Below are 121896 nucleotides of genomic sequence, written 5' to 3'. Positions count from 1 at the left end.
CAGCATGTGCAAAGGGCAACAAGCCCCAGAGGTGCCTAGGAACAGGCTGACAAGCAGGGCAGACTGGCAACCCTCCCCAGTCCTGGGCTCTCTGAGCAAAGGGGAAGAGACTGCTGTCTCTAAAGACACTGTGATGGACAGTTATTGAAGACGCTCAGCTGGGGACTCCACTCTAGTCTTAATCTGAGCTGCCCTCAAGGAAATCATAACCAGCTCTTAAAAACATGTTAAGACCAAAGCTGGTGAGTGTGTTTGAGCATAGATTCAGACAGCTACTTAACACCAGGGGCCTCTGGGCCTCAGATTCCTCTACTCCTCACCCTGCCCTCTCCCCCCATCTGGCTGGTGTTTATCGGCCAAGACGTTGTTTAAATCACACTCGTTTCCTATAAACATTTCACTTGAAATGCCACCCGCTGCTCCAGAAATTCATCTATTATCAGCTCAGGGGTGTACTTGAGGAGCCTCGGGTAGTGGCTCCCCATCTCTCTCTCTCTTGTCCCTGGTCATCCCTCCTCCCCTAACCCATATTCTCAGGTTTCACACCATAAGAACAACTTCCCCTCAGTGGAACAGGGCACTTAGTGCCAGAATTATTTATAATAGTAGAGATGGCAAATAGTAGAGGCTATGGGGAACAGCCTAGCCACGGACACTTTCTTTTGCAAAGCTCAATAAATGGACCTGGAACATTGCTTACCACCAGATGTCTCAGCCTCTTCTGTGTTTCCTGCTGGCTTTGGGGAACATGTGGGGGGTTGGGGAACAGGGGTCTGGACCAGGGCAAGGCTGTCCTCAGAGTCTAAGGTGCTTATAAACTAGGCCCCAAATAAAGTGATCCCTTCATTGTACCTCTATTCCCTGCCTCTCAGCTTCTCATTTCTGGCCAGGCACTTCCCTGCCTCTGGCGAGCTCTTAGCTTAGAAATGAGCTGCTCCTGGGGCTTGCTCTCTAGCAGGGAGCCAGCTGCCTCCTCAGGAAAGCTGTCTTCCTTCTCCCACCACAGTGGCAGAGCTGGAACTCAAGCTGAGGAAGGTGTCTGATCTGGACTGGAATTGGGGATGCAGGAGGTTGAGGGGCGGGGACAGTTCTTCCAAGGAAAGGTTTGAATGGACTCAACTCAAGCAAGAGCAGAAACAGGGAGATCTATGAAGCTACTTTCTCAGGACTGAAAAATTTCTGACCATCCTCCTCTTCCCCACAATAGCCACTCACTAGTTGTCTTCATTTGAAGGTTCTGCTGGTGTTTGGGGCTGGAGGATCGCAGCCCATTTAATGGCCCTTCTTCTGATCTCCTTTATTTGGCTAGAGTCACATTATGGAAAGGTGTTATCAGACCTTCCCAAAGGCCTGATCCAACTCCTCCCCAGACACTGGGGACCCTGCATCTCCTTTCTTCCACACCTGTGCCCACCCACCGCACTGGGAAAGTTCCTAGGTGAGTCCAAAGAAAGCTCAGGTGAGAAGCTTCTAGAAGGTAGGGCAGTATCAGGGTCAAACCCAAGGTGGGGCAGGCAAGGGAGCAGCCCTTGGGGTTATGTAATACCCCTTATACAAGCCAAGTGAAGAAAAAAAGTTCTAAAGGGAGCATATGACTCCATAAAATAAAGGGACATAATTGGGAGCGATATCTAATTTATCTATTGAATGCCTCCTACGTACTCTTTTATCACTTAGATGGACAGAATATAATTGGTGTGCTGAACGCCATCAATCTCAGGGCCTGGGCTTCCTGTGCTGGCTACACCTATTACTGTCAGATTATGACACTGTAATACCAAGATCAATGACATTTTAAATGTGCTCCAGTTATGGGCAATTGCTGACAATAAAAACAGTGACAAATTGATGAAACTTGGGCAGCGATGATCTGGTGTCAAAAATAAACCATAAATAATCTGCTTTCCAAACTGGAAGAGGTGCCTGAGACACCAGCTTAGGGGGAAAAGGCCCAGGGAGAGGAGAACCCATCCCAACCACAGTGTCTTGGCCACTCATGAGGCCCCACATGCTTTGGAAAACTCTTTCTAGGCTGGGCTGCAAGGATCCAACAGGGAGATGGAGAGGCAGCCTTTGGTCAAGACCTGCAGTTTCTTCAGAGAGAGTCCCCATCACTGAGACTTTGGGAAGAGCCTGTGTGTGGCTGCAAAGGCAGGTGAGTGGTCTTTCAGGGTCCTGCTCACACTGAGGGATGAGGGATGACTGATGGAGGCACAGAGTTGGACTGAGCCAAAGTTAAAGCTGGGAGAGACCTTGAGAGTCTGTCTTGTTGGAGGGTCTGGCTTTGTCCTCCAAACTGGCTGGCAGAGGTATCTGGATCCTTCTCACCCTGCCTCGACCTCCCTCAGGCATTCTTTATCTAGGACACCGCTCTTTCCCTTTCCAGGAGGTGTTTGGTGTGTCCTCCCTGGGTGCTGGGCACCAGTGGGGGTGGGGATGGGTTGGAGGTATATTTGTTCTAGGATCATGGAGAAGAGATGCAAAAGAGAACATTAAAGAAAAGAAGAAGAAGAACATGAGCTATGGCTCCTTCTCTGGTTTTAACTTATGTTAGAGGTTTCTTAACAAAAAGGAGCCCAAGGTATTCAACCAGCAGAGCAATTTGGGGGTTCATTAAGGTAGACCCTTCCCCAGTTCCTTATATTAAAGGGATTGCCTTACTTTGTAGTTTTGTTTTCACACATTTCCTTCATTTTAATAATTACAATTTCTTAATATGGGCACTAGCACTGATGCTACTATTACAAGGTTTACTGCTATTGAGAAACATTTATTGAGCAACCACTACATACCAAATTCTGTTCCAGGTGTTTTACACATATTATTTTTAATCCCTATAGCAGCCCTCTGAGGTGGGTATTATTTTGCCCAATTTAGAGTGGAGGAAACCAAAGCTAAGAGAGTTGGTGGCTTAGTTAACATGACACAACCAGTTAGCAGCAGAGCCAGAAAGGAATCTAAGATGTTTACTCTAGGCTTATCTTTTTCCCACTGTTCCTTTCATAGACCTTATTTATCCATTTTATTTTTTTTAAGATTTTATTTATTTACTTTTAGAGAGGGGGGAAGGGAGAGAGAAAGAGAGGGAGAGAAACATCAATGTGCTAGAGATACCTTCATCGGTTGCTTCTTGAACGCCCCCATCTGGGGATGTGGCCCATAACCCAGGCATGTGACCTGCCTGGGAATTGAACCAGTGATCCCTTGGTTCTCAGGCTGATGCCCAATCCACTGAACCACACCAGCCAGGGCTATTTATCCATTTTATAGATGAGGACGCAGAGGCTAAGGGGCTCCCTCATGAGCCTACAGCTAGTCAGGGACAGATCTGGACCTAAACCTAGCTCTTCTGACTCTTCCTATGTTACATCCATGCTCTTTCTAGATGTACCACAAGAGCCTCTTTCCTCAGAAGGCTGCTATTCACTCAGCCAGGTGCTCCAGCCTTGAGCCCTGAGAGGCAGCAGGAGCCTGCAATATGCTTGGAGTATATTTAAATCCTCACTCTGCCACTAGGCAACTGGGTGACCTTAGGTAAGCCACTTCACCTCTCTGAGTTGCAGGTGGTTGTAAGAATTTAAAGAACATAATGCCCATAAAATATTTGACACCAGAACCTGGCACATAGTGCTCACTGACGACTTCTGGTCAAGATGGAGGCATAGGAAAACACAGCTTGCACAACCACAACAAAAATTACAACTAAACTACAAAACAACTATCCAGAGTCATCAGAAAATCAAGCTCTGTGGAAGTCCAACAATCAAGGAATTAAAGAAGTTACATTCATCCAAACAGGTAGGAGGGGTAGAGATGCAGAGAGGTGCGGAGATGCAGAACAGGTGGTCCCACACCCACACGTGGTGGATAAAAATCAGGAGGGGTACCTCAGGAGTGAGGGATCCTAGCCCCACATCAGACCACCCAGCCCAGGGTTCCAGTGCCAGGAAGATAAGTCTCCATAACTTCTGGCTATAAAATTCAGTGGGGGTTGGGGTGGCAGAAGAAACTGCAGGATTCTCAGGTACCTCTTCTTAAAGGGCCCACATCAGACTTAGTGCTTGTGCAGACTCATTCCCTCTGGGCTCTAGGGAAGCAGCTGGAAGGGAACCAGCTGGAAGGGCACCAGGGGCATATGGGGAGAAACTGAAGTGTCTGGCATCAGGCTGAGTGGTGGGGTTCAGCTTCTTCCTGGATGAAACTCCAGAGGTCAGGCAGCAGCATTGTCCCCTTTCTCAGTCCTCTCCCACACAGAGCCACAGAGCAGGAACACCTTATTGGAGACTTCATCAACCAGGTTTATATGGGTTGCTCCACCCCGGCAATTATATAAGGCTCTGCCCCATCCAGTTTACTGATGTACTTTTCTACAATAGGCCATACTACTAAGTCAGGGAGTCAAAGCAGCTGTACCTAATACACAGAAACAAACACAGGGAGGCTGCCAAAATGAGGAGACAAAGAAATATGGTCCAAATGAATGAACAGAATAAAACTCTAGAAAAAGAACTAAACAAAATGGAGATAAGCAATCTAGCAGATGCAAAGTTCAAAACACTGGATATTAGGATACTCAAGGAACTCATTGGGTACTTCTACAGCATAAAAAAAGACCCAGGCAGAAATGAAGGTTACACTGAGTGAAATAAAGAAAAATTTACAGGGAACCAACAATGGAGTGGATGAAACCAAGAATCAAATCAAGGAATATAAGGAAGAAAAAAACATTCAAAGAAAAAAGAATCCAAAAATACAAGGATAGGCTAAGGAGCCCCTGGGACGATTTCAAACGTACCAACATTCAAATCATAGGGATGCCAGAAGGAGAAGATGAGAAGCAAGAAATTGAAAACTTATTTGAAAAAATAATGAAAGAAAATTTACCTAATTTGGTTAAGGAAATAGACATACAAATCCAGGAAGCAGAGAATCCCAAACAAGATGGACTCAAAGAGGACCACACCAAGACACACCATAATTAAAATGCCAAAAGTTAAAGATAAAAGGAGAATCCTAAAAGTAGCAATATAAAAGCAGATAGTTACCTATAAAGGAGTTATGATAAGACTGTCCACTGATTTCTCAAAAGAAAGTTTGCAGGCAAGAAGGGACTAGCAAGAAGTATTCAAAGTGGTGAAAAGCAAGGACCTACAACCTAGATTACTCTATCCAGCAAAGCTATCATTTAGAATGGAAGGGCAGGTAAATTGCTTCCCAGACAAGGTAAAGCTAAAGGAGTTCATCATCACCAAGTCATTATTATATGAAATGTTAAAGGGACTTATTTAAGAAAAAGAAGATCAAAACTATGAACATTAAAATGGCAATAAATTCACAACTATCAACAATTGAATCTAAAAAAACTAAGCAAATAAACAGAACAGAAACAGAATCATAGATATGGAGATCATTTGGAGGTTTATCAGCTGGGAGGGGGAAGGGGGGAGAATAGGGGAAAATGCACAGGAATTAAGAAGTACAAATTGGTAGGTACAGAATAGATAAGGGGATGTTAAGAATAGTATACAAAATGGAGTAGCCAAAAAAGATATATGTGTGACCCATGTACATGAGCTAAGGGGGGACTTGCCAAAGGGAATGGGGGTATTGGGTGGAGGGACATAAAGGGGAAAAAAATTGGGACAATTGTAATAGTATAATCAATAAAATATATTTTTTAAAAAGAAAGTTCACTAAATAGTAGTCATTAGAGATATAACCTGGGACAATGGCAAGGAAGTTTGACAAATTAAAAAATCAGCCTGGCTTGTGTGGCTCAGTGGATTGAGTGCCGGCCTGAGAACTGAAAAGTCGCTGGTTCAATTCTAGGTCAGGGCGCATGCCTGGGTTGTGGGTCACATCCCCACTTGGGGGCACGAGAGAGGCAGCTAATCAATGCATGTCTTGTACATTGATGTTTCTCTGCCTCTCTTTCCCCCTCCCTTCTCCTCTCCTTAAAAGTAAATAAATAAAATATTTTAAAAATCAAACAGAAAAGGGACTTACTTGGGGGGACCACCCATTGAAACACTTCTCCTCTGGGGCACAGGTGCCCAAGGGTCACACTACAGTGGCCACATGGTGGAGGTGTCACAGGATACATAAGGAGCCTCTCTGAGGACCACAGAGGGTTTTTGATGGCAAATAGTTTAAAACATGATTTTCATATGAAGACGCAAAATATATACTAACTAATAAAATGCCAAGTTTGCATAATTTTAAAACTTAAGACCTCAAAAGAATTTGGTCCTTAATGAGGGCCCTTCAAACTGATCCCTCAGGCCACTGAGGTCCAAATCACTCTTCTCCCTCTAATATCAAAGGGACTTTGGCAGAAAAGGTTGAGAATCCTTTTGCTGGGGACACAGCCTGGGTTAAGAGACAGGATTTCTGACTTTGTCACTCTTTAAAAGAGCAAAACAAACAACACGACCGTTTCCACCTTTCCACTGTATAACCTTCAAGTTTAGCATTAAGAACATGAAGTTTTCGGTTTAAGTTTATGACAATGTATTTCTGATTCCTCCCTGTATAATAATTACTAGCCAAACCACTAATCATCTATAGGGTTAATAGTCACACTTTGTAGACTGCTGCAAAGCAGAACACTTAAAAGTGGTTGGGTTCTTCAGGAAGACCCGAAGGCTGACCGTCACTTAGATATTTGAAGTTTTCTGTGGAAGGAATTTGCCTATCTGGGTCTTGTTGACCCTTTTCCCTCTTTAGCTCCCACTCTAGTCCTCTGCAGGTGCCCTCTGTTGGCCCAGTCTTGGAGCTGCCCAGGCCTCAAGGCTTCTGTGTTCACACAGGGCCCTGGAGTGGCCCTTGACTCATTAGAACACATACCTGACTAGGATTCCATTACTACCTCAGCCCTCTACACCTACACTCCTAATTCCTGACCTTCCTAAAGTTTTACTTCCTTCTTCTTAACAGTACAAGTAGTACATATTGATTGTAGAGAAATTTAACAGTCCAGACAATGAAAAGGAGGAGAAAAAAAAAGTCCCAGTAGTTTTTCCACCAGGGCAGAACCTTGGTCAGCTGGATGAGTCACATGACTTGGGACACCGTTTTGTGTCTCCATCTGTTTAAGGTGGAAATCTACGTAGTGTGACTCTGCTCAGTGTTGAGGTTCAGGGAAGTGGAATTCTGTGAGGTGTGCCTGCTCAAGTTCAAGGTAGGAGGGGGCTGGCCCAGACTTATTTGAGGATCATTAGGCTGGTCCTTGGTGACTCTAAGGGTTGGATCCAGAGGACAGGGAGCCTTTCTAGGAGATCTTACCACCCCTTCAAATGGCAGAGTCTTGGAGAAGTGAGATGACCAGACCCTGGCTAGCCCTTCCAAGATTTTCCCCTGCACCTACTCCATTACTTCACAACATGTAAAATTCCTAGAATACAGAACAAGTCTAGCCCTGGCTGATGTGGCTCAGTGGACTGAGTACCAGCCTGCCAACCAAAGGGTTGCTGATTCGATTCCCAGTCAGGGCACATGCCTGGGTTGTGGTCCCCAGTTGGGGGCATGCGAGAGGCAACCACACAGTGATGTTTCTCTCCCTCTCTTTCTTCCTCCCTTACCCTCTCACTAAAAATAAATAAAATCTTTTTTAAAAAAAGAACAAGTCTAAATTGCAAGTACTCCTAGAAAGAGAGCCAAGTGACTTAGCTCCATAAGAGCTCCATTTCTGAGAGATGGAAATGCCTTAGTCTTCCAGATCAAACAAAACTAAAGTGATTCTCTGGACCCCCCAAGAGATGTGTGCTGGGGGAGGTAAAAGCATTCCTGTCCCAGAACCCAGGGATGATGTAGGAAATGCCACTTAACCATTGCCAGGGCCCAAAGGACTCTGAGGCCAAGCGTCAGAGGTTCAAGTAAGGGGTTGGAAAGAGGGACAAAGACAGATGAGGATGGAACTGGGAGCTGTCAGACTCAGTTCAGGAAATCAGTGATGGGGGCCAGAGGGAGGGTGGGGCAGGGAAGGCTTCCATGGGAGGGTAGCGTGTCAGAGAATGAGAAGAATGAGACAAACAGGGGACTGTTTAAAGGTGAATTGGCAGCAGAGGGTGGGTAATGGTTGGGTGGAGCAGGGGGTGGTGGGGTGAAGAAGGGAAGGGGTGGCAGTGGCTTTGAGGGAGCTCTCTGCAGAGTGCAGCCCTTCGAGGTGATGACCAGAACTCTGGGACTTAAGAGCAGGAAAGCAGGTTATATTTCACATCCTTCCCTGAATAGAGAGATCGGATTTGGTCAAGAATAAGTCCCTAGGAAGCAATTGTGAGCACCCCACCTGCCCATCTTGTTGATGAATATGGAATGGGAGCAAAGTTGGGAGTGTGGGCATCTGACAAGGTCTTTATGATTCTAGAATCACTTATTACACCTTCTTCCTCCTCCTCTGCTTTGGCTAATGGGCTGTGAGTACCCACCCACAGAGGGCAATAAGACACTATTATGGGGAATGCAGAAACTGGGCCCTGCCCTCCTGGCCTGAGGAAACTGGTTTTTGAATTTGGTTTGTTTTTCAACTAACCTTTGCCTCCAGAAGGACTGAACCTTTTCCCCCTTCAATCTCGGGGTCCCTTTCAATCCTTCATAGCCTTCAATCCTGAGAAGTGGAAGTCTGGTCTGCTCCCTAACATCAATGCCTCCTATGCAACGCAGCCTCACTTCCTCTGGCCCAGAAAGATGGCTTCTGGATTCCTCTTTCCCTGTAATAGGGCTTCTCCTCCTGGGACCCTTATCTTGGAGACAGTCACATTGGGCTGGGAATCTGGGAATCATCCTGGATTCCTCCACCCCTGTCAACCTCTCTCAGTGAACAAATATTTATTGAGCATCTTCCATAAACTAGGCCCTGTTCGTGGTGCTGAAGAACAGCACACACAGAGCGAATCCTTGCCCGCGTGAGCTTGCTGTCAGTGACCTAGGGGGTAGACTCGACCTTCTGAACATCTACTACCCTCTTCCTCACTGTCACCATCCTGGGCCCCTCCCTGTCACCTGGAATCGCCTGCTTGGTATCCAAAGTGATCTTACAAACCCAGATCTATCTTTGTCGGTGCTTTGCCAAAAACCCCAAATGAAGACTTTTTTTAAAATGCAGAGTGAAAAAAAATCAACTTGTAAATTATATTATAATGGTCAGACAGCCTTTTTAAAAGTACTAAAGCAATATAAGAAGTTTTTTCATGGATATGTATGTGGTAAAAGTAGAAAAACATGCACTGGAAGACCCACCCCAAATTCACGCTGGTGGTGCCTCTGGGAGCGGGGTGATGGGTACTGGGGATGGGGAAAGGGTGGCTTCAGTTTTACCTGTAACGACCTATTTATTTGGTGTGTGTGTGGAGGGGTAAGCCAGAGCAAAGTTGACAATATGTTAATAGTAGGTTAATAAAATTTAGATGTGGATAGTGTGTAAAAGAGTGTGACATTACTGTTTTCTGTATTATAGAAAAACTTACGAAAATATAAACCATGAAACCCTGAGGGGCCCCTCACTCTTCTCGCCCCCTCAGCCTGATTGATGTATTGAACTTGGTGAGCTTGTGCCGACCTCCTCTCTACACTGAGGGGGCGGCAGTTCCCCAAAGACGTCTCCAGTGCTCTTTCTCTGGGTCTTTGCCCTGGCCGAAACCTTTCCGATTTTACTCCTTCGCTCCTGCTCAATGGCTGGGGTAGGGAGGTGGTTAAGGTTGGGAAGGTAGGAATGTTCTAGGGAGGACAGTTCTTTCTTGTCCTGGTTTGTATTCAGCTGCAGTTAGAGAGACATATCACCTGTTTCTTTTTATTTAAAATCTGGTTTGTTTCAAAACTGGTACCAGTGAGGTGGAGGTGGAAAGAGTAAGACCCTCCACAGAACCATTCCCCCCACTCCCACCCAGCCTTGCCAAAGAGCCTAGCCCTGAGACAGAAGCTTCCCTGCAGAATAAGGAAAACTGATAAACTCATTCCCTGGTCTGGCTCTGTTAGGATGATCATCTGGCTTTTCCCACTGCTGCTGGAAGAGGTGCTTTGGTGCAGGCCGGTGCCATCCTGTGCCTAGAGGGAGGAAGCTCAGCCTGGACCTGTTTTGACCATAGCTCCTGGTGGGATGCTAAACAGACACACAAACCCTGGCCCAGGACATCCTCCCACACCACTCTGCCCCTGATGTCTCTGCACCCTTTGCCTCTTCCATATCATCCTTGCTTCCCCTTTCACAAACCAGGGTAGGCGTCCCTCATATGCATATCCCCCCAGGGCAACTGTCCTCTGCCCTTCACAGCACACATCACCCTGAGTTCTAACTGTCTGGTATGTAACTGTCTTCTGCACCAGATGGTGCTCTTCGAGAGGGCAGGGAATAAGTCTGTCTCATTTGCAGTTGCATCTCTAGCTCCTGTGACTGCCTGGCTCATAGAAAGTGTTCAATACATTTTTTTGAATGAGTGAATTGTCTCCCCCACTAGACTGTGAGCACCTTGTTTATAAGGACTATGCCCTGATCGTCTCTAGAGTCTTGGTGCTTTGTATAGAGTGCTTGGCACGTAGTAGGTGCTCAGTAAATACTTACCAATTTGAGTGACTGGACCTTGGTTTCTCCACTTACAGTCTAGATAGAAGGCGAGAACCTTTGCTTTTCTCTTCCTCTTCCCCAGTGTCAATGCTGCTGATTGAAGCTGGGGGGTCCTTCCTGCCTTTGATGACTATACATTCAAACATTTTAATAGTATCACAGAAAGTGGTGGCTGAGCCCCTGAGCCCAGGTATCCCTCCCATAGCCTAACCCAAATATGGGAGAACTCCTTTGGAGACAGGCTGCTTCAGGGCCCCTTTTCACTCACTTCAATCTCCAACATTATGGAAGATTTCATTTACCCCGAATTCTTCCTGCTACCACACAAGTCTTGTTTCATCTTACTGTGTTCTCAGAGAAGATGTATTATAGCCAAGTGTCTGTGTTCTTCAACCCAAAATAAAATACAGAGTCTGTCCTATTTTAGGACCACTGTTTCCCCATCTGGAACTTAGTTTTCAAGTTTATATTCTACTTCCAAATCCAGTCTCTTCCAGGAAGCCTTCCTGGATTAAACTAAACAGGTTTTAATTTTCATCCCCTTCTCCCAATACTCTATATCCCAACAGCACTTGCCCTTTGTACTTGTTCCCTATACTGTCTGTGGGAGTTCTGTCTTCCTAACCATACCGCGCAAGTGTGTGCTATTTTAAGCAGGCATGATAAACGACTGTTTATATCTTCTTATCAAATCGACAAGAAAAAAACACACACACCAAAAAGAAAGCAGAGAAAGGTTTTTTTCCTTTATTGCTTTAACATAGAATTTGCCGTCTTGGTGCTTGCAAGTTCCTTAGCACCATGAGAAGAGAATTTGATTTTTGTGAAACATTTGAGGACACACAAAGTATGTATAAATACCCAGGAACAAAGACCATGTCTTTTATTTGTATATTACTTCTCTAATTCCTTCACTCTATAGGATTTACTCAAAGTCCTTGCTTTAAACCCTGAGTATTAATTGGTTGGCTAAGCTTTGGCTTGCGGCTCACTGAGATCCCTGTGTTCTTTTAAGCCAAAGAGTTACGCCAGTCTGTGGATGTAGGTAGGAGAAGGACCTTTAAGTGTCACTCATGGGAGGAGGTGGTTCTCCTGGGCCTCAGTCTCCAGTCTGTGTGTGTTAGGGGGGTGGGGGGACAGGGGTTGGATGAAGAGAGTAGAGACAGACCTACATGCTAAACCTGCAGTTGCAGGCAAGGCCGGGGGAGTAGGGAAAGGGGAAGAGAGGAATCTGGGCCAAGGCCAGAGGTGGCTCCCAGGGGAGTTCTCAGAGCGGGCAGCCGGACGTCGCTCCATCCTTCCCGCCTGACGGATGGGTCTGTTGCTCAGGCACAAGCTGTCAGGCCAGGCCGCTTCCGAGGCAGAACAGTGGCGCTTCTGTACGCTCTACCCTGTGCGCCTGGAGAATGGGGCCCGCCCTGGAGGCCGAGGGAATGATGGAGAAAGCAGACGTCTCGGAGAAGGAGCTGTGATGGGCGGGGAGCTGCAGGAAGCATGTCTGCCTCCCCAAAACCAGGGCCAGAGGACGCCAGCAGAGCGGGGTTGCTGGAGAACCCTCAGGTGTGTGCGGGTGGGGCAAAGAACTGGGATCGGCGCTTGGGAGTGTTTAGGGGTTTCTGTTGGCTGAAAGAAGAGGCTGAAGGAGGGTTGGTGTGAAGAGCTCAGTCCTTTGGCCAAAAGCGTCCTTCATTTGATAACAAGAGCCCTGTGTCTTCAGTTACACAATGTTTGTTTCCAGGTCAGATACTCCGAAACCTGCCAACCTCCCCTCCCCACCTCCTACCCCCGTCTCCGCCACCTATGCTGGCGTCTTCTGCAGCCTGACCGGGCCCTCTGCACTCCCAGTCCCACAAGCTAGGCGGGCGGGATCCCTGCGGCTCACGCTCAGGACCGCGGATCCAGGAGGCTCCGCGATCCGCCCCTGGCCGAGCTCCGACCCCCGCCCGGCAGCTGCCTCCCCCTCAGCGTTAATTAAAACTTGCGAGATGAAGAGGCTGGCGCGGGCGGCTCCGTTTTATTTGCAGCATCTTTCATGCTGCTGACGATCGTAAAGGGCTTTAATATTGAAATATGGGCCATTTTCCCAGCTCCAGCCCTCGCCGCGCGCTCCCCACACCCCCACACCCAGCCACACCGCGCTTGATAAAAGAGCCCCTGCAAATCCATTAAGAAGAGATAATTGAAAACTCCGGGGTAATATTTAAGGCCGCGCGCCTACGCGGGGCGGAGGGCTCGACTGCGCCCGCGGTGCCCCGCATTGCCGGTGCGCTCCCGTCCCCCGCGCTGGAGGCCGCCAAGGCCCGCCGCATTCTCCGGGCCTCTTCGCTGTACACGCCTCACTCCGAGCTCTCAAACCGCCTGCTCTGCCCTTCTTGGCTCAGCGGAAATCTTGCCTCGAGAGACTCCTAGTTCCATAAAGAATGACAAGTCACACAGGAGCCAATGTGCACAGTGGACGCAACATCTTGCCCTACTGGTAAGGCTTGGATTTCGTGCCCCTGGGCATTGCATTCCCTGTGCCTGCAATGTCCCTCCAGCACTTGTGCACCTGGGGAACTGCTGTTCCTCCATCAAAACCAGCTCAGCTCCATCCGAAGTAATGGTGCGGTGTGCAATGGGTGGAGGCGCCTGGTGATGAGGGCACAAGGGTTTACTACACTATTCTAGTTTTGTATGTTTTCAATCTTTCACAAAAAATTTTTTTAGAAAGCTGCTCAAGTATTTTCCTCTTACGCCTTCCTGTGCTATAAAAGTGGACTACCTGGTGTCATGCATGGTACTGTCCCTTATCACATTATGTTGTCTTTACTGTTTCAAGTCTATCCCCCTACTAGGCTATGACATTTTGAGGACAGGGATCAGGTCTAATCCCCCTCTTTAGCCCTTGCTTCTGGCTCAGTGCCAGGCACATAACATGTGCTCAGTAAATGTCATTGAATTGACTACTCTCTGAGTCCCTAGAGGTCTCCACGGTTTGTTAGGATGCTAGCACATGGGGGCAGAGGGCAGGGTGGAGCAGAGCATGGAAGAGGAGCAGGGTCTGTAAGGCTGAGGGCTGGGTTGAGGCTCGGGAAAGACCCCAGGCTGGGGATAGTGGGTGGAGGAAGGGCTGAGGACCCTGTTCCATACTGTGGAATAGGAATCCTTAGGTCTCTCTCTACCTGGATCTTTTGGTGGGGGTGGGCGTGGGCGTGGGGGCAGGGGGTGGTATCTCTCCTCCATTTGGCTCACTCTCCTAATCAGGTCAGACTGGAGTTCTGCTGCGAGTACGTGCGCTCTGCAGCACCCACGTGTGTCTTGGGTGAGGGACGAGGAGAAAGGCGGAAGGGAGGAGGTATCTGAAGACCTAGTTGTGCAAAAGGCATGAGTGATTTCCATCCATTCCCAGCTGGCCTCTACCCCTTCTCAGGGCCTTTCCTGATCACCCCTCTTGCCACAGACTTTTCTCCACACAGTACCCAGCACCCTGCTGGGGGTCGTACTCACAGGAAGGCATCACGGAGGGCCGTGCTATTCTGACTCAGCTCCCACCCCCACGTTGTCCCTAAGACCCAGTTGAAGGGACACCCTCTGTAAGGCCAGAGGCCAAAGCTCAAGGACTCCTTGTTAGAGCCATAACGCTTCTGAGCTGGAAGGGGCCAACAGGACATTAGGTCTCTCCCCCTCTTAACATCTATGGGGCAGCTGGGGTCCAGAAACTGTATGTGTGTGAGACCTTTGGTGGCAGAGCCAGTGCTCTGTCCCAGAAATTAAGTGGCAGAGTTGGAGTTGGAATCTCAATCTCTTGACTTACTTAAATACACACAATTAGTATTTGAAGTGTCTTTTGCAAACTTTATCTCATTTAATTCTTTCAAACCTATGGGATTTATTATACAGTTCCATCTACAGATGAGGAAATGAGGCTCAGAGAGATTAGTGATTTGTCCGTTCACACACTGGTAAATAACAGATTCAGGATTTCAACCCCTGCTTGACTGGCTCCAATTTCAGTGCTCACTTCTCCAATGTTCGCTCCTCTGACTCCAAAACACAGACACACAGCCAAGCTGGGCCACTTTCCCAGACACTCACCCTTCATCCCTGGGACTTCTGCAGCCAGAGGTCTTTCTCTCCTCAGCCCACTTCCCCCTCCCTAGGGCAGTGCTTTTGCTCCAAATGCAGGGGGTGGTGTCCCCCGCTATGGTCCATGAACTAAAGCCACACAGAGCTTGGTCTCATGCACACAGCCCAGCTCCTGTCTGTGGCCACCAAGGCCTCAGCCATAAATCCCCAGGTCTCAGCTCATAACCATTAGCAAGCGATTGGGCTCATCAGGACGCATTTATGAGACTTAGGTCAGATAAATGGATTGCCAGAGGTCAGGAACAAGGGATCTGCTCGCCTTGCCTTGCTTCAGAGGTGTCTCCAACCACGCAGAGGCTGGCACATTCTCTGTAACTTGCAGCTGAAGGTAGAAGTAGGGGTGTTGTCATGGGGGGATAAAGATGTATCCTCAAGTAATCACTCTCACAGAAGGGAAAGAGCCTGGGGAGATAAAGCCTGGTTATAAGGGCTGGAGATACGTGCATGCACACACACAGCACACCCACAAATGCATGCGCGCTCTCACACCCTATCTCTGATTCAAATGCAAGCTCTTCAACAACTACTCCCCCAACCCTGCCCACCTCGTGATGTCCTTACACTGTTTCGCCTTTGAGGTGTTACCTAGATTGTGCTTCTCAAACATCACTGTACGTACAAATGGCTGGGGAGCTGTTAAAATGCAGATTTAGATTCAGTAGGTCTACAGTGGACCCTGAGATTGTTTTTCTAACCAGCTCCCAGCCGAGGGTGATGCTGCTGCTCCAAGGATTTTAAACAATGGCCCCTCCATATGGAAGGGATAGGAGTTTTCAGAATGTGGAAGAGTGGGTGAGGGCAGTGTGGAAAAGCACCCCTTGCCCCCTGGAGATTCTGCCGTGCACACCCAGGTGACTGAGCCACTTCTAGAAAGTTTTTTCCTCACTCTTCACAGGGCTCCGCCGTGCCCTTCAAATCTCAGCACAAATGCCACTTCCTCCGAGAAAACTTCTCTGGACACCCAACCTAATAGCCTCCCACACACACTACCCATCTGTGATTATCTTACCACTCTTCATAGCAGGCATCACAGCTTCCATTTATATATTTGTTTACTTATTTCTTTTGTCTGTCTCACCCCCCGAAATATAGAGTCCCTGAGTTCATGGATCATGCCTCTCCTGTTCACTCATGAATTCTCATCACCTAGTGGCTAGCATGCAGGAGGTACTCAGTAAATATTGCTGATAAGTGAATGAATGAATAAATAGATAAATGAATGAAGCACTTCCATACTAAGAAGTGGTGGGGAAAAGAGTATTTAAATCAGGAGCTGCAACCATAGGCAATTCGAGAAAGCTTCTTGGAGGAAGGAAAATGGGAGGACAAGAATATTGTGTGGAGACTGAGGAGAGATGACCCAAGGGAGGGCGGGGAGGAAGCACATCTGAGTACTTCGTTTATTTATTTATTCTTTCTCATGCCTGGCAAGCCCTTATTGAGCCTCTACAACATGCCAGACACTGTGCTGGGTACTGCACGTACAGGGGTGAGCACGGCAGATCTGATTCCTGCCCTCATAGAGTTTGTAGTCTACCAGGAGGGACTGACATTTTAACAAATTAAAGTTTTTTAATTTAATTTAAGGGCTAAGTCCACAAAGCAGAAGTGGGTGATGAAGGTGTGATGGATGGTGGAGAAGCTTCGCTAGGGAATGACAATCACCCACAGTCCTGAGGGGTGGGGCTCTTCTTTGCCAGCCCCCAATTGCCTCAGTGTTCATTCTGGACCTTTCTGCATTCCTCAGCACTGCCCCTTTAAGAGGTGCGATTCTTTCCTGAGCAAAGGAGGTTCTGGGCACACAGCCCAGTCTGCCAAGGTTGTGGGCTATAAATCAACACTGGCACTCCTTGGCAGTGGGCTGTCCTCTGAGCTGCCCAGATGGCGGGCAGGCCTGGGGCTCCAGGGGCAGCCAGGCACACAGGAAGGGGGAGATGGGCAAGGGAGCTGGGCCCAGGGCCCCAATGACAGCTGCCCACCTCTGTCTAAGAGCCTTGGGCCAGAGAAAATGCCAAAGTCCTTCTATGCCAGTCACAAGGACCTTCTGACTCCAGAGTTACAGGCTGGCATAGGCCTTTGGGATCACTGCCCTTACCCCTGCCAGTGACCCAGACCTCACAGACATCTTCTGAGACCCAATGCCATGGGTTTCCCTTTTAAATGAACTCTTGGGGGGTCACTGTCTGCTCTAGTACCTGACCTGGAAGTTCTGCCTGTGGTCTGACCCTCTTCCCTCTTTTTGTAGCCAAGGTGGGGTTTTTTTTGCACTCTCTGAAGGACAGCAGGTTCCTGTCTGGTGGGGGCTTTGGGGCTGTGATGGTGTGCCCCTTTGCCTTCACTTTAAGGCTTCCTGAAAGACAGGATAAGATTTCTCAAGGTCAGCTGGAGGGGGTGAAGCCCCATCCTCTTGAGGGTTGACATCCCTCAGCCACCCTCACAGGTGCTCTAACAGAGGGAACATATGTCGCTCCCACCCCAGAGGACAGTGACAACATCTCAACAGCCACAGCCCCACAGAGCTGGGCTCAGCAGGCCTTGACAGAACTGGAAAGACAGCCTCTCTCCTGGGCCTAGGCCGGGGTCTGGGTGGAAGCAAAGTCTGGAGACCTCTCTCACAAAGGAATGGACAGACTACACTGCTCTCCTCCCCCACCTCAGCCTGCCACAAAATAGCCAACAATGTTTCTAGAACAGTGGAAAATTCCTGGGTTATAGAACAATAGAGATTTCCTAGGTTATTCTTGTCCTCCAATTCTCCTGGGAAAAGTCAGAGGTCACAGGGACTTAGAGATACTCTTACACACTCATTGTTCAGATGAGGAAACTGAGACCCAGAGAAGTAAATGCTGGTCTTTTAGCATTCAGGTTATTTCCACTCGACCACATCTGCCTCCTGGAGAGAAAATCCCTGAGCCACCACTAGGCAGGATGTATTAGGCCCCAACTATAATAGAGTAGATGGAGGTTAGATAACAAGTAGAACTTTCTCAGAATAGTGGATTACAGAAAAGGTTAAGAAACAAAGTAAAGAAATTGAGTTCTCTAAAACAGTGGGGTAGGGCAGGGAGGGATGAAATAAGGAATCACGTTGGAATATTGTAAAAAATATGGAGAATGGCTGAGAAGGAGGCTGGCATGGACACCCAGATCGGGGCAGCTGGGGTGTGGGCCCTCTGGAGTGCTTCATTGAGGACCTCCAGCCTTCATCTCTTCCAGGTTTCTGGGTATCTGCAGTAGTTTAAATTCAGACCTTACCTCAGCTGATTGTCTTGGCTTATTCTCTGCTCTCCTGGGATGGCTTATCTGGCTGCCAGAGTCATTTGCCGTCTCTAATTTGTATTTAAATTAAAGTTCCCACAAACAGGGGCTTAATGTGCTGTTACCAAGAGCTCCCAGGCCCCCTGCAGCTCTGGGCAGTTGAGGGGCTGGGATGAAGAGGCCATCTTGCAGGCACCAAGGCTGATCCCGCTGGGCACGGGGACCAGGTGTGGATGATCCTACTGGGTGTCTCTGGTCCTCGTGCTTGCTTCCAAAATGGTGGTGCCCCAGGGGCAAGAGAGGGTAAGTTGTGCTCACAGAGGGCTTGGAGATCAGCAGACTTAACAAGGTACTGCCACGCAGTGGTTCACTCTTTTTTGGGGACTTTGGGAAGAAGGCAGGGGAGGAGCACAATAAGAAAAGGGTAGGGGATAGAAATAAGAAGACAACATGTAGTGTTCCCAGTGTGCCAGCACTGTCCCTAAGGATCTTCTCACTACAAACCCGCTGAACTATCTCACACCCTCATGAGGAAGGTGTTGCTACTTATCAGCCCCATTTTTATAGATGGAGAAACAGAGGCACAGAGAGGTCAAGTAACGTGCCCAAGATCACACAGCTAGTAAGAGGTGGATCCAGGATTCACATCCAAACAGTCTGGCTCCAGATGCCTAATGCCATACTGCCACTTAAACCAAGGTTCATCTGTCACTCTCTCAATCCCTTGATCTCAAAGTGGGGCATCTCCTAGATGGCCTGAGCGACTGAGATGAAGCTCCTGTCCTGCTCCCTCTTTCCCCTTCTGAGCCATAATCTTCTCACCTGTAAAGTGAGGATAAGGTACTTGGAGGAATTAAGGGGCTGGGAAGGCAGCTATCAGAGTGGCCAGCACAGGGCAGGCCCTCGGGGGTAGTCAGCTTCCCTCCCTTTGGCACGACCGATCCGTCTTGTAGCACCTGCCTGCACTGCCTCTTGATTCTGTTTTCCAACTGTCATGAAAACCCTCAGTAGAGAGTTCATTGGTGCAAACTCTCTCTTTTCCCTCGGGAGCTCGTGGAGCTGGAAAAGAGGGGTAACCTTGAGCCCCAACTCCTCTGTACCCTCCTCCTCTGCACTCAGGTGAGCCAGTCAGGGTTTCAACAGGAAACAAATGTCACATTCAAAAGGGCTTCACTGAAGACAGTTCAATGACATGACAGTTCTCAAGCCACAGACAGAATGAAGGGAATTATTAAGGGAAACAGTAACAGCTAATGAGGCTCCAGGTGGCCCCAAAGGGACAAGAGATGACAGTGCCACCAAAGCCTGATTCGATAGCTGAGGTCAGGGGAGAAAGGCCACCAGCAAAGCTTCTAGTCATTGGGTAACCACCACCCCTGCCAGGACCCCAGGCAGGCAAGGAGGGGGCTGGGCAACCAATAAACTGGGTCCTCTCTCCGTTCCCTGCCAGGGCCTGTGCGGGCCAAACCCTGCTGGAAACAGGATGTGAGGAGCTCAGGTGATACTAGCTGCATGGGGCAGCCTCAGGGCCCAGGAAACACGTGAAGTGAGCAGGAAATAGCCCTCCCCCTTCCATCAGGATGCCCTCCTGACCCTGGAGGCTTATCTCCACTGCTTCGTGCCACATTTGTCGCTGCCTGCAGCCAAGCAGTGACGACTATTAAGAAGAAAGGAGATGAGACTTCTTTGACAAAAATGGTCCAGCTCACAAGGAAGGTGGGATCCAGGCAGAAAAAAGCTTGAGGGAAGGGGGCTGCTTCTGCTATGTGTGAAGTGCACCTGAGCATGTGGAGAGGTAAGGGAGGGACAGCACTGGGGTTAGAGATGTCAAATGGCTGTGCTAAATGACTCTCCTACCTTGGTATTTGGTAGAAATCACTGAATGTTGCTCCTACCTTCCCTCTTCAGGCTGAGCCCTGTGGGGCAGGAATGTTATCTTGCCCATCCTTGACACCTAGCTCAGTGCTGCTCTGGTGCAATCAGAATTTACTGAATAAATAAGTGGGTGATAAGTAAAAGAATGAACCAGTCTATTCAAGCTCAGGTGCACACCCCTGGGCCCACATCAGGAGTATTGTTGAATGAATGACACACAACTGTACCACAGAAGTTTTATTTCAATCCTCCACCACCTCAGATTTTCCATGCAGCCGTTCAGTCACTGGACATGGGAGCCCTCGTACGTCTCCAAACTGGCCAGAGGCTGAGCTTTGATAGCACTTGTGCAAATGTGCAGTGACTTCACTGGGCTCCTCCTGATGAGGGAAGAGGGGAAACAGCAAGTTACTTCATTTCTCACAGCAGACATCCTATGAGCTCTTTCTCCAGAGAAATCTTGATCCACAGCAAAGTGTCTGTAGTATTCCTGGCTGGAGCCCTTGGCAAGAGATGGGAGACGAGAGTGACAGTGCCAAGGAGGCAGCTGAAGGATCATCACCCTGGGAGCCACAGCTCTGGCTTGCTTGTTCCAATGGACCATAAAGACTGAGGGAGGTGGGGGAAGGGCGCATCACCAGGAAAACAAACTAGAGTTCCCAAATGTAGTCACTGTGCCAACCCCACCTGGTGTAGTGATTCTGCACAGACTCTGGGGCCAGGCGACTGGCTTCATAATCGCTGCTCTGCCACTTGCCAGCTGTACGACCTTAGACAAGACACTTCCTTACTATACCTCAGTTTCATCATTTGTCTAAAAATGTGAATAATACTAATACTATCTTCATATGGTGGTGAAGAAAAATAGATGAGTTAATAGTTGCAAAATATTTAACAGAGGACATGGTCCGTGGTAAGCCCTACAGAAATTTCATTACATAAAATGGAGCAGGACAGTTGGGTTCTAGCCCCACACACTTTCTTTTTCTGTAATAAGCCCAGCCTTGGATACCTCTTATTCCCGTGAGAGGTGAACTAGTGCATGTGAAGATTATAATGTGTTAAAAGTATGTTATTTGTCATCAAGATCATGTAAGAGGCCTGATTGAGCAGGGGGTGGGGGATGCTAACAGGCTGTCAGTTGTCAGCTTCTGATTATCTGCCTTGTTGAGGTCCCCTTCTTGTCAACATAATCACTCCTTGGCTTGTTCAATCAAGTCTTTGGTTGACAACATTCAGGCCTCTCATGGTCTCTCCCACACAGCAAGGACTGGAAAGAAAATGATTTTGTAAGCAAAACTGGTCCTTCCCTTCCTAACCAGGAGGCAGGTGTAGGGGAAGAGCTGGCCCCTCCTCCTCAGCCCTCTTTGTCTTTGGGCAGAAGGGAAGGGACCCAGCAGAGGCAGGCTAGGGAAGGGTGGCCAGCTCCCTCTGTGCCAGGGACTCGAAAGGAAGTGTGTTTGTCACGCAGAGCTGGGATTGAAAACAAATACATACCCCAGAGTCCAGTACCAATGTGCTGCCCAGGTACTGCTGCCTATATGATTCCTAATAGTTATTAATCTCTTTAAGTCTCAGTGTATCTTATCCTCAAAATGGGGATAATTATACCTAATTTAAAGGGTGAGAATCAGCCCTGGCCATGTAACTTAGTTGGTTAGAGCATCATCCTGCTACTTCAAGGTTGCAGGTTTGATCCCTAGTCAGGGTGCATACAAGAATCAACCAAGGAATGCATAGATAAATGGAACAACAAATTGATGTTAAAAAAAAAAAAAAAAACAGGGTGAGAATCAGCCCTGGCTGGTGTGGCTCAGTGGACTGAGTGCTGGCCTGCGAACTAAGAGTTTGCCAGTTCGATTTCCGGTCAGGGCATGTGCCTGGGCGGTGGGCCAGGTCCCCACTTAGCGGTATGTGAGAAGCAACTGTTTGATGTATCTCTTGTACATTGATGTTTCTCTTTCTCCCTTTCTTTCCTTTTCTCTAAGATAAAATAATAAGACCTTTTTTTAAAAAAAAAAAGGGCAAAAATCAGGCTGTGGCTGGTGTGGCTCAGTGGACTGAGTGCCAGTCTGTGAACCAAAAGGTCGCAGGTTCGATTCCCCATCAGGGCACATACCTGGGTTGAGGGTAAGAGGCAACCACACATTGACGTTTCTCTCCCTCTCTCCCTTGCTTCCCCTCTCTAAAAATAAATAAAATCTTTTTTAAAAAGGTGAAAATCAATGAGATGCATAAGTCCCTTGGTACATGTCTAGTACAATGAATGGTAGCTATTAGCTAATATTTTGCATTATCTGCACACCATTCCCTCTGAGGGGTGGAGAAGTGCATGTTAACATCCAGACTAGAAAAGGTGGTAGCCGCAGAAAGTGATTTATTCTTTTGTTCATTCATTTTTTGCTCACTGTATTTACCTTACCCTTACCACTAGAACTGCAAGTTTCATGAGGGCAGGGGCAGTGTCTGGTGGGTTCTCCAGAGGCCCAATGAATGCTTGCTGAGTGAGTAAATGGATGGAGCTCAAAGCATGTTACCAAGGCTGATATGGGCTGGGCGAGGAGGTGGGGGCTGGAGGCCTGCATTCTGGGCTTAGTCATGCCTCCAAGGACAAAACTTTCCCTTGACCCTGGAGCCTCCACAGACCTCCCTTCAACTGTGAGATACTGAAGGACCTCCAGTGGGAGACATCAATTCATCCACCTGGGTTTATCTAAAACCCCGGGAGAAGGCTTTGAGTCCTCCAGTCTGAAGAGTATAGCAAGTGACCAAAATAACAACAATGATAAAAAGAGAGAATTTATATAGCTGCCTCCTCAGTAACTTAGCAGAGGGAGGAATATTACAGCATAGTGTATGTCATTAACAAAAAAAGACATGACCCTGGACGCTGCTCCCGTGGATACTGGGTGTTCTCACACACAAGGCACACACTCCTGCCCACAGACCTCGCTCTGTGTGATCCAGGCTGTCTAGAGGCAGAAGAGTAAAAAGAAAATCATCATATCAAAAGGTAGAAACAACCCAAAAGTTTGTCAGCTGACAAATGGGAAAACAAAATGGGACGTGCCCCTGCAGTGAAATGTAACCCCGCTGTGAAGAGGACTGAGCACTGACACGCGCTGCGACAGGGATGAGCCTTGAAGACACTTTGCTAAACGAAAGAAGTCAGGAAAGACCACACAGTGTACTATCATATACTATCATACTGTCGTATATGATAGTATACTGTGTGGTCCATGATTCCCTTCATAAGAAAGTCCAGAACAGAAAATACATAGGGACAAAAAGATTAGGGTTTGCTTAGGGTTGGAAGGGGTTTGAGGAATAAGGGAGTAATAAGGGTAGGAGGTTTCTTTTTGAGGTGATGATAGCAGCACATATCTAGGAATATACTAAAATCACTGAATTGTATATTTTAATGATGAATTGTATGCTATGTGAATTATATCTCACAAAACTTGTTTTTTAAAAAGCGAGTGGGGTGGGCAGGGAAGGAGCAGTTGCGATGCAGCGGGAAGACAGCAAGCAGAAACAAAGCCCAGGCCCTGTTGGCCGCGGCTGCCCCCCAAGCCGAGCCTGCGGGTCACGCAGGCAGTGTTATGGCAGCCCCTAGGGCACAACTGGGGAAGATGAATTGTCCCCAGGCGGCATGGCGCTGGGTCCCTTCTCCCCTGACAGCTCCCTCTCTGTGTTTTTTCTGGCACAAGAAACATTCTGTCTTCTTGTATAAATAGGGGAAATTTATGATAGTGTTCCCCCTTCTCCTCCCTGGTGGGCTACTAGGAAGGGAGGAGGGTGATGTGGAAAGACTAGAGGGAGTCAGAGGGATCTGGGCCTGCCTCGGCTGTGGCTCTGGCTTTCCTTTGCATGTTTGAACATCCAGAGGAGGAGGCAGCTGGAGAAAAGGTGCCACCCATTCGTTTCCCCAGGCCCAGGGAGGTGGGTCACCGAGGCAGATATCCAACAGGAGGGACACAGGGGAAATGAGGGAATCATGACTTGGCTGTTGTAGGAGACATAGGCCCCCTGCCTGGTTTAGGTTATTTTTGTTCTTGTGGGTTGTTCAGGCAGTTGATATGGTGGGAAGAGAATGCATCTTGGATTCAGAAAATTGATAGAAAAACTAAGTGTGTGACCTTAAGAAGCACTTCCTCCCTCTTAGCTTCATCTATAATTTTAAAATGGGAAAGGATTGAAATTACCAAAGGATTTCAAACTGGTTCTAGCTGTGTGGTCCTTTCTTCAAATGAGACCTATGTCACAGCCCAATATCTAACAGGAGTGTCCAGCAAGCTTCTTGGGTTGAAGAAAGAATGGGAGGTGCATGGGCTCCCCCTATGGTGACTGTGTAGGAGCTTGGCCAAGCATAGCATGACCTCCAAGGTCCCTTCCACCTCTGCCCTCAAGAAGGGATTTGCCCCACGGTAAAACGTTTAAGCTCTGCACACTCTGTGGGTTGGAATCCCAGATACATCATTTACTATGTGTTCATTGACATGTCACTCATCTCCTTTGCGCCTCAGTTTTCTCGTCTGTAAATTGAAATAATAGTGATGCTTATGTCAGAATACTGTCATGAGAATAACATTAAATAATATGCATAATCTCTGGCACTCAATAAATGTTGTTATAATTATTCCATAATCTGATATAATCCTGCTGGTAGGTTTGAACTGACAAATCTGGTGTGGGAAGGTATAATAGGAAGGATGATGGAAAAACTTCTGTAACAAAAAAAGGGTCCAGAACACAGTCACATTTAGAAAACAAGTTTATTTCTCATGTAACAGTGGAAGGAAGCAGTCCTGGATGGCAGACAGCTCTGCTCCACTTGGTCAATCAGGAACTTGGGTTCCTATCATATCGTTGCTTTGCCCTCACTTAGGAATTTCTCCTCCATTGCAGTCAAAGCTCAGTCTCAGGTGCATCTGGTCCAGTTTATAAAAAGCAGAACTTACCCAGCATTTTAAGGCTCTGATAATATTATTTGGCTCACATTCCCCTCTGGCCACGCCTTACAGAAAGGGCCGCTGGAAAGTCGAGTGTCTAGCTGGAAGGCTCTCTGTCCTCACACAACAAGGAGAGAAGGAACTTTAGTGGGCAACTGGAAGTCTTAATCCAGGGCTCAACCCACCCCTGAGCCGCCCTCTTCCTCTTCGCCTCCCAGAGTCTACAGCCCAGAAAACAATGCGATTCCCAAGGAGGTCCTGCCATCCATCCAAGATCAGCAGTCCCAGGAAAGTGGTTTGGAGGCTTTGCTCCACCCTTCTATCCATTCTCCTCACTAGGGTGTGAGAAAGGTTTCTTTCCCCGCTGCCCGCTGGCCATCCCACTCCATCTCATCTCATTCTGTCACCCTGCTCCTGTCACTACGTGTGACAACACATGTGGGGATGCAGGATCACCTGAACTTAGAATGGAAGGCAAGGTATGCTCTGCAGGTGGCCCAGGCACAGGTTTTTATGCCAGGCAAGTCCAGCTACCAAATGTGTGGCCTGAGGTGGGGATTAAGGTCACTGAGACTCAACTGGCTCTTGTGGACATAGGAATGAGAAACATATTTCTCAGGGTTCTGTGAGCATTACGGGTTCATGCATATCGCTGGCACAGAGTAGGCCCTCAGTACCTGGTAACTGATTTTACCCGGTGACAGCAAAGGAAACCCCAGGCAAATCAGATTCACGTCCCTTGGCCTCACACGACCTTTGGGCAGCCCTTTCTTCCTCTCCCTCTTTGCCAATGCACCACTCCCTCCCTCTTCTTTACTTAGTATCCTCATTCCTTTTGCATCTGAACCCTGATCTATATTTTTCCTCCTCCAGGAAGTCTTCCCTGACTGAAACATTCCTGGTTGGCCTCTTCCCATCCCCACTTCCCCCACCCCCACCTTCCATCTTCCAGCTGCTCTATGGTCCTGGCCTCATCCTCGTCCCAACTTTACATGTGTCTCATCTCCCCCTTCAGAAAGTGTGCAGCAATGGAAGGAAGTTAAGATTTGTCATCAGGCAGATCAGAGTTCAAATCCCAACTCTGCCACTTTCTTAGCTTTATGTCTTTGGCAAGTTACTTTATCTTCTTAGCCCTCTGTTTTCCCCACCCTCTCAAGTGAGATCACAGATGTGTGGGCTGGTCCACAGTCAGAGGATATTTAGTAAATGTTAGTCTCCAACCAATCACCCCCTACTCACACTCCAGAGGTGATTCTACCAAAGGGAGCTATTAGACAAGGAAAGTAATTTCCCCATCACAGCCCTCCAGGGGAAAAAGCAGTGACTTCACCTGAAATCAGTGGGCACTGATAGGAGACCATCAGCTCAAGAGCCAGAGTGGAGGCCAGGGAAGAACTCAGGCATCCCAGCTCCCAGGGCCCAGTCTCACTCTCGCTGCCCTCACCACAGGCACCCCAGTCGTTAGAACAGACTCAGGGATGGGGGTGAGAGGGCAGATCTGATCCCAGCCTCAGGGGATCCACTCAGTTATCAGCCTCTAAGAGGTTCCATGCTCCTATCTCCAATCTTCCAGGGCAGAAAAGCAACATCAATCGTCAACTGTAATTGAAAAATAAAAAATTATTTAAAAAAATGAATAACTAATGATTATATAGGGCATCCTACATGACTGACACTGTTGTAGGTACATCATATGTATGAACTCATTTAATCCTCATAATAGTCTATGAGCTATTCACTCCATTTTACAGACAGGAAACTAAAGTATAGAGAGGTTAAGGAACTTGCCCAAGGTCATACAGCTAGTGTAAGGCAGGACTGAGAGTCAAAACCAGGCAGTTTGGCTCCACAACCCGTGCTTTTAACCACTGCACTCTAATAAAAGGTGATATACTGATAGTTTCCATGTGCCAAGCACTGTGGGAAACACATTACATGTATTTCATCTAATCCCAAACAACCCCCTGAGACAGGTACTATTATTATTATCCTTGTTTTACAGGTCAAGAAACTTAAGGCAGAGAGAAAAGTTAAGCAACTTGCCTAAAGTCACACAGCTTTTTAGCTTCAGAACCCCTAGCTGTTTTGCCTCAAAACCCCACCCTCAGCCCCACCCAGCTCTTCCGTCTCTAGGAGGGTTTTTCAGCAACTAGAACCTTCCTTTACAAATGTGCTTTCCCTCCGCAGCACACAGTCCTTGTGCTCCAAGTATTCTGGTCCATTTATGCCCCTTTCTCCCTGCCCCTCCTCTCCCCTACAATGTCTCCCATACCTTTCTGTCCTTCTACCTCTGCTCCCCTCCCCTCTCCCCCCAGCTCCAGCTGAATCAGATGAATTCACCAAAGAGATCATCAGAGTTCCCCACTGTGCCTTGATCTCCCACCCCTGGGGGGGAGGCACCACAGTGGCTAAGCTGGAGAGTCAGAAATAAAATCCTCATTCGACCCCCTCCTACTTCCCATCACTCATCTGGGATTCCAGAGCGAAGAAGGGAGCTAAAGTGCAGAGTGTTCATTTAATATTAACAAATTGAAATGAATTCTTTTAATGCCAATTAACTTGGAGCAGCCCCTTATTAATAGTAATTTAGATTCATACTTGGGAGAAGCTGGGACGGGGGCTGGGCTGAATGTGCCTGGAATGCCAATGTGACGAGGAAGCTGGACGCCCAGGGAGAAGCAGCAGTGGCGGCTCTACTTCTGCCCAGTTGGGCTCCGTTTCCCTCAGAGGGACGGGCACAGTCACCAGAGGCAGATTGTTGAGAAACAGGTTACTCTCACAATTTGATTTTTGTGCCTGCAATGAATCTGAAGAAGCTGAAATGGTTTATTTTACTAAAAAGAATGTCCTCAGAGTTGGGATATACCCCAAACACTCCTAAGCCAGACCTCACTGACTAGAGGGGATCAGCTCTTTCTCCTTCTTTGTGTCTGTTCAAAGCCAGAGCTGGAGATCAGAACAGTGTTGCCCAATCCCTGCCACCTCCACTTTAACAAGTAAAAAGGGGAAGGGGCTGAACATTGTGTGTCTCTCCTGGAAATGTTCTTCCAGGAGGTAAGAGCCCCAACAGGCTGACTCCTCCTCCCCAGCTAACAGCTTATACTTAGGGGAGAAAAAATATCTTGTTGTTCTTTTCTTAGAATTTAGGGAAAAGATGAGAATTAAAATTTTAACTTTACCTATGAAAGAGTTGCCTAAAACAGAGCCAAGGAGAAAGAGCTTAGTCCCAGACTAAAAAAGTCAAACAGAAATTCTGCTCCCCCTGATTTTGCTGGCTTGGGAGGGTCAGACTATAGGTGCCCAGAACTAGAACCCAGAGTACAGGCTCTGACCCAGGTAACACTGTCTTCTTCCCGAGCATCCCTCCTTAGCTGGGAGGGTGCGTCAGATTTGAAGCTGGGAATTATGGAAGTTGGCAGCGGGGGTCCTGAGATGGAGGAGGCTGGAGTGCAAAGGGGCTTGGGGAAGGGCAAGGAAATGTACAAAATGGTGAAGTTTATAAAATAAAAACTTCTAGAATGGTTTGACATTTAAAAGACTAAAGAACAGATTGGGCTTTAAAAGGAGATAAAATACAGAACATCAAAATTGAGACACAATAAACAAAAATGAGGACAATATATAAAACACTTCAAGTAAATTGTTCTTCAAAAGAGGAGGCTTTGGAATTAATCAAAAGAGACCTTGTTCACACCCCCACAGAGTTTCCCAAACAATAAATTCATTTACAAAACGGAAAAGAGAAATCAACACAAAACTAACTCTCCCTCCACCCATGGAGGAAAAGAAAATCAAAGAGATTCATTAACAGCTGAAAAACTAGTGAGGGAGGAGAAAAACAAATGAATAAACTTGAAATCTTTTAAGATTATTTGTAAATACTGAAATTGGAAGACGGGTTGGAGAAAAGTGTGAACTCGATACATCAGAGAAATTAGACTTGAAAAAAACACAAGGTGAGACTCATCCCCAAAGAAAAGTAAACTCTCCGTAAGTAGAATGCCCCTCTCCAAAAGAAGGGAATATAAAATTTATCCAAAGACTGCCACTTCCTCCCCGCCGGCGCCGAAAAGTATATTAATCTGAACTTAATTTTTACCCAAATCTGAAATAGATTATACAAAAAATACAAAACAATTGTTTTTTTAACTAAGAGAAAAACAAAATCGGATTTAAATTATCTAATGGGGCAGAAAGGGGGACGTTGTTTGCAGGTGACAGAAAGGATGGGGGAGGGGTGTTTGAGGAGTGGAGGGCCCGCTTACCTTGCTCTGGAGCCGTCGCCGGACAGAAGCGGGCGAGGGACCCTGCCAATGCCTGCGCGTTAGGGGAAAGGCGGACTAGGGGGTGCGGGTGCCCATGGACGAAAGAGGAGAGTGGAAGGACTGGGGGTACCCATCTCCCCACCTCCGCCCGCCTCCCTCTGGTACCCAGGCCCAGAGAGCTACTGAAAGTTACAAATTGCTTCCATTATTAGCTCATCCCGGGCGTCCTGGTCATTGGCCAGCCCCGGACCACGTGGTCCCTCGTACCAATCGATCGAATTTCTAGTTGCAATTCTCTGTCCCTCGGCTCTGGGCAGAGAAGTGGGGGGGAGTGGTGGCACGGGGACTGGGGAGGGGATACGGGGGTCTCTTCGTCCCCCATCCCCGCCTTGTCTGGGTCCTGAGTGCCGTCCCACAAGCGGTCGAGGGAATGCTGTGGGCTGGGACACACCCGTCAGGACACAAACTGGAGAAGCGAGAAACGTCACCAAGGACCCTGGGCCCTCTACTTACAGTTCCCCGGCCGGGCCAGGCTGGCCGGGCTGGACACTCCCTCTATAGCGCCCACTCAGACCCCGGCAGTCCACAGGCTTACAACCTGACCCCTTGCCCTGGACGCTTGAATGTCCCCTCTCCGGATCGCTGCTTCGGCCTCCACTTTGGGGAAGGTGCATCGGACTCCCAGTTCCCTGGGGTTTACTCTGGATCAGGCGCCTGCGCCCTCGGGGGCGCCCTCCTCACCCCGACCGCCGAGTTTGCGGGCCACCTAGGACTGTTTGAGAGGACAAACTTTCGAGTGGATAAAAGTCAAGAGGAGCCCGTCCGGAGCAGGTGAGTTGGGCCCCAGAGGGCTTCGCTGTAGCCTGAAAACAATGTCTCTCCCTGTGTGTGTCTCTCCTTCCTACTCATCCATCCCGTTTCCCTGCAGGCAGATGCTAAGCCGCCCACCCCGGAGGAATTAGTGCTGCGGTTGGGTGTCTGTCACGCGCGTGGGGTCAGAGCAGCTCTCCTCTGAGTTTGTGGACTACAGTGGCAGATGGCAGAGGAAATAGAAGGGCGGCTTCTGAAAGTGGAAAGGATGGGAGAAATTGGGGCCCTAGAGACCAAAAGAGTCTGATTACTTCTGTCCCCAAACGCAACTTGCAGGAAGTTCAGAAAAGTTTTTTGAAGGGATACTCCATAGGGAGCAGAGTCGTGGTTTGGGGATTTAAAGTGGGAGGGAGGGGCGATCCGCTTCCCATGTGGAAGGAAGGATGCGTCTGCTGGTTTCCCAATCAGGGCTGATTCCGATGTAGGAAAACCCAAGTGGTCCCGAACCTGCTCATCCCAACAAGCCCTTAGATGCGCTTAGAGATCCTCAGAGGGGTCTCGGTGAAAGACAGAGAAGTACCAGCCGAAAACAGCAGTTGCCGACTCTGCCGGCCCAAAGCCTCTCTGCCCAGGACAGCCTCGGCCCCAGCTGCCCTGGGAGCTTTCGCTGATTTTAAATTAGGAGTGACAAAAGGGAGGGAACAACTCCCAAATACCTTCTTAAGTCCAATTTGACTCAGAACCCATGTTCCTAAGATGGAGTCAGGGGAGAGCTCCACCCCGCCTCTCCCCCCACAGCATAACCATCCTTTCTCCAGCTCACAGAGGGCAGAAGGAGGGCCCTGCCCTCCCCGGGCTGAGGTTGCCCCCACCCCCAAGAAAACTCACGGGAGAAATAGAGGAGGCTCTGCAAAAGAGTCAAGGGCAGAGAGTGTGTTCAGAGAGCGCAGCTGAACTGGGGGAGGGGGGAGGGCCGGGACCAGAGTGGGGGGTGTAGGCAGGCCAAGGCGTTGCTGGGCCAGCCTGGGGAGTAATCTGAAAAGCCGAGGCAGCTGCAGGTGCGCTGGCGAGGCCGGGGAACTCTCCAGTCCCGGCTTGAGCTGAGAGCCTCCGCTGCGCCAGAAGTCTGCGGTGCGACCCTGAGAAACCTGGCAGGCGGGGAGCCGGCGCATTTGGATAGCTTTTTGGAAAGGGCCAGGAGGGGCTGTGGGTCCCAGGAAACAATTCCCACCTCAACAGCGCGACGTCTCTGGCCCCTACCCAGCCCGCCCTTTCACCTCCGCAGGCCACTTGGCCCTGCTATCAGGAGCGGCAAAATCTCCCAGGCCTTTGTTTTCGCTGCACCCGATGTTTTTCTGCTAACAATCCGGCAGCTGCCCCGGCACCTGCTCCTACCGGAGCTCCGGAATTGGACCTGCCTGAGAGGTTTAGGAGCCCCAGCCGGCCCTTCCTAAAGCATGATCTCCAAAACACTGGGCCTTGAGAAGGACGCACCCAGGGGCACACGGGAAAGCGACTGATATTCAGAACAAATCTAAGCCGTTTTCTTTCCTCCCACCTTGGGACGCTACGTATCTCTCCAGCCCAGAGGAGACGGTTTGAAGATCTCATCCCGCCCCAATCCTAAAGTTAACACGGAGCAGCCTGAGGCTTCTTTTGCCGGCTGAGAGGCTTTGGTTGCTCTATGAGAAGGCCCCTGGCTCTGGGCTTTGCCCCTCCCATTGGCTTTGATGAAGCCAATCTTTTCACCCCTGCCTCCCCCACACTCCTCCAACCCCTCACCCCACAATCTGCGGGATTGTCTCTCTTTCACCCTTTCCTTTCTTCTCTTTCTCCTTTTTACTAGGATTCACAGGATGACAGTTTGGGAAGGCTCCCCTTAAGCCTGTGGTGGGGAGCTGTGGACCCAGCCCTGACTTTTCAGCTGTGGGGAACAGCCCCCTTCCTGGGCCCTTGAGATTGACCCCGAATTGAGGGAAGAGGAGAAAGAATGGCATGAAGGATAGCTGAGCTGACACAGGACAGAGCCCTGACTTGGGGAGGGGGCTGTTTTATGTCATATGCCTGCTGCAGAGAGAGGGCTTAGGAAAAAAGGAAAATAGAAAGAAGGTCAGGGAAACAGCACAAAGGACTGGAAAATTGAGAACAACAAAGAAAAGACGTGAGGGAAGAAAAGATCTGAGAAAGCCCCAATGTTGGGGTAGAGGAAGAGACCCCAGGAGGGCAGCTGGGAGAGAGATGAACATGAAGGAATATTGGCAAAGGACAAAATGAAGAACCAGGATTAGTAAGTTTTATGATAAAAAAAAAGCAGAAAGGAAACAAAGAGAAAGAAAGAAGAAAAGAAAAACATTAGTAAAAGGAGGGAGCTAGAAAGTAAAAGAAAAGGGAAGAAAAAGTAAAATAAAGAAATGGAAGGGAGAATTAGGTAAAGGATGAAAGATAGGAGAAAGGGTAAAAGGAAGGAAAGGTCAAGAAGGGAAGAATATAGGGAGAAAAAGGAGAAGGCAGGTAAGAAAGAAAGCAAAAGAAGGAAGGATAAATGAAAAATAAAGTTACAGAGAGATAAAGAGGGGAAAAAAGAAGAGAGAAAATAAAATCCAGTAAAGAGAAAGCAGATCCCATTTGGAAGGAGCATAGGCAGGGAAGGCACAGCGTGGAGGGTGGGCAGGGAGAGGCCCAGTGGGAGTAAGGCATGGTCTCCCAGGTACCAGTCTGCCCCACTGTGCAGTGCCCCAGGCAGCTGTGGCCCTACCACCACCATTCCTCCAGCCCCAGTGCCCACCCCAGTCCTCCTGCGACCAGCTTCTCCATCGAAACACCTGACCAAGCTGGAGAAGGAGTTTCTCCTGCAGCTGCACCTGCTTCAGCAGGGCTAGCCTTGAGGCTCAGTAGGTCAAGATCTAGTCCCAAAACCAGCACGTGAAGTAGAAGAGGCAGTTGAGAGAGAGGCAGGTTGCAGACCCCTCTCCTAGTCTCAGTCCCCTCTCCTGCTGCCCCTAATCCCTACACTCTGACCTTGCTGTCAGAGGCTGACTGGAGACTGGGCTGCTTTGTTTGGTGATACTCTGACTCTGAGACCTTGGGCCTCATTATGGTCACATGTCAAATGAGCTTTTTGCACTGGACGGTCCCTCTGTAATCTTGGTGAGCCTGCCTGTATATATGCAGGGGAGAGAGGGGTGAAGAAAATGTCTTATCCTTTCTGGGAAAGGCATCTTCATTTTCTTCCTTGGTGAAGAAAAATCTTCCTCCTTTGCCATCATCCTATCTCCATTCCTGCTCCAGAAAACTACCTTTCAGGCCAAGGGCTTTCTCCCTACCAGAAGGGGTTGGATTAGTCTGTAATGAGCTTGGCATGAGTTCTGCAAGTGCTAGAGGAGCCAGAGAAAGAATCTCACTCTTGGAAGAGAATGAGGACATTTCCTACTAGGACAAGTGGACTTTCGGTTTGCAGTGTACTTCACTGAACTCATACACACAAAGAGATTAATTGGCAAAGTGGGAGAGCTTACCTTGGGGTGGCTGTGTGTCTATGTGCTGGGCCTACACTTCCACATCCAGTTCAAGTGCTGGGGGGGAGGGCAACTGCCCAATTAGAGCCAATTAGATAACCCCTTTGTTTCCCAAAAGTGGGATGGGGCAGGTCACTGAAGTCAGCCAGGTCTTCCAAGGGCAGTGCAAGCCTTAAGGATGAATTAACAGACCCTCAAACCTGCTGGAAAGCCATGTCCACGTTAACCTTACAATCCACCCCCCTTATGGGGCCTCAGTCCTGTACTTCCCAGCATTGCTCTTTTAGCTATCCTCTGAGTTCCTTGAGCTTCTTTCCTCCCTCCCTCCCTTCCTCCCTCCCTCCCTTCCTTCCTCCCTTCCTTCCTTCCTTCCTTCCTCTTTCATCTCCCTTCCTCCCTCTGTCACTCTCTCCCTCTCCCCTTACTCCCTCCCTCCATCTAGTCCCAGCTGGGTTCTGGTACTATCTTTGTATCCCAGAGGCTTTGTTCTGAGACCCTTAGGCAAGCTAACATAAGTTGCCCTCTGGAGTTCATTATGGGGATGCAAACACTGGGATTGCATCCACAAATAAGGGGGAAATGGGGAGTAAGCTTTGCTGACAGGGTATGGGATGAACCAACTTATTTTCTGTATCAGTCATGATTATTACCATCACATCCCTGGAGCTCATTCCAGAAAATCCTTCCTCACCTCCAGCCATCTACTGGCCTGCCCCTGCCCATGGAGGTGGAGTTGCTGGTGCCCCCAAGGCCTTTGCTCTCCCAGAGTCAGTGAGGGTCTACAAGAGCTCACCTTGGTGCAGGAATGTGAGGTTAGTGATGTAAAGTCAGTGCCTCAAACAATTAAGTAAAGCCTATTTCCCTATTCCTGATGCATTTAGGGGTCCTCTTGCCTTTGGATGGAGAAGCTGGTTGATTCTGGCTCTTGGCCATCTCTTCAAGGAACAGCCCTGACTAGTCGGGCCCACAGCCATCCATACCTGCTCAGCAAAGAAGGGAGGTTGCTCACTCCAGGCCTTAGTGGATGGAGCAGATACAGACTATCTGCCCAGAGGTGCTCCTTTGCCCCTCCCTGCCTGGCTTGGCTGGGAGAAGGAAACCCAATTCACTTTGTAAGGCCCGGAATCCCAGCACGGAGCCAGAAGCTGCAGCTGCCACTTGGAGCTGACCTGGGAAGCAGCTTCGGCCTTTGGGTTCTCCTCGATGCCTTGGCCTTTTCTTCTCTGTTTGGTTTGCTATTGTGTTTTTCTCCCTCATTTAGGGATGGTGGGGACAGGAAAACGAAATGTTTCTCTCCATGCCCCTAGTCCTTCCCTATGGCCACACCAAACCTTAAATGCTGATGGTAAGGACGTGCAGCTTCCAGCCCTGCTCATAAGCTGCTCAAAACAAACTCAAATTCTCTTCTGGGCAAGAAGGAAGGGCAGCTGTTCCTTCCTCAGGCCTCCCTTGCTCATTGATCCATCTTGAGGGCATTTAGAGGTCAAAACTGATCCCAGATTGCTTCAATTGGTATAAAATTAGCATTTTTTTAATCACTCCAAAGGCCCAGATTTCTCACATCAAGGAATAGGCGTTCTTCACCCAGACCTGCGCCTCTTCCCCGGCCTCTCAAACCAGTGATGAAGTAAAGGTTTGGTGAGACAGAGGACTAGAAGGGGAATGAGCAAGTTGCTCCATCAAGAAGTCGGGAGCTTCAGCTGTGCAGGCCACCACTATTTATTTAGTGTGCGCTCTGCACACAGCGTCGCCTCCACCTCAGCTTGTCATGGCTGTCAGAACAGACCCTTGCCGGTGTAAGTCCTCAATGAGTGTGGGCAAATATATAAATAAACAAATCGATGGAAAAGAAAGTTTGCATTCAGCTGATTTTGATTGCAGCCTTCCTGTGCCCGGTGTCAGAGACTCTGTCTTCCCAGCTCCAGCTACCCAGTCACTTCAAAAACAGGACTGCCCTGGGGCTCCTGTGTTTTCCCCACTAGAGCAAAAGACATGCACTGGGATCAACAGACAGGGAAGCCTTGAAGTAAAGGGCTTGGGATCTGAAAGTACCTCCCCACCTTTGAGGTGTGCATTGCATTCTCAGTGCAGTGGGGCAGTGGGGGGTGACAGGCTTCTCTGGGTTTCTGAGCAGCCTGTGGGTTTACCTTAGTGTAATCATGTGCCTGAAGGTGACGGCAAGGGTGTGTGTGTGTGCAAGTGAGCTGAAGGGGGGTGGAAAAGGGTTCCTGCCCCAGGCTTGTGTGCACTGGACCCAGATGCCTGCACAGGAGCAGGTGCATGTGTGTGTTGGGGGGGGCTGCATGCAGATCTGAACATATGTCTGCATACATGACCTTCCATGTATGCAAGAGTGTGTGTACCCGCTGAATTATTATAAAATTACACTGACCCTTACAGAAAATCCATACTGGCCTCAGCCTTTCTCCCCCGACCTCTCTCGACCTCTGGGGTGCCTGAGGAAAGAGCTGACCCGGTCACTGCCTCCCCCTAGTCAATGAGTCTCTCTCCATTAGCATAAAACATGAATCTGCTGGCAGCTTGACAAATTATAACTAGCAGCCAGAGTTTTGCCAACTGGCTGGCTTGGGCGCTGTCTATTTATCATTGAAAATGGTAAATCATAAGAATCCAGATGACTTAATTATTCAAATCCACCCAGGACCCAGAGAAGCTGCAGTCCTGTCAATCTCAGCCCTGGGCTCAGACAGAGGGCAGGGGGAGAATGCTGCTAGCACAGGAGCCAGGAGAGGCGGTTTCCATCACCACCCTTCTCCTCTGCATGGCGCAAGCAGGGGCTTTCTCTGCAGCCTTTTTTTTTTTTTTTTTTTTGCCTCCGCGCCTCCCTGCCCACCTTCCCAGGCAGAAGCCTGGCCAATTGTTTTGTTTGCTGACCCTCCTGAGGCTCTCCCTTCCCCACCTCCTGCTGCCTGCCACCGCTCCCCAAGCTCACACGGTGTTCCTCAGCCCTCTTTGTGTGGATCTGTTAGCTTGCTCTCTATTTCTGTTTAAGTGCTTTCATTTTTATTTCTTCTCTTTCTCCTATTTTTACCACTTCTTCTCTCCCCTCTTCCTACAGATGGACACTGACCCCTCCCCACACACACAGATGACCTCTCTGATGGAGGTTTGCCTGCGCTTCTGGCCCTTTGTTCCCATTGTCCCAGAGGTGCCCTGCACAGAACCCCCCAACACATGCTACACCCCTTCACACAGGGCTCTGGGTCCAGGAGGTCTCAGTTCGCCTCACCTTGAAGCCACATGAAAGCACAAATGTCAATGGGTAATCTTGGGTTTGCTCTGCCTTCACCCCCTCCTCCAGTACATGAAACCTTTCTGTCCCTTTCTTCTGTGGATTTCCAAATGCCACTGTGCATAGCTTGGGAGGTAGCAGACAGGCTGTCAGAGTTGTCCCTCAGCAGGAGAAGGCAGGATTGTGTCCCAAGAAGTCCCATCCTGGGGTTGTCGCCTGGCACCTAGCATGGAACCACCTTGAGACTTCCTAGCAGGGGAATCTCACTCAATGTGAGTTTTATTAGAAAAAAGAAGAAAACCTGTTTACAAAACAAATCCTAAATTCAAAGGTCTACACACTGAGCCTCTGGGGCACTTTGATCCCTGGGTCCTTTTATCTTTGTGTCCTTCAGAATCCAGTTTAAATTTGTGCTACTATTTCTTTCAGTTCTGAACCTCAAGAAGAGTTTATGGGCCCACACACTCACCAATGCCGGTGTTGCACTCAAGCGAGAGGAGAAAGTGGGCGTTGAGGAGGGTCCCCAGAGCCCCTCCCTTTGAGTGCTATCTTGGCTTATTCCTTTGGGGGCTTGTTCAGCCTGTGAGGCCCCAGAGCCCTGTCCCCAGAGGCTGCTCAAAGCCCACTTCTGTGCCTGCAGGTGGCTGTCAGTTTGGTTCCAGGTAGCTATGTCACTGTGTATGTGTGTGTATCTGAACACTTTCAGGAATCCTTGTGCTGGAACAGCAAGTGACAATGTCCCCACCAACAGGACACCTGAGGAAACAGTTCTCTCACTCCCCGCAATTCCAAGGCCTCCAAGCAACGTTGCTCTCAATAAAATACTGGTCTTGTCATGTCATAAAACTCTAAAGAAGGAGCTACTTGTTTCTGCCGCTGAAAGTAAGTTCTTCCTAGAGTCTAGCCTTCTCTTCCTTTCAGGGCGGAGTATGGGGGTGGTCCGGAATCTTGGAAGGGGACACTGCCCTCCTCCAAGGGAACGCATATGACATTATATGAGACCCCTTCACACCTGGGCACATCCCCACTGCTAAACACTGTACCCTTCCCCCCACTTCCTTTCCAACTTTCTGAGCCAGGTTGATATTTGACAACAAGGGCAGTGGCCAGGGGTGAAGCAGGAGCGGAAAGGATCAAGATTCAAAAGCAGGCCAGCAGCTGGGCGGCAGGGAGATCAATAAGGGAGATAGATTGGAGACAGGTTTCTCCAGACTTTTTTTTTTCTGCTGGCTCAGCGCCCCTGGCCCATCTCCTAAAAGCAGGTGGGAGACAGAGCCCAGCTCTGGCCTCTCTCTGCCCTTCTAACTCAAACAGGTTCCTAATCCCCGGGTAGAGGGTAAACAACCTCCAAGCACGCCAGGATTAACTGCAGAAATGTATTTCGGGCACTTTCCCTGCCCCCACTCCCACGCTGTGTTACTAATTAGCCCCACAGCCTGGGAGAAGCTTGGAGGGGAAGCCGAGAATGCCTTTGTGCAGGCCCTGCAAGCCCATGTCTGAGCTCTGGATAGTGTCTGTGGTGCTAAACCAGCTGAGGGTGGCAGAGCATTTCCCTCCCCCTTCCCCACACTCCCCGACGCCTGAAGCAGCTCAAAGGCAGACAGCGCTTTTTTTCTCTGCACCCTCCCTGAATCCCCCGATCTCCCCTTAGCTGTTCACAGCTGGGGGCCAGGTGGGAGACAAGAGGGAGAGTGAAATTGGCCCCGGAAATCAAACGACCCAATAAAAAATTAATTGTCTAATTAAAACCATGAGGAAGCCCCTTGCCAGAGTTTGGCTCAGAGTCTTCAGGGCTATAAAGGGTGGGAAAATGAGTCTCAGCTCCTAATAAATTCCTGATTTGCAGCTTGGTCTATCGGAGAAGGAGCACTGAGCGTTCTGCCTGGCTAGGCCTCCTGGAGGTCATTCCATCCCTCCTTTGCCCCCCCCCATTCCCAGGTGATCATACCGATGTCCCCCACCCTCCACCACACACTTGGAACTCAAGTGCAGAGATAGAGGAGTCTCCAAAACAGAGAAACCACTGCTCAAGACAGGCAAGTATTCCTGAGACTGACCCTCAGGCTCCCTGATCTGTTGCTCACCCATCTCTTCCTGGTCTTCCCTCAGGAAAGGAAACTTCTGGAAACTTCTTCCACTGGATTATTCTTCATTTAGTTAAACTAATAATTGTTGTAAACATATTTGCTGTGTAGACTCATTTTGACCACATCCCCTCCATTTTTGTGAAAAATACATTTAACATAAATGACAAACTAGCAGTTTCTTTCTCTTAGACCTTAGTGGTGATTTTTGCAGGTAAATGACAAGGAGTCAAGATAAGACATGAATCTTCCCTAAAGAAGGACTGTGCACACACTGTCCAGTTGACCAGATGCCCTTGAAGAATGAACACAGAGCTGGTTCAGGGAGAAATGCAGAGTTAGGCAACTCTCCAGTGTAGATGGAGATCTGAACTTTCACCCTGCATAATCGTACCAATTCTTCGCTTGGGTCTGCCCCGTGCCTCTATTCCCCCCCTTCCTTCGCAAAAGCAAGTGCATTCTACATTGTCAGAAGTATTAATTCATAATAGCAGCAGGAGGAGGAGGAAGTTATCAGCATACTTCAACATCGTAATACATTATTTTATTACAAAGAATACAATATGGGCTATATATCTGTGATGAGCTTCCTTAAACAACAATGGGAGAACAAACCAGGGTTGTCGTTCAAAACAATATGTCACATTAGGAGGGTATACACTTTTCCCCATATTTACCTCTATTGATTAAACCATTTCTACAAAGTCTTTCTTAAAAATGGACCTGATAGCCGTTTTACAAAATAGTCAAGATATCTGTTGTTAACTATGAATTATTTTTTTGACTGGTTCACTAAAAGCGAAGGATGAAGGTTTGTCACCAATAAGGACATTTAAAAACTGAGTCATATACTCTGAAGACTATTCCAAGAGAGGAGCTACAAAAAACGTGTCTCATTGCAGCCTTGTGGAACACGGGGTCTCCCCCCAAAGGGACCACACGAAGGCAGCAGTGCTCGCTCGCTCAGATGAAGTGCTCCGAAGCCACATCTGGAGTGTATTATTTATCAGTCCTGATGATCCTTCTTTCATTCATCTGGTTGTTATTTTTCATCCTAAACAGTGAACTGAGCTTTCCCTAAGAAGGAGAAAAAGGGAAGGAAACAAATTCCTGACCCCCCATTCTGGGTCAGGCTTCTATTTCAGATTTCAGCAAATTCCCATGCTGTTCTGCCTCCAAGAACCCCAAATCTCGAGAGTGGAATGTAGAAACTGATTCTCATTTCCTCATAGTAACTACAAACCTACTAAGTGCCAGCCCTCCTGGGTGCTCAATCTGGGGATTTGAGGCAGTATTCCTTCCCTGATGGATGGAATGTGTCCTTCCTTTTTCCCGCTGCCTAGTCTAAGTCTGCATACTGCTCCCTTGCCCTGTGGTTCCAGAACAACCCCACTTCTCACGAGGACTTAACTTTGGAGATCATTTTGTCCATCTCTCTGTCTCTGGGCAAAGCCTCACCTGAATATTCCTGGTTCTCAGGTTCACCACATTAGGCTGCTAAACAGAACCTGACCCAAAAAGGACTTGACGGCAGCCCACTGTCACACAACTCAGGGTGGGGGAGGGGGCTGCCATGCACATTGAACTCTATGTGGATGGCACCACCTAGAGTTGTGCTCTAGGTGTGCAGTAAATAGTGGTTCCCAGATCTGAGCATTGCTGCCACCCTGCAGCCCAGAGATGCCTGGTGATTCAGTCTGCCTCACACAGCATTCCAGGATGGAAAAGCTAAGTTTTGACAACTAAAGTGTCAACACCTCAGCCCCCCAAAAAGGGCTCAAAGTGTATATCCTCCCCACCTCACTGACAGCTGGGAGATCTAGAATCAGCGCACAGCTCACCAATCTCCTCTCCAACAACTTCAAAGGCAGCTCCCTCCCCAGGGAGGGCTTTGGGGGCATGGAGCAAAGCTGATCTGACCTGAGCTTGGTGTCAGGTGATGTTGCTGGAGCACAGGTCAGCCTGGGCCTAGAAATCACAGTGAGACATATGATCCCATCTGGCCTAGAGTGTAGGGGGAGATGGGAGTGGGTAATGGCGGGGTGGGCACAATCCTCAAAGCACAGGGTGAATGTTCACCATTGCCAGGGCCCCTCCTGGACACAAGGCTTGCCAGGCTCACACCTGGGCCCTCACCTGAGGGTAAAGTAACTTAAGCCTCCTCACCCTCTGCCAAGTCTATCCTAGCTGGATATTGGCCTTCATCCTCTGCCCAACCCTTCCCTTCTCTCCTTTCAACCTCTTTCATACTTTTCTCTCCCAAAGAGTCTTTCTGAATGAAACCCACTGGCCTCTGCCATTTCCACAACATCCCCCTTAAGACTTTTCTCAGCCCGTAGAGTCATTCATGCCTCCTGTTGTCCTCACCTCACCAGGACAGGGGCTCTTATTCACCTCATCATGCCAGGACATCCCCAATTCAGCAGCTCCTAGATGCTCAGCCATCAGAGCCCCAGACAAACCACAAACCACGACATCAAAGACTGGCACACCAGCTCTCAGAGGAGAGGGTCAGCCAGTCAACAACCTTGTTGAACTCCTTGACTAAACTCTTCCTTTGTGCTGGGGCCATGTAAATAGTAGGAGTAAAAGAAATTAGTCCCAAAGATCATAGGGTCTCATGTGACAAAACAAAATCCATCCCAGATTTTAAAAATAATAATAAACCTGACCATGAAGGTGAACCTTATGGACAATACACTTCAGAAGTGGGAGAAACTGCTGTCAACTATGGTCCTCCCAAGAGACTCCCAGAGAAAGCCCCCTAGGAGTTGCCCTTTCGGCCCCTGAGAGAGACCTGCAGTCTACTGCGGAATCATCACATGGGTCATCCTTTGTTTGCCCAGAAAGTTGGCCTTGAGAGAACAAGCTCCAGCTGGGAGATGGGGCGGGGAGTATGGCTGAGCACCTACTCTCTGCCAGGCACTGTGTCAGCACTAGGAACACAGGAAGAGTAAGGGAGTCCATGCCTTCAAGGCACTGGCAGTCTAGACAGGGAAAGAACCCATAAATAGATCACTATAAAGCAGTGTGGGATGGACCAAGACTGGAGGTATACCCAGGCAACACGGAGCACCATGCATACCCACAAACCTCTCTGGGGAAATGGGAAGAGGGACAGGAAGGCATCCTAAAGGGCAGGGGGGCTAACATAAACTATAGTAAGTATATGGTACCTCTTCTTCTCCTCACACCTCACCCAACTGAAGGTCACCTTCTGTGTCAAAAATAAACCACTGGCTTCTTAAACCAAGCTCACAGTGAGGTGTCAACGTGCCAGCACTCTCACCCATTCCCCAGGTAGATTACTCCAATTTGAACTGGGATTCCAGCTGGCTCTGGGTGCCCCCCTAACACACAGTCCACAGTGCCATCCAACACACAGTCCATGCCACCTGCTACCACGATGTGCTTTCTGATTCCTAGACCTAGAAGGAGCCTGGGAAGCAGGGAGGGAAGAGTCTCCTGGAATTACATGCTCTTTGGCCTTCCTCCTGCCTTTAGGGGAGACACCCCTGCTTCTCCCTCATTCCCCATCCAGATCCTGCTCCCACCTCCCGTTGCTGCAGCTGCTCCCTCCTCCCCACTTTGGAAGAATGTGCCCCTCCCTTCAGCTCTCCATCCACAGGGAGGGAGGTAGCATATGGCCCCATTTTCCTTGGCCTAGGCAGGCTATTTTGGAAATGAGAAACCCCCTTTGCCCTTTCCTCCCCTCTGGGGAGCACCCTCCCTCCCCTCTCCACATTCCCCAGAAGTTCTCAGACTAAGATCCATCCTACGTGCAGTTATGTGGTGAAATCATTGCTTTCCTGCCCCGAGGCGCCAATGCTGGGAAGGGAGTCTACTCAAACCTTTGATGTAGGCACGTTTTTAAAAGGCCCACCTGTCCCAGCTCTCCCCAGCCCCCAGCCTGAACTGCTGGAGCCCCTTATCACAGCTTTAAATCCCAGGCTAGCTCCCAACACAGCCAGGATCCAGTCACACACACCCTCTCCCGCTGGGGGTAATCAAAGCCAACCGGCTCACTCGGGGACATCTGTCTCTGTGAATAAGGAGCAATCCCAAACTTGAGGGGTTCAGTGACACTTAAAAGCTTCAAGCAGGAAGATCTGCAATTTCTCTTGGAGCAAGGCCTGTGGGGAGGGTTGCTCGGAAACCCTCGTTTGATGTTGGGCTTTCATGGCTGTGGTTTGATCCAGATGTTCCCCACTTGTGGGATTTTCTCCTTGAGAGGAAGGGGCCCTTGGCTGTGAAGACATTTCCATCTGTGCACATTTGGATCTGGCCAGCAGGGAGGGGGTCCTTTTCTAGCTGATACCACACCCTGCCCTCGCCAACCCCGCCCTTTCCCCCAGGATCACATCCTTTCCCTCACATTCAAAAAAGAGAAGAGGGCAGTCCCAGCACCTGGTAGGTTTGCTGCATCGCTGTCCAGAAATGGCTCTTACTCTGTTTTTCTGACTCCAGCAGATGGAGCTGGAGTTGGTTCCCCAAGATGGTTCCCAGATCATGAGAAGAATAGAAGAGGGAGTTCAAGAACCAGATTTCTGGCCAAAGAACAAACAATCACCTAAGAAAGTGTGAATGGGCCACACTGAGAGTGAATGAGTCAGAGCTCTAAAAAGAGAAAGTGGCCCTCCCTCTTTTGGGTCAGTCCTATAAGGGTGGAAGTAAACCTTTCCAGACTGACCCCCCTCTGCTCCCTCAGGCCTGGAAAACCCCTCTGCTCCCTCAGAGCTTGGAAAGGTCAAGGTCATCCTTCCTCAAGTGTTTCACTGAAACCTGGAAATCTTTCCTTCATCCTTAAGAGCCTTCAGAAGTTTCTGCTGTCCAGCCTCAGTCACTGCTTGCTGTAGCAAGAGGTGGCTTCTCCAGGGGAAGTACATCAGCCACACTCAGTGGTCCTCTATGGCCCCTTAGCATCTTTCTAGACACTCAGCTTCAAGAAATCAGAAGAAAGGTTATCATCTCTATCAAAAATCGGGTTGCTCCTGGAGATATGCTGGTGACCACAAAAAACCCTTGGATTCTTTCTTGAACTGTGGAGGTCACGGCCAAATTTGGACACATGGATATATTGACTGATAGAGGACAGACAAAATAAACTTCAAACGTGCTGGAGAAAGGTACCAGCCCACAAATAGATCCTAAAGGACATGTATCAGCCACAAGTTTGGGTAAGTAGACTCTTTTTTTGAGGGGTGGGGCTGTGTAAGAAGTGAAGTCTGGGAGGCTTCCTGTAGGAAGAAGGGGAGTTTCAGAGGACAAAATAGGTTAGGAGCCACTGAGTGCAAGAGGCTAGGAAGAACTGTGAGATACAGGCCTATGGGAGAAGAGAGCATTGGTTCCTCACCGGGCTAGAGAGAGGGGAAGGAGGAAGATGGGAAAAGCTCCACCAACTGTCCCACCTGGAGCATTGGAGCAGCTGGGCCCTGCTCCCCTTGCTCTGTGCATCATCAGGGAAATGAACATTTTGGGGATCAGCTTTTCCCCTGCAGCTCCTGAGGGTGAGTTCTCAGGACTCTTCTTCCTCTTGGCCTTGATCCAGTCAAGCACAGATTGGTAGTCACCATAGTGATGGAAGTAGGTGCCATTGGATCTCCCTTGCTTGATTTTTTTCTTATTCCCCCACATCCTCTCTCTTTTAGGCAATAATTTCTAATTTTGCTTGGCCTTATACACCCCATATGTCTCTAGCTCAGAGAACCAAGAAGCACTCCATCACTGTTGAACTGGGCCTTGCCACCTGTGGGTCCCTCCCCTCCCACACATATATTCACACAACTGGGGCAAGTGGTTAGCTTCCCCATGCCCCACTCCAGCCCCTCTCCTCTCACTCTACCCTTCTCATCTTTCAGGCTAGAATTAGAGACTTCACTCCTACAGGGGGGTTGGAGGAGCATGGTCAGGGATCCTCACAGCTGGATGGCAGCTGGAAGAGCCCAGCCTGTTCTCTGTGCTCACAGTGGCTCCCTGGAGGGGACCAATGACAAAAGGAAAAGGTGCTGGAAATCATGTGGGAAGTGGGGAGAATGAGGGGAGGGCTGGAACTCACACAGTGGGATTCTCTACCTGATCTTGCCTGATCTGGAGGGTAAGGGTCAGGTACACAACAAGGTGCTCTGGGTCTTGGGGAGAGGCTGTGGCACTACCTCCCTCTCCTCTGTCCTTCCCACTTGCCATTACTGTGGAATCCAAGTGAGGACATGCCTGCCACAACCTGCTGCCCTCATCCCTCCCTGTGACTTCACTTCCACCACCCTAAACCCTTAAACTCATGCCCAAATTATCCCTCCACAGGGTAACTACCATCTAACCCAAACTCTCTACTCCAGAGACAAACGTGTTCCCCAACTAGCGCTGTGGATGGAGAAACAGATGGGACCAGAAACTGCCCCTGTCTCCTCTCCTGAGGGGCTAGCACAGTCCCAGCTTTCCCCAGAATCACAACTCCCAAGCTGACATGAAGACATGAGAGGGAAAGAGGCATCATGCATAAAGCTGGGGCTGGGGCAGCAATGGCCCCCACCCTCCTTATTAGTGCATGAGAGCTTCCCCAGACGTGACGGTTCTGCTTCCGTGCCCTGGAAGGCCCCAGTAGCACCTGCTCCTCCTCCTCCTCCTCCTCAACCCCATTATTGCCAAGACACAGTTGTTTGGGAAAGTTCAACCCCCAGGTCTGGGTTAAGAAGTTTGGGTGAGAGGACAGAAGTGAGAAGCTCTGACTCACTGGAGCTCATAAATAAGACCATGGCCAGCAAGCTATCAACATGAAGCACCCACTATGTGCTAGGCTGGACTCTGCTGAGGGACACAAAAAGCAGCACCGTTTTACTGGTCTTACACTCCGTACACCACAGGAACTCTTAGAGGTGCATATTACTAATGCTGGAGACTCTTATGCCTGCACAGAACCCCATAATCTTACCCTCACCTATGTCCAGACACATGATCACATGGGAATCTCAGACACACAAACTAGACAAAAGAAAGAACTTTTCCCTGAGTGTGGGTTGTCAATGATGTACAGTGAACTCACCAGAAGGCCTCTCTTCTGAGAAAGCAGAGAACCAGAAGAGCCCCCCTCTTGCTGTGCCAGGAGTGAGGTAAGACTCCCGTCTGAAGGCAGATGGGTGGCAGAGAAAACCCCTCAAGATCCTTCCCAAAATAAGGCAGAGTAGTGGAGGTTATAGTAGAGGGGCATGAGGAGGAGGGGACACTCAGAGGGACTGACAGACTGACGGAAGCAGTGGAAGACCAGGGTGGGGGGAGCAGGGGTGGGGAGATGAATGGTCCCAGCTGGACTGATGGACGAAGCCGGGATGGATGGATGGCAGTTGAGGTTTGTTTACTGGCAGCCCCTAGCCCGCCACCGCCAGGGGAGAGGAATGGCGGCTGGCACATCAGAGGGCTCTTAGGGAGGCTCATGGAGATGATTTAGATGGGAATGAATCAGCTCCATATGGATTAAGTGTCCCTGCAAATCCCAGGATCTTACAGATGAGGGGACGGGGCAAGGGCACTGAAGGGAGGGGTGGGTGGGGAGCAGTGTGGAGCTGGCACGGAGACACAGGCCTGTAGCCAGTCGAGGGCATGCTCAGAGGGCATGGGTGTCCTAGCCTGGCATGGACGCCACCCCAACCCCAGGCCTGTCCAGAACACTGTCTCTTTGTCTTGATACCAGGCTTTAGGAAAAGACTGTAGGAGTGTCCTTTCTAGGTGGCTTTCTGTCTTCTGTCTCTCTTTTTCTCTCTGAGTCTTCTGTGTCTTCCATCTGCATTTTTCTGTCTCTCTCCTCCCATCTCCACTGTTCCTGTCTCTCCCCTCCCCACCTCTCTGTCTCCCTGCTGCTCCGCCTTTTTCACTAGAGATATGAAGTTCCTGTCCCCTCCAGCCCTCAGCATTGCCCTCCCTCTGGCCGCATGCACAGTACCTGTTCTCTCACAGGCCCTCAGGTTGGCCACGTCTGGAGAGCCAGGAAAGTGGTCTAAAAAGTGATTTTTTTGGCTACAGAAAGTTTTCTCTCTTTCTCTCCTCCCGCCTTGCCTACAGCCCTCCTTTCACCTGAGCTCTGCAGATGAGGGCAGGTTGAGCAGACCGTGTGGTTCCCGGGCCATCTGCTGGCTGTGGGGCTATTGGAGGCACCACCTCCCCACCACCCCTCCCATGCCCTCTGTCGGGGCCCTGGAGCTGACCGTGGTTATGAAGCCAGCTGCCACGTGGATGACCTGCATCAGAGCATGGGGTAGTCATATATGACAATCGGTTGAAATATCACAGCCGCTCTCCCCCCCCCACCCCCACTGTTGATCTATGGGCTTCGTGCCCTGTAAAAATTATTTATCGGGGCCTCAGAGTGTCCTGATTTAGTGCTGCTGCCTCTGGGGCTGAGGGGCCTGCCTGTCCACTGGAGCCTAAGCATTAAACGACGCTAAAAAGTTAAACGGCCAACGTTGGGGGCTCACTCAAGGAGGTGCCATAAAGCTGTCGGAGCCACTTAAATCAGGAGCGAGGATTCCCCAGGACATCTTCTCAACATATGCCACAAGCCAAGAAGGCTCTCCTCACCCCTCTGCACCCACCCAAACCCAGCAGCACACAGGGGACGAGGGCTAGGTGGGCTGGGGCCTGGGACAAAGGAGCAGAAGAAAACAAGCATGACCCCTCTGCACAACTTCACCGCTGGGTAGGAGCCAAGAGTGTAAGAGTCCACGTTGTCCAGCCCTCTGCCTCTGGCCAGGGGTTTCCTCGTTCAGATCCAGTTTTTGAAGACTCCCAGCAGAAGGCAATGTGGCAGTCTCTTCCAGAGGCCTGTGCGGGGCAGTGCTTTCCTGGCATCTCACTCCAATCCATGCTTCTGTGGATCGAATTCACTGGAACTCAGCGTCTTCCTGCTTGGTGTCCTGTCCAAGCTAGCCTGTGACTTCTGGTCTCCTCCCCACCCACTCACTCACATGGCTCTCTGAAGAACAGAGCCCACCCTCGGATCATTATCCTCCACCAAGTGGGCGCCAGCATGGCACTGAAGCTTCACAGAGTTTTCCCGGCTGAACACCAGTCCGTGCTGCCACTGCCCGGCCACATGCAGGAGGGAGGCGGGTCTCCACAGGCTGTCCATCACGCCTTCTTTCAGCAGCAGTAAAACTCGCCTCTTAAAACCTCCGCTTGGGTCCCTAATATTTGCCTGGCTATATATCTCCGGTGATATATGGGCAGAAATTGCTCGTAAACGGCTATAAAACCTCTTAGTTGAGCTGGGGAGGAGGCGCTTGAGGGTGGGCACAGCCCAGGCTGCAGGAGGATAAGAAGCAGAGCCACTCCACTAAGCACCCCAAACTCAACCCAGATCCCATAGATAAGGGGCTGGGCATGGGACCCTGGGGGAAGGATGGAGGAAGGAGAACCAGGGGAAGGTCTTCAAGCCCTTCACAGCGTATTATGTGGCTGTCTCATCTGGCTGTCCCAGTGCCGTGCTGTGTGGTCTTGGACAAGTCACTCAGGGGCTCTGTACCAGGTTCCTATCACTAGTGAAGATAATGACATCTACCCAGGACCCCTCATTAAGCTGTCATGAGGATCCAATGAGGAAAGGCATAGAGAATTAACCAGTGCTTTGTAAACGAAGGAAGTTGCATATATCGGGCACTGCCCCCAGATGGGCATGGTGTCTTTTACCTAATTGTCTCTAACCCTGACAATACGTAGTTATTACTGGCATGTAGATACTACTGTCTCCGTGCTACAGACACAAAACCTAAGGTTCACAGAAGTACACGTGGGTGTCAGTGCCAGGGACTGCTTCCAGAGCTGGTGCCTTTCCACACATCAAAATGAAATAACTGGCAACAGGAGGGATAACAGGTAAGACACTAGGGAGACTTCCATCAAAGATGTGGGGGATGCTAAGACAGCTTCTCTCCTGGATCCCTCCCCTGCCCCAGAGCACAGTCCTCTCCCCCTTGGATACTTCTGTTTCAGTCCTCGAAGGGCCTGAGAGTCAACGGGTTCCCTCGGCATATTCCCAGTCACTGTATCCAATTACCCAGAGAAATAGCTCCCCAAGTGGAAGGGAGAACTCTGGGGCTTTGTGGGAAGTCAGTCCCTCCACCTGGGAGACCAGGAGACAACAGGTTGTAGGTGGGCCAGGGGAGGAGTGGCCTTTTCAGGGACAGGTCAGCAGGTATAGACTAAAAAAGCCACAGTCCCTGGGTCCCTAGCCCAATCCTGCCATAAGCCCCAGCCCCCCGCTATCCCTCTGGTCACCCCCTCCTTCCAGTCCCTGGTTGCCTCTTCCCTCCATGACTCCCAGCCCTCCTCTACCCCCTACCCTGTGTCCCCTCTGGTTATTCCATACCCTCCCCCTCCTCCAGCATCCCCCAGAGAGCCCCGAGACCCCCTCCCAATTATTCCACTCTCTCCTTCCCCACCATGTCAGTCCAGTACCTGGCTGCCCTTCCCTCCACCATGAGTCCTAGTTCCCTTCTTCCTCTCTCCCCAAGTCACTTCAACCTCTGGTTGTCCCCTTTGGTCACCCACCCTTTCCCTTGCTCCTGGTGTCTGGACACCCCTTCCTTCCATGGACCCCCAACCCCTACATCTCCCCTAGTGTCCCTCTAGTGTCTTCTAACCTGCCCTCCAGTACCCCCAGCTCCTGTCCTGCCCTTTGTCCTCTTCTTGTGACAAACCAGGACAAACAGTAGGAAGACCACCTTTCTGCCCCACACCTCCCCTTCTTTAGTGGCTCCCACCCCCAACCCCACTTTTCTTTAAGTTTCCAAATCAACCTTCCTCCAATAATAATGATAAAGCAGGAAGCCGGGCCGGAGGACAGTGCAAATTTTTCTTCTTGACACGGAGTTTCCGATTAAAGGCAAAGGGACATAAATCCTCCCGTGTAATTGCTGTGCTCCAGCTCAGAGCCACTCGAGAGGGAGGCTCCCACCTCCTCCGCCCCTGCCCCTGGGAACCCCACCTCCAGCGTGAACAGGGCTTGGTCCCCAGAGCCTGGGCTGGGCTGGGAAAGGGGGAGGGCATGGCTGTGGGGAGGGGGTGGCATCAACCTGAGCTGGGCTGTCTGCATCTGCTTTGGTGGGGATCCTGGCCCCAATGGACTGTAGCCTATGACCCACCTCAAAACACCTTTCCCCAGACACAGGCATCCCCACAACCCCTCATGCCGAAAGCATGCTTTAGGTTATAGCAAAGCTTTTCAGCATTTATTTTCTTGGTTGATTCTTTTAAGGCACAGGTGGCAAACACAAAGCCCACAGGCTGAATCCAGCCCTCCACCTTGTTTTATCTGGCCCAGCACCTTGTTTCTACCCGGCAGCAGTGCCGAGCTCTCACTTAACTGTTAAGGAGTAGTTACATTTATACAGTCCTAAAATTACATTCGGCCCTTTGAGGTCAACCACGAGGTGAAAATGAGTTTGACACCCCCGTTTTAAGGAGCTTGAAATTTATTAAACAAGTATCAGCTGGAGTGTGCAGCTCTGAGTGATCAGCCAGTGCAACTCCCCTTGTTTTACACATAGGGGAGCTGAGGCCTGTAGAAAGGGTCAGCTAGTAGCAGAGCTGGGACTGGAATGCTGTCCAAGTCCCATCAGAACTGTCCTTCTCACAAACCAAGGAGAGACTGACACTGCTTTACCCTATTAAATCATGGGCCCAAATAGCCTCCTCCCAAGTGGTTTTCTCACCTGTCAGAAAAAGTTTTTAAAAAATCAAAAATGCCTGTTCTTATCCCTTAAGATTAATGAAAGAAGACACCAGAAGTGTGTATGTGTGAATTTCTCAAGGTTGAGGGTTGAGGGCAGAGCCTGGAGTTGCTTTGCCTGCTGACCCTACATTTCATTCTCCTTACAATTTTACACCCAAAGAGTCTAACTTCTGGTAATTGTAGGTTGAACTCACAGCCCTTGCCCCCCATAGAGCTGTGGAATCCCCAACCAGAACCCTCCCCAACTCTGCTCCTCTCTTCTTTTCCGATCCTGCTGCCTACTCTTCTCCTGCATAAAGCTCTCCTGATTTGAAACCTTTGGCTGCACTTTCCTGTTCCTCCCTGCACTGAACGACCCTCTCCAGCTATTACTAGTCAGCCCTGGATGCAAGTCTACTCTTCCATCAGACCAGGATGATGGACCTCTGTGTCTTCCCTCTGATCTGCCATTTCCCAACACTCTCATCATCTTCACCCTCAATACTCGCCCCCCATCCAGACCCAAAACAGACCTGTACGGTGGATGCATGTACATATGTACAGTGTGTGGTTCCCATGGTCCTGGGAACCCAGCAGTCCTGTCTCTCTTCATCAGGGGAAATTTCCACAGAAGCCCCAGGATTCCCACATCAGGGAACCATCATGTCTTCTGGGTTTCCCTGGCCCACTAGGAGCCATCCGGCCTGTTGTCCTCCCAGGCCCCTTCCCCAGCATCTCAGGTGAGGGGGGCCTTCAGCTGGGGTGAGTAAAAGAGAAGTAACATCCTCATTCTGCTTACCCATCTCTGAATAAAATGGGACCTAATTCAGGGAGGGTCTTCCAAGGTCTATCCTCTAGGTCTCCTATTTGATTGAGCTCCTTGAACATCCTGACAAAGTGGCAGATAACTGGGTCCCTCTACTGGGGCTGGACGGACATCCTCCATGCTTCCACCAACCCATATCCAGCCCTGTGCACCCACCTTTCCCTTGGCTGCAGTGAAACTGAGTGGGGAGCAAGGTCAGTGAGGGCTTTGGAGTCTTCAACAAGATGTCCTATTTGGTCAATAAAAAATACAGTGTGGCAGAGGCAAGAAGGCCAGCTCAGAAGGCTCCACTGCTCCTGCAGGGAGCCAAGTTGAGGTTCCTATGCCACACTAGGTGGCAATGCAGCACTTCCTGGGCTGGGTAGTTCTAAGTGTTACCAAAGGGCTTGGGGTTGTAATTGCAGGTTCTGGATGCGGACGTAGGGTGCGGGGATTACTGTGGAATTTCCCTGGGGATGATGGTGGGTGTTCTGAGCTTTAGGGTAGGGTTTCTCTGGAATTTCTTTAGCATTAGTCTAAAAGGCCACAAGCCTGTGCTTCTGCCTGCGCCAAGAATGGGGAGGGAACTAAGGTGTAAAAGAAAGCCAGGGTGTTGGGGGAGGACAGAAGTGACCCAGGTTCCCAGAAGAGGGGAATAATCTGAGGCTACAGGGCAGTAAGGCCCTGCTCTACCCCATCTTGGTATTCAGGTCCCAAACCCTGGTCACCAGTGGCATTTACTGACAGTGAGGGGTTGGGAGTGTGGAAGGACCCTTGCTCCCCAGGGAGTGATTGAAGGCCAGATACTGTGCATGTCCCTGGCCTTCTGTAGGGAGGAAGGAGTGGGGAGAAGGGCCTGGGCAGTAGTACGGTACTCCTGCATGTGTGTTCCCAACAACATCTAGGCTGAGCTCCCACCTCAATCTTAGAGTCCTGCTGGGGTGTTGCTGAGGCAGGGAAGAATCTGGAGGAAAAATGTACAGACCCTTCTGTCATCTTCCAGGGATGACAGACCCTCATCTGGGACTCAGGCAAACAAATGGAGAATCATTCTCGCAGCTTAATCAGGGAAGACTTTCTGGGAAACGGAAGTATGGAGCAAGGATTGGACAAAGAGGTGGGAAGGTGGGAGGTCCCAAGCAGGAACAGGTTGAGAGCCATTTCAGAGGTGAGCACAGATGAGGGTGAGTTCTAGCCCCAGAGACTGTGGGTAGGGAAAGAAGAGTCATGCACAATTGTATCCATCATACACTCAGCAAACATTTACAAAGGCAGCCATGTATCAGGCATGGCACCAGGAGACATACAGATGAACTGGAGAGGCAGGGACAGCAACTGGAGAGGCTCCCAGAAACTCAGTTCCTCCCCCAAAACTTGCAGAGCTGTCCACGTCTCTGCTAGCTAAGCTTCTACCTCCATGCCTCTCCAACCCAAAAGAAGTCCTTTACCTGTAACTTCCTTTTTCCCTAGGGTTCCACACATGCTCCAGCCTCACCCTGGTCCCTGCCACTCAAATGTGCCCTGCTCTTTCCCTCTGGGCAGACTTTGGAGCATCTTCTGGGCCACAGCGATAGCAGAGGGAATTAGACACTCTGAGCACCTTCCCAGCATCAGGAAGAGTGCTGAAGAGCAGAAGGCCGAGGAAGAGATGAGAGTGGATGAGTCTAGGCAGAGATCCTCAGCCCGACTGGGGAGAGGCATCATTCCTTCACCCAGGGACGGAGATGGGGCAGGGAGAGGGGAATAAAAAACACCCACAGCCTATTAACCTACTTTTGCAACTTCATTAAAAGTCTCCAACATGTCACCATAAATTGTCTTCTGAGAAGGAAGCCAGATCCAGCATCCAGTTCTAGCAGTGAAGTCCCTGAGAAGAGGCTGGAATAGCCAGGATAGAAGGGACAAGTATTGTGGGCTGGGGGGTGGGAGGCTCACTGAGTGGCTTTGCAGCCTGGACCAGTCCAGCTACTATATTGCAGGAGTTCTTCCTAGGTGGGCAGCCAATGGGTGAGGGGAAAGGAGGGGATTTTATATAATATTGTACAGCTGCTCTCTGACTAAGAATCCTTGTAGCTTCCTGGAGTTGCTCACGGTATGCCCTGAGCAACATGCATCATGGCCCCAAGTACAGCAGACTCCAGCAGCCTCCAGACTGCCTGAGGCTGGACAGGAAGCCTGGTCAGGGGAAGGAACACTGGACCATAGGTCAGTGGGTCTGGGGACCCAATCCACAGGTGGGTGACCTGGACCCACTATTTATGTGAGTAGTGACTGAGGGCCCAGGACCTGAAGAGGGACTGCCAGGGTTCAACTTCCATCTTTGCATTGAAGGACCTCAGCCAAGTTATTTAACTTCTCTGTGCCTTAGGGTACTCATGGGAATAATGATACCTCAAAGTTATTGAATCTTAAATGGGGTGACCCATGGAAAATGCATAGCACTTAGGACCTGAAATATCCTAGGGGTCAATAAACATTGGCTATTATCATTATTATGTACTTATTTATCTAGGGTTTCACAGGCCTGAAAAGGACCCTGGAGTTCATGGAATCTGATTATCTAGTTTTATAAATGACAAAACTGAGGCCCAGAGAGGGAAAATGACTGGGTCAAAACCAGGGCCCATATTTCCTTTCGCCCAGTCCAAGGATCTTCCCCAACACATTCCCTCTGGGCCTCAGTTTTTTCATTTGCACAATGAAGGGATTAGAGTAGGTCACTAGTTCCCTTCACCACCACCACCACCATCACTACCATCATCACCACCTTAGAACACCTTTTCAAAACAGCCCCACTCAGAATCCTAAAACACACAGGTGGACTAGGTCCCGAGAAAACAGTGCAAGGGCAGTTGGTGGTCTGGAGCTTGAGCATCAGTCCCTCCTCCTACCCTAGCAGCAACCCCAGAAGCCCACTAAGGAAACTGGTGGTGTCCAGATTCCAGGTCAAGACCATGGCCAGGATGATCCCAGGGCTTCAATCACAGGCACCCTAGGAAGCTGGAGTCCCACCAAGAGCAAGAATTCTCCAAAATCTCTCTGGGAGAGAAGGACGTCCTGAAGAGAGACTTTCTGGGGCTAGCGTTGTTTCCACACACTCTCTGCATGGAAAAGGGATGGAGAAGGGAGGGATGCACGGTATGGACCAGAGGGCCTCCATTTAGAGCTGCTAATTGGCCTGCCCAGGTATACACCACCCTGAATGCCTCCACCTTCCGCACGCTTCCCAGCTCTGAGCTGCCCGCACTCCCACCATAACTACCGCCCAAGAAAACATGGTCATAAAACAGACATTTGCTTTAATTTTCACTTGAAGGGGCAATTTAGCACAGGCTGTTTGCAAGCTGTTGGAATTCTTTATGAGGCTCCATCATGTTTTCCCAAAATGCTCCCCCCCAAGCAGACTTCCAGGGTCAAAGTTCATACCTAACTACTTAGGGGAAATGGGGTTGGAGAGAGCATGGGAGGTTGTGGAGAGTGGAGAATATATATTTTTCAACCAGATCAAGAGTGGCTGGGAAACTAAGAGCAAGAGAAAGTCAGGATAGGACCTTGGGCCAGAGGCAAGTGTTGTGTTACTTTGCCCCGCCCTCCTTCCTCTCTTGGCCTCCCACAAGCAGAGGCCAGTCCCAGTCATAAAAATGAAACATTGTGACTCAGCCCCAGCCTCAAGGGCCCTCACACACATACTCACAATGACCTGGATACTCATATTCACAACCAAACCAATTTCACGGAGCTTTTGGCTTTCTCTAACTCACACCTCTAGCAGCTTCACACCCCTCCCCCCATAGACTGCTGACCTCTTTCTGTCCTCAGTTTCCTCCCTGGATCCCCCCTCCACTTGTTTTCCTCTTTTTTTTCTTTTTTAATTTGTTTTATTTAAGAGAGAAGAAGGGGAGAGGGAAGAGAGAGAGATTGATTTGTTCTTCCACTTATTTATGCATTCATTGATTGCTTTTTGTACGTGCCTCAACGGAGGATTAAACCCACAACCCTGGTCCTTCGGCATGATGCTCCAACCACCAGAGCTACCCAGCCAGGGCCCCCTTCCACTGGTTTTCTAGGGTTCTTCTTCCCGAGAAGAAAGTGCTAAATTGTATTAGATCCTTCCAGCTGCTCCAAGGAAGGGAAAAGTCACCAACACGCCTCCTTCCAAAGTTGGTCTTGGTTCCTTTCCCTTGATTTTCCCACACTCCAGCCCGTCTTCCCTCAAGAGCCCTGGGCTAGGAGGCGTCAGTAGGATAAAATTCCCACATCATAAACAAAGCAACTGCTCCCCAGTCTGGATGTACAGAGGTCCTTGGAGGTTACAGACTGAGGAGGGGCTAGGAAGGCCAACCCGGGGTCCCCTGAACATGTTCCAGGTCCCCTTCAGCCCCCTACAAAGAAAGCTTCCTACCTCTGAAGTCTTATGAAGGCTGGAGGCACAGACTTTAGGGGTGCATTCTTGAGCCTTGATCCAACCCTCTCCCAGGGGTGATGTGGGAAGCAAAGGGAAGCCAGAGGCCACAATGTAGGACAAGGGTCTCCCCTTACTAAAGACCCTCTCCCTTTCTTACACTTCTAAGGAATTTTCCTGGCCTCTGTTGACAATTCCAGCCTCAGTGTTCCAAAGGAAGCATGCTGAGGCAAAGAGGACAAGTCTCAGGCTGGGAGAGATCCCAGAGGTCAGGGTCAGATGTGGGGCAGGATGTCCTGGAGGCAGGGGAGTTGCAACTATGGGAACCTAGGGTGGTGGGAAATTCCGTGATTCCTGCAGAGCAGCATTTACACAGGAGACTCCAGCAGAGGAACTAACTGGAAACTCACTGAGGCTTTCTGCAGCCCAGACCCCTCCTAGCAGGCTGCAGAGAAGGAACCCCACTAAGGCCTGATGCCACCCTCCTGGGCTGAGTGAAGGATGGGTTCTCCCAGGGAATAATCAAGCAAAAAAGAAACAGAGCAGAGCCTACATGAAGAGAAGGGAGAAGGAAAGGGGACCCAGACATAACTCCCCAAATAACTGAGTCCCTATATGGACTGTGTGCATGAATTAAGTTTCCACCTACTGAATCTTCTCTAAGGCCCAAAGAAGCCTTCAACATTAATCCTAGTTTTTACATAAATAAGCTGAAAGCACAAGAGGTAAAGGAAGTGGTCTAAGATCACATGGCTCTGTCTAGACCTGACACTAATCTCCTGGTGTGTGTGTCAGGGGACTCTCCGGACCCTTGAATTTAACTGCCATTGACCTAGTTACCACCCCTAGCCCCCTTACCATCTACGTTGAAAGGAATGGTATGTGCATCCACATCTCCGCCCTCACCACCACAAACACGAATCTTGGAGCAGGGACATCTAACCTCCTCATGTTGTCGTTGGGAAACTGATGCCCAGAGAGGGTAAGCTTCTTGCTCAGGCAGGATCACACAGCCAGGAAGAGCCAGGGATTGATCTAATTCAGATGGATGCTCTTCCCGGACAGCCTCTCAGCTATTTACACATACAGAAGCCAGGCATTGTGTTGGCACCAGGAAAGTAAAGATGAATAAATAAAGATCCTGCCTTGAGAGGCTCAAAATGGGGAGAAAGGGTCCTCCCAGCCAACCCCTAGAAAGGTTTATTTTCCAAATGTTAAGGACCAAGCTAAGGAAGAAGTTGGGATAAGATGCAGTCAAATAAGCCTCCCAGAGGTGGGTCCAACCCAACTGAGATGTGAGCGGGAAAAGGGCATGTCCCCTGGTAACCCATGCAGGAAGGTAAGTGCATATGACCCATCTTCTGAAGAAGATTCTCCTGTAAGAGGATTATAGGAGACCAGGCTGGGAAGTCAGGTTGGGACCAGGTCAGATCCCCTTGAATGAGAGGTTAGGAAGTCTGAGACTCACCCAGAGGCACTAAGGAGTCATGGGAGGTTGTCATCTGTGGTGAGGGGAGGACCCATGTGGAGAGGTTTATGAGGAAGTCTGCCCTGAAAGTAGCTCACAGGGCAGACTGCCTGGAAGAAACTCTGAGGCACCCAGTACGTCAGTTTGAGTATCAGTGTGCTATCTCTAGGGATGAGTGTGTGTATTGTGGTGTGTGTGTGTATGTGTGTGTATGAGGGGGGACCCCCAAAAAACTGGAATTTATTTGTAAAAAACTGTGTATTTATTCTTATATGTTTAAACTTCAGTCACCTTCAAAGTACTCTCCATTTGATGTAATACACCTATCGAGATGTTTTTTTCCACAGCTCAAAACAGTTTTTGAACTTGTCAATGTTGATGCCATTTAGTGCTTCTACCGTTTTCTGCTTCACTTATTCCATATTGGCAAAACGTTTCCCTTTGAGGACTTTTTTCATTCAGGAAAACAAGAAAAAGTCGCTCAGGGCAAGATCAGGTGAATAGGAAGGGTGGGGTATGGGGTACCGTCTTTTTTGGTCAAAATTGCTGAACACTCACCGTGGTGCGGGCAGGTGCACTTGTAAATCACTCATCATGAGATGGGCAAACATATTGAAAGAGTCTTCAAAAAATTTTTTCACTGAAGCCAAACGCAGCCTCTCACAACAACTCCAGCTGGTGCACTGATACAGATGGGTTCCTAGAACACTCACCTAGTGGGGGAAGCCTATACCACAAGGGGTCCACCCTTCAGAAGATAATTCCAGTTTTTGGGGGGTCCCCCCTCAGATGTGTGTGCATGTATGCATGCACACATAAGCATGATGCTAAAATCAGGAAAGCCTGGTTTCACAAAACTGTCCTGGTCTGCTCTGGGGGGAATATGAGAGTTAAGCAGCTTCTTGCCCGGTCTGTCTCCCTCTCATAACCTCCCTAAATGGGTAAATGCATTGTCACACACTCCCCCACAGACATTCTGCGGGCCTGCACCATAGCATGCACATGAAGAAACCCTCCTAAAAGCAGAGACACAGACACACAGAACAGAGAGAGCATCTCCTCATCTGATCTGGCCCCCAAATCTCAAGCCAGTGGTGAAGGATACCCAGGGCTCTCTGAAAGGTGGGGGGACAGACCATCCAGCTGCAGTCCAGGAGCTCAGACAGGCAGCAAGTCCAGCGGTGGGAGATAGGGGGCGCTGTTGTGAAAACAGTTCAACCAACCCATATAAACACGGAGAGGAGAAAGTTCATTGAAGAGACAAGAGACAAGAGTTGAGATGGGAGAATCATTCAGAAGAAGAGTTGCTAGAGGCCATTAGGAACACACTTGACCCTTGCCTCCCTCTGCCCACTACCCTCCGCACTACAAGCACTAACTGAAGTAACAGGGAGACCTGCCTTACCAGAATAGCTTTTATTTTGTCCTCCTTTGGGACTGAGGGTACCAAGGGGCTCAGGCCACCCTTTCCCTCTCTTTCCTCCGACAAGAGACCCCTAAAGATGGTGGCACTGTGACTAATGTATTCTGCTGGAGCTGTTGTTACTGTGACCTACAGTATCAATGAATAGTGATTAGCAATGTTCACAGCCACACCATCACATCCACTGCCCCAGGGAAAGGGGGGCTGGTGGTCAGGATTTCTGGGGCTTTTCACCAGTTTTCTGCTCATCCTGCCCCGGTTTCCATTCTTACAACCCATGGAGAATCCTAATTTGGGGATTCTTAGGATCTGGGAGTTAGAACAAATCTTATAGAGGTCTCATTCTCTCATCCCCATTTCTGCCCACCTCCAGCCTGGGCACTCACACCCCCAGGCATCCGCTGCACTGTGAATTGCATGTGTCTGCCCCCAAGTCCTTAGTGCCCATGTGTACTGCCATCTTTACAATCCAGGGATCTTCCCCATCCCTCTCCAAGCCAGCCCAGACAGAGAGCCTCCCACACTGATCTGTGACAACTTCCTCAAATGTCCATTTCAGGGTCATCCAACCCCACCTCCCCAGGAAACCATTCCAAGTTCAATCTCACTCCCTGCTCTTCTAACTCCAGCTGACTTCTTCTGTAGCTGTTTGTCCCAAGCCTCCCAGCATGCAGTGATCTGAATCACCTGCTAAGAAATCTTCCAAACCTCTACATCCACATTTCTGTCTTTTGCTCCAGTATGTCTGCCAGGAAGTTCTCCTTGACATTTAACCTGAATTTTCCCCAGAGTGGGAAGGACTTGGAGAAAAGTCATTTATTTAAAGTCCTGTTCCAGCTTCCCAGGTCACTTATGTGTAGCTGTGATGTGCTTTGTTCTCCCTATCAGCCTTCCAGAAACGCTTCCCCTCTCCACACCCCAGGCCAGTGGTCCCACACCCTAGCACCCCAAAGCAGCTCAGGGGATGCCTGCCTCCAGGCTTGGTTCTAGCTATTGATGTCAGCCCCAGCACAGTGGAGCAAGGGGGAGCCGTTGTACCGCCCAGCCCCCAGCCCCAGCTCGAGAAGGAGGTAATTAGGAGCTGTGCAATCCCTGTCCCCTAACAGGTACAGCTGAGCAGCTGCATCCATTATTGGGGGCAGCTGCCAGAGAGGGGAACTGTCACGTGGCTCAGCAGGACCAACAGGAAGGTGGGAGGAGGCCTCAGGATGGGGATTGGCTGGTCTTCAGCTGGAGAGTCAGGGCTGTAGGGGATAACCTGAGAATGACCTTGTGGGGACTTTAGCCCCAGTCTCTGCTCCTCCCTAGACACCCCTTCACCTTCCCCCAGTTCCTAACTCATGGCCCTACCAGCCATGCTGGCCTTGGCATTTTCTCTTCCTCTTCAATGCCACTTATCTAGGATTTAAGGGCCCCTCTTACTCATTTTTTTAAAATTAAAAATGGTCTCTTGGATGCTTAATAGGTCTGCATAAGTGTGGAAGGTGTGCGGTTTTCTGGCCTAAATAAAAGTTGGTGACTGCCTGAGAAACGCTTTGGTTTCTAGGGAAAAAGAAAAGGAGGGAATGGCCCTGCCTGGATAAAGAAAGTGTTGGTGCAGGTGCATTTTCTCTAATTGCCTGCGTTGGTGCCAGGGCATGAGTGTGAAGGAGTGTGTGCTGGCAGCTGCGTGCATCCATTGCATGGGTGCAGCCCTGGATGTGTTTTGCATACTTGTACTGACATTACCAAGTGCTGTAGTGCACTTGGGCAAAGATGGACATGTTGACCTTGACCTTCTATCTATGCTGTGCACAGGCTCATGTTCACATACATATACACGTCAATGGGCTTGTCCAGGCACAGACACAATGGGATTTCACATTGCCTGTTTCTGACCCAGAAATGGGGACCCCCCCCAACTTGCCTGCTCCTTTGACCCCTCAGCACATCTCCCAGCTGAGTGGGCAGGGACTACCCCCTCCCCCAGAGCCACAGGTCAGGTGGCAGCTGGCAGGAGAGGAGAAAGGGAAGAAAGGAGGGGCAGCTTCTCCAACACCTGTGAAGGTTCTTCGTTATATATGCAAATGTCCTCATTAGAGATGCAGAGCACTTCCCCAAGCTAATGGCTGCTGCAGCCATTTCTGGTGGAAGTGCTGAGCAGAAGGAGACTGAGGGCTGGGGGAGAGGGAGGAGGCAGGACCATTGCCTTCCAGTTGAGCAGTGCCAGGGCTCATTCCCCAAGACCTGTCCTGGACAGTCCTGGGGGGTGGGGATGAGGAGCCCATGGCAGGGGCTAAGGCCTGCTATGGGCAGGCACAGACTAATCAGCAGGGCACAGCACTGGGACTTGGCTTTGCCTGGGCAGGCAAGACTCAGGGGCCCCCAACGCCCATCCTGGGTCAGGACCTGCCAGCTGGGTCCTTTGAGGAGTACCGCGGCCAAGTGCACAACACCTACCACCACCCCTCTATCCACCAAGCCCAAAGCCAGGGTCCCTCTGGATCTTGGAGCAGGTGACCCTGGTACCTGCTCCATAGGACACTAGGAGTCTCCTCAGGCCCAGCCTGACACTCAGACTAATACACAGCCTGCTTCCTGGGCCTCACTTGCTCCTTCTACCACCTCTGCCATGAACCCCTAGCAAGTCTCATGTAGTCTTTTTCTGTCACACCAGTCATAGAGAAAGGAGCCTGATTCTAGTCGCTACTGCCTCTCAGCCCCACATTCCTCGGGGCTGCCTTGTCCTTTTCCAACCTCACTGCCACCATCACGGCACCAGAGACAAATACAAACACACACACAATTCACACACGCCCTCAGAAACATGCAATCACTCACCTCATCACAGGGACACACACTGCCCCATTCGTATTAACTTCCCTCAGACACACACCCGCACTCCAACAGTCCTGCCAGCTTCTGCTGTCCTTGAGCACTCATGTCACCCCATTTTGGGGATACACTCTACAGAGACCTCCCTTGCCCTACCCGCCCCCCCACCTCTCCTTTCTTTCCTTCTCCCTCCCCCTCCCACCCTCCTCCCTGGGCACCCGTTTGCCAGGGTTATTTATAGAAGCAAGCGATAAATTCAGTGTGTTTCTCGGCGCGCAAAGCTATAAATAATGGCACAGATCATTAAACCCCGAGAGCAGGCCCAGCCGCCCCGCAAACAAGATGAAGTACAAACCACCACGTGAGAGAGAGGGTGAGAGAGAGAGAGAGAGAGAGAGAGAGAGAGAGAGAGAGACAGAGAGAGAGAGACAGAGAGAGAGAGACAGAGAGACAGAGAGAGACAGAGACAGAGAGACAGAGACAGAGAGAGAGGTGCAGGGCAGAGCCCCAGGCCCAGGGCCTGTGGGTCCCAACCTGCACCCCTCGGCCTAGTCCCAATGAATGTGGGCCTGCAAGGGGCCTGCCTGAGTGGGCACCAGGGGAGCAGAGAGAGCAGGCCTGGGCTTGCAGGCTGGTGAACAGGGCTCATTCCCACCTAATTTCCATACCCTTCCCCTCTCCTTCTTGCACTCTCTTTCCCTTCTCCCCATCATCTGCTTCTCTCTTCCCATCTCTCCATGTTTTTTCTTATTTTCCTATAGTTTCTTCTTGCAAATCCCTCTTCTTTACCCCCTCCCCATCTTTCCATTCTCTTTCCTTTCTCCTTTACCTGCTGCCCTTCACCTCTCCCTTTCCACCCACCTGTTCTCCTTCTAGCCCTTCCTTCTCCTCACCCCAAATCCCCAGGCCCCAGGAGGGGCCCTGAACCCAGCAAGAAGCCCTCAGTGGCAGAAAGTCCCCTGTCAGCAGAATGTGGCACTGGCTGCTGATTCAGTGTCTGTAATCTCCCAGGCAGAGGCAGCCGTGCCAGGGGGGGCAGGAAGCGGGGACAGGGAAGATGGATGAGGAGTATAAGAACAAAATGGCATGGACACCAGGGACAGGCTCAGGCCGAGTGAGGTTCCAGGGAGTAAAATCAGAGCCCCAAGCTTCAGCTCACCACCCACCACCTCTGGCTGGTCAGTCACGCAACAGAAGTGCTTTCTGGGTACAGAGAGCCGACACCATGGGAAAGATAAGATAAATGTAAAGGAACGGAGAGGACCGGGCAGGAATGACAGGGAGAAGGTGTTGAAGGACTCAGAGAAAGAGGGGTCAGAGGAAACTAAAAAAGCAAGAGGCACTGATAGGAGGATGACTCTACCCAGCACTACACGTCCCGTTTCAACGTGGACTTCAGAAGAGCCATGACGTGCTCCTGAGTCTGGGCCCCAGAGTGGAAGATTTAGGACCTCAACCACGGCTACCACAGCTCTCCCTCTTCCCTTTCAGAAAGTACTTCTACCCTTTGGAGAGTCACCCAGCCTGACTCAGGCCCATGTTTTAGAGGTCTCCTTCGGCCCCCAGCCTAAGTCACCTGCATTTGGGAATCTTTCACCCCTTCCCACTGGGAAGTTCTTACCACTTCCTGCTTCAGTTTGAGCCTCTCTCAGGAGGGCAGAACTTACATCCAAAATGTGCTGTATGGGGCCCTAGGAAGCCAAGCAATGCTTGACTCTTTGAAGCATAATCAAACCCAGGGATGGCAGGCAGTCAATTCTCTCCTTCTGCAGCCATGTCAGGCAAATAGACTTCAGATGGGGCAGCAGGGATAAAACTCAATTTTAACCAGAACCCGTTGGTGCTGAAGGTCAAGAAATGCTAGGATAGGGCAGTTTAACCCTCTGAAAGTTAAGGGAAACCCCATGGGCCTGAGCAAAGTGCCACCTGGCCTTGTGGCCAGGGGTGCACAAGAAAGCCTTGGAGCCTTCCCCGCCTGCCCTTGCCCTTTCCATCCATGGCCAAAGCGGCCATCTGCTCCTGGCTTGCTCCCCTGTCAGCCTCTTTGATGCAGAGCTCGGTTACTTGCCCAGGGATTTATAGTAGGAGCTAGGACAGCAGCTAAATCCCCCAGCCACAGAGGTAAATCAGTTGCCGCGATGGGCCGGAACCAAGGGAGCTGGGAGCTGTCAGGCTGGGAGGCAGCACAGCAGGGCTGGAGAGGAAAACACTTGTCCCTGCTCCCAGGGGACAGCAGCCAATAAATCCCCTCAGATACTGATTAGGGCTGGCAGTCTGACCAGATCTGGAGGGCTGGTGGCAAAGATTACGCCACCACAGCAGTGCCACAGAAACAGGCTGCAGCTGAGGGGTAGGATGGACCACAGGAACTTCTCAAAGCAGCCAGGCTAGTAGTAATGAGCAGGAGACTGAAACCTGTCGCCCAGGAAGCAAATGAAGCAGTGCCATGGTTAAGGAGGGCTGGTTCTGCAGAGCCAAAATGCCTGGGCTCAAATTCTGGCTCTGCTTCTTACTAACTTTGTGACCGTAAGCCAGTTACTTACTTCCCTGTACCTTAGTTTCTTGATCTGTAAAATGGGGATGAGAAGAGTAGCTCCTTCACACAGTTGTTGTGATGATTAAATGAGATGATATGCATACAGTGCTTAGGTCAGTGCCTGTCAATGTATCATTAGTAGCGCTGCCATATAGAATGAGCTTCCCCAGCTGGGTTAGAGCTAGTCTTGTGCAGAGCAAGAAAGGACCAAATGATCTTTGGAGGAATTTGGGGGTGCCAAGATGATGTTTAAAGAAAGAGAGCTCTTTCAACCTCACTAGGAGAGAAAATAGGAACAGCTTTTCCCAGGGCCAGTATCCATTCCTGTGGTTAAGAGCTCTGGGTCCTTAGGCAGACAGTCTTGCATTCAAGTTCCAACACTTAGTATCTGTGAGACCTTCAGCAAGTTATTTAACTTCTCTACACCTGACGGTACTCATTCGTAAATCATGGATGATGATAATACTTACCTCACAGGCTTACTGAGAAGATTACATGAGATTAAGTGTTTAGAGGTGCCTTGTCCATAGTAAGTGCTCATTAAATTCTAGCCTTGTTATTACAATTATTTCATCATGTGAATGAAGACTATGCAGTGGACCCTAAATCCAAGCAGTGAAGCTCACAGAGAGAGAAAGGGAGGAGAGCAGAGGTAAAGGCTGGGAGCAGGGGGCAGAGGAACCAATAAGGAAAAGGAGCCAGAAAATAGAAAATGGCAGGGGAAGATGGGAGACTTGGAGGCAGAAAGCGGGAAAAGGGAATGGCACAGAGAAGAGGTCAAGGGAGAGCTGGGGGGTGATGGAACAGATAGAGGAGAACCCTCCAGGGAGAGGTCTGGAAGGCAGATGGGTGGGGGGAGCACAAAATGAATGGAGTCTCAGAGCAGGAGTCAGGGAAGCGGAAGGGGATAAGGGAGACTGTGGGGAGTATTGAGGGGCAAGAGAAATAAGGAGAAGTGGCTAAGAGAAAAGAAGAAACGGGACCAGAATACAGGCTGAGAGACAAAGGAGGAAGAGCTCTATCCACAAAAACAACAAGCCAAAGCTGGGGGGCTGGTTACACAAACATGATTCGGGCAGGCGCTACTCCACTGCCCCCACCCCAGCTTCCATTTTCAGCTTGACCTCCTTCCTGCACCCCTCCTGCCAGCCTCTGCCTTCTCAGCACCATGCCCCAGGGGAAGTGAGGCAGCAGGGAGGGTGAGAAGGGCAGGAAAGAAACAGTCCCTAAACAGAATAGACCCCAGGGGTCCATACCTCCTTCTGATAGCTCCCTCTTCATCAGCATGAAGACAGGACAGTGGCAAAGGAACTACGAAACTGGAGTAACAATTATGCAGCTAAAGCATTAGCATTTTGCAGTTTACAAAGTGTTTTACCAGCTCTGAGTCTGATGACACCCTTTGTGATATAGGCAGCATTACTCCCATTTATGATCTTTAACACCAAGCGGTGATATAAAACTTACTACCTACCAAGCACTTCACGTGTTAACTCTTATTCCTGACAACAAGACTATTATCCCCATTTTACAGATGACAAGCTGAGGCCTAGATCCTATGCCCCTCCCTTTGCCTCATCTCTGCTCTCCCCTGTCTTTTCTTGACCCTCTTTCTCTTCTCCCATCTTCTCTTGTCCTCCCTTGATTCCCCCCTTTCAATCATGCTAACTCACCAAACTTCAAGTTGACATTTTGTTCACTCTCTGGGAACTAACCCCGTGACCAGCAAGACCTGGTGTGATGGCATATGATAGGCACCCCTTCATTTGGGGGCCACCTGGAAGGTAGCAACCAGAAAGAAATCATACAGCAGCTGAAGTGAAATACAACAATATTTTCTGAGATGCTGTTTTTCACACACCCCTCCCCAAAAGATCTGATAATCCAACATATAAGACAGAGACATAATAGAACCATTAAAACACCCATGAAAGAACAGGAACATATAAACAAATAAGGATGAGAAAATGTCCCCAGAAAGAAAACCTAAGGATGGGTAGTTACTGCAGAGGAACCCAAAACTTAGCCCTCTGTTTTTTTTTTAATTTAAGATTTTATTTATTTATTTTTAGAGAGAGAGAAAGGGAGAGAAACATCGATGTGTGAGAGAAACATCAATCAGTTGCCTCTTGCACACCCCCAACCTGGCCCACAACCCAGGCACATGCCCTGACTGGGAATCGAACTGGCAACCTTTCCACTGAGCCACACCAGTGAGGGCGCCCTCTGCTTTTTAACACTGGAAATAAATGAAACCAGACAGTAGCTAAAAATCTTCCTCACTGACACCAGAAATTTCTTCACTTTGTCTCTGTGCACTGAGTACCTACTATGTGCCACACATCAAAGATGTGATCAACACCAAGGACACAGACTTTTCTCCTCACTATACAAGTTCAAAGAGAGTTGACCTGAGATGTGCCGGGCACATCTGCTGTAGAAGAATCGGAGGGCACCGGGCTGAAGAGCTTAAGAGCAGTAAGCAATGTAAAGGTGGGAGGCCATGGGACTCAGGGAGAGGAAGGGCCCACACTAAGTTGTCCCAGAGCTGAGAAACTGAGGATCAGACTGGCTTCCTGCCCCAAGCCCTTTTAAGCCCCCCGTCCCATACCTGAATGGCCCATTTAGGACAAAGTCTCTGGCTGCCCATCAATCTCTCCACCTTTCATGCAATACTGATGATGGCTGCTCCTGGCTGCTCCTGCTTGTTAGCACATCGGCATGGGGATCATTGGGAACCCAAATAAATCAGATGAAAATAATAACCCATGCTTTCCCACAGAAACAATGTCTGCCCTCCCAATTGGCGCAATTTCCAGCCTGCAGGAGGAATGAGAACCTGTAAGAGAGTGATGGAGGACAGGAATACACAGGGAGGAAAGACATAGGTTCCTGTCAGGGAAAACCCAAGATTTGCATGAGGGGCTCCTATACACAATTGCAAAAATGCTGCCCCTTCCCCAGCAGCAGGCAAAAAAGGCCTACACCCATATATGCCTGTGTGTGAAATACACACAGTTTAAACCTAAAAGCTGGTTTTAGAAAGACCAACACCTGGCCTGGTAGCACTGAAGGTATCTAGGCAGGAAAGACTCCAAGCACATGGCACTGGTGACACACCCAGGACACCCACTCCAGGGTCTTGAAACACTTGGTGGGGGGTTGAGCTGGTGGTGGGACTGAATACTGAAGCACAGTCTTGAGCAGATGGGTTGGTGTCCTGCACCAGCCATGCTTTTACCTGCTCCGCCACCATGAAAAACTGACCTCCTTATTTTTCCCTCCCTGTCCCTTTCCCGAAGCATAGATTGTCCTCATCAGAGGCTCCTGGGTAAAAGAACCTGGAGTTAAGAGAGAAGTTCATAAAACTTCCTACATAACAAAATTAGCTCTTCCCTACAGTGGGGAAAAAGACACCCACCCCAACTCCTCCCAATCCCAGGCACCACCCTCTCACCTTCAAAGCCTGACGGAGCCTCCAGTGAGTACAGACAGACTGACAAGACAACTCTCTCAGAGAAGGGGCCCTCCACAGTAGGTCAGGTACACCTATAGGCAAGGCCTTTCCCCAAAGCACTTCTTCCAAATACACACACTTCCTCATGCAACTCCCTTCATGGCTCCCTAATGCATACAAAATAAATCTGCACTCGCACCAAATTACTGATTCCTCAGAACTGGCATTTAGAGCTCTCCTTCATGCCCACCCATATTGAGCTCCTATAATTTGTCCTTCCTCCATCACTCCCCCTGTCCCCAGCTGCTGGTTCCCTTATGGCTCAAGGAACATGCTCTGACCCATTCTGTTTCTAGCCCACTTTTCCTGGAATGCACTTTCCAACAGTTCCTGGGAATCCCATATGTTCATCAAAGCTCTCCCCATCCTCTTCCAAGACCAAATTCAAATCCCAATATCTTTCAGTAATGCAAGCTGTCTCCCTCCCCACTGGATGGGCTTCTTGCCTCTGTGTCCCTGGTGCTAAGAGGTAGTCTGGGTAATGTTTGTGGAACTGAAGGGAAACTCCAAACCTGTTCTCTGGCAAGCTGTCTTTTCTGTGATTCCCAGGGTTCTCAGAAGGAAGAGGCCAGAGACACAGTGGTGGTCTCCAGAGTCCCAGACCCCAAGTTAGAGGTGAGGCCTTGGAAAGACAAGGCTGCTGCAGAGGACACTGCAGAGGCTTCCAAGAATCCTGTGATGGTGGGGATGGGTACTTCTGAGGGGCTTTGGGGGCATTAAACCAATGGTGGCAGACTTCCTTCCTTTCTTCCTTTGGTTCCTCTCTTTCACTTTCTCTCAGTCTCTCTCAATCTTCATCATTCTCTTTTTCAATTTTAAGTGTGGGTGGGGGTCCTTCTGCCTGAGAGACACCTCTCCTTAAAGTCTTGCTACTCAAACTGATCTAAGAACCAGCAGCATCAGCACCCCTGGAAATACGTTAGAAAAGCAAACCCTCAGGCCCCTAGTCAACCTAGGCCCCAACCTAGTCAATCCAATTCCCCAGTTGCACAAGAGTCCCAGGGTTTATGTACACATTAACGTGTGAAAGCACTAGTTTAAAGAACAAGAAAGGCTAGGCCTGGGGCCCAACAGGGAAGCTGAATGCCTAAGACATTCATTCATTCATTCATTAATCCTTTCAATAAATATTTATTAAGCACCTACTGATTACAGAAGTGCCATGCTAGGCATTGGAGAGAAAATGGTGAATAATCAGACCAGGCTGGACAGGATGAGATCAATGTTCCCCACCTGGTTGTCCCAGGCCAGCACCACCCCCCTCCAGGGTAGAAGGGATGGTTGGATCAGGAACAGGGGTGTGTTTGACTGGAGAATCTCTCAAGACCCCGATGCTGGTAAGGGATCCCAATCCCCCAGTCCAAAAACAGAATCGGTCAGTGGGACAGGAGGGAAGAAATCATGAGAACGAGGGAGACCAGGGAATAGGAAGAAACAGAGAAGATGGAAGTTAGGATAACACAATGTCCCCCATCCCACTCCAAGCACAACAGGGGTCCTCAGCACCCCCATGAATGGAGAAGAGCCCCAGTCCCTCCAGCACCCTCCACCTCAGGAGCTCAGAGGAAAGAAGATAGGTCACAGCTGGAGGAAAAGTGACCAAGGCTAATTTAAAGGACACAGAAATAGTAAAAAAGCACACAGACTCAGGAGACAGTCTGGGGACTTCCGGTGACTGAAAGTAACTGCTGTGTTGAGAATGGACTGTAGGGGCAGAAGCAGAGGATACTGTCAGGGGGCTGTTGTGGTCAGCAATGCAAGCAAGACAAAATCTCTTGGCTAGGACTGTATGAGTGGAGATTGTGAAACGTGGTCAGATCTGGGATATATTTGGATGACAGGGCTGATAGAACTTGCATATAGATTGGGTATGATAGATGAGGGCAAGAGAGTTAAACACCCTTGGGTGTGGGGCTTGAGGTACCTAATGGATTAGGGTAATACAGGGGATCTGGCCAGGGTTCTAGAAGAAAGGTTTGGAGAGAAGGAAAGACCTAGGGTATAAAATGGGGAAAAAGACAGTCCACATTGGGAAGTCAAAAGGAATCAAAGTGAAGAGATGAGAAAATGATTCAGGGGTCCTTAGTTCAAGCTTTTTGAGGGCAAGAATTGTTTCCACTGTACCCCTTAGAGTCCTCCATTGCTATTCTGCACAGAGAGTATACACATATCTAGGTACTCAGTAAACATTTGTTGCTTTTTGAGAAGTGATCCAAAAGGCAGCGCATGATGATATAAAGGGCACTCTACTATGTCTTGGGAGCCCTGTCCAGCTACTGGTAGAGGGACTCAGGATGTCAGTTTCCCTACTGGCAAAGCAGTAAAGGTAAACCCAGATCTTGAGGTCCTTTTCTGCACCAATTCTCTTTGCCTGTCTCTAAGATCAGAATGCTGAGTTTCAGGAGCCCATGTAGGTCCTTGAGCATGGTGGCATAAGGCGGTCCATCTGGCTGGTATGTGGAGTTTGGAGAACAAAGTCAGGGCCCAGTGAGTGTGTTGGGACCATAGATTTGGGCTATGAGGGTCTGCCTACCTGGGTGGCTGGGAATGAGGAATGATCAATCCAAGAGCCCCCGCCAGCCCATTCTCAGAACAGCCTTGCTGTGATGTCTCAGCATATTTCTTTCTCTTTCTTCCTTTCTTTCTCTCTCTTTCCTTCCTTCCTTCCTTCCTCCCTTCCTTCCTTCCTTCCTTCCCTTCTTTTTGCAGCTCCACAACTTCTAAATATTGAAATGTCTAGACTTGGTCAACAAATGTTCTTTAATTTTTATATTTTTATCTGTGCTTATTCCTTAAGGGATTTCATTCAGTGCTGCTCATGATTCTCAAATTTATATCTCCAGCATGGACTTCACTACTAAACTCCAGACCTGTATTTCAATCTGTCTACTGGATACTTCTACTTGGATGCTTAACAGGCATCTCAAACCTAACATGTCCAAAACTGACTCCCCTAAAACCCAGCTCCTACTACAGTATTATCCGTAACAGTTCAGGGCAACTCCATGGTTCTGATCACTCAGGCCAGATCACTTGGTCTCATCATGACTCCACTATTTCTTTAAAAAAAAAATTTATTTATTTTTTTTTTTAGAGAGAAGGGAAGGGAAGGAGAGAGGGAGAGAAACATCAGTGTGTGGTTGCCTCTCGCACGCCACCTACTGGCCCACAACCCAGGCATGTGCCCTGACTGGGAATCAAACCAGTGACCTTTTGGTTCGCAGGCCAGCGCTCAATCCACTGAGCCACACCAGCCAGGGCTAGACTCTACTCTTTCTTGCAAACCCTCCATCTGGCCCATCAGCAAATCCCTTGGATCTCTCTGCAAAGTATATCCAGAATTTGACCACTCACCACCTCCACCATTCATCACCACCTCCACTGTCACCTCCCTGTGTGTGATTCCTGACAAAGGCCACTATCATCTCTCACCTGGTACTACAATAGGCTCATAAACTGGTCTCCCTGCTTCTGCCCTTGTTTTCTCAATCCAGTCTCAATAGAGCAGCAAGCATTTTCTGTAACAATACATGGCAGATTATATCACTCCTCTACTCAAAATCCTCCAGTGACTCCCCATCTTACTCAGAGTGAAAGCAAAGCCCCACCGACTTATTGGTCTGTACATGATCTGGTTTCCATAACCTTGACCTTTAGACCTATCACTTCTCTTCCCTCATTCTCTTTGTTCCAGCTGTATCAGCATCATGGCTGTTCCTCCAACACACCAGACACACTCACATCAGGGCCTTTGCCCTTGCTGTTCTCTTTGTCAGGAATCCTCTTCCCCAGAATCTGCATGGGTACGGAGCATCTGGCAAAATGGCAGGCTCCATATGTTGAGGGGACTGAGCAGGAATAAGAAAGGAAGTGAAGAGGGAGAGGAGACAATGGAGTCTGATCCCACACAAGAAACAAAATGGCTCATTTTTCTTTCTGTCTTCCTCCTTATGGGGGACTTGCCCTGGTTCCTCAGGAAGGACCCCACTCTCCATCCAACCCTCAGAAGAGCCTCAAGCTCTGATGGCATCATGTCCCTCAAATACTCTCCCAGCCCTCCTGAAAAAGAAACACCTCAGTCCCCTGGTACTGAACGTGCTCAGCTCCTAAAGGACGTAAGGAAGAACAGGTCTCTTCTAATCACGCACTGCTGACACATCTATTTCCACCATTGTCCACTTGGGCCTGAGCCCATCAAGTCCACCACGCTTCCCCTTCTTCTTAACCTATGCTTCCTTTCCTTCCTCTGCCCTTCCCATTAGCACACATTTGGAGGCAGACTGAGGAGTGAAGGCTGGTGTGGTGAGGCAGTTAACAGCCCGGTCACAGGGCTCTGAGTTGTGGGGACTTAAGGGGAAGAGTTTGGGGGTGGGAGGATGCAGAGGCCAGAGTGGCCCCCAAAAAACTAAAGCAAAGAGAAACAGAAGCTGTGATGAGATGGTGATTTAGAGAGAAGCAGAGAGACCATCAGCCAGGAAAAGGGGTCACAGTCAGAGGCAGAAGCAGGGAGAGAAGCAAACGTTGACAGATGGCAGAGCTAAAGACAGGACGTGCAAGTGAGAGTCAGACACCCAGAGAGACAGACAGACAGACAGACGGAGAGACAGAGGGAATGAGAAGCAGACCATAAAAGAGATGAGGAGCAGCCAGACAGGGAGGGAGGCAGAGGCTACCCAAAGAGATGGAGAGACAGAGATACGGAGGGAGCCACACGCTTACAGAAAGACCAGAAGGCTGCAAAGGCGGCGAGGGAGAAAAAAAAAGTGGAGGCGGGAGTGGCGGGAAGCGGGGGGGCACAGGGAGGGCGCGGCAGAGCGGGCGGGCTCCGGGAGCCGGCTCGTAAAAGCCGCGCGGAGCGGGGAAATTGCCGCCAGAATCGCTGAGCTCCACAAAACGCCGCCCGCGCGGCCCGCCGCCGCGCCCGCTCCAATCTCCAGCCTCATCGCCGCGCGGGCTGGTTATGCATTTAAATGTTATTTAATTGGATTGCGGAGGAGCTGGGGGCCAGAGCGGCCCCGCTCCCACCCCGAATGCTCCACACGCCCGGGCTGCTCGCCTCCTCCGCAAATCTGTTTTCCAAGTCACAGATTGCAGTGCACCCCCACCCAACACGCTTCCCCTCACCCCGACGGCTCCCCTTCAGCGTCTGGGCTCCTTCTTCTGCTTTCCCCTCCCCAATGAGCCAGAGGACACTCAGAAGACACAAGTACCCTGAAGATACATGAAAATGCAGAGACTACACAAAAATACTACAGACACAAAGACACAAGAGCAGCAAAAGTGGGTAAAATAAATGACACAAGTGTCCATCTGAGAGGCTTTAAAAAATGCAGAGACAAAAACAAATGCATGTAATACAATGGAGATTCACACTCCAGAGAGAACAAACACATCACCCTGCCCCTAAAGTGGTTCTTGCAAAGTAATACTACTCCACACAGGAACAAGATCCCAGTAACTCAGCGACCTCACAGGGTCACACACAGACCTTCTTCAAAGTTAGGTAAGGAGCAAAACACACATTCACTCTCACACTTGGAGGAAAGCCATCACACCCCAATTGTTCCACTGTGTGCCTTTCCATAGATGGAAGTCAAACCCTTCCTTCAAGGGCATCTTGCTCTTTTCCCAGGCCACAGCAGAAGGTACCGCCTGATGAGGTTCTGACAGGCAACTGCATCGGTCATCAAGTTTATTAAAACTGAACAAAGAAATAAACAAAACTGAGCCAAAATTATAACAGGTAGGCTTGAGGGTAGACACCAGGAAGGCCTTCCTAAGACAGACAGTTTGAGATGCCAAGAGGTGAAGCTGGGCATTTGTGGGAGGCCAGGCTTCTCCTATATCAGCAGCAATAGGAGAGCCATTTCTGCAGTCTGGACTAGGAGTTAGTCAGCACCATCAAGATAGATGGAAGGACAGAATTACCTGCAGAGGCATGTCCTCCCCACACTCCCAACTGCAGACAGGAAATTGCTGGCCTGAAATGATAAGGGTCAAGCTGCTTCAATTAACAAAAATGTAAATGGCAACCTGACTTGGCACCGGCTACAATGCAGGACTATTCTGGGCTCTCAGCCACTGCCTCTGCAAGCTGGACCTAGACACTGACATCAGGCTGAGATCCTTGAGCTGGATGTAGGGGCAGAAGAATGGGCAAGAAGGTACGCAGGGAATTTTTATTGCAGTTGTTTTGGTTTGTGTGGGTTTGTTTTGTTTTTGACAGAATGTGGGTCAAAACAAGGAGGGAAAGTTAGTTTCCCCAAATACATTATAATTCAACCTTGACTGGTAAGGTTGGGCTGGGGCCAGGCTGGCACTAAGGCTTCTGTAGAAGAAAGCAATTCAGCTCCCTCCGAAGCAATTTATTTCTGCATCACCTGATGGTCATAGCGGAGAAGTTTATCCGTGTGTCTAACCTCAATGTCTCATGCTCCAATTGAAATTATTATATTTCTTTCTTTGGGGCATTAGGAAAAAATAGAAAACAGCTAGTCTACATCCTCCTAAACAAGAATATTTGAAGAGCCCTGGCTGGTGCAGCTCACTGGATTGAGTGCAGGCTGTGAACCAAAGGGTCACCAGTTCAATTCCCAGTCAGGGCACATGCCTAGGTTGCGGGCCAGGTCCCCAGTAGGGGCCATGTGAGAGACAACCACACACTGATGCTTCCCTCCCTCTCTTTCTCCCTCCCTTTACCTCTCTCTAAATATAAATAAATAAAATCTTAAAAAAAAAGAATATTTGAAGAGTTGAGACATTGTCTGTGCTGGGCCATGGTCTCTGTTTTCCTCCATTCCATGTATTTTTCCTGCACAGCTATGCCCAGGTTGAGTTTCTGGTCTCTTTTGGCTCCAGCACTTGGAGACCTCCTGACACAACCTGGTGTAGTTTTCCATCCTGGAGGTTCACTAAACAAGAAATCAAAAAGGAAGCCCCACTTCCTGTCTTCCATAAAGTGATACCTAACCCTTGGTTCCTGCCAATTCCTGGCACTGGAACTCCTCCCTTCATGCTGTTTTCTATCCCCTTGCAGTTAGGGACGAGAAATTTCTTGGAGAGATCTGACACGGTGGCCCCCTTTTTGAACAGCCAGTCCATGAAAGTCGCAAGATTGAACAAGCGATGAAAGAAGAACTCTCCAAACACCGTCCTGTTCTCACAGGAACACACACCTCCTACCTACACTCTGAGGGCTAATCGTTTCCTCAGTGTGCCCAGTGCACTGTGTTTAGAACTTGTTCGCACACATTTTCCATTTGATTTATACTATAATTATATGCCTGTGTCTCCCAGCACCAGACAGTGAGCAACATAAGGGCAAAGGACCACCTAATTCACCTCTGTCACTCCCTACAGTGCCTAGCATGGGCAATGGCACTCAGTAGACATCAATAAATGTTCGTTGAATTGAGAAAGGAAAATGACTACACAGTGGTCAAATTCAGGACAATCTTTAAACCACCCTATTTCAATAAGGGAATAAAGAATAGAAAGAGTCTCTTCCTTCTCCAACACACTCTACCCGTCAGAGTCTCAGAATCACCCAGCACCAAGCAGAGTTTGGCTTCTGTCAAGTTGAGTGTTGTGTGTGTGTGTGTGTGTGTGTGCAAGCATGTGCAGATTTTGAAACTTCCATCACTCCTCTGAACTGGAATTTGAATCACCATCCCTGGGAAAAAGCAACACCTCTGCGGACACTCATGTTATTCTACGGGCACCCTGGGGCATGTCTCCAAAACCAGATTCCCACACTACTTGCACATTTGTCCTGAACACATACTTTGTACCAGGTGTGGGGTTACATCCTGGGGAAAGGAAGAGACCCACTTCTTGCCTTCAAGGCACTAGTGCAATCCTGTCTTAATCTTGGCTACAAAGCCATAGTACAAAGAGAAAGAGAGATACCAGGTTGCACTTCAGATCTCCCAACCCAAAATCTCTTAAGTGGAGCCGGGACACTTGCCTTTTTTTAAACCTCTATAGGTGAACTGATTGGCAGGCAGGGCTGTAAACCACTGACCTCCAGATGGGTGCTGTCCAAGAGAACTTTCTGCAATGATGGAATGTTCCCAGTCTGTGCCATCTACTCACTACCCACTAGCCACGTGTGGCTAGTGAGCACTTGAAATATGGCTAGTGACTGAGGAATGGAACTTTTTACTTTTCTTAATTAATTTAAATTTAAACAGCCACACGTGGCTAGTGCCTACTCTATTGGACTGTAAAACTCTAGGTGATCCCAAATCACTTCAATTTGGTTTTAAAATACTTTTGTAGCAGCTTAAGTCTCCATGCCCTTTGGCTCAGAAGAAAACAATGAGTTTCCCCTTCTTAAGGACACTGCTATTTGGCCCTGGCTGGTGTAGCTCAGTGGATTGAGCATGGGCTGCAAACCAAAGGGTTGCCCAACTAAGGACACATGCCTGGGTTGCAGGCTGGGGACCAGTGGGGGCCATGTGAGAGGCAACCACACATTGATGTTTCTCTCTCTCCCTTCCCCTAAATAAGGACACTGTTAACATTGTTATTTGTCCTGAAGAAGCTCTAGAATGAATTGGGGGTATGGACCAGTCTGGTGGATTAAATCCTACCTGCTAGCTAAGCCACCTCACCAGACTCTAACCTCTAGACTGGAGAAAAGGCACTCCTGAGTACTTCCTTTTGTTAGAGGATGATATTGGTAAGGGACAGAAAAAAAACAGTGACATGCTTAGGTGCCTATTATGGACTGAACTGTATCCCCCAAATCATATGTTGAAGCCCTAACCCCCAATGTGACTGTACTCGGAGATGGGGCCTTTAAAGATAATTAAAGTTAAGTGAGGTCATGAGGGGGGGTCCTAATCCAACATCACCAGAGTTCTTATAAGAGAGCTACCAGGGAGGGGCGCACACAGAGAACAGGCCATGGAAGGACACAGGAAGAAGGCAGTACTGCAAGCCAAGGAGAGCAGCCTAGGAGAAACCAAACCTGAGGACATCTGCATTTTGGACTTCCAGACTCCAGAACTGTGAGAAAATAAATTTCTGTTGCTTAAGCCACCCCATCTGTGGTATTTTTGTTATGGTAGCAGACTAGCACAGTCCCCTTGGAAAAAGGCAATGCCGGGATCCTAACTAGCCTCCCCCTGACAAGATGCACCCCAAGAATAGTGATTCCGTGACACCTATCTTCAAGTCATCATCCTGGTCACTGCTGTTCAAGTGCCTCTGTGCACTGCACCACCCCACCCCCACCACCTCATGATGCTCACCCCAATTCTAAGCTTTCCCCCAGACTCTACTACCCCCTATGACATCTTCCCTACATGTTAACTCCCTCCCTATTTCTGACCCCTTCACCTACACTGTCTGCTATATGGCATGTCCCTTCATCACGATCTGTGGGCTTCCACTTCTTGTCGGGTGTTGTGTTTTCTGTGCATCACTTCCCCAACTGGACTTCAAATTCTCTAAGGTTAGTCTAGCATTCAGACCCTTCATAAGCTGCCCCCCATTCCCTCTCCAGCTCTTCCTCCCAAATGGGCCAAGTCAATGTACTTGCCACCCCTTGAACATAACAATGCTCTTCTCTAAACTCGCCAAAACTTTCCCTCTAAGGCCACCTGAAATGCCACCTCCTCCAGAGAGCTTTCTTTCCCTGACTACCTCAGCTAAATGAGTAAGGGAACAATGGCCTCTATCTCTGTGAAGTTACTCCACAGTGCTTAATCCAGTCCTCTGCAACATGGGGCAATGACTGCTTATCACGATAGTACTGACAGCAGAGAGAGAAAAGACATCGAAGGCATATGGGGGTGCAAAACCGTAGTACAATTCTGATGCTAATCACCCGGAGTTAGCCCTACTCCACAGGTTTAAGAGCAAAGTCTCCAATGAGACTGCCCTCTTTTCAGATGCCAGCTCCAAGTTCGGGAGTCCCTAGGCCACCTATATAAAAATGCAGGGGTCTCCATGAGCCCCTCAGGTTCAATAATTTGCTCAGTAAAGCACTCTACTTACAATTACAATTTTATTATAAAGAATACCAGTCAAGACCAGCCAAACGAACAGTCATATAAGGCAAGATCTGGGAGGGTCCCAAACACAGCTTCCATGCCCCTTCCCCACAGAATCATGACACTTCCCCTTTCGAAACATCCATGTGTTCACCAACCAGGCAGTTCACCAGAGCCAGGGTCCAGAGTTTTTATTAGGGTTTCATTATGCAGGCATAACTCATTGAAATCATTGACCACATGGTTGAACTCAATCTCCAGCCCCCCTCCCCTCCCTGGAGGCTGACATCATCCGGCTCAAAGCCCCAACCCTCCAATCACAAGGCTGGCCTTTCCGGCATGGTCACCCTCACCCAGAGTCAAACTTCATCAAAACTCAGGTGTGGCCTGAGTGATCCACCATGAACAACAAAGAAATTCCTATCCCTTGGAAAATTCCAAGGATTTAGAGGCTCCCTCCAAAAAATCAAGGACAAAGACCAAATTATTTATTATACAATGTGGGATGGGGAGAAATGGGGAGATTCAGACATTTATATTAAAAATCCTAATTCTGAAAGCTGGGGATAACCTGTCCCCAGAGAGTCCATGTGTTCCTCATTAATGTAGTCTCAAGACCTGCTCCGCTCCCAACTTGATTCACTTTCCCAGCCCTTACCAAATGGGCACACCAATCAGCCATGCAACAGACTTATAAGAAATGAGTTAGCTAGAGATACCAGGCTCCCATCCACCCATTGGGGCACTTGTCTGTTACAGTGCCCTGAGTAGCAGACAAGCCACTGCGCAAGCCCCTAACAGACACCTTGCTTCTTTGACAAAGCGATTGGAGATCTGTTTACATCATCTCCCAGTGGCCCAAGAGAATCCTTTGCAAGCAGATAAGAGGTAAGAAGGAAAAATCTAAACTACCACCATCCACCCCTAACAAGCAAGAGGAGGGTAAAAAAAGCACCAACACAAAAGGATTTAGGAGCTTTTAATGCTTAGACTGAAAAATCAGATTGGGTTTTTCATAAAGTCATTGGTCGAGCCCTGGCAGGGCAAGTCTGACCCTCACCCAGGCCACACATAGAAGCCAAGACATCGCCTCCCCCACCTATCTGCTCAGCAAGGCCTTCAAGTGGAAGGGCTGCCCTTGTAGTGCAGTGACTCCCCAGCCCAGAGGAGGCAAGAAAAAAGAAGTGTGATGAGCACCCACATGTCAGGCACTACACAAGGCACTTTTAAGTGTTGCCTCGGTTAATCCTCACACCAACCCCATGAGGTACGTAGGGATCCCCACTTTATGGATGAGAATCCTGAGGCTTGGAGATGTTAGTCAACTTGCCCAAAGTCATAAAGTTCACAAGCCTCAAAAGATCTTCGAGCCCTTCCGACTCTGCCCATTGAATTCTTTCTCTCTCTGATCCAGCCTCAGTCTTCCACAAAAAGTTCATTCTTAATGCCCATGTCCATGCTCTGTCCTGGTCCCAGTGAGGAAAGGGGTCAGCTGAAGAACACTGTTCTATGAGAATCGTGGGGATCCTGGCAGGATCTTTCCTCTAAAACAGCAAATATGGCCTTGGAAGTCACTCACAGCTGAATAGATGCTTCCAAGGAAACAGTAAAGTAAACAGTTTGCAGGTGCTGCCTCTCGGTGGAGGTAGGTACCACAGGACCAAAAAGGCAGTGCTCAAAGGAAGGGGAAGAAAACAGGTATTAGGAGGGCAAACAGGAGTAGTGTCAAAACTGCCACGGCAGGTCCCAGCAGCCAGGCAACAAGGCGGACCTTCTTGCTCCACTTCAGGAGGTGTGTAGTCATCTGCTTGCCCAAGAAGGACTCGGGGGCCTTGAATGCGTCCTATGCTGGGCCCCAGGGGCACTCATTTTGTTAGCAGCGGCAGCAGCCCCAGCTCATTCAGTCTCTCCTTGGCCACTGCCTCCCAGCCCCTGTTAGCCTGTGGGCTCCGAGGTGAGGGGTGAAGTAGCCCCTCCACCTGGACCTCAGGCATCAGGCCAGTCAGAGCCCGCCGCGCCCGCTGCTCCGCCACCCGCCCCACTCCCACTACCAGTCGTACCCCCAGCAGCTGCACCTCCCGGCAGAGAGCAGCATCACAGAGCCCAAGAAGCTGTTCTCGCTGCTTGGCAGGCAACTCAGCAGGGGTGAGGTTTCGCCCACTGGGAGCCAGGAAGAGCAGAGGACACAGATTGTGGACAAAACAGTGACGGAAGAAGACCTCAGGCTGTCCACAGAGGTTCCTGAAAAAGCCCCAGAACCGGGCACCGCTCACCTCTGACTGTGGGCACTCCAGTCCCAGCACTGGTCGCTTAGGGTGCTCTTGGGGAGGGGTCAGCACAGGGCCCCTGATGCCCAACCAATCCCGGACTATACTCACTTCCCCAAAGGGTACCTGTGGGGAAGGAGAGAGACATGAGGGCTTCAAACTGAAGACCTGACACTTGTTCTCTGGACCAATTGATCCCTTTTCACCCTCCACAAGGATCCAGCCTGAACATCCCACACACACACCCTGCTGCCTTCACGCAAAGGCCTGAGACGAGGATTCCTGTTCTGGTAGTTTGATCCTGTCCTTCTTGCTCCAGTTTTTCATTGTGGACTGTGGTCCAGAAGAATCTATTTGTTCACCTCTATCCCCACTAGCCTCTGGGACCACGTGCAGGAGTATATGAGGATATCTGGCCCTTCACAGGGCGTGACGGGTAGTACTGAGGACAGACTGGTGGTCTGAGACAGAAAGGCTGCCAGGGTTAGAGAAGGCATAAGGACAGGGCTGACCACTGCTCTCTGGGTGTCCTGTCAGCCCCAAGCCTCAGGCTGTCATTTCCATCGGTCATCATTGATCACCTTTCATCCCCAAGTTGGGGTCAATAAAAACGATTGAGACTCCTGCCCTGAAGCCTCTTCTCCTCCCCCACCCGCCAAGCACCCCCACTGAGGGGCAGTCACTCATCCTAGGGTCTGAAAGATAAGCAGGCAGGCGCTGGAGCCTGGCTCTGTTCTGAACCTCTCCTCAGCTAAGAAACAGAACCCAGGTTGCCTGAGTACCCTGCATTAATTCCATACCCACCCCTGTCAACAGTTCTCCTGAGGATTCAGTAGCCCTGGTCCCTCTCCTGATCCCAACCACATTCTAGGGAGAGGGGAGATCCGGCAAGGTAAGGTAAGGATGGGGCTGACGGAAGGAAGGGCTCTCAGAAGCAATTAGCGGACAGCGCACAGGGGAAATGGAACTACCATTAATGTCCTTGATTAACTATGGGCAGTGAGGCCAGGAGAGTGTCTGAGACCCACAGGAGCCAGTGTGTGTATTGGGAGGGGATGGGAGCCCCACACACTCACACGTGTCCACAGCTGCACACATCTCCTCCTCCACAGCACACCCAGCACGCAGCACGCAGCCAAGCATCCACCCTAGAGCCTCCCACTCCACCCAGCAGGGGCAGCCACGCCCTTTACCCCAGTCTGGGCCATGCCAAAGGGTCCAGGATTCATGCCCAGGAACAGCACTTCCTTGGGGCCCTGGCAGTACTGGGTCACGTAGCTGCGATGTGGCTCCCATGCATATTCCACAGGATTGTAGATAATCCCCACAGGCTCAGAAAACTGCAACTGGCTCAGCTCAGCATTGAGCCGAAGCTCCTCCTCCAGGAAGCCCTCAGCCAAGCTTCGAACGCAGGGCTGGGGCTCCATCAGGGCACCTGCAGGCTCATGGAAAGGCCCCAGTGGGAAAGCCTGGGGCACAGCCATGTCACCATCACCTGGAAAAGAAATGGACAGAGGCCCCCTCAGCCCTACAGTGGGAGGGATCCAGGCTGTCCAGGGCACCTACCAACATTTCCTGGGCTCAAAAGAGATTGTATCAGTCATCCCCAACCTCCAGGCAGGACTGAGCTCATTTCAGTTCTTGGTAATGAAAGGACCCCTTCTCCCCCTGTTTCAAGTATCCTTCCTCTTCATTCATCACCTGGTGAGAATAACCCATAACCAACCATCTCTCATTCAAAACCTCCTTTCCACCAAGCAGAGGTCTTGAGTCATTAGTTCCTAGACTATGCCAAGCATATTAAATTTCCAATAAATATTTACTGGTGGCAAAATTTCAGCACTTTTAATGTCACTGTTAATAAAACAAGCCCAGTCAGGATGAGCTATGTCCTGGAAACCAATGTGCTGAAGAATGAGATGCAGGTGCAAAGCCATAGCTCAGAGACTAATTACAGAGAGCTCATTACAATAGCTTCCAGGTGGTAAGCAAGTGCTCTGTGCCAGATACACCACACTGATACTCATAACAACCCCATGAGGTTAGGTATTACTGCTCCCATGTTACAGGTGAGAAAACTGAGGCTTAGCAAGATAAAGCAACTTGCCCAGGGTCACACAGTTAGCAAGTCATGAAGCTGGCATTTGAACCCAAACTATCTGACTCAAGGCTGCGCTGTTAATCATCCACACCATCTTGCCTTAGATGGTTTGATCAGCCACCCTGCTAATTCTACAACCTCCCCAGCCCAGTCCAGCTTCCTGCCCACATTCAAGAATTCTTAGTGGTGAGTGGGATGACTACCAGACTCAGAATAGACTCTTACAAGCTACGTAACCATGGCCTGAGTCTCTGGTTTCCTCATCCAAATACTAAAATAATGTCCACTTAATAATATTGACATAAGAGTGATTTCACTTAAATGTACAGTCTAAAAAACAAAATAGCCCTCGCTGGTGTGTCTCAGTGGATTGAGTGCCCGCCTGTGAAACAAAAAGGTCACAGGTTCAATTCCCAGTCAGGGCACATGCCTGGGTTGCAGGCCAGGTTCCCCAGTTGGGAGCATTTAAGAGGCAACCAGTTGATGTATCTCTCGCACATTGATCTTTCTCTCCCTCTTTCTCCCTTCCTTCCACTCTCTTTAAGAAGTAAATGAATAAAATCTTTTTTAAAATAAATAAATGAATAAGCAGAAGAGAAACAGACTCATAGATAGAACATTTTGACAGTTGCCAGATGGGAGGAAAGTTGGGGAGATGGGTGAAAAAGATGAAGGGATTAAGTACAAATTGGCAGTCATGGGGATGTAAAGTGCAGCAAGGAAATTCGGTCAATAACATTTTAGTAACTATGTAAGGTGTCAGATGGTACTAGATTTATCAGAATGATCACTTTGTAAGTTATATAAATGTCGAGTTACTGGGTTGTACACCTGAAAAGAATATTATTGTATGTCAACTGTAATTAAAAATGTTGATGTAAGAGATAGAATGAGATATTATGGGGGAGGGGGGGAGGAAGGAAAGAGGGGAAGGGAAGAAGTGAAAAAGAGGGAAGAAGGGAGACAGAGGCAGAGGGAGTACTCAGGCAAGCTCTATAACCTGTAAAGGCCATTCCTGCCCATCTTCCCAATCTCACCACTCCCCTGAAAACCCAGTATTCCAGCCTGACCATACCACTCACACTTTCAAAATGCCTTTCCTACCCCAACTGTCAAAACTGTGCACGTGCCATTTCTACCAACACTCGAGTCAGCCAGGACTGAGACTCCCCCACTCTCCACACACCCAAATTATACTCATCTTTTAAGATGCAGTGCAAACCACCCCTTTGGTAAAGCCCTCCCTCCTTAACATACTGCAGAATTTGCCATAGCTTCCCAGCCTCACCTGACATGAGTCGGTCTGGCATGGGGCCTGGGAATCTCTACTTTGAACAAGCTTCCCCAGGTGTTTCTGATGGTCAGTGAATGCTGAGAACCATTGTGTGGCTTCTTCACAAATTTATACCTTGAGATCAGAGGCCAGTCACTATTCAATTTCCCTCCCTACAACCAAGGTCCTAGCTCTTATTAGGCAGTCAACAAACACTTGCTCAGCTCTGTCCATCCCTGTTCAAAACTACCTTCTACCAAGGAGGCTTTCCTGATGCACTGTTCTCCATTCCTACACATCCTGATTCAGTGAAGGCTCAGCTGCCCACTCGTAGTCTGCTTGCTTCCCAGGGCTTGCCAGGCTCTGGGCGTGTTTCCATCACATCTGGACCTCCCATAGGGAAGACCATGATTCCTTCTCCCTCTCAACCCCTTGCCCAGGTTAAAAATAACCCAGATAGAACTCAGGGTTGACACAACGGCTTGATTCATCAACCTGTTCTCTGACCCTAGCCTGAAGGAAAAGAGAAAGAGAAAAAAAATCAGGGGCCAAACTTAGTAAGTCCTTCCCCAGAATGATCTCAGAAGTCTTTAATTAATCTATCCAGGTGGCTACCCAGGGCCAACTGGGCTCAAACACATTCTGAGAAGGAAGCTGTGGAGAACTCAAATGTCTCAGGGGCCCTTGCTTTGCATCTCCCCATGTAGCATCAACATTAGTAGATTGGCTGCTCCAGATGCGGAATCTCTCCCAAACCTTAAGTTGGACCTACCTTTGACTTTTAGAGACCTATGCTGGAGACAGCAAGGCTGGGGGTACACAAAGTGACAAGGCCTTATTTTCAGTGTTTCAGGGTTTCAAAGCCTGATCTGATAACAAAAGCCACAGGCTGGGTGTCATTTTACTCAAATTCTTAGTTTCAACTCTAAGGAGGTTCTCTTAAAGAGTCATTTAACTCTGCTGCCCTGGCTGTTGTGGCTCAGAGGATCGAGTGTCCGCCTGTGAATCAAAGAGTCACTGGTTAGATTCCCAGTCCAGGCACAGGCTTGGGTTGCCGGCCAGGTCCCCAGTAGGGGGCGCGCGAGAGGCAACCACACATTAATGTTTCTCTTCCTCTCTTCCTCCCTTCCCCTCTCTCTAAAAATAAAATCTTTTTAAAAAATCATTTAACTCTCCTATTTATGATATGAAAATGAGAGATTCCACCTGCCACCAGTAGTTAACTCATTTATTTTTTTCAATATGTATGAATCTCTTACATGATAGGTACTGTAACAGTCTCCTGGTGGAGAAATCCAAAATGAAAAAAATATAGGCCAGGCTCATAAACTACCGAGACAACAGATGAGCAACTGTAACGCACTGTAATTCGAGCTTTAATGTCCCAAACAAAATACTGTAAGAGCCCAAAAGAGGAACTTAGAAGTCCTATCTGAAGTCATCAAGAGCCAGAGACTTCAGAAACATAAATACTTTATAAATTACAATGCGCAGAGGAAGCTGAGGGTGATCCAGTCATAAGTCAGGCCACCCAGGCTTTATGACACTAAATCCAGAAAGTTAAGGGACAGTGCCCTGTGCCTTATGGGGCTCTCCAGGAACCCACAGGGAAAATCAGCAAATAATTAATTATGAAATAATAACAATAATAATAATAGTAATAAATGGACTTAACCCTTCCTCCTGGTTCCGAGGAGGCAGACGACTAAAGCTCCATAGGAAACCTCTGCTAGCAACCAGCTCAGCCAACTTTATTTGTGAAACAAGGAAATTAAGGCTTAATTCTCTTTACAAAAAAAAAAAAACAAGAAAGGAAGGAGAAAAAAAAAAAAACAACCGCGTCCGCCCACGGGATGCGCCGAAAGAGAAAGCCTAGTTCCCTCAAGGCTCCGGGGCAGTTCCACGGACTCTGTGCTCCCTGCGCCAGGGCGAGCTACAAACAGAACGAGGAGCCCCTAAAACATAGACATTATGACCCCCGCCTGCCGCCGCCCCAGGGCCCGGTGAACCCTGAGCCTGCCCCTAGCGCCCCAGGTTCCCAGGCCCCTACTTCCTCACCTGGTCCAGCTCCCTACCCGGTTTCCGACTCCTCACCCCGCCCCTGGGGGCGGAGGACAGCGGGAATCCTAGTCTACTTTGTTTAGGGAAGGAGATTGGCCTAGCCCCGCCACTTCCGCCGGAAATACTCAAATCCCCGGAAAGCGTGTTAAATAAGGGCTAAGCGATTCTGGGAGTTGTAGTTTATTCTCTCCTTCAGGGCTAAAGCAAAAAGACTTGAGAAGTGAGGGTATCACCCTTCCTAAACTCATCCACAACATTTTTCCCAAAGAGATTACGAATCAAGGACCTTCAACCATCCCCAACCTCTCAACTCACCTGCGGGTATTAACAATGGCTAAAGACCATTTCTAGCCCTCCTGCTGCCCCAGGTATAAAAGACCTCTCCTTTGCCGCCCTCCAAGGACTGTATACAGAACATCCACAGAGGCAGTTCTGTCATCTACTAACAACGCTTACTAATGTCTCTTACAGTCCCTGTCTCCATGGCTTTGCCACCTAACTGCCCCCCCTCCTCTGTCCTGCTATTTGCCCAGTCCTATAATCTCCCATCATTCCCAAGTCTCCCTTTTATATACTATGTCCAGAACACCTTCTCTAACCCATCCCAACCCCATGGATACACCTAACAGTACATTCCCTCCCACTCCCCCCCAACCCAATACTAATGTGCAAAGCTATCCCACTCCTAGTTTTGTTCTTGTCCTCTCTCTGAGTCTGTTTCTGTCTTCTGACTATAAGATTTTCATTAGACTGGAAAACCCCTCAGCTGAAGTCAGTCATCTTCTCAATTCCTCCCACTCCCACCCCCTGCACACTTCAGTACAGCCGTGACTGAGATTAGGGAGAAGCAAGTGTCTCCCTGTAGGTAGTAAGGAAGGAGACCAATAAACCCCAGACTAGAAATAAGTGAGAGAACAAGGATGCCGCCCTCTTCCCAAGCTTCCCCTGCCCTCCAACCAATAGACAAAAAAACTTAATGGGTGCAGCAAAAGCTTCAGGGAACTGTGAGCAGTGATCCTCTGATACCAAAGTGAGAAACCACTCTCACCCTTGCAAGACTTTGGAAACTGAATTAATCATCTACCTCACTAAGTCCATTACTTCCTGAGCTTTTGTTTGTGCCAGATGCTGTCCCCCTCTATCCCTTTGCCTTTCTCTCTCCATATAAATGTATCTCTATCTCTAGTATCTTGTAATCTGTGTGTCTCTGTCTCTCCGTGTACATCTGTTTCCCTGTCTTTGCTTCTTTCTCTAGAATGACTGAAATAAGAATATCCTGAGTTTCTAAAAATGACTTCCCCCTCAGGTTCCTCTGTCTCTGTATATCCATATACTCCTGTGTCTCTGAACAAAAATTAGTGTGGAAGTGGGAACACTGTTTAAGAATTCTAGGAGCCTCGCCACCCCTTAGACAACCCTCCTGCCCACCCCACCCCTCTGCAACTTGCTTGCTGAGCACATTCAGTTTTTCATCATGGCAGTCCCTCCACACTTCAAAGCAGCTTCTGACAGGACAGGAATGAGTGAAATTAGGGACATACAAGAGGAGATGCCCTAAACTCCCACCCCTAATTTTAAATTCCTGGAAAAGCTGGAGAATTGTTTCTGTCCCCGTAAGCCCATTCACCCCAGCAAGCTCAGAGATAAGCAGTTCAGACACAGAAAGAAATTGAGTCTTGGGAAACCCACAGTGAGCCCCTATGGCTGATCCCAGAGGGGTCTGGGGCCCTTCTCTGCCCCTAGTCTATGCTACTCCTCCCCACCAAGTGAGTCCCTCTAAGGGAAGATAGAAATGAAGAGTTCCACACCTCCATTGTGTGGACTGCTTAGAAGCAGATACCCATAAACGTTCAAGAGACAGAGCTTGAGAGATGAACTTGAGCCGAGGTGGGGCCCTCCCAACCTGCATTGTCCATGTCTTAGACTCCTGGCCCACTGGGAAGTCCCCAAGGGGCTACCTGACTGATTTATGGATAGAGCCTTGTGATGCATGAGCAGAAGCAGACTTAGGCTGTGATGGGGACAGAGCCTAGAGAGTCGGGTCACTCCCTAGGAGCCAGCCAGTCCTGGGACAGGGCACTCTGCCACCTACCACCAGCCTGCTCCTGGGGCCAGAGCCCAGGTAGTAAGGGGTTAACTTACTGGCTTGTTTTCCTTTGGTTTCCTTGGGTTGCCCCGGCTGTGTTGGGCCATGAGCGCCATCTATCGGCCTCTAGAGGTCATAGCTCTGATTCCCAACTCAGGCTCGCTGCTCTTTCAGCCCCTCACCTGCCTCCTTGCTGTCAGAGGAGGAAGGAGTTAATCGTCTAGCTGCTTGGCTCCAATGCAGAAATAGATATTTGGCGTAGAAGAAGTGAGAGCCATGTTTTCCCCATCCCCAAATATCATGTGTCACCCTTGTCAGCTCCCGCTACTTCTGGCCTGGGGAACCCCAAAGGTTTTCCTGTTTGAATTTCAGTGTAGCCATCTCCCCCAGTTCCACTACCCTGGGCACTTACCCTCCCTCAGTCAGCCCAATGAACACTGAAAGAGCATTGGAGAGGAGAGGAGACCTAGCAGAGTCCTTTAGACTATGGGCTCTGGACTCAGACTGCCTGGATTTGAACCCCGGCTTTGCCAATTTACTTGTGGTGACCGAGGGCAGATTACTTAACTTCTCTGTGCCTCAGTGAACCCAGTTGTTAAATGGGATAATTATTGTAATCCATGTCTTCTATTGTGATAATTAAGTGACTTAATTACATAATGTGCTTAGAATTGTGTCTAACACAGAGTCAATGCTCCTCAGGGCTAATGGTTGTTGTTATGACCATGTGCCAGGCTGTCAGGTACATGCTAGTTTGAGGATTCAAGATGCAGACCATAGAGGCATAGATGTCAGATACACAGGCACAGAGGACAAGACTGGGCAACTCATCCCTAGCTATTCCCACAAAGACAGTGACCCATATGGGCTAGGGTTGGGGGCTGGAAGTTCAGAACTACAAGAAAAGTACTTTTAAGGTGTCCTAGATCAGCAGGAGATGGGATGACAGAGTCAAAGAAAGAAATAACTTGAGATAAAGATATAGGAAGGGAAGGTGTTCAGGAAGAGGCATTAACAGACCTATAAAAGGACCTAAGGTTAGGGAAGTGGAGAGAGGTTCCTGATGTGTGGGGGTGAGCAAGGGCTACTGCACAGATACAAATTCTCAAGCTTTGATCAGGTTCCCCAAGCTTCCCAAGATATATTGTATCACAGCCCTATCCTACCTCTATGGAGAATTTACCCTCAAAGTCTTTCCCCCAGCCTGGTGAAATGTAGAACGCTATCTGCAGGTTCTACAGGTCCCATTCCCTCTTAGAACTAGAAAAACCAGGAGAGCCAGGCTGTGAATACAACCATTTGTTCATTAATAGGTTCAGCCATCTCCCTGTCTCTGTGTCTTCTGTATCTCTGCCTTCATCTACCTTGCTGGGAAATGGGTACATAGGATTCTTGTCCAAGAGGAGACAGTGAGAGGGAGAATGACACTCTCTCAGTTAACACAGAAATGCAGATCCAATGGGGTCCCTAGTCCAGCCTAACCACCCCAATACCCCCATCTCTAACCCCAAGGCAGCACAGACCAGCTTTATGGATTGATGGTCACTTAACTGGAGGCAGGTGAGAGCTTCCAAATCTCCTCAACTTAGTTGTTTTCCCTCTCCTGGAGCCTGGATGCCTGGGTCCCCAGGAGAGGAGCAGGGATGGGCTGGATGGGTTGATTTGCATCGCTTACTTGGGAAGCAATTATCGGAGGAGCTGTCAGCTCAGCGCAGCTCTCTCCTTGCTAATCGGATTTCACCAGAGCCCGGGGCTGGGGGGGCTGAGTAATTTGGCTTGATGCAGTGGTGGGAGATGTCGGGCCAGGAGGCTGGCCAATCTGTCTGAGTGGTGTTAGAGTTGTCCAGAGCAATTATTCTGAAGGGACCACACAGACAACAGACAGACAGAGAGCCAAGGGGACCATACTGGTCCCCAATCCTGCAGCAGGAAGATGGAAGTTACATGTATGGCAGAGTGAGAGGAGTATCTCCCACAGATTGAGCTGAATCAAGCAACTAAGAAGAGGAGTCAAGATGAGTCTGGGAGAGAGGCCAAGTAGCCAAGACCCAAGAACCCCAGCTTCCAGCCAACCCACCACCCAGGCCCTGCCCTCCCCTGTGCTCTCCCAGCAAACCGGCATCAGAACAGGAACTTGGCCAAGGATGAGTCTTTCCAGCCCTGCTCTCCCCACCCCTCAGTGGTCCCAGACCACACTTTCTCTGCCCCTGGCTCAAGCGCTGTCACTTGCCTTCTCTTGTCCCTGCAGCCCCCTTGAACCTGTCTCGTTCCCATCCACACCGCTCCGTTTCTATCCCTCCCCAAATTTTGCAGCCGACTGCTGACCCTCCTCCCTGCCTCTGTCCTCCCTTCCACACCTTTCAAAAGAATGAGAAGGATGATAACAATAGCTAACCTTTACTGAGTTCTCCTTCTACATCAAACAGCACCCTAAGTACTTGGTGTGGACTCTCCCAGTTAACCCTCATGCTAACACTGTGAGGGGCCCATTCTTGTACCCCATTTACTGATGAGGCCACTGCTGAGGACCAAACTCCCTGAAGGAGGGACACACCTGATCTTTGCTTCCCAATCTACTAGGGCAACCCTGACCTGTGGTTAGTGCACAGTAAATAAATGTCTGTTTACTTAATCAAAGATCAAATGAATGATTTACCCTATTCTCTACTTCTGGCTGGCCTCCAGGTTACATCCCTGTCCCTGCCTTGGCCTCTCAACCCTCTCACATCCTGACCCTTACCATCGCAGCTTGACCTCCCTCACACCTCTCCACACACTCTGGGCTCCAACGTGGAAAGCTCCACTTCCTCTTCCTCTCCTGCCTTTGCACAATGGCCCATCTCATCCTCTCCCCTGGTACATTCTTGCCTTCTCATCTCTGCCACTGAATACATTCTACCCACTCCCCAGCCCACCTCAAACGCCACCTACTCTCAGAAACATTCCCTGGTCTTCCCTTTGCTTGTGCCTCCTTGGTGACCCTCGTCCCCAACTGCAGAGTGTTTCACTAATTGCCAAAATGCCTATGGCACCTACTAGACCATGTGTTTTAAGAGCTCAATACTCAGTCTCCTGAGCACAGGTCCACTGCCTTGTATCTAGTAGGTGCTCAATAAGTGCCTGTTGACCACATGAATATCCACTCCCTATTTTTGTCTATCTCATTCAGATATGCTCTTATGGTGGATTGAAAGGAGCACTGAATTTTCAAGGAAACTTGGAGTTGGGGGTCTGGCACTTACCAGCAGTGTGAACTTAGGAAGATCATTACCTCTCTGAGCCTAGAGCTGGTCATTTCATTCTTCAACTGGAAGAGAGGATGGCAATGCTGACCTTGGAGAACATGGGACGCATCCTCATCTTATCTGCTCAGGGTCTGTGTCTGAAGCTGTGAGGATTTGACTGTCTCCATCTTTCTGCCTCACTGCTGAACCTCTGTCTCACTGCTGAGCTTCTGCCTCCCTGACCCCCATAAATTCAGGCACAGAGCCGAGAAGTCCTACCACGCAGCTCCCTCACTCAGGCATGTTAATTTTCCTGATGCCACCTACCACTCCCAGGGGTGGCCTCATCCTTTCCCAGGGAGCCCAGAGGACCAGGCCCACCTTGGCTCCAACAGCACCTTAAAAACTGAAACTTTGAGTTCTCCCTCCGATAGTATTAATAATAAAGAAACAAGGCAGTGGGCTCGGAACTGGATGCAGATTGGCCCCAATTCTCAGCCCAAGAAAGAGAATGCCTGAGCTATGGACCCAGAGAAATCCTGTGCTCGTTTGCATGTCATTTGCATTATATTTGCATGTGATCAATTTCACGTTCAAATGCACAATCCTCCCTCCCCAGTTTTTCTCCCCAATGGTCCCCTCAGCCGCTACCCCCATCATTCCCCCAGCCCTTACCCCACATCCCCTAGCCCCTGTCACAACCTTCCTCATCCTTTTCCTTCTTCCTGCCAGGGTCCACAGCATCCCCCTCCCTTCCTTACTGCAAAGATCCACTTGCTCAACACCCAGAATAGATTCCTGGGGTCTTACCCCTAGTTCAAGAGGGGCATCCTTTCCTGCCCCCTCCCGCCATGAGCCGGGTAGGCGCAGCAGACAGCAAGCGCGCCTCTCAGCAAATCCCAGCCCCATTCAGCCTGGTGATTAATGGCGCTGCCCTCCCCATGAACCTGCCTTTAATACTGAGGAAGTTATGAAACCGCTATACATCAGCAGCTCCGGCCCCGCTGCCCCCGCCTGCCTCCTCCTCTCCTCCACCCCCCACCCTCCAGCTCCCTCTTCAAAATCTCATTTGGGCTCCTGCGCCAGGGCCCACCCCTCCTCTGGCCTTTGCTGGGGGGAGGGGGTGCCTACCCCTGCTGTGGTCCAGTGAGGACCCACATCTCATTTTCCCTTCCTCTTTCCCCCCTGCTCCGCCCTCTCTCCCTCCCCACCCCCCACGGCTGCATCTCCGGACCCATTTAGAATTGCTGACATTTTATCTGCATTACATACATCACTCCGTCCCCAGCAGCCATCTCTCATGGATTGTCGGAGGAGGGGCGCGGGGTGGTCCTGAGCTTGGGAAGATGGTGAGGAAACAGGGTGGAGGTGGGGAGATAGCACTTCTTCTATACCCCTTTCCCCTTGGGCTCTCTCCCCAGCTACCTGGGAGGCTGTGCAGGTGGGACTCTAGGGTAGGTGATGGCAGGAGTTGGTACCCTAGCCTTCTCATGCACATCCCTGCTACCTCACAACATCAAAAGACCTTTTCTTAGACTACACAGACTAGGGATAGTCATATTTCCCATCTCCCCCCACTCCCCACCATGGAGCTCCTCCATGGGAGACTATGAATGTTGTTGTTTAATCTCTTTTAGCTGACCTATTGTAACATTACCCACACTGCCCTTTTGGGAAGTCCCTCTGAATGTCTAACCAGTGTGCCTCATGCTGCAGTCATTTTCTTCTTCTTGCTTTGGCCTTAGAAGACTGAAATGCAGCACTGCCTCTCACATAAATTGAACCCTTTGTTCCTATGCCTGAGCAATCATATTTATATTCACCTGCTCACACTTCTGATTCTTATAACATGATAGGAGGCAGAGGATGAGCCACCTAGAAAAGAGGAAATTGAGACAAATTCAGGAGGAAAAAAGGCAGGAACTCGCCCAAGACCAGGAGACAAAGACCCAGGGGTCCCACGATCTCAGTGGGCAATTTTCTCTCCATAGAGAGGTGGCTAAAGCGGAGGGCTGCAGCAGATAGAAAGGTTTGGGCCAACAGACAGCAGTTGGGGTGGGGGGGGAGAACTGGGGGAGAGAGAGGAAAACAAAGAGCTAGACAGACAAAGGGACTATCAGCCAGGGACAGGCTAGACTGTCTTCCAGAGAGGCATTGGAAGCCAAAAGAGAGGCACGTGTCCCAGGCTGGACACATGCAAAGGGCTCTCTGTCTCTGTCAGTTAGGGTCTGTCTGCTGGACTGTGTCTCTGAGGCTGTTTGATCATTGGGTCAGCATCTACCCATTTTCCTGGGAATTTGCGTTCCCCAGGCCCTGTTCCTTTCCCGTCAATCTCCCTGTCTGTGTCCCACCCCAGCCGCTCCTGCTGTCTCAGCCATCTTTCTGACCTCCCCTTCAGTCTCCCTCTCAGGAAGATACAGACACTTCCTGTGGGCTTTGGGAGGCTCCCACAGGAACTAGGCCAATCCTCCAGGGATGGAGGGAGGGGCAACGGCTCCAGCTCAGGGGACTGCTCCCAAGCCTGCAGAAGGAAAAGAGCAGTTCAGGACTGTCCTCAAGTCATCAGTCCAGGCTTAGCCAGTGAGCCAGAAGGAGCCACAATAGGGAAAGGTGAAGGGACTCTCTGCCCCACTCTCTTGTGGCTCAACCTCAGAAACAAGGGACTTCTAGCTGAGGTCTAGCTGGGAGTGGCTAATTTGCATGCTGTTTGCATCTCATCTGCATGTTCCTGATTCTCAGTCAGCCCTTTCCAAATCCAGGCTGCCTCCACCTTATTCCATGCTCTAGGGGGATTGGGGACAGACAGAAGGTGGGTAGGAGTGAGCACTGAGTTCACACACTGGTGTCCATGAGTCTTTCTCCCACCCCCCCTGCCAGCACAAGTCACATTCCTGCCCTTCCAGGGTCTTCTCCTCCCTTGCCTCAGAGCCAGACTCTCAACCCACCTCTGTGTGCCAACTACACACTGTCCTCCAGACATGACTTTCACTGTCCTACTTCTGACCTTTGTCCCCACATTTCTGCCAGCCTTTCCCACCCCTCTCTGTTTAGCTCAACATTCCCATAGTTTAAACCAGGCACCAAGCCCTCCTCTTCCATGAAGACTCCCTTGGTCACACAGCCCAGGGTGATCATAGAACTACAGTTCTCAACACTGGAAGGCACTTCAACACCTGTCTGCAGGTAGATGATGCAACATTATCCCCATTTTATAGATGAGGCAACTGAGGCCCAGGATCAGTGAAGTAAATTTCCCAGACCAGTATAGGCAACAAGCAGGGAGGGAATGGAAGCCCAGGTCACTCTTCTGAATGTCTCCAGTCCTACCCTCTCCTTGTCCTTCATTTGGCCAAGAGCAATGCCATGTTGTGAATCTTCTTGTCTGGCCAGTGAGCTAACCATTAAACATTGTTGCTTAACTTTTTATGGATTGGGATTTTAGTCTCCCAGAATTCCCTGGGCTCCAGCCACACAGGACTCCTGGCAGTTCCCTAATTCCCCTTGCTCTTTCTTGGCAACATGTCTTTGCCCTTAGTGGTCCCTCTGACAGGACTGCCTTTCTTCGCACCCCATTATGAATGGGGAATACTCCAATTCATCCCTCAAAACCCAGCTCAACTACCACCTCCTCCAGCCTCTTCCCTGATATTCCTCCTGGGCTCCCAGCACTACATTTAAACCTCCAAGACAGCACTCATCACACTGCTGCTGACAGCCCAGCCTCCCACCCTCATCATGAGTTTTTCAAGGGCAGGGACCCTCATGTCCTGTTCAGCTCTCCCTCCAGAGCACACATTGTTTAACTGGACCAGATGTCATTACCACCTTCCTTCCCCAGTCCAGGCCCGTGGAACAGCGGCATCAAGCTATCGGGGAAGTCCACGAAGACCAGGAAATTGGGCTGATGGGCCAGTGGACAAGTCCCGGGAGACAGCCCAGGGGTGCAGGATGTGCATTTCTTGATTTTCTAAAGAACCCTTTTCACGTCACCACACTTAATGCTGACTGACTGACTGACTGAGTGAATGAATAGAGAAAGGGTAGAGGAGCAGAGGAATAGCCTGAAGGGGAGAAGGAGAAGATGGAAGGAAAGAGGTGGATGAGGGACAGAAGGGAGAAGAGTCAGAGGAAAATGAGAAAAGTGGGAGGGAGGAAACAGAAACAAAGAGGAGGGAACCCAAAGTTTTGATCCTCAAGCATGTCCAGCAGAGACCCCAGCCTTGGGCCTTAGTGTCATTCCTGCCCCCATTTTTCTATCTGGAAAATGGGCACATCTCCCCTTCTCCAAGAACAAGCGAGGCTGGGGAGGGGTGTGAGGGATGGAAGCACCTGCTGTGCTGAGTGTCCTGAGGCCCTTTCACACACACCATCTCCCAAAGCTCACCTGAGAGGTAGGAGTTTTTATTCCCACCCTACAGATATAGAGGCTGAGGCAGAGAGGTCTGTCATTTGCCTCCATGAAGTGGGCAAAACCCCTCTCTCCCCACAAGCCCAGAGCCCTCTCAGCATTGAAGACAGACCTGAAAGAAGTAGATGACATTTACATCACACTTGCAAAGTTGAGGTGCAGAGGGCAGAAGGGGGTCAGTCACTTCCACACTCTGTGGGGGAGTGTCAAGTTGTGGTGTCATCTCCCACTCCAGGAAGTGCCCCCTGCATCAGCTTAGTCTTTGTCTAGTAGGTTGATATGTTCAAACTAAGAATCTAACAAACTAATGGGCTCTGAAGAGACATTTAAATGGATCCAGAAAACTGCTCTGTCATTTCATCCTTCCCTTTGCCAGTGACCATCTGGGGAAGGATAATGGGGGGGGGAGGGTGGCTCAGATATTTTCCTTTGAAAAGCCCCACATAGATCTCTCCCCATCCCCAAAGCCCAAGGATTCAGCAACATCCATGGTTGTCTGAGGTTCGGAGATGCACAGTGGCAAGTAACTGTGCCCAGCCCTCCTCCCCTCTAACTCCACTATGGAAGTAATAGCTGGCGGCTGTGGATCACAGAGGTCTCTCCCCAACACACAGAACAAGAGCCCCTCCCCAGATGAGCAGCCAATGTCCCTGTGTTCAGCCTCCCTCAGATACTAAACCCAGTGGTTCATGTCCCTTTCTGTCAGGAAGTCCCTCCTAATGTATAGCTTACATTTTTCCTGCTGCTGCCTACCCAGTGCTCAGCTGTGATGGTAAAACAAAGTCTGAGCTTAATGGCCAGGGGATGTGGAAGAGAATAAGCATTTCAATTCAAGCCTGGGAGAAGGAAGGAGGGGTAATGCAAAAAAGGAGGAGCAGGAGGAGGAGGAGATAGCAATAGAAATGGAGGGTAGACAGCTGCAAGGACTTCCTGACAGAGGAGTTCCTTCTGGAATGGATTTATGAAGGTCAAAGTCTAAATCCCCTCCAGCAGCCTCCCAGCCTGGCAGAGACCCTTCAGTGGCAGCTGCAGGAGGATGGCCAGCACTTCCAGAAAAGCTCAGGGTGCTGGGGCTGCTGGGAATCTTTGCAGCTCCTTTGGAAAGGAGAAAAACCTGGTCTGGGAGCCCCCTTGTGGCCACATGAAGGCAGGACAGGCAGTTCTGCCTCTAGCCCCCTGAGCAGTCTGTGCCCAGCCTGGCCCAGGGAAGGTAGCCCTTGGTACCCCACCTTCGGAGAGTGGGAGACAGGCCCAATCTGCAGCCCGGAGCTCATCACACCCACCAGCTGACGCCAGGGGCAGAGACCAGGAGGGCCTGAAAAGGGGAGGGACAGTTGGAGTAGATAGTGAGGACACTGGTGCCAGGGCAGGACAATGGGCAAGGCCAGAGTGGTGGGTGCCTCAGCCCATCCTTCAGCATCAGTGGGGCTCTGAGAAGCCCATGAGCACTGGTCCCTCCCCCAGCATCCATGAAGAGGTCAGAGGACAGGGCTTGGGTCTGTGAAGTGGAGGAACTAGAGAAAGGAAGAGGATGGGCTTCTCCCTGGGATCCACAGCCTCCTTTTAGGACTGTTCTCTTTGGCTTGCTGGAAGTTCTCCCAGCATCCAACCTCAATCCTTCCTGCTGGGGTCAGAGAGGATTTCTCCCCAGGGATTACTCTAGCTTTTCTTTGCCCCTGTTATAAACCAAACAAATATTTCTGAAACTTGAAGAAGGAGGGGCAAACATTGGCAATGGATGAGAGGGAGGGAGCAGTAGACAAGGGCAAGTCAGGTAAGACAGGTGATAGTCAGAAAGGTGATGTTTATGACCCTCTCTTCTTCCCATCTGTGAAAAAGGAACAGGGAATACAGACTCTCCTTGGAAGAGGGACTTGGGGCAGATGTCAGGGAGGATTTCCCATAAAAGGGTTGATAAGGACATTCTCTGAAAATACTTTCAATTATTAGAACCTGGAGATGACAGCAAGAGAGAGGAAAGGAAGAGGAAGGGAAGATGTCAGGACGTGGAAAAGGGAATTGTCTTATCCATAAAGAGAAGAGAAACAACACAAAGAGTGGGGGGAAAATAGACCTGAAATAGAAAAAGCCCAGGATTGTTCCACACAACAGCTCTGGGCTTCAGTTTACCTTCCAAGATAGAGGTAACAGTGCCTGTCTAGGGTCTAAATGAGTGCAGCTCAGTGCCTGGCATTATTGAAAGTCAACCACAGTGGCTTCCTCCCATAGCAGTGGGCAAGTGAATCAGAGCAGGAGGCAGGAGGGACCCAAGGAGGCCCTCCAGCCTTCCCGTACCACCATCCATCACCTGGCTGTCCATCAGAACCATAGATGGCCTAGGAAAACAAAGCCGGGTCCTGACCTTAGAGCTCCTGGATCAGAGGGCTCCAGGAATCTGACTCCTAAACCCCAGGTGATTCTGAGTCAGCACCTGAGAACTGTTGACTTTGTTTCATGCTGTCATTTTTCAGGGAGGGAAATTAGGCCCAGAGAAGCAGAGCAAACTGCCCAGGTCCTGATCTGCACGCTGGACCCCACAAGTGCAGGCAGGGAGGGCTTCTCACTTCTCCATGCCTCCTCAGCACTGACTTCAGGAAAGGTCTTCCTGGCCTTGCCTCTCAGTTCTAATGTGACAGAGACATCCTTCCCATTCTCTGGTCCATGTAAGAACCCCTCCTCTTTCTTCTCCAGGACCTGAGCTGGGCCTGAGCATCTGATGTCCATCCCAGCCCCAACAACACAGCAAGTGTTCAGTAGGCATTGTAGAATGAATGGCTCCATCAGTCAACCTCTCCTGGCCTCCACCCACAGGAGAGGGGGCAGAAACTTCACTAGAGTCCCTGGGAAAAGACCATGAGGAGAGCTGCTTGCTCCTGTTCTCTCCAGTCTGAGTCCTGTAGGGAGCTGGGACCCAGATGCCTTGGCTGCCAGTCCTCCCTCAGCCAGCCCCACCTGGGGCCAGGAAAGCAGCAGGACCCAGCTCTGCTATGGGCTTCCTTGGTGAGCTGCTGGTTTACTCATTCTCCAGGTAAACACATGAGGTCAGAAGACCCCTTGGGAGGTCAGGCAATGTCAGTGGCATGAAAAGACCAAGGGTCATAGGTGCTCCACTGCAACCCCAGCAGAAGGCCAGGAGAGAGGTCAGCCTGAATGCTGCTGCTGGACACAGTGTGAGGTTCTGGGGGCCCCCATCTAGCCTGGCTGCTGTAGGAGCTCCACCCCCAGCCTAGATGAGACCCATCTTCTTGCTCTAGGCCCTCCCAGCCAGGCAGGCCCCACTCTATCAGCCTCGGGAGGTTTGTTTGCCCCAAACTTCTTCAGCTGCAGAAGTCCAGAAGGGCACAGATCATGGGAAGATCAGAGTGAGCAGGAGGAAGGGAGAGTGGCACTGTCCATGCAAACTGGATAATGCCATTCAAAATCACACCTGTGACTCTGCATGCTGGCAGGCTAGGAACAGGTAGAATAGAGTCACCAAGATTGCAACAGAGATAGGGTGAGATGCCAGGGCACAGAGAGTAGGTATGGCAAGACGCAAAGAAGGGAGAGGAGGGTTGAGAAACCAAGGGAGAAAGGATGGCGTCAATGCCAGGAGGGCAACTAGCTTCCAACGAGGATTCATCATGCAGCCTCCTATGGGAGCCCTCAGCCCACCCATCGCCCAGTGGCTGGGCCTCCTTGTGGGCTCCTAGGGCACCCAAGGCCCTTTCAGGAGGAGCATGGGGCGTATGACTGGAAGTCAGGAATATCAGTTCCAGTCCCACGTCTGCCACAAATGTGCTTTGGGATTTTGAGAAAGGACCCAACCCCGCCAGGGTCTTACTTCTCCCAGCTATATAAAAAATAGCCTACGGGCTCACCAGGAGGTCCTCAAGGTCTTCTCCCATTTTTCCACTAGGAGAGACCATGAAGCCAAGTGCTTAAAGTTGGTATTAGGCAGTGGTAGTGGGTGGAAAGAGACTGAACTGAGAGTCTGGACTCCTAGTATCCTTTTCTTTTACAGATGAGAACAGTGAGGACCAGAGAAAGCCCATCACGCCAGGTGTGGGAGGAGCCATAGACCCTTAGTGCTCAAAGCGTGGCCAGTGCACCAGCAGCATCAGCGCCACTGGAAGGAGCTTATGGAATGCAGCGTCCCGGGCTCTGCCCCATACCTACTGGACCAGAACCTGCATTTTAACAAGATCCTCAGGTGATGTAAATTTTGAGAGCGCCAAGCTAATAGACAGCTAAGTGTGTGGGTTTTACACAGAGCCCAGAGAGAGGTCTGGCTCCTCTGCTTATAAACTGAGTTTCCATTCCCTCATCTGCAAAGTGACAATAAAACCTACTTCGCAAGGTTATGCTGAGGATTAGAGCCCATATGGATAAGTGTATGGCGTGTGGTGAGCACTCAGTAAGCAGTCAGAGTGGTTACTGAGTGCTCACAGAGTGGGTAGAGCCCACACCACTGATACGTATGCTTCCTGGGGACAACCTGATTACCCACTGGCTGTGTGACCTTGGGCAAGGTCCTTGACCTTTCTGTGTCTCCATTCCCTCATGCGTAGATTAAGAATAATCAGAGTATCTCTCTTGTAAAGTTGTTGAAGGATTAAGTAATTAAGTGATCTGATACATGAGGTAATAACCACTCTACAAACATTTTTACTATTGTTATTATAGAAGCTCCGATCTCCAAAGACCTAGAATCTAGGGAAGAAGGCAATCTCCTTCATCCAACTGGGCCATGAGGGAGAGGCCAGGGCAGAGCAAAGGGAGCCAAGGAAGGGGAAGACAGGACCACTTCCAAGAGGCAGCCTCAGCGGCCGGGGGCTGACCAGACACTTCTTCTGAAGCCCAGGCTTCTGAACGGAACAGCACACACACCTGTGGGTCAGATAACGCTGACCCACAGACACGCACTCGTAAGAGCAACGGAGTAGGAGCCTGAAAGCTCTGTGGTAAACTCGCTGTGCAAGCCCAAACAAGCAGCTTGCTCTCTCTGAGCCTCAGCCATCTCATCTGAAGAAGGTTGGGCCACTAGACAATCTCTGTCCCTTCTGTCTCTATCGTGCAGCTCTGGTGGTTCTGTGACATTCTAAAACGTTCACCTGCCCTGCACATATCACAACATGGGTAACCACAGGGCAGGACACCCCCTCACACATACAAGGGCACAGGGGCAGGAGAAAGGCACCCAGGAATCAGCCTGGCCTTGCCACAGATGCACAACCACTGGGTTCTCCTCATAGTCCTGGGTGCCTTTTCTCAGCAGGGCCAGGTAAGCTGGGGCACACCCTTTCCTGCTCCTACAGTCCAGGCATCTGCTGCCCCCTGCTGGCTAAAAGAGGGGTGACTGACTCGTCTGTCTGCTTAGCCAGGTCTGGGAGCCTGGACTCCTCTAGGTGGGAGGTAGGATATCCAGCATGCACCCTGTCCTTAGATCCATCCTCGTCCTCAGTCACTTCCCTTCCAGGACCCAGATGAAGGTTTTGAGAAGAAATCAGGGAAATAAGGCCCATGGCTAACCCGATCCCTCAGTAGGGAGAAGAAACAGAAATAGATGAACACTGATATTTATTATATTAACAGACAATGAGATAGCACTTTATGTGAGCCAGGCACTGTCCTAAGTGCTTTACAAATATTACCTCATCTAGCCTTTGAGATACATACTAGCATGATCCCCCATTTTACAGATGAGACAAGCGAAGCAAAGAAATCCCAAAGTTACACAGCCAATGGGCTCACATGGGGGCTGTACCACCCCTCAGAGAGGGACCGAGTAGAGGTAGAGACACATGGACACAAACATGGGAGAAGAGGGGGCAGGGAAGGGGAAAGAGAGAGCAGCAGGATGGCCAGGAGAGGGAGGGGAGGGAGGCGGGCTCCCCTTTGACCCCAGGGCCCCAAAGATGCTATCAGGACAGACCCTGCCGGAAAATCCTTCCTGGATCCCGCCACATTCCAGCCTCTGCTGGGCTGGTTTTACAGCCTTGCCGTGCAGCCGGACACTGTTTATGGTAGCCCCATTCTCCAGCCCTTGTCTCCAGGCCCCAAAGGCATCTGGCCAAGCTGAGAGAGGCTTGTGGGGGCAGGGGTCCCCAGCCCAGCCTACCAATCCCTCCTTTGAACCCTGCTGGATGCCGGAAGGAGGGGGCTGGGTGGGCGCCAAGAGGGCCCCTTCCAGGCTCCTTCCTGAGTGTCTGGAAGGAAGAGGAAGACCCCCAGGCATAGGCCACCTCATAATGACTACTGAATTCCACGTCTGCCAATTCCTTGTGTGACCTTGGGCACAGGATTCAACATGATCTGACCTTCCCCAGTCTCAGTTTTCCCTTCTGTAAAATCAAAATAATATTACCTCATGGTCATTTTGAGAATTTGACATTCTTTATAAAGTTTTGGCCCCAGAATGTAACTGATATTATTAGATATTATAGAATTTATAAATAAGGCAAAGAACTACACATCTCCACCCAATTTAGTGGGGTTAGAATTTTCCACTAATTCTGCCCGGAAACCACCACCTATGCTACAAGCTTCTATTCCACCTCTCAGCAGAGTCACCACACCCCAGACCCCTCAGCCTCCACACTCTTCTGCCAGGGCTTGTGTGTGTTGCCCTCTGCTGTCAATGGGAAGAACTGCATACTCCTCTCCCCTCCGCAGCCCAGAAATCCGAGACTTTGGAAGGAGAGGGCACCCAGGAAGGCAGGGGAGTTCTCTCCAGTGTTTCAAGAGTCTAGGAAAATCTCTCTGGAATCCATGAAAGGACCAAGAGCAATAGGGTTCAAAGAAGTTTTGGAGTAGAAATCAGGGACCAGAGCACCTGTGTTCTAAGAAAAATTTGGGTAGATGAAACTGAATGGAAGAGGAGAGCTGCAGGAAGGCCTTGAAGAAGGGCTTCCCAGTGAGGCAGAGAGAGAGTTTAGGGGAAGGGAGCAACAGAAAAATATAAGATATCTCCTCTCCAGAGATGTCCCATCCTGACAAAGACTGGGGACAGGGAGGACAAGGAGAAGGGGGAGTATCTGTGATGGCCCCAGAGACAGATGGCAAGGGGGGCCACTAGGGGTGGAGGAGGATGCCCACACACACCCCCAGGATGGGAAGAGGTTAATTGAGTCTGTCTTCAGGCAAGATAAAGACTCTGGCAGAGCTGGAGCTGGTTCCCTGGAGTGTCTTCCAGAAAACGCTCAGAACCTGGCTGAAGATGAATAACTCCCTGGGAGATTCTGGAGGGAAGAGCGAGGAACCTGGCTGCCTCCACTCTTCACTCTTCTCTCCCTACTCCCTCCCTTACAAAGAGAGGAATGGAAGTCCGACAAGAGGAAGAACTTACAGCCGTGGCTAAGGCTAGGCTGTATCCCCTTCCTGACCCCCTGGACACTGAGAATCCACAGAACTCCCCACCCTCTGCTCCCCTACCCATGCCCAGCACTGAGTGCTTTAGTAAGCAGGCAGGTCAATCTCTCAGGGGACTTTAAATGCCAGACCTTTCCTCATAGTCGTTGGCAATAAGTCCTTGAGCAATGTCAAGGGCTGAGGGCTGCAGTTCCTCTTTCTGTACCCCCAGACACTCTAGTAGGTCTACTCTCCCCTCTCCAACCCCTTTCCCGTGAACTGCCCCCTCCTCCCCACCCACCTACCCAGCTGCGGTCAAGAATTCCAAACAAGAGGCTGGGTTCCAGCCCTGTGTTTGTGTTTATCTCAGGACAGGCTCTGTCTTGTCAGAAGCTGCCCCTGCGCCTGACCCCCTGCCCTGCCCCCAGAGCTCTGCTGAGAGGATACACTGAACAGGGATGCCCAGTGGACAGGCCCTGCAGGGGCCAGGGCCTGAGGAGTGTGGGTGTCCATATTCTCACAGAGTCTGTGGGTGTCCATGTTCTCACAGAGCCTGATCCCCAAACAGGTAGGGCTGGGCATGTGAGGGCTTCTTCTCCTGCAAAGTCTCCTCAGTATGCAGGGGCCACCTCCAGCTCCTTCCTCTCCCTAGGTAGCTATCCCTGCATTCAGCCTCCCCAGGACAAGAGCAGGCGCCACCACCACCCCAAGACCCGTCTCAGCCCAATGTCTCCTCAAGCTGCAGGGCCCAGATTCTCAGACCCAGGCCTTCCCCCACCCAGTGCCCCTCAGAGGAAGGGCCTGCAAAAGGGGCTCGAAGAGGAGGAATAAACACACAGTGCATGGGAGAGGAACTGGAGATACACAGTGAAACTGACCCCAAGCAGGTCATAAACAAAGCAGGACCTACTGTAAATAAAGAGTGAAATTCACTGTAAACAGAAAGTGAAAGGGCTATAACAGAGGGACCAGGGTGGTCAAAACATGATCACTGGCCCCTCCCCCAAGTGAGCAGTGAAGGGAAAGGAACCTGGGGGTACCTGGCCCAGAGAAAAGGAGGCCTGGGGACAGGGACAAGACAAGAGCTTACTGCTGTCTGGAAGAGACACCACACAAGAATATGAGTTGATAGGATCTCCAAACAGCAAGAAGGATGGAGGTGAGACTTACAGAATGACTTCCTGGTTACAAGGACAAGTGTAATGTGCCACCACTTCCTTTTAACCTTCTCCTTTTAACCTCACATCTCCCCTCCCTCCAGCCCCACTGGGCAGTGGATAGATTCCCAGGAGATAGCCAAGGGGAAAGATCAGAAGCTGAGGCCCGCTCCAAACCTCAGGAGAGAGGGGGTCCTGAGTAGAGTGGAATGTGTGGACAAGAGGGCACAGAAGGGAATCATCAGACACCCTAACAAGACAAAAATATGAAATCCTGGAGCTGGCAGGGTCCCAAATCCAAAGGTGAAGAGTCACATCCATCCTTCCCTTCCTCCTCCTCCTCCCCAATGCCCTGCCACTCCATTTCGTCTTGTCATTCCCCCCACTCCTCTGGTTTCCGCCTCCTCTATTCCTCCTCCTCTCTGACTGCATCTGCACAGTCCCAAAGCATCAGGTTCAAAGGTAAAACTCTGAGTCAATCCCAGCCTTGCTCTTACATATCAACTGATGGGTCAGACTGACATCGTGGGGACATCTAGACAACTGGCTCTGTCTTTTCCTCTGCCCACTGGGCCACTGCCCTGTCCTCACCCTGTACCCACACACTCCCAAGTGCAAGTTCCCTTCATTTTCCTCTTACCTCTGTGAGCATGCCCAAGCCTCTATGCCCTGCATCCATCTAAACTCTGGAAGTCCAGATGAGAAGGATGAAATCAGTGCTTGCCCTTGCAGACGAACCAGGTGGGCCTGCTCTGTCCTTCATGCCTAAGCATGGGGATGGGGGGGGAGGGGAATGGGGCCTATACACTTTCCCATACCTGCCTAGGACCAGCAGAGGGTCCAGATGCTGCCAGACCTTAGAGCCATAACTTGTTCCACCCTGCTCCCCTCCCCCCCCACCACTCAATTACTATTCATAGTACACAGCTGGGTGATTAATGACCTGATTAATAATTACTCAGGCTAATAAAATAATTAATTAATTTGGCAAGTCATTATTTATCTGTTCATCCTCAGCCTGAGACTCCACAACTAGGAGTTTGGGAATCTCCCCTCCAGGCTCTTTCAAAAATGTGCTCATTAATGTGGGCAGGGAAGGATGGGGGTTGGGACTTCTCCACCCTGAGACCTTCCCAAGGTGGGAGAGGAGAAGGCCTGAGGGCCTGAGAACAGGAAAGAATTGACACTAACTGATCAGGTAACCTGAAGTCCTGGAAGGAGCTGCCAGGGAGGCCCGGGTGGGGGTGGGGAGGAACACTTTCTGGTGGGGGAGAGCATAACAGGGAGCTTGGGGGTAGCTAAGCACCCACGCTTAGGGAATTCTTGGATGTAGTCTCTCTAGCAAATGATTGATGACACAATTTTCAACAAATGATCTTTATCTCACCTCTTGTCTCCCAAATTTATGATTTGGCCCCCAAGCCCCAGGCTAAACAAGCAAGGACTGGGTAAGTTCTCGTGAGGGGGTGGGCTGACTTGGAGTGGGGTCCAAGAACCAGTGGGGTGTCTCCAGGACTCTTCAGGGAAGAGAATTCTCCTTCTACCATCTGTTTCTGGGCTCTCGAGAAAAAGCTCCAATTAGATTTGGGTCTGTAGAACCTACAGGGTCTGCAGTACCCCCTCCCAGTAGGGTGGGAATCTAAAAGCAGGGAGAAAGAGGGGACAGATCATCTCCTGGGAGTGGGGGGAGGCAGAGGCCTGCCTCAGAGAAGAGTGAAGATGACCGGCATGTCCAGAAAGTCTTTAAGCAGGCAAGGTGTCTCTGCCATGTTCTAGGCCCAGAGGCAGACACAAGACAGTGATTCTCCATGTCTGGGGCTGAGGTACCAGTTGGTCAGTCACTGAGCAAACCTCTGTTAGACCGGCAATCTGTGCAAGGACAAATAAGAATCAGGCTTTCACCTGAAACCTACATAATTTTATTAACCAAAGTCATCCTAATAAATTCAATAAAAAAGAAAAAAGAATTTAAACAAAAAAATCAGGCTTTTCCCTAGAGGAGCTCAAGTACTTGTGGGGGGAGGGAGGGACAGACTGGTAAATAGACAATGCCTCAGCAAAAGTGCCATAAAAAAGGGGTGTGTATCAAGTCCACAGGAACACAGAAGCAGCCTGCCTAGAGGGATGTCAGAGAAAAAAATCCTGGAGAGGGGACATTTGAAGTGGACCTTGAGGAATGCATAGGAGTTTGCCAAGTACAGTTACAAAGACATGGAAGGGCTGGATGGTTTTGGGGAACTGTAAGTAGGGAGGCAGGGAGGCAGCTTGATGAAACAGGAGACCAGATCATAAGATCATAAAGGATGGAGGTAGCCTAAGCCCGAGTGAGTCTGCGCCTTTTCTTGTAGGCAATGGGGAGCTACTGGAAATTTAAGCAGAAGGGTGACCCGCGTTTTAGAAAGAGACAGTGTAGAGGAGAGATGGTATAGGCAGGGGCTCCAGGTAAAAGGTTGAAGCCTGTCAGAGCTGAGGATCCTGAAGGGCTAAGAGTCTGGGACTTGGCTGTGGCCAGGAAGCTGAGAGTAGGGAGGTTAGATTTCAATCCTCCATAAGTGGGGGTACAGACTCTACACATGAGGCTGCTGAGATTTTCCTCACCGGCCACCTTGCCACCATCCAGAGTAGGTGCAGAGATGGGTAAGAAATCTGGCACTTTAATCCACCACACTTCTGAAGGGTGAGGAGGAGCTGGACCCTACTCCACAGAGACAAGGGATAGGGAGAGTTAGAGCCAGAGCTGGCTAGAGAATCAGACGTCTGGGTTCCTTCCAGCTTCCGCAGCGGGGCGTGGACTTGAGAACAGAGATGCGCAGAAACCCGCGGATTGGGTGTCCATAGGAGAGGGAGCCGTGCGGCGGTACCCTCTGTGGCCAGCAGAGGGCGCGCGGAAGGCGGGCCGGGCCTGGAGAAAGCTATTGCGCGGGCTGTAGCGAGTCGGCTACACTGGCCTGGGCGCCCTCTGCTGGGGGTCCGCCCTGTAAGGCCGGATTCGCGGTTCCCACAGTGGGGTCTCCCATTCCATGTTTCTGGATCTGAGCCCGCTAGGCTACACTCAGAATCCCGCAGGGAATTAAGGACCCGCTCTGGAGAATCGTATCCTAGGTTTGGGACAGCCAGTTCTGGGACCACCAGTGGCACTATTGGGTTCCCTCTTTAGCATCTCTGACAATTGGCTCTCCAGCTTTTGCTTGATTGCCTGCAGGGACCAGAACTTGGTCCCTCCAAGAGTCTCAACGTGTGTGTGAATGTGGGTGTACCTATGCCTATGCACGCGGGTGCCTGCATAGCTCGAGCTCCCATAGCTCACCTTTGCATAAAACAAAATGCTTTCACTTCCATTATTTCTCACAGTCCTCCTTTCAACCTAACAAGGCAAGAGTAGAATCCCCTTTCACAGATGAGGAATTGGAAGTTTCAAACCTAGGTCACACAGTTAGTGAACACAAGAATGAAATCCAGGCCTCCACCCCAAGGCTACACTGGTGTCCCTACTCGATGCTCATCAAGCTGTGGTCGCTATTCACAGATGAAGGGTCACCAGGGGAACTAATAGAGGAGCGAGAGGACTCTGGCCTGGCTGCTGCGAGCGTGACAAACTTCTGGAAAGGTAGAGGGAGAACATTTTAGGAAGAGTCCTGGGTGCGCCAAAGTGGGGGGCGGGCGGGCAGGCGACGTGCTGCGGCAGCCCATGTAGGATCTTCGAGGAGGTCTGTGCCGCCAGTGTGCGGTCTGGGACTCGGACGTATCCAGACGCAGCTCGCCCCACCTGGCTGGGGAGAGCTCCCCGACTCCCCCACCCCCTGCAAGGCCCTGGGGTGGGGGTAGGAGGGCAGTGTCTCGGGGCCACCCAAGTGTCTCTCTCAGAGGGCGGTCAAAGTGAGAGCACCTGGTCCGAGGCCGCCTACTCTTCCGACCCCGCAGGCACTTCCGTGGGGGAAGGGCTGTGACCTCTACCTAGGCTTCCACCAACTGTGCGTAACCCTTAACAAGATTATCTCTTCCGCTCGCACAATCCCGGACAGTCCCCAAGGTAAAGGGGTTTCAGGTAATTCACCTCCAGCACCCCCCCCCCCGAGAACAACGTCATCATCCCCGTACACCATATACCCCATCCCACCCCGAGTCTGACTCCAAAGGGTAAGTCCTTTTTGAAAGTGGTTGCTTTAACTTTTTTCTTTTAGCTAAACAATCTAAACCTCCAACCCCTTTTCCACGCTGACGTCCCATTTCTCCATCCTATCAAGACCTCCCTTTAGGGGTCCCTATCGTTCGCTTCTCCGCCCTTTGCAGTCAAGATAATTCAAGATTGCCTTCTGATTAGCTGTCCCCTCTCTTCCAATTTCCTCTCTTACTACCGGACCTCTCCAGATGTACTGATACCCAATTCCCATGCGCCTGGGCCCATAGGTCGCCTTAGTTTCCCTGGTAGGGAGTTGCACCGTCTCTGTGGCGCCCTCCTTTTGGTAGTGGAGGGTTCCTGCTCCACCGCGTCTAGGTCACCTCGTCCCTCCCCCAGCTTCTGAACAGGACACTGCCACACTCATTCATCTCAAAAACATTTATTGAGCGCCTATTATAAGTTCCTCCCTTCGACTCCCAGCCCTCTGGCTGCTCCCCAGGTTTAAAGGAAGGAGCGGGAGATCCAGGAGTGCGGACCTCCAGTTCGGAGCTCTGGGTCAGAGAGCTGAAGGTCGTCTGCAACTGGGGGAAGCCACCAGGGTAGGGCAAGTCTGGGTGCTCGGTGACCGCAGAGAGGACACTAGGCCGGGCGCCCTGCCTCGCAGCATTCGAGCCTGGCAGAATTTTCCCATTCTTAGCGCAAGGAAGACCCCTTGTGGCTGTTGTGGGAAGAGCCAGCTAGGAAAGAGGACCAGAGCAGGGAGATGAGAGTCCCCAGCCCAGACTCCCTTTTAGGTCTTGCCAAGGGTAGGGACTTTTTCCCTAGTGAGTTTGGTGGCTAGTTGTGCTCAGAAATCCTTCACTCCGTTCCCATATCCTCAGAACTCAACAACAGGTACTTCGGGAATAGAGTCTTCTCGCCAAACCACAAGGAAAACTAAAATAGCAAGTGTGACTGTGGTTAGACTTCTGGAAGTACTTCTGTAGAAGCGGATGAGAAGCAGGAGGAAGGAGGGCAATGAAGGGGTAAAAGAAGACAGGCCTTCCAACCCACCCCTTCCCCGGAGGTGGGAAGAGAGAATTCTCTGGGCCTGGGGAGCGTGTGGGATTATAAGACCCTGTCTTGGGGCTCCTTTCCTCTCACGGTGTAGGAAGGGAGCTCTCACCAGTAGGGGGGCACAGGTAGTGTCTGAGCCACGGGCTGTCCCTCTGCCCACGCCTTACGCGGGATGGGGGTGACGGTGCACAGGTCACTGGGAACAGGGAGGGGATCCCACCTCCGTCGTGACAGACTGTCAGGGTCCCAAGGCGGGACCGCCAGGACAGAGAAGATGCATTCCCGCCCCCCCCCTCACACCCTGTCTGAACATCTTTGGAGAGCGGAAGAGCACTAACAATGCTGCGCCCCTTCCCCCACGCTTTGATGCAGCTAGAGACCGAGACTTGGCCCAGGAAACGCAAATTTGCATACATTTGCATAACCAGCTGCGCACAGCTGCAACCGGCTTTGGGCGATAAATTCGTGGCAGAAGGCTCCGGGAGCCGGGGCTCCACGCGGGGTGGACGCTCTCTCCGCGCGCCGCCGCGCTTGTTCACGCCCAGGGTGCCAGCGGGTTCTCACGCCTCCCGGAGCAGCCGCCAGCTAGGCCCTGCCTGTCCCGCCTCCCCCGGCTCGCGCCACCTTCAGGACGTCTGTCTGGCACGCACAGCCTCAGGCCCCACCTGAAAACCCGTATCCCCTTTCCTGCGTTTCTCTTGGACTCCACCTGCTCACTGTCTTCTGAATGTATTCACCTTTCCCTGACACTTCGGCCCAGGTATCTAGTCAGTTTCCTGCCAGGACTAGTGCGTACTCCCTAAAGTGGTAGTCCTGCCTCCGAGGGTACCTTGCTAAAAAAACAAGTCTAATTATTGTCAACAGCTTAACGTTCTGTGGACTTCCTAGGCCTGAGAATAAAGCTTATATCGTTCACTCCAGCCAAGGAAAGGCCCTTACATTCGGCCGGCATCCGTCTTTTCTTGATCTTTAGCCCTATCTCCGGGATCGTAGCCAGACTCAGGCACACCACAGCCTGTGTGTTTCAGTTACACAAAACTGCAGGAAATTCATTAAATCCCCAGTAAGCCCTCTCCCTCTGCCTGGCCCTTACCTTCACCTTGTTTCTACCTGGACTGCCCCTCCCTCTTGTCTACTTGATAAACACATTTTTTTGATCAGGGCTAAAACATTCCCTTCTCTGGGGAGAGCTCCCTGATTTCTCTCACCTCTGGCAATTTGTAATGATATCTATTAGCACTTACTACATAAGTGGTTGGTAAATTGCACCCACCAGATTGTGGAGCTTGCTCAGTTAAGACAGGGAACTGTGTCTGTTTGTTGTGCCCCAGTCCCCAGACACAGTCTGGCACCAGAAGATGAAACACTGAACGAGAGAATGAATTAATGAGGCTGCAGTTTTCCCAGGCACCCGGAGTATGACACACATACAGAAGATACTCAGGACTCTGCTAGTCCCAAGCAGCCTTTACATGGCACCTGTGAGCGCATAGAAGAGCTCCTCCTCCCCTTCCTTTTGGGTTCAAACTCTAGTGCAGCATGACCTTGGGAAAAAAAATAACTGCCTCTTTCTGAGGCTGTTTCCTCAACTGTAACATGGCAATCATATTGACCACTTAATAGGGACTTCACAATGATTGAATGAAATAGTTTGTGAAACGCTTACTATATGTCAAAAAGAGTTGGATTCTTTGAGATGCCAGGCAGATATGAAGATCCATCTTGCCCCTTCCCTTGGGAGCAAAGTACTTCCACTAACAATCTAAGCCAAGAATCTTAAGGGATTGAGGTTTTCAGAGCCTTGAATTTCACCACCGTGCAAGAACATGTGGCACAGCAAGACATTCATCCCTGGGATGGAGTTCACAGGCACTTGTTTGCAGAGAACCGTCCTCACTGCTGTTCCCTCAATGGCTACCAGAGGGCAGCACAAATTCCCAAATCCCCTCAGGCTGCCTAAGGGCTAGAGGCAGGTGAGCCTTCAGAGCCATCCTCTGAGAACTGAGTCCTGGTCCCCACCTTCCTCCCGGGTTCTTATTATCCTCACCCAAGCAGGTCTGTTTTTTTTTAAGCCTGACCCGAGGATATGTTTATTGATTTTAGAGAGAGAGGAAGAAAGAGAGAAAGAGAGAGAAACACCAATGTGAGAGAGAAATATAAATCAGTTGCCTCCTGTACAAGATGAGACTGGGGATCAAACCAAAAACCTAAGTATGTGCCCTGACTGGGAATCAAACCTGCAACCTTTTGGTGTACCAGACTATGCTCCAACCAAATGAGCCACTCTGCCAGGGCCCAGGCAACTCTTGATGTCCTGATCCTCTCCCCAATTTCCCGTGTCTCCTGTCTTTCCCAACGGCTTTCTGCTCCCTTAGCCAACTTACAGCAGACTCCCAGGCCCACTAATTGCCCATCCTGCTCTTGATTATGGCCAGTCTTGCCCTAAGTAGGCAGCCCAGGATTGGGAGGGGCACAGCCAAAGCCCCGGGAAAGAGAATATAGTAGGAATTCTGGGGAATTCCCTACCATAGGGAAGACAGATCTGGGTTCCAGGCCTGGCTGTACAGCTAATCAACTGTGACACCTTGGGTGGATCACAAAGGTCTTGGTCTCCTCTGACTTGTGAGGTGTAAATATATTCACTGCATGGAAAGCTCCACTTTGCTCTATGCTTGTTTTATTCAACACTGATTTCTCTGACTCTGCCCAGGATTTTCTCTGCCTTTGCTTAGGCCAGAGCCTCCCTCATACTAGCCCTATTTTCAGTCTGGTCAACTTCTTTGCACTGGTGCCAAGAGCCATCATCCTTAACCCTAATATCCCCTTGGATACACACACTGAGTCCTATCCATCCAAAAGATGCAGTCTGGATCCAGCTTCACACAAGACAGGGCTTGTGCCCAACACTGAGGGAACATAGAGTTCCAGCACACTCTCACTTATAGAGTCCCACCAGGCATCTTTTCTGGGTGAGACAACTAACAACTCATTACTTTATAGGAGGCTGGTACGTGTGTGTGTCAGGGATCATGACATCCAAGAGGCTGGGCCCTTTCCCCTCAGCCCACAGACAGAAGTACTTGAAAGTGTTCCTGCTGAGACTCACCACCTTCTTTCATGGTGATGGAGTACAAGAGGTGCATGGACACAACTCTGGAGCTCCTCCTTCATGTAGTGTCTTTTCTCTCACTCCCTATCTCATTCTTCTTGCCTTCTTTCAAAAATTTTTAAAGGATTTTATTTATTTATTTTTAGAAAGAGGGGAAGGGAGGAAGGGAGGGAGAGAAATGTTGCCTCTCGAGCACCCCCTACCAGGGACCTGGCCCACAACCCAGGCATGTGCCCTGACTGGGAATTGAACTGGTGACCCTTTGGTTCACAGGCCGGCACTCAATCCACTGAGCCACACCAGCCAGGGTAACTTCTTTTTTATTCTTTTCATTTCCTCTCTTTTATGCATCTACCTTTTCTATTTCCATTTCCTCTTTCTTCATTCTTCTGGGGCTTAGTTTCTTCCCATCCTTCTTACCCTCTAGAATTCCTATCCTCTCTTCATCCCAAATGCTTTCCCCTGCTCTCCTAGGGGAGCTTTTTCACTTTACTTCCCCTCTCTGATCCCTCCCAGACCTGAGACACCACCAGGGCCCTAATGATTTATGACCCACTTTTTGGAGATCTCAGACTCAGAAACCAACACCTTCTGGGGCTTCAAGGGACATGATGTGCAACCTCACTGCTGGGACAGCCTCACTGATAAGAGTATTGAGAACAAGACAGTCTCATGCAGAAAGCAAAAGGGCAGGAGGGGGGTCTGTATAGCTGGAGCCAGAAGGGGCCAGATAGTTTTGGCCTTGCCAACAGTTGTTGATGTTCTGGGTGAGTTTCACACTTGTTGGTGACAGTGGAGACACATCTAACCTCCCTCTATGTCATGTCATTCTTTAAATTATGTTCACATCCTTGTTCACTGTCCAGCTGTCTGTAATGACCATCCCTCAATACCAGCTATGTCTTAGACTGTGAGCCCCAGAAGGCAGGGATGACATGTAACTCCTTTAGTAAAGCTCTTTGCCTTGAGAAGTCTCCAGGATACTCAGGAGGAGGCAGCAGAAGGCAAATGGATACAGAGAGAACAGAGAAACAGCTTTGGGGTTAATGAGCCTTATTTGAAGCAGTGGTTGAATTTTGAGAGTAGACACACTATCTCAGGAGAAGGAAACAGTGCGATGAGACCAAGAGCTGAGAATGAAACACGGGAATCACCACTATTTCAAAGGCACGAGGCTGAGTTGAAATGGCCAGATTTTTTCCCAGTGCCCAGTTGTTCTAGGCTGGTGCTTTGGCTAATTTGGGAATGAGGTCAGTTGTGAGCTTATATTGCTTCCTAACCTCTCTCACTCCAAACTTCATCCTGCCCCTCTTTATGTCCTTGGCCTTCAAATAGCATGCTGCCCCTGAGGCCCTCTCTAGCCTCCCTGCCTTTCCACCTGAAGAGACACATTGCCTGCAATTTTCTGCTTCTGATCTGTATGGCTGCCCTGGTGCAAATCTAAGAGCAGTTTTCCTTTACCTCCATTAATGACTTCTTCCTCTTGACCCAGAGAAGCCCACGAGGCACCTTCCAAAGCCTATCCTGAGTGCAATCCAAAGCGCCTTTCAGTCATACTCATAAATGATTTGGGGATTATCTGCTGCCTTGAATTACCTAGCCCATTGCTTCCCCTCCATTAGAGTGGCTCAACCTGGATTCAAGGGAATTTAATATATTCAAATGAGCACAAACAGATATTCAGAGTTATATTCAAATTAACACATTCTTCCAATTCTCATACACACACAGACCAGCCATTTTGATTGGGGGGAAGAAGGAAGCTATTTGCCCTATCTCTTTTTTGGAGACAGCAATAGCTATTCAGTTCTCAGAAATCTCCAATGCGCTTTAGGGTACCCCTATCTGCAACCGATGACATCTGTACTGCCAACCTCTCAGTCTGCTCCCTTATACACAGTCCCTTTTCACACCCTTCCTGGGACCACCTAAAGCAGGATTGAGGATTGAGGGAAGAAAACATCACGATTCCAGGCCCTCCACCCCCCACACCAGAGTGGAAATTGAAGTCATTCAGGATGCAGAAGGGCCTCCCGAAGTAATCAGAAATATTTTTTAGATTCTCAGGGCAGGTATCCAGTCCAGGACAAAGAGTGTTCTAATTCAAAACACATGAGGGTAAGTGCTAAGTTGATTCATTGCCCAGAGCTCTTCAGAAGTGAAGTTCCAGCCTTCAGCCTCAGGGTGAAGAAGACATTCTGCCTGAAGGCAGAGGATGCAGCCTCAGAGGGCCCTGCAAGCCCCTCTGTGAGCTTCCACATTCCATTCCTGACATCTGTGTTTTGGTACGTGCATGCATGAGTGCACACGCATTCGAGTGCACTCACACACAAAGACACACACCCTGTACCTTCCTTCCTCATTTCATTCCAGTCTCCCAGCTTTTCACAGGGACAACCTTATGCTTCCCCCTCTCTCTTTCACCTCCTCTATCCAAGTTTGTAACTTCATCCCCAACCACCCATGACCTAGCTCCTTAAAGGAAAACAGAAACTCTCCTCTCTGCTTTGAGGGAAAGAACCACAGGGAAGTAAAGGGTGGGCATGAGAGAGTCAATCACCATTCCTAACCTCCCTCTATAGGCAGGTTGAGAGAGGAAATCAGGGAAATGGTTTCTACCTGCCCATGATCCCTTATGCTGATGAATGGAGCCACAGGAAACCCCCAAAGAGGGAAGTTGTTATTCCATGCTGAAAGGCAGCAAGAAATTCAGACAGAGTGCTCACTTTGGCAGCACATATACTAAAAGTGGAACATTAGCATGGTCCCTGTGCAAGGATGACATGCATGTTCGAGAAGCATGCCATGTTTTTTATGAAAAAAAATGCTTAACATCACTAGCCATCAGAGAGATGCAAATTCAAACCACAATGAGATACCACTTCACACCACTCAGAATGGCCATTGTAATCAAATCAACAAACAACAAGTGCTGGTGAGGATGTGGAGAAAGGGGAACCCTAGTGCACTGTTGGTGGGAATGCAGACTGGTATAGCCACTGTGGAAAACAGTATGGAATTTCCTCAAAAAATTAAAAATGGAATTACCTTTTGCCCCAGCAATTCCATTGCTAGGAATATACCTAAGAATCCTGAAACACCAATTCAAAAGACTTATGCACCCCTATGTTCATACGAGTGCTATTTACAATGGCCAAGATTTGGAAGTAGCCTAAGTACCCATCGGTAGATGAGTGGATTAAAAACTGTGGTACATTTACACAATGGAACACTATACAGCAGAAAAAAAGGAAGGAATTCCTACCTTTTGAGACTGCATGAATGGAACTGGAGACTATCATGCTCAGTGAAATAAGCCAGTTGGTGAAAGACAAATACCCTATGATCTTACTTATAAGTGGAATCTAATGAACAAAATTAACTACTGGCAAAATAGAACCAGAGGTAGAATCATGGAACAGACTGACAGCTGTAGGAGGGGAAGAGGGAGGTGGGGACTGACTGAAAGAAGGTGAAGGGATTAGTCAAAGAACATATAAGAAGGACCCATAGACATGGACAACAGTGTGGGGATTGACTATGGAAGTGGGTGGAGGGGGACAAAGGAGGGAAAACTGGGACAACTGTAACAGCATAAACAATAAAAAATAAAAGGCTTTGGAGATGGCAGTGTTGGGTGCACAGTGATGTGAATGTACTTAATGCCACTGAACCGTACACCAAAAAAATGGTTAACATTGTCAATTTTATGTCTATTTTACCACAACAAAAAATAAAAATAAAGAAAGATAAAAAAGAAATTCAGACAGAAAATAAGGACCTTATTGGTTTAGCTAGACACTAAAGAACAGTGATTTCCAGTCCTGTTACAGTGCCCCAAATGGCTCCAGTCATTTCAAGGAGGGTTATAAAATTCTGAAGCCATCTTAAAATTTTTAACAGAAAAATACCACACAGAGAACTCACTTTGTTTTTGTGGGGATGGCAAGGGTCTCTCTCACATACAAAATCATGAAGAACCAAAGTTAAGAATGCCTGTTTTAGATATCACTGCCGAGAGAATCAGGAAATCTAAGGATAGAGAGAGCCTCAACCTCCAGGAAAAGAAAGAACGGCAATATTCCCGCTTCCCACACCTCCAAAGGAGAAGAGGTAAAACAATCTAAACTTTTCTTTCTCTCTTAATCCCTTCCCTCAAGACCTCTTATTAGGTGTCTAGTCCTCAAACATGGAAATAAAAAAACAGGGAGCGGTGGAAAGCCAAAAAGAAACTTAGGTGATTAATTAAAAGGGGAACACAATAACTGAGAAAGGACGATGAACAAAAGGGAGAGGCAAGCAAAAAGAAGAGTAGAGAAAACATGGAAAGAGGGCGCATCTTCTGAGTCCTGGTCTAGAAGCCCGAGAGATGTGCCTGCACCCTGGAGGAGCAGGTAGCCCCAGCCTTACCCTCTCCAGATAGCATTGTAGTGGCTCCATTCCCACTATCTCCCAGCTCCATACAGAGATGACTGGAATAGTGATGCAGGAACAAGAGAAAGGGAATGGAGCCGCTACAGTGCTATCTGGTATTCAGGAATCACTGAAACATAAAGCAGCAGAGAGTTATAGTGGGGCGGGGGAACAGGGGGACTAGGCAGTACAGGGAGGTGGTATCGGACATAGTGTGAAGAAACAGTCCATCCCATTCTTACATGGCACAGACTAGGGCTTTGATTCACCTGTCCTCCTCCCGGGGCTGCAGATCTCACTTGCCTGCCCCTGCCCCCCCCAGCCCCTGCAGATGTAGCAGAATTTCATAAGCTTCAGTAGCTGTGGCCAATACCTCAGCTCCCCACCAGCTTCCTCAGAAGACAGCAGCAACAGGAAGGGGGAGAAAAAGGAAAGGGTGCAATAATAACCCTAAACCTCATCTCAGTCCCTCAATTTATCAGCAAACTCAATTCTCAGCATCTCTTTCTCTCCCCCTGGCTCAAAACCAAATGATCATGCAAGGCTTTGCTGAGAAGAGGCATGAGGCTTTTGAGCCGGCATTGCCTCTTCCCATCTGAGAGGGAGCATCACAATATACACAGAAAGATGCACCTGTTTCCAGAGGTGGCATGGGGTATAAAGGTCTCGTAAAGAGTCCCAGACTGTTGCAAAAAAGATAATCATTTAATAGGGCTGAAATTAAATGTCCAAATTGAGGCTGCTTGTGGAATTTAAAGAGGGTGGAAAGAACATGGGGTGGAGAGACCAGAATTGAGAAGAAAAACACACACCATATAGTTGACAAAGGAAAAACCATTTAAAAAAAATACAGATGCACAAATAAAGACAGAAGCTGAGAGCAGGGAGCCAGCACCTGGAAAGCAAGATGTTACAGCTGCAGAGGGGTGGGGGAAGCAGGAAAGCAGACTGGGAAGAGGAAACAAAGGCAAAGGAGCCAAGGAACTGAAGACCAGACACTTCCCCTCCTGTGCCTGCAGTTTGTCCATGACTTTGAGTAGGTGAGTTCACAAGGTTCCTCACTCTCATCGTTGCGAATTTCTTTCCTTCACCTCTACTGGAATAACAGAGCGCCCAGTGTCTGTGTGGCTTGCTCACACACGGGTTTTCAGCTTTTGCCTTGTCTACCCACCACCCCACCACCCCCACCCCTGGTCACATTCAAGGTTTGAGTAGCAGCTTAGCACGTCCATAGGCTGTAACAGGTTCCTCTGTGCACATGCTTATGTGCAGCAGCCAACACTAGGCTCTCACCCCTTGGCTCACACTTCCTCCCAAAGGCAGAGGTTGCCTGGGGGCTCCTTGCTCTAACAGGGTCATTCCAAGCTGTGTGTTCAGTGATCCAGTTAAGCAGATTCCCGCACAGTGATCCTCCATTTCCCCCCAGCTGCCTGTGCTGCATTGATTTCACTGGCTTTGCAGCCTGTTAGTGGAGACAAAGGGAGGCAGAACTGCTTGACTCTAGGCTTCTCCAGAGCATCGGGTGGCAAGATTCCTGGGAGAAGAGTTATGAGCGATGATGAGCTCATCTGAATGAGTGTCATGCAGGCAGACCCCCTGACATAAAGGAGGGAAACAAACACCAAAACACAGTTGTTTAGGAGTGGGAGTACGGGTGTCAAAACCCCAGTCATCGGATGTGCCCTAGGTAGAGATAAAGTGGCAATGAGAGAGAACTATAAAGATCAGAAGGGATGGGGGCAAGCAGTACCAGGCGTCAGAGTAAGGAAATAAATAATGTCCAGAAGGGTCTGGCTCTGAAGTGGACCAAACTGCTCTCCTACCCTATGTTTATGGGGTCATGGACCATTAAACCAGCCAATCTACAGATGTCTTCATGAGACTTTACGAGATTAGACTGAAGGGACCCTATAACTCAGCAGTAAGAAGAAAACATGAGAAGGGAGAATTAGGTGAGATGGTGGAAACAAGAGGGCACAGCCTTCGGAGAAGTCACATCTCAGTGGGTGGATGTCTGGGTTCTGGGACCCGTATCTTCCTCACTTCTCTCTTCTGTGTTTCTGACCACCCCATTACAACTACATCAGTCCTACACTACCTACTAAATTCTCAATCATCTACATACTCTTTCCCCCTCCTAACCCAACTTGCCCTCTGTCCCCCCACCCCCATGTGGTGCTCAGAGAGGAGTTTCCTTGATATTTATGAAGCAAATCAGAATGATAGTTGTATTACAAACTCCCACATATTGAGACTTTCAAACCTGATTTAGACTTTCAATGTGGCTTTCCACAAATTCTAATAACCAGGAGCTGGCTCTTTTAGGGGTCCCTGAAAGGTAATGTTTATTCCCTGAGCTATTGGGAACAGATAAGCAAGGACACCAGGAAAACATACACCTGAACTGGTTCAGGGAAGAGTAGGGAACAGGACATACATTCTCTCTTTCCCTTAAGCTTGCACCACCCTGTGGCTATTTGCATAAAGTCAAAGACCAACAACCCTTAGAAAAAAGCTCTTGTTCTCCAAAACTCACTGCTCTTTGAGAAGTGTATGTGTGACTGGCTGACATTCCAGGACCCAATTTAAGGAAGGAGTGAGTGTAAAACCCAGATCTTCAAACCACCACTCAGGATCCATATTTGAAAAGCAAACATTTATTAGAACCAATACAAGAGTATGAAAAAGAGGGAAAAAGAGGAGGGTGGAAAGGGGGAGAATGAGGTGTGCATTGGATGTCAGTTGTGGAAACACATAAATTGCTTACTTTGGAACATTTATATTTAAAAGGCGAATGTGTGTATATATGTGTGTGTGTGTGTGCATGATATATATATTATAAACATAATATATATAATCACATCCTAAAATTTTCTTTAAATCAAAAGCAGACATATTTGGCCGAAATAAAACCAAGACATAACAAATACTCCCCCACGAACCAAAAAGTCCATAAGGAATTTAATTTCCCATTTTTCCACTCAGAAATCTGGCTACAAAGTGTGATTTGTTTTACTACTCAGCATGGTACAGAGTACTGAGAAACCCAGCCTCTCGAGTCTCTCAGATCCCATCTTGTGGGAAGACCATGGGCCACAGGCAAGTCAACTCCTGACTACTTGGCAGGATGCCAGACTGTGCTCTCTCCATTCTCCAGACCACCACAGAACCACCTGGGGCCACCAGCGCTGAGTGAACAGAGCCGAGTCCACAAAACACAGAGAACCAGAATGTGACTGCAGCAGGGGGCCGGGACCTTGTGCTTTTACATGAGTTACTATCTGGGGCCAAGGAGGGGGAAAGGAGAAAGAGCCGTATGGGGAAGAGAATCTGGGTGAGCCCCTAAACTGAGATGGAGAGTAAGGCTCTTGAGCCTGCACCTGGGCAAACAGAAATGGTGTCCAGTTTTCCCAAACTGGAGGAAAAACAAAAAGGTCAGGTTCACACTGTGAGAGTTGACAGAGGCCAAATGCAGTGTATTGGATGAAGCTTTAGAGAGTATCAATGCCCAGTTGAGTATTAAACATATCACTAGAAAAAAAATATTTTCCAATGTGGCTTTTTTGATGGGGGCTAGAGTGTTTTTTTTTTTTTAATTGAACCAGCTGGTTCCTGTGGGGAGATAGAAGCTTGGGTACAGATACCACGCAGGGCAGCAGTGTCCTAGCTGTCTGGGGGTCATCTCAGGAACTGATAAGCAACAACGTAAGTCAAACCCACTGTCTATGCTTTGCTTGAAAGAGCCCAAGTGTTCCAAGCCCATGGGGCATAGGACCTTAATTCCCAACCTGCAGAGATTAACAATCAGTAGCATCCCTGATTCACGACTTCTTAATCCAATGCTCTTGGGTCTGAAACAGCCACTCTTTGTGGATGTGAGATGTAGAAAATACTAAGTGCCTTCTCCCCAAACATCCTAACTCTGGACTATTAAGACCCCAACATTCACAAAAACACTGTCAACATCTGAACTAGCAGCTTTGATGAGGGGTGGGGGGCAGAAAACTTTCTTAGGTCACTAAGTAGTTCCAAACTTGGGACAGCTCAGTGAGGACTAAATCCTCTATTAGGCCTAGTTTTCAGCTCCAAGTATCCTCCACAGAGGATCCTAAAGTATTTTATCAACTTTGATTTACAATGCCTCACAACACCCCTGTGAGGTAGGTCAGTATTATTACCCCCATTTGACAGATGGGGAACTGAGGCATTGAAAGGAGTGACTTGCCCAAGGTCAGCCATCATGAATCCGTTGAGAAGGTTGGCACACAGTCAGCACCCACTCAATTCTGTTCCATAACTTTTTAGGATGTACTTGGGAGCAAAAGGAAGCCAATAAGAACACCTCACTCTGCAAACTAGATAAACTCAATCAACCCACAAGTATTAACTGAGGATTATTTACCTAGCATAATGCAAGAAACCTTGGAGAAACAAACTGCTTCTGAAAAAAATGGATGTCTTGAAAATAAAATTACATTTTAAACATTAAGGTGAAGAACTAAGTCACACTGATTTCCCAAAGTTCTGTACTGAGTAACCCAAATTCCTAAATCCAGAATGAAACAAGACCATGCTCAGGCAGGAAGGTAAGAACCATTTTCCCAGTAGTGGTCTTGGTAGTGCTCTGAGCTGCAGGTTGGTGGGGAAAGCCTGGCAACAGCAGTGACAAAAGCAACATCCTCTACAGACTAAACTAGGAGCACAGGAATCCCACCACCACCAACTACTCTCTGCAGCTTCTGGTCCCTCCCCCAAATTCCTAGAAGACAGCATCTCACCAACCTTTCTAGACTCAGCTTAACTTCAGGAGTTGTGGCACTTTCATAAGCAGTTCAGGATTAAGGATAGAAATGGTGCAGGATTAAGGATAGAAATGGTGACTCCCCTACTTTTCATTTCACAGAAAGGGGATAAGGTATTCTCTATAACTAGTCTTGTAATATTCTTTCCTCCTACCAGAGGTGTAACACTTTAACAAAAGAGGCAAAATGAAAAACACTTTTTCTTCCTCCTTTTGATTTACAGTGGATTCTGGTAGAAATCACAACCCTTATCCTAAAACTAGCATGGGGGTAGGGGAGAGTGGGGACTTAATCCACAGCCTGCTCTGGTTTAGAATCAAATACTAAAGCTGTATCCCCTCACTGCAGCCAGAGTGGCAGGATTCTACACATATCAGAAGCTCAAAGAATGATTTATCAACACACACAGTATATGTTCACCACAGATACTCTATTTCCTGGAAGGACCAACAATTCCAAGACCTACATATAAACCTTTTTTCATTGATTGCTGATCACACTGAACAAGTCCAAATGATGATAAGGTTCAAGACTGATTAAAATGGCAATGACAGTCAGGTTCAGTCTGTGTTAGGAACTCCTCAAAGTGTGACAAACTAGCCACTGGGGCCTGGATCAACTGTGAGGGTCACACCTGCCAATGCCAGGGGACATCACACACACAAAAACCACAGGACGGTAAGATAAAAAGTTCATTGCATTCAATTTGACCTAATTTCTTGATAATAGTTTCCTATTAGATTTTCTGATTAATACTGATGGCTCTTACCTAGACTGTGATAATTAGGTTTTGATCTATTGTGACATTAATGATCACAATCAGTTGACTTTGAAATTGTCTTAATTAATGGCTCTTCCCTTGGAGGCTGCCTCTAGTGTAGTTCTGCCCCCTCCCCCACCACCTTGTTTTAACTCCTTCTTTTACTGATCTCAGAGACAAATAGCATTTGGAGAATCACTTTCTTAAAATAGTATTTTAAACTAAAAACATTTCTCTGACAGAGGAACAATATAACATTAGGTGAAATGAGGATCGGGATGAAAAGGTAAGAGAACATGCTGTCAATGAACAGGAAAAAAATTCCATCTTAAAAAACAGACAAAATGAAGCATGTTAAAGAGGCAATGGCA

General features: G+C 49.5%; 2 protein-coding genes, 2 long non-coding RNA genes and 1 pseudogene across 14 annotated transcripts in view; 2 read left to right on the top strand and 3 right to left on the bottom strand.

Moving 5' to 3' along the window:
• Positions 1-24620: 24620 nt before the first annotated feature.
• On the bottom strand, positions 24621-29234 carry LOC123478207 (uncharacterized). Of its 2 annotated transcripts, none has more exons than XR_008426450.1 (3): positions 29034-29234; positions 26099-26367; positions 24621-24881 (listed from the first exon to the last, which is right to left on the bottom strand). It is a non-coding gene; the product is annotated as an uncharacterized lncRNA (long non-coding RNA). The 2 variants fall into 2 exon arrangements; XR_006653359.2 differs by lacking the exon at positions 29034-29234 and adding an exon at positions 27367-27504.
• Positions 29235-29362: 128 nt separating this feature from the next.
• Positions 29363-47845, top strand: LOC123478217 (uncharacterized). The gene is made up of 4 exons (XR_011650931.1): positions 29363-29864; positions 37318-37493; positions 43163-43872; positions 46748-47845. It is a non-coding gene; the product is annotated as an uncharacterized lncRNA (long non-coding RNA).
• Positions 47846-78321: 30476 nt separating this feature from the next.
• SMUG1 (single-strand-selective monofunctional uracil-DNA glycosylase 1) lies at positions 78322-91204 on the bottom strand. Of its 5 annotated transcripts, XM_045184332.3 has the most exons (5): positions 85059-85161; positions 83773-83999; positions 83016-83135; positions 80820-81121; positions 78322-79752 (listed from the first exon to the last, which is right to left on the bottom strand). In XM_045184332.3, the coding sequence occupies exons 3-5, from the start codon at positions 83035-83037 to the stop codon at positions 79225-79227; spliced, it is 852 nt and encodes a 283-aa protein (XP_045040267.1). In that variant the 5' UTR covers positions 83038-83135; positions 83773-83999; positions 85059-85161; the 3' UTR covers positions 78322-79224. The 5 variants fall into 5 exon arrangements, with proteins under 5 accessions (XP_045040267.1, XP_045040270.1, XP_053777397.1 ...); XM_045184335.3 differs by lacking the exon at positions 83016-83135; XM_053921422.1 differs by lacking the exons at positions 83016-83135; positions 83773-83999; positions 85059-85161 and adding an exon at positions 91182-91204.
• A 23064-nt stretch (positions 91205-114268) lies between these two features.
• LOC112318716 (U6 spliceosomal RNA) lies at positions 114269-114363 on the top strand (annotated as a pseudogene).
• Positions 114364-119311: 4948 nt separating this feature from the next.
• The window catches only part of CBX5 (chromobox 5), a 38204-nt gene continuing 35619 nt past the window's right edge, over positions 119312-121896 (bottom strand). For all 6 annotated transcript variants that reach the window (XM_024575565.4, XM_045184162.3, XM_045184161.3 and 3 more), the window contains one exon: positions 119312-121896. This exon is cut by the window's right edge and continues 4938 nt beyond it. The gene's annotated coding sequence lies outside the window, so the exon portion shown is untranslated.

This window comes from Desmodus rotundus, chromosome 3 (assembly GCF_022682495.2).
Source record: "Desmodus rotundus isolate HL8 chromosome 3, HLdesRot8A.1, whole genome shotgun sequence".
Classification (NCBI taxonomy): domain Eukaryota; kingdom Metazoa; phylum Chordata; class Mammalia; order Chiroptera; family Phyllostomidae; genus Desmodus; species Desmodus rotundus.
This window is presented reverse-complemented; position numbering and strand designations above follow the sequence as displayed.

What these genes read in the sequence shown, in the direction of transcription:
- SMUG1 (XM_024575869.4), bottom strand. Translation starts at nt 84,326, where the DNA reads ATGAGCCTGGCCTATATTTTTTTCATTTTGGATTTCTCCACCAGGAGA. An exon ending in ACTGTTACAGTACCTATCAT is followed by an intron (nt 81,122 to 84,259) that starts GTAAGAGATTCA and finishes TTTCTTTTCCAG; the next exon opens with GTGATGGTGACATGGCTGTG. An exon ending in TTGGCATGGCCCAGACTGGG is followed by an intron (nt 79,753 to 80,819) that starts GTAAAGGGCGTG and finishes CCTTCCCCACAG; the next exon opens with GTACCCTTTGGGGAAGTGAG.